The sequence below is a fragment of the Nelumbo nucifera genome, chromosome 7 (genome assembly GCF_055504915.1).
Source record: "Nelumbo nucifera cultivar China Antique chromosome 7, China Antique-T2T, whole genome shotgun sequence".
NCBI lineage: Eukaryota > Viridiplantae > Streptophyta > Magnoliopsida > Proteales > Nelumbonaceae > Nelumbo > Nelumbo nucifera.
Genome location: NC_142655.1, coordinates 13,243,801 through 13,384,798, shown reverse-complemented (window position 1 = coordinate 13,384,798; position 140,998 = coordinate 13,243,801). Strand labels below are relative to the sequence as shown.

The window sequence follows — 140,998 nt, the reverse complement described above, 5'->3', positions numbered from 1 at the left end:
GATCCAGCTACATCCAAGTTCAATCTGATTATTAGAAAACCAAATTCAAATCCAATCCAAAATTCAATGTCTATGATCATATTGGGATCCTATGGGGTAGTTCTTTTCACTATCTTTCAAATTATAAGGTGTATATCTTTATTTATTTATTTATCCATTTAGGTAAATGAACCACCGAATATGAAATATCAGATCAGGCCTTGGAATTTTAAGAATCTATTGACAGCTTAAGTTAAGCTGGGTTTACATTTCTTGATCGGCCCAACCCATGTTGCGTCCTAATAATTGGCATTTCCTGCTAAGTGCTAACTTATGTAGGCCTATAATTGGATCAGGTTTGGGCCAGGTCCGAGTTTCCTAATACAGTAATACCCAACAAAGAAGAAACTACAGTACCCGGCCCAGATATTTTAGTAGCAGTCTAGCAGATACAGAGAGAGCTGATTCTCTTATTAATCGGCCCAGACTTATTCTCTTTTTAAGGCCCAATTAAAACTAGTCAAAAGTCAAAAATCTGTAACATTATGAACTCATTTAGAACCAGATCAGTAATAACATGCAAATGTCAATTTTGCATAATTAAAACTAGCAAAAACATCATGCTTGCAATTTTGGTTAGTCATGGATTGACAAATTTGGGATTCGACATCAATTTGGATCCATCAGGTCCATATCATGTCCCTTAACCCGTACCAATCCATAGAGGAAGGAAATGAGGGATTTAATGGAAAAGAGAGACTTTACAAATATTAACTATTGGAGAGAGAGAAACCAATGCAAGGATTGTAAAGGTTTTCCTACCTTTTCTTTCCTTTTCCTATATTTTCCTTCAAACCAAACATAGCCTTATATCTTCTGTCAAAGTGTAAGTATATAGATCTTCAACATACTACCTCAACCCATATGATTCCGATCCTTCCCTAACTCTTTTGGAACTTTCAATTTATAATCAGATCATTCCTCACTAATAGCTTATTTTCTAGCCACTTCGGTGCATTGTATTCTCTAATCTCTAGAAAAAATTCTAAGAACACTTGTAATTCACTAATTTGTAAACTTTCAACTATCAGATTCAGCGTTTCTGCATTTCGTCACACGTATCCTCTTCATATAATATATGATATTTTTATATTATATTTATATGATTTTTTTTATAAAATACATTATAGAATTACGTTTTATATTGTAGTATTATTACATTTCTACCCATTGATAATAGATAGAGCGAAATTTTTAGTTTTACTTAATACTCTACCCATTTCATGGTGTTATCATGGAACACTACAAAACTGTAGGGTGGCGTTTGATAAATCTGAAATCCAAAAAGTTAAAAAGATATTAAAAGTGTCTGAAATATGAAAAGAGATATAGTTGCTTTACGACTTTTTAGAGGCTCTGAATAAAGAAAGTTGTTTGTGTTGGATCAAACTTTCGGTATCTGAAATTTACTGATTTTACTATTTTACCACTAAATTAGACTTTTTGGTAATTTTGAGTTCAATTTGTACTATTTCATAAAAATAATTTATTAAATTCAAAATAATATTGAAAATTATAAATAAATTATGAAAATATAAAATATTAAAATAAGAAAAATTGAAAATACATATAAATTTATAAATTAAAAATAATTTAGTAAAAGTTGAAATAATAATGAAAATAGTAATAAAATCCACAAAGCAATGGAAAAATATTTAATAATTAGAAAAATAATATCTTAAAACTTATATATTTAATAATTAATAAATGTTAAAATAATTAATACAAATAAAATCTATTCAATGGAGAAGAAAGATGAATACAATAAAAAATGTAACTGCAACAACAATTAAGAGGGATTCTCAGTAGTCGTCAGTACTCCCTCAAACTACTATCGTTAGACTTGAATGCAACGATTCCGGTTTTGCCTGTCCATGATCCCACATCATCTTCGCTATTGAGAGTTGTAGCAGCTGTCGAGAGTTGCAACGGTTGTCGAGAGACTGCTGCTGTATAGAGTTGCAGTGGCTGTCAAGAGTTGCAGTGGTGAGAGATTGCCGTTATTGAGAGTTGCAATGGTTGTCAAGAGTTACAGTGGTGAGAGATTGCCATTGTTGAGAGTTACAGTAGCTGTCAAGAGTTGTAGCGGCAAGAGATTGACGCTGTTGAGAGTTACAACGGCTGTCGAGACTTGCAATAGCAAGAGATTGTCGTTGTTAAGAGTCACAGTAGTGATCGAAAATGAAAAACAGAGGATGGAAGCCACGGGTCCTCAAAAGAAGAAGAAGAAAGAAAGAAGAGAGAGAGAGAGAGAGAGAGAGAGAGAGAGAGAGAAGGTTGGAGGAATCACTCACCACTGTTAGTTTGTCGAAGGAGTCACTTGCCGCCACTAGTTTATTGGAGAAACGCAAGCATTTCTTTAATTAAAGGGTATTTTGGACTTTTGGCCATGTCTGGAACGCATATGAATGCATTCAATGCCTGGCCTGGGTCTTATTATTTCAAATCTAGAAATAATTTTTAAACATAAATTTAGATATACTACCAAACACCTCTAGCGTCTGAAAAGAAACATTTTTAGGCTTCAAAGGTTTGAAAAGTGTTATCAAATGCCACCTAAATGTTATAATTTTAGCATTGTAATGCTGCATGGTGTAGTAAACGGAACATCTCAACCCAATCCAATTAATGAAAACTGAAGTCCAATTAAATTTCAAGATCTTGGATCAAATTCGGATTTAAATTCAATCGGAGTCTAATTAATGTAGCATCCTCACACTTTCCTAGCAGTTCAAACCACTTCCATAGCCTGTATGCCCCACATCCAGTGAAATGTGGGGTGCGAAATGAATGCAACCATTACAGTTTCAGTGCTCATAAATTTCCCAAAACTATAATATAATGATTGTTAGTATTAATCTATACTATATATAAAAGTGTGAATGCAATGTGAAACTTTTTTGGACTAAAATTACCCTCTACTTCTTTGTTTGATAAAGGGTATAAAAGCCATTTCATTACAACTTTAATGGCTACTAAAATCCCATAATTGTGTATTTAGTCCATCTCTAATGGTAAGGTTGAAAATATAACTTCAATTAATTATTACTTCCCACCTTATTAAATCTCATTTTCTATTATTAAATGAGATATGTGTCAATATTTTTAACAATATAAGCCCATATATTTTAAAACTAACTCAAAAATAAACCATTTTTAATCCAAGTGGTGGCTAAACAATTCAACCATACGGATCAAATTGATCAACCTATGAAGTCATAATTAGGTAATAAAATTTTTAAAATAGAAATAAATATAGAAGCTTATAAAAATTGTAGAAAAATTAGACACGGCTATAATATTTTTATTAATCAAATTAAAAAAATAAGTGTAATAAACAAGAATTTTTTATTGGCAATGAAAATGAAATACATAATTTAGAAGTGGCCAAAAATGAATTTTACTGTTTGGAAAAGATCAATAGTTCAAATTTTTGGTCAAACATGTTAACCTTTAATGTTATAAATAAATAATAAAATTTAATAAAATATAAATATACAAAAATAAAAAGCACATAAATTTTGCAAAAAAAAATATTTAGGCACATGCATAATACTATATATTTATCATATTAAACAAAAAGTAATTAATATGACATACTAGAATTATTTTTCCACACAAAAATACAAAAAAGTTATAGAAAAATTAAACACATCTATAATTATATATTTACACTACTATTGTGGAACTTTCTTTTGACTAAAGTACTCATTTTTGAATTTAGTCTCTACTTAATTATGAGGTTTAAATTGCAAATTGAACTACTATTGTTCACTCCATTCAAATTTCTCTATTTAAATCTTACATTTTTTTTTTTATAAATGAACAAAGAAAAAGATATACCAAAATGATTAAATATTATAAAAAAAAAGAATCTTGCCAAGCAAGTAGACTTATCAATGATACTTAAAATTTCACAACTCAATCCAATTATCACATATTTGTATGAAGTGTTTATGTAAGCAGATTTGGATTTTCAATCTGCATCCAATTAATAATAAAAAGCATAAATATATATAAAAAATAAAAAATAAAAATACATAAATTTTACAGAAAAAATAATATAATACCATTATCATTATCACCGTCTAGAATTACCATTATCATTATCATTTGCACGTACACACCTACTAGTATCAATAAAAGTATAAAAAATGATGAAAACAATCAGATTTTCAATGTACCTCACCATATTTATTAGGTACTCCTAATTCATTTAATTCTTTGAATTCCTGTATGGCCCCATAATAATAAATTAAAACCCAGTTCCTCAAGGTTAGGCATCTATAATTTCATATTTGTGGTCCGGTTTACTTAATTCATGTATATACTTTTATCATTTTTAATCAAGGATGAAAGTTAATTAGCTCAATTGGTATTAATGTCTGGTAGGTTAGAATCCACACTGGGAAATCAAAATCCACTGATTCATGGAAAATGTCTAAATTGTATTAGTTTTATATAAGTGTTGTTTTCGGTAAAAGTCAAAATTTAGAGGTGGACTGGTTCTATTGAGTTGCTTGATATGTTTTAATTAATTAGTTCTTTTGAAGAAACCCATGTGATACCAACTACCGAGTCTAGGTTAGGTTCTACAGGGAACCCAAGTTTTGACCGTACCCAGTTTTTTGTTTATCAATTAATGGAGTCACTCACTAGCTTGCCATGAAGATGGGCATCATGTTCTTGGATCCTTCATCAATCTCTCTCTCTCTCTCTGTTATTATCTGGTCACCCAACTTCAAGCGGTTTATGGTCTTCATTGAATTAGGCCTGGTCCTTGTTCTTCAGATTTCTTAATTTGTCCTGATCTAAACCGTGTTGGGTATCTTCATTCTTCACCATGTCGGCCAGAAACCAGAAGCTACTCTTTTTTCAGCAATTAATGAATGAGACAAAGAGGGCATCCATTTGTTCTTCTATCCAGCTTGAAAAGATGGCGATGAATAGGAAGTGCCAACACGTTAGGAAGACCAATTGGATAGGGGAAATTTTCTTAGCCAAGTGTTAAGCAAGAACAGTCGTCGATAGATGATTGCTACACTTGGGCATTCCACACGTCTTATGATATTCAACATAATAATAAATAAGTCAGGTGGAAAGCAAGATCCACGAAAGAACTAGTCCCATACAAAGAAATTTGATGTGGGCGCTTCTGAAGTCTGAGGACAGAGTACCCATGCATGGTAGGGTCCAGTGATCATATATAACTTGCCACCTGGCTACCCATAATCGATTTAGTTCCAAACGAAGACACTGGCCTTGCCAAAATCCAGTACAACCAGACGGGTAGCTACCAGCTGGTAGGACCCATCCAATAGTTGGTCGCATACCTCAAACATGTGACATGTGGCAAGTTAGGGCCCCCCAGCTTTAGCCTTCCCATAATAAACTAATTCTGGGAGGCGTAAAAGGAAGATAAATCACTAATAATCACCCAATTAACACTCAAACTGATCCAATGATTTTCAAAATCATTGATCGAACACCTGAAAAATCTTAGGCCACGTACACACCTCTGCTGGGTAGAGCTCGTCGGCCGGCCGGTAGCATGCATGTACCATGAGATGTGCTGATGCAAACGATAAGCACGAGTTGTAGCAACCAGCAAGCAAAACTGCTAGACCAATATTGGATGAACGATCGAATCCTCAGGCTATTTCACTTTCACGTTTGCGCATTTGCTTCCTTTCTGGGCGACTGGGCGTGCTAGCGCACACCAACTTGAAACTCTCGAAGCAAAGATTATTGTAGCACAACTTGAGGGAAGCAGAGTGGCAGACCTGAACAGTAAACTGAGGCAGAAGTGGTAAAGCGAGACAGATCAACTCGACCCAACTCAGCAATTTTTCTGGATCCATCAAATTTGATGCCAGAAGGAAGCTGCACAGATCCCAAAAAAATGGTTGATTTTGGAATCCTTTGGAGCACCAAAACTGATTGTTTCACTTCCACTACTTCTGTGTGTTCTGACCCCCCAAAATCCGCTGTATCCAAACACAGCCAAGAGAACATGGAAACAGGGAAATATGGTTCTGAATTTTAATAGTTTATCAACATTATGTCTATGCAAGTATTTCACAAACTGAATTTGAAATTAAAAGAACAAATGTATATAAGATTTCATGAACAAGCAACTAAAGTACTAATAACCAGTTTCGTAGGCGAGACACAGAGATTATATTAAAGCAAGCTATTCATCAATAACCAACATGATAATATATAATCCCTTGTTCCCATCAATGGATTTATAATTTGTACAAGTTTTTACACTTCAGAAGGTTAAAACAAGAAGAAAAAAAAAAGATAATTAATTAGATTCAGCAAAAGAAAGAACTCATTTTCTATGTCCTTAATCATCATCCAATAAAATTTTGTATCAAAAGAAAGAGAAAGAAACAATTCATTAGCACCCCTCCTCTTTTAATTTCCTCTCCAACCCTAAAAGCCTGCATGGCGAAAACCTCGCCTTACGCTCTGAAATGGTTTCAAGCTTAGGCGACCATGTCTGTTCTTTAGATCCAACCAACTGATCATAGTGTTTCTGCAACTCGAGCGTGCTGCACAGAAAACTGTTACCTGGGCTAGCACACCCTTGTTCTTTACCTTTTAAGATGAGCTTCGTTATGAACTCCGGCACCACCTTGATCAACACCCGCCCATTGGCAGCCTTCACATATTCGAACGGCTGCTGGCCGAAGTTTATGGGTGCAGGTTTAGGACTCGAGCCCAAGGCAGCGAGCGACGCAGCTGATAAGATCTTGCAGGCAAACCGGTCAATTGGGAGAACAAAATACGTCTCGCCTGTCATTAGCTCATCCTCAATTGTCAGTGTAGGTATCGGCTGGCCGATATAGAAGGAGTTCGCATGGCAGACTATTCTGTCGGGGAACTCGAACATAATTTCTCCGGCTAACCGCTTTCCGGTGAGGATTCGGGTGGTTCCTTCCCAGAATACTAGCTTCACCGTTGACTTGGGATTCGAATTGGTGGGATGACAGCAAGGAGAGATTGCATTGCCCATGTTGGATACTGTGTCGACAGATATAGAGATTCAGATTGAGAAGAGTAGTAGAAGTAGTAAGTTCTGTGGGTTGCAAGGGAGGAGACTCGGTTATATACAAAGGAGGATCGATTCTGTTCTAGGTTTTGACTTGGAAAGTCGATCCAGGGTTCATTTCTTGTACTTGTTTTACGGTCGGTGGTCAGCCAAGCCGGCGTTGAACAACTTATTAAGTGGGGTGGCCACAGCTCTCGTTTGGTTTGATTATTAACAAACCAAACGCCACCCTTACATTATTCATTAATTAGAAAAATCTTTTTCAGAAATGGAGCTTTTTTTTAATTTTTTTTTTCATTTTCGTTTTTTTTAATTGTTTTTGTTGGGTTTGTAGGGACTAAATCCAGTGTTTCCTAATATTGACATGCATGAATGAGCTTGAGATGTAATGTTGCATTGACTTTGACCATGCATCAATCCCATGTATCTTGCCTGATCTGAGAGGATGCATGGTTGGACCGTTCAAGATATAGACTTGTGTTTTCATTTTTTTTTATGGTTGACCTTTCTCCTTACGTTATGGGGGACGTATTGTTTGGATGATCATTTATGCTTTTCTTTGTTTTAATGTCAATTTGTTCATGGGTTTACTACATATTTTGAAGAAAAAAAGCTATTCTTATATATTAATTTTGATCATTATAATTAAAAGCGATATACAATTTATAAAAATTAATAACATGAGGAGACAATGGTCGAAAATCCCATGGTTTTTAAAACCGATTCAGAGACCGAACTGGTCAGGGGTCCGGTTATCGGGTCGAACGGTCCGACAGTTCGAATCGAATGATTGGCTCATTCTGACAAAAAAAAGATAAAAAAATAAAAAATGATCAAAACTGTTCAAACGGTTAATTGTCTGATTCAACAGTTTGCTGACTAAAATCAACGATTTTTTTTTTAAATCCAATTTTGAGGAAAAACGATTCCCGATTTTCCCGGTCCAATTTTGAAAACCATGGAAAATCCAAATCATGCAGCCACATTCTCTCTCTCTCTATTAACTTATCAAAATTAATTTGTGAGCTAAATGCTTGGATCTTGTCCCTTGAGCCTCTTGATTCAAAGTTGGGTCAGCTTCGAACCCATCCAAATTAATTAAACAATTGGGAATTCTTGCTCTGATTGTCAAGAAGCTAGCCTTGGACCACACATTTGGGATTGCGTAAATTAAGCTCTAATATACGCCTTATTGCTTCAAAGAAGCACTTGCCTGGACCCTTTAGGCATTTTTTGACAAAGGAGGAAACCGTTATTGGTATACAATGGAAGGTCTAATAGTTTTTAGCTGTTGTTGATAGTAACCTCCATCAGTTTACAGGAAATAGCTACTAGGAAGTACCAATATTTCCATTGCTTATAATTTGTGGAGGAAAGAATTCTGTATAGTCTTCAACAATCATCTAATAAAATAGCCATATATAACTAGCTATGATGAACTTCAATGAAATTTGTAGACAAATTAAAGACCTAATATCCATATTTAAAATACAAATTTATTATCAAAAGTAATTACTTTTCCCTTAAGTATGTATGTATATATACTCGATTAGTAACAAAAAAATATATCTATGATAAATAATTTATAATTTTTTTTCTATGAAATTCTCTTTGCTTTAATTGTGCTTATATAATGGTTTACTCTTAAAATAAACACTTGTGTTGCCTTGAGTACGCATTTTTTCTATGAAATTCTCTATGCTTTAATTGTGCTTATATAATGGTTTACTCTTAAAAATATATCTTGTATTACATTCTTTTCCAATTAAGATAAAAAAGAAGTTTCTTTATATTCTTTGCTTATGTTATTAATAGATTATATAAATGGTTAATTAAATAAGTATAAAAATAAAATGAAAACCAGAACTTTTTTTGGAAAATTGGCTTTGCATGGTAATACAAAAAAAAAAAAAAAAATCATAATTCATCTTTTATAAAACTCTCATTAATAACAAAAGCCATTTTAGAAGTAGTTGGGCAGAAGTTGAACACAGAGAGAACTTCGTAGGCACAAGTCCCCATTGGAGGAATTTTTTTGGCAAAGACTTTGATCCACATTCCCTAATTGTAAGTGAAAAATTAGAAGTGCCCCATATCAGTATTTTCCCTTTAAAAGAAATACAAAGGATCGATGCTCCTATCTCTTTTGTAAAGGAAACAGTAAGCTGCTAATTAGGAGAGAGTGCCTAGTTTATAGCAAATGAATGTAGCCAAATCACCAACCTAAAGCAGAACGATTGGAATTTGAGATCTAAGAAATGATCTCTTGAGTCCACTTGTAGCAAAGGCCAATATACCCTAATTAATTAATTACAGAACTGCTGACTACTTTTGGGTCGATCAATGTTTAATTCCTCAAATCTAAACAGATCATTTCCCTAAGACACACTCTTTAGAATCTTTAGTTCCTAGTATTTTATACATGTAAATTGAATATAAACAACTGAAAGAATAATTCCCTGTTTAGATTTGTTCATGCCTCTCAACTATAAACAAAACAATTTTGTACATGGGAGACACAACTTAGAAGCAGGTTGAAGACCCTCAAATGCCATGTCTGCAAGGGCACAGTGCCCTAACTGTCCAGGTTCAATGAATTTCTTTATTTAAAGGGTTCAAAGAAACCATTATTTCCATGTAAACAACCTATAAAAGGTATACCGAAAGTAGTTTTAACTTGAAATACAAGACCAAAACAGTAGAATTGGCTTTGTTAATTAATGATCAAGATCTTCTGATTTTCTTTAATAAATTAAGAATCCAGTCTCTTTTTCAACATTGAACCTTTGTATCCTACATCAGTGGTATCCTTGTGCTCATATATAGATTCACTAAACCCATACCCTTAAAAATACATTGATACTATTCAAATCAAATCATCAAAATAAATTTATAGTGTATCAGATTGAGGGCAAGCTGTATTAGATGGATCCTAGAGGTTTGGTGCTGGTCTTGCAAAGACCCCATTTTGTATACCGACTCTACCAGTTCCTTATCTCATGTCAATAATGAAAGAAGCCTTCTCTTTATATTCAGATTCGTTTGACCAATAACGGGAAACTTAGCGGGACTTGTTTGGTTCACGGGAGTAGGGGTTTAGAATCGGAATCGGAATGAGTCACTCAATTCCAAATGTTTGATTGAACAGAATTGGAATTTCATTCCCATTCCTTCCCCTTACTTTGGGAATGCAATGAGAATAGACCATTCTAATTTGATTTCAAAGGATTTTAATTCCAATTCTGATTCCGATTCCGATTCCAACCGCAAACCAAACAGACCCTTTGTGTGAGCTTCAACATTTGTGATTGTAAATCCCAAAAGCAACAGCCTCATTTTTTTAGGTTTTGCATTTTGGGAATTAAAGTGTTTTGGCTTTTGATTTTTTATGTTTCTCAAAAACCCTTCTACCAAAATTTCTTAATACTTTTTGCTTTGATTCATTAAGTCATTTTTGTTAGTGTTTTCAAAACCATATTGGACCGGAAAAAACCGAGAACCGGTCCGTTTCACTCCAAAGCCATTCTTTGACCAAAAATCATTCGGTCAAACTGTTGAACCGTCGACTCGGACAACGGTTTGTGGCTGTTTATTTATTTATTTTTTTGTCAGAATGGGCCATTGATTTGGACCAGACGGTCTGACTGTTCCACCTGAGAACTGAACCCCAGAACATTTCCTGTCCGGTTTAGTTTTAAAAACCTTGATTTTTGTATTTCAAAGCTCAAAAGCGAAAGCTTGTAAAAAATAAAAAAGACCTTTATTTTTCCTTCTCAATGATAATGACATGATATATTGAAAAAAAAATTTGTCTTTAAGGCTGCATGTTGTTGCAATACAAATTTCATTTGCATTGATGTATATACATGGGAGTACAAAAGTGCTGAGTATACATTATGATTTACTTTTACTTCATATATATTAATCTTTTTCTTATTTATTGTTCTTTTTCTTTTTTTTTTCTTTTGGTAAGAGTTTCTTTTCTTTTTGGCTCCATAGAACTACACAATGAGTTCGGATCTGCTGATCACAATACATTGTTGGTCACATTTATCAACAATAGGAATATTGTGGCCACTGATTTAATGTTTTTTTTTTCCAGAGACCAAATTTGGGGTAAAATAGAACCGGTTGCATGAACGGTTCCCGGGCCAAACACTCCGATCATCCGAGTCAATGGCGGTTAAAAAACCATGTTAATTATAAACAAAAAGTGTAACCCATCTTCCAATAATTAAACCCATAACCCTAACCTTGATGTAGGAAAGATTCAATCCTAAAGTCTCCACTACAACCAGCAAGTGACTCTACCAACCACCCAATTGGTATCTTGCGTCTTTCTTGTTTCTTTTTTTTTTTTCCTTTTTTGATATTGGACGTTAGAGAGGAAATGGGAGTAGGGCAGAGCAGGTGCACTACCAATAAGTGCAAAACAAACAAAAGTACAAATTTTGTATGAGATAAAAATACATGCAAATCTTAATTATAAACAAAAACAAAACAAAATTAAACCAGGTACAAATTTTGCATCCGGTTAAGATATTCTGCACTGCAACCAAATGCTTTTTGATAAAGTTGAAGCTTGCCTGTTGCCTCATGGTTCAGTTCAAAACCCTTGCCAAGGCATCATGTTTGATGCTTTCTGGACCCTCTAAAAAGCAATTTTTAATTTAACTATGTCTGTTTTGATAATTTTTCAATAAAAAATCAACCATCCTGTACTAACAAAAATAAAAGAAGCAAGAATGAGGGTTCAGTTCAGGGTCAGAATTTTTAGGTCAAAAATACAGTTAGGGTAGGTACAAGTTTAGAATTGATGCCAATTTGCAGGTAGACATTGGTACATAAAATGAAGTATATGACATTTTGAATGTTTATAGTTTTACAATGAAATATATTCAGAAATCTGCAATGAGCCTATCCATACTTTACCAAAAATAAAAAGAGAAATAAGATATCTATTAGGCTGTGGAACCAATAATAATACTCTATACCAGACGGAGCTCACAATCATTCAAACTTTAATGTGACTCCTATGTATGTATTTTATCGAACACTAGCATCGGTAGTATTCAACACTTCAATTAATTCAAATTAGAAAAGAAACTCCTCATATTAATTTGATGATGGTGATGATGATAATAATGATGAGATCAACATATGATGGACTTCCACCATGGATAACCTCCTGATTCAATTATCAGAGAAGATATCAACCGTTGGATGCATTATCAGATGGGTGCCTGAGAAAGGCAAAATGTTTAGTTATCTATTAACAACCCCCAACCACATTTATTGTCATCATTCAAAAGGAACTATGAAAGGCGAAAAGCCGAAAAGGGTTGTATGGATCATGACGCATGGGGCTAGCTTGAGACTTGAGAGGATAACTTTTTGACAACTCTTCATTTGACGTCTAAGAATTGATAGGTGATGACTTTTCTGTTCATTTATTTAATGTGCATACCACACAAGATGCATGTGATATTAATCCAATGACACTAACATCCCCCCGCCCCCCTTTTTTAATTAAATTAATAAATGTAATATAATTATATAGGTGCGTTTGGTTGTGATGCAAGCACAAATATGTATTGTAAAATCTCTGTATTATCATCAGGCCGGTCTGGCCCAGATAATAAATGATTCAAGTGGCTAAGCTGTAAATGGATTGGATTGAATCAGATATATCTATATCCAATTTGATTCATTAATATTGGAATTTATATTAGATTTTGATCAAACTTATTGGATTGTAATAAAATGTTGAATATCATTAATAAATTAAATAATTAAGTAGCACAGATGACCCAATCGTCCAAATGGCCACTTGTCATCCCTTCAATTTGGAGAAGATCAAACCCATGGAGGCGTGGAATCACAGGCTCTTTGTGGTTTGGCTCATAGGTCTTAGATGCAAAAATAATATAATTTTGTTGATGTGGCAATTGTTTTTGTTTTCAAAAACAAAATCAATTATGTTATTGAGCACCCTTTTAATTTGAAACTCTACAAAGTGGAGACTTTCCAGATTATCGATAATTTGGTTTGAACCAGCCTGGTTGGTCCAAGTTTTACACATTTCATATCATTCTCCGGTTTTTATTTCTTCACAATTTAATGCATGTAGTGCAAATGCAAAACAGTGGTGAATTTGTACTTTGGTTTCAGTTTTGCAGAAAATGTATTTATACTTTTATTCTTGTTGAATTTTTAGTAAAGTTCAAAATATCGATACATCTGATACATCGGTATGGGCGTATCAAGCAAATCGATACTATTTTTTTTTAGTTTTTTTTTCTGAAACCGGTTCAGGGGGGCCGGTTTAGGTCTCCTCCATCCCTTGAACCGGTCAGACCCCTGATACACCCATTATAGGGGCATATCAGTGGAGTCCTGGAACGACACGTATCAGCCGATACGTGTCGATACTTTGAACCTTGATTTTTAGATTGCTCCACCTCATACATTTTTATTTCATTTATTTATACTATTCAGTTGAGAATGATAGAAAGAAGAATTTATCACAATACAAGAGGTACTATATCATAATCCAGATCTTGAAAAATAAATAAAAAGAGGCAAAATAACGATTATTGCTTTTTCAAAAGGGATAGATGATCGGAGTTTCCTATCTCCGTCCCCTTAAACCCCAACCTTAAAGGCAGCGGGATTTGAATCAGCGTTATTACCAAGTTCCAACTAACCCACCATAAGTTGTAACTAAAATGAAAAAAAAAAAAAAGATTTTTTTAACATTTTTCATTTAAAATGGGAATAAAGATTTCTTTTTTTTGTTTTGACCAAATATACATTTAAATGGATGTATATATTTTGCACTTTTACTAATTGCAAGTGGCAACTGAATTCATATCTGCACCCTACACAGGACACCCCACAAACGCCCCACAGCACATCACAAGCATGCATTTCTGGTACTTATCATTGAAGATGTTCCCAATTATTTAGATGTACTGTGAGGCGTTTGTGGGGCGCAGATGTAAATTCATCGCAACCTTCAATAAAGTTGTAAGTAAGAATAATTTGGATAATTTGATCAACAAGAATAAGATGATAAAGTGACGAGTGACGAGTTGAAAAAAGAATAGTAATATGCGGCTGCATGACTCCAGAAATTCTAATCTTAGTCGCCTCATCAAAGCATATTTGTCTCTACAAAGTACAATCAACCACATTTGGCAGGTCTCTCACATCGTCACTCATCAGCATGTGGGTCTTATAGCTGAGGATATAAATCGGAATATATAATATAATATTTTATGATATTTCTGAATTTTTATTTAGGAAATAGAAGGTACCACGTTTAGCCACATTATTTCATAAAAAACAAATTGTTTCATTGTATTTGACTGACATTTGTATATAAGGGTTCGTTTGCTTAGCAGTCGGAACTAAAATTGAAATGGTTTATTCTCATATATATAACATGTTTGGTTCAAGTAAAAATTAGAATCAGCATTGGAATTAATTGGAATGGGATCTCATATATATAACACGTTTAGCCACACTTTGGGCCATTTGATAACAACTAAAAGTGCAGAAGTAAAAGATTTATTGTTTTGTCTTTTTAATAGATAAAATAATTAAATAATAAAATATTTAAGGGTATAATCGTAAGAATATTATGGTCAAACAATTGGTTTTAAACTGCTTTTCAAAAATTGGGTTGAAGGTATATATTTCTGTGTTGATCAATCATAGATCAAATGGTTGAGATTATCTGTGAGCTTCCAATGTTTTGAACTCTGCCATTGATAAATTTGGTATGTGAATAGAGGATGGTGCATGTTTATAACTGGTCTAAATGTGTAAGGTTGGGTTTACGTTGTATGTAATGGATGAACAATTTGAAACATTGATTCTTTTGGGTTGTACTAGGGTCACCTCTTGGCACTTATATAACAACTGCGTGTAAGGTTTTCCATCACTTTGCATATAGAGAGCCAAGAAAGGATTTAAGTGCAATTCTTATTCATAGGATCAAAAACACGGATACAAGTGCAAAATATCTACAAATCTACTGCAATTAGGGGTGTTCATCAAAAAATTGAAAAATCGAATAATCAATTAAAAAAATCCAGTTAATTACACTGATCAGTTTGATTTTGGTTTAGTGTTTTGAAAAAATCAAAGGTACCAGTTCAGTTTTGGTTAACCAGTATGAAAAAAACGATGGTTAAAAACCGACCAATATATATATATATATATATATATATATATATGTTGTGTATAAGGTTTGATAAAAAGAATAATACATAAAAAACAATAGTAAAAAGAAGAATTCGTAAAACAACTATAGCATCACTCACTGAGGTTGCTATTTTTAATTCACGGATTATCTTATGACGCATTGAATTAAGTCATTTCATTTAGTTTTCAGTAGCAATTGATTTTAGGAAATTATGGTGGCTTCATTTGAATCCACAATATCTTAATCTATAATGAAGTCATTTGTAAAATGAAAATGGAGATGATTCCATATTACTTTTTTGTTTTCAAATCATGAAATTACTTCATTTCTATGTATATTTTTAAAATTAATCTGGAGAAGGATGATGTATCCCCGCTTAAATCCATGCTTTCTCTGTCTTTAAAATAAAAAGTGAATGATTTCATCCCTCATACCACATCTTCAACATGGTTGGTTGAAATTTTGATTTAACATGTCACAAATATTTGAAGCAAAAGAAACTTCATTAATAAAATTAAGGATGATACATCGAATGATAGTCCTGAATGGAAAGTGCGAAAAGTCAGGGCAGATAATCTGAGCCTCCCTAGATTACAAAATTTGTGTGCCATGCCTTCGCCGCAAGTTTATGGGCAACACTACTAGCCCTCCCTTGGTTGGAAAACAAGGAAGAAACAGAGAAGTTTTTGATAAATTTTGTGAAATTTCTTCACAACTTTCCTTTCTCTCTTATTAATTTCTTTCAACTCATAAACACGCAATTAGTAGAATAATTATCCATTCTCCTTTTCATTTGAATCTCAAATTCTCAAAACCTGATTATATTGGGAGCTACTATTACTACTCTGCCACTGCCTTTGCAAATATTCTTGAAAGCAAAACTTCCAAATCTTGGCTGAGAAATCAAGATGATCAACCATTTGATTAAGGAAAATTTCTAGGCTTTTTGAAAAACATTTATTTTTCCAGTTATGTCATGTGGAATCAAAAACCACTTGTATTGTTAAGCAACTCTTCCAAAGGGGACACGTGCTGAAAAGGAGCTGAATAATACTTTTTATTTCTCTTATCCCAAAGGTTATGAATCCAGAGTCTTCAACCCACTTCTGACCAATAAGTCTTTTGTGACACTGCATATAAAATAATTTTAAAAATTCTAATAAACAGGCTGAAACCTTTGTTAAATAAAATAATTAGTGAGTATCAAAGTGCCCTTATCCCAAGAAGACTTAGGCTGCACTTTACATTTCTTATTTTAAGGATTTATCTCCTTTTTACAGTTAAATTGCTCCTATAAACACCAAATTTCAAATGCTGCCTTATCCAATATAATATCTTGGTTGCCCATGAAGTCATTGATCACATGAAAAAGACAAAAAGGAAAAAAAAAAATGGATGGCATTAAAGCTTGATATGAGCAAAGCTTATGATAGAGTCAGATAGAATCGAATACCCCTTTTTAAAGTAAATGCTTCAAAGTTTCAGATTTGGAAGAAAATGGATTAATTGGGTTATGGAATGTGTTACTATTATTTTATACAAAATTCTAGTGAATAGAACCCCAAGTGCAGCCTTCAAACCTAAAAAAGGGGTTTAAGACAGAATGACCCTCTATCCCCATATCTATTTCTCTTCATCTCTGAAGCTCTATCAAGAAAGATAAAAAATCTAGTAGCCTAGAAACAACCCACAGTTGTTAAAATGATTAGGGAGTGCCTCACTATCTCACATCCTTTTTATGCAAATGAAATTTATCTATTCACCAAAGTTGACCCTGTTGAAGGGCAAGTCATTCTGGACACAATTCAAGCTTCTAAGAGAGCTTCAGTTCAAAAGGTAAATCTTGCGAAGTCCGATGTATTTTTCAGTAGAAAATAATGGTCAAGATGCTTCAAATGAGAAGAGTTGAACACCCTTCCATTTTTCTTGGCCTTTTAATTGAGATTGGGAGGTAAAAAAAGAGCTTTTCAATTACTTGGTGGAAAGAACTGAAAGGAAAACCAATAATTGGTATGGCATTCTCCTCTCCCCTACAAGAAAAGAGGTCCTCAAAGCAACAATGGTATCATTTACAATCATAATTGGTTGGAGTGGGATCAGGTTACAACAAAATTGTACCAACATAATCTATATCCACACATCTCACCATTAGGTTGCAACCCACTGTGGAGACAGGATCTGCTCCTCATACCTGGTGCCTCACATGCCCATTCTACCATGCATTGGAAACATCTCCCATATTTATTAATAAATATTCACGAGAGATGCTTCCAATGCACGGTGGATATGCCTGTGAGGCAACCATCTGTGAGGAGCAGATCCCGTTCTGTGATGTGTGAAGATAGATAGTGTTGGAACAATTCTTTCTTGTGAGCAGATTCAGCCCCTAATTGGTTTGGTCTGGTCCACCCAACTCGTTGACAGCTTTGAGTGGATCCTTCCTAGTGGATAATACCATAATGGCGAAGTTCAGATTACCTACCTACAATAACCCTACATTTCAGCTGTACAATAAGAACACCTCCGGTGATTACATTATATATAATCATTAAGGGGTATTGTCATGTGGAAAGGTGTGGATAGGATTCTTGTGGGCAGGAGATTGAATTGATAATAGTGTAGTAATGAGTTGTAATTAGGCCACATTCGGATCAGGTCAACAGGGCAATGAGAGGTGGGCACAACAATACGAGTTGAGAATTCCTACTAAGAAAACACGTTTTAACTCCCTATCAACTTGATCCAACACCGCAGATGTCACCATGAAACTAGAAATTCGAAATCACTACAAGATGTGAGGTGTCAGATTATGTTGATAGGTTATTGGAATGTATTTTGTTGGCAGGTGATCTGAATTCAAGCAATACTAAGATCTAACAATACATCTAAGGCCGTGATTTCATGGTTTTAGCCCAACAGTTGGCAGGTGATCTGAATTCAAGCAATACTAAGATCTAACAATACATCTAAGGCCGTGATTTCATGGTTTTAGCCCAACACTATTCCAACAGAAATAGCTGATTTCTTCTCCTCTGTAAGCCTTCACCTCGACAGAGCAGACACCAGAGTCTCTCTTCAGTTATAAGCCAAGCGCAGTTTCCCGCCAGAAAACTCATAACAATGGCGATAATTTTTCGAACGGCAACTCATAGCACCATCACTAAGATGACAATTCCTCGCTTGAGGTACTCCCGCCACTCCTCTTTCGCTTTTATGTCAAAGCCTAACCCTAGAGCTGCCAATACCCTAGAACACCCTGTGAAGGCTAACGAAAAGGATTTACCGACATCTACCTCTGATATCTTCATTGTAGAAAAAGTTTTTCTGAATCTGAAACAAGAAAACTTCAATTCTTTGCACCACTTGTCTTCTCGTTTGAATCCATTAATCATCGTCGACGTCCTCTACAAATGTAGCTCAAATTTGCTGTTAGGTCAGAAATTTATAGATTTTTTAGCGACAATTTCGAGTTTTAGACATTCCTCGTACTCGTTAAGTGCGATGATTCACATTTTGGTCAGGAGTAGGAGAATTTCAGAAGCACAGTCTTTGGTTCTTCGAATGGTTCGGAAGAGTGGTGTTTCAAGAGCTGAAATTGTTGATTCGTTGATATCAACTTATCCAAATTGCGGTTCTAATCCCGTGGTTTTTGATGTTCTTGTTAGGACTTATGTCCAGGCGAGGAAACTCAGGGAAGCGTCTGAAGCATTTCGAATTTTGAGAGGTAGAGGGTTTTCTCTTTCTATAAATGCCTCCAATTGCCTTCTTGGGGGGCTGGTTAAAGTTGGTTGGGTTGACATGGCATGGGGGATCTATGAGGATATAGTTCAGAGTGGGATTCAGGTGAATGTTTATACACTAAATATCATGATTAATGCATTGTGTAAAGAACAGAAAATTGAAGATGCAAACGTGTTCTTATCTGAAATGGAGGAGAAGGGAGTTTTTCCTGACATTGTCACTTACAATACCCTAATAAATGCTTATTGCCGCGAGGGGCTCTTAGAAGAAGCTTTTGATGTAATGAACTCAATGCCAGCTAAGGGCTTAAGGCCTGGTACTGTGACCTACAATGCTATCATAAATAGTGTTTGTAAGAATGGAAAATATGGGAGAGCAAGGGAGATTTTGGGTGAAATGTTGCAAAGTGGGTTGAGTCCTGATACATCTACTTATAATATATTGCTTGGTGAATGCTGTAGAAAAGGTCATACAACTGATGCTGAAGAAACTTTTTATGAAATGTGCCATCATGGTCTTGTTCCTGATTTAGTTAGCTTTAGCTTTCTTGTTGGTTTGTTTTCTAGGAAAGGAGATCTAGAACGGGCTTTGAAATATTTCAAACAGATGAAGGGTGCTGGCTTGGTTCCAGACAGTGTTATCTATACAATGCTTATTGGAGGGTTTTGTAGAAATGGGGATATATCAGATGCTCTTAAGATGCGGGATGAAATGGTGGAGCAAGGTTGCCTCCCAGATGTTGTTACATACAATACAATTTTAAATGGGCTGTGCAAGGAGAAGAGGTTATCTGATGCTGATGAGCTTTTCAATGAAATGGTGGAAAGGGGGATATTTCCTGATTATTACAGTTTCACCACACTCATTCATGGGTACTGTAAGGATGGGTTTGCAGACAAAGCACTAGCTTTGTTTGAGAAGATGATTGAGAGGAATGTCAAGCCAGATATCGTTACATATAATACTTTGATTGATGGATTTTGCAGAGAAGGGGATGTGGAAAAGGCTAACAAGTTGTGGGATGATATGATCTCTAGAGAAATCCTTCCTAATCACATTTCATACAGCATTTTAATCAATGAACTCTGCAGTAGAGGGAAAGTGAGTGAGGCATTTAGATTATGGGATGAGATGGTGAACAAAGGAATTGAACCCAATATTGTGACATGTAACTCTCTTATTAAAGGTTACTGTCGTTCAGGTGATGCAACTAAGGCTGAAGAGTTCACGAATAAGATGATCACAAAAGGAATCTCACCTGATAAGATAACATATAATACTATCATTCATGGGTTTGTAAAGGACGAAAATATGGAGAGGGCTTTTGCTTTGCTTAACAATATGGAAAATAGAGGGATTATACCTGATGTTGTCACATATAATGTACTCCTGAACGGTTTCTGTGGAGAAGGTAGAATGCAAGAAGCAAATAAAATATTCAGGAAAATGATTGAGAGAGGCATAGAGCCTGATAGATACACATATACATCATTGATAAATGGACATGTTGCACAGGACAACTTGAAAGAGGCTTTTCGACTACATGATGAAATGCTGCAGAGGGGTTTTGTTCCGGATGATAAGTTTTAAAGACCATTCTTTTTTCAATCATTAAGACATATCATGTTCCCCAAGCAACAGCAAGGGTGGGCCTTGGCGCAACAGTTGGGTTGCTCCATTGCGACCTGGGTGACCAGGGTTCAAATCTTGGAAACAGCCTCTCTGTATGTGCAGGGTTCAGGATGCATACAATTACATCTGTCCCTCCGCAGGCCATGCATTGATGGAAGCCTTGTGCACTGGGCTTCCCTTATGTTCCTCAAGCAACATGCCTTGGACTTAATGGAGGTACTTTCTTCCCTTGTAATTTTGCCTCTTTTTGAAGATTTTATTGTGTTAATTTGCAACACAGCCTGTAGTTTCTGTTTCATATTCTATTTAGGCCACTTTTGCTTTTCCCTTTGTCCTCTCAAATAGGTTGAAAGCACAAGGAATATGTGACTAAGAGGTACCTTGTTGAGACTTGTCCTCTAGTTTCAATGAATCTGGTAAATTTTGCAATTTCTATCTCTTAAAAATGTTCCCTCTGTTAAGAAACTACTGTTATCTATGCATCAACACTTGTCCTCTAGTGTAATAAAAGAAATTCAAAAGCCTTGGGGCAAATTTTCATTTAATCATTTAAAAGTCTGATACCCTTATCTTTTCATAGGCCAGACCACCAGATTTCATCCTGTGGAACATAAAACTCCAAAACATTAGAATACCTTTAATGGATAGGAGATCTAAAATGCTTAAAAAATTTGCAACTACAAGGCAGAAAATACCTTCTCATTAGCCATAGCTCAATATTCACTCTCTAATATTTTAATTGCATAATAGAAATATTCATATTAGATAATAAATGTAATTCGCATACATATATGAGAGATGCCCTAGGGTCTGAACTGTAAGCTTACTAGTTCTTTTTTAATAAGCTAAATTTGTTAGCAACTCCAATAACTTTTAGAGTTCTGTAATGATGAAGATAATAGAATGACAACTTTTTTTGATAGTAATTTGAAATTTAAGAATACTAGCAAAGACCTCCATATGCTTTTGCACATGGAGAGTCTTATAGCCCATTTTATATTCTAAATCAGAATTAGTTATCCACTAATAGAAGATTAGAAGGTAAGGCAAAAGGAAGTAGATTGATCCAAAAAAGCAAAAGGAAGCAGTACAAAATTCTGGGAGAAGAATTAATTATAATTAACACAATTAAATGGTATATGGTAGTGGAATCTATTGATTTTTCTACTATTTACTAGAGGGACAAATTGAAATGTCAATTTTAGGAGGGAAATCAAATATAAAACTAACAAACAGGCTAGGATCTAGGGAAAACAGTCCTCAAGAAACCAGGACATTACTTCATATTACTTTTTGATTAAAATATTTAGAAAAACCCAATCTTTGAAGTTTCTGCATTAGTTTACTTTTCTACTTTTTCATTTGATGTGGATTTTTCCATGGCAGGTAGACCATTCCAGCTGCCCATGCAAGCTTCCTTGCTAATAATTTGGCATCTAAGATCCTGGAAAATTGGTAGGTTTTTGTTATATTATCAATTGTTTCATGGGATGACTTTTTTTATCAGTAAAAAGAAGCTTTTATTGATAGAGAAAACAGAATTTACAACATTGAGTAGCCTCAGCTACCCATTCAACAATCAAAGAAATAAACAGTAATAGCCCCAGGATTTTGCTTTTAAATTTACATCTGTGCCCAGAAAGCATGTTCTCTTTTTCCTTTTTTTTTTTTTTATACAAAAAGCATGTTCTCTTCTAACCCCTTGTTTTGCTAGTTGATCTGCTAGACTGTTAGTCGACCTTGGAACCTATTGTATTAATATTTGCATATCTTTTGACAGTCTTCTGAACCTTTTAATCTCATTTCTGAACCGCCAAGGACACTTTTCCTCTGGACTGTTTCATGGGATGACTTTGTAGCAGAGGCAGCATTTGTTGAGGCAACTTATGTTGGTGGTGTACAGGCTTATCCCTGAGATGGGTGTTTCCGGAATCTAAATTAGTAAAGAAAGACTGTATGTAGCAGAAACCAACACTTAGACTGAGGTCAAAGGTCCAGGTGATGCAAAGATGAAGTTATATTACTACTAGCCTGTTTGGGTGTCAATGAAAAGTCATTATTGTGCCTTTACATTTTAGAACACAATTTCAGTACTAAAATTTAGTTACATCCTGTTGATAAAATACTGCAAGGTCATTTAATGATTCCATCAAAATGAGTTTATTCAATTAAGAAATAAATATATATATATATATTCATTCCCATTTTGCCTTTATAAAACTGTACCATTTCAGAAGATGACTGCCAAGCTCAAATGCTCTTTTTCCTTTTAACAAGTTGTGAATTCTTTTCCATCTCTTTTTTTCCTTTCTATTTTTTTTTTTACCTCTTGTCATTTCATTTCATTTCTTTTCCTTCTCTTTTTTTCCCTTTATATTAATTTTTACCTATTGTCATTTCATATGACCACTGCTTAACCCCCATTTCTTGGGCTTGCAGTAAACTATTGAATTCCTAACAACCCCCGCCCCCCCCCCCACCAAAAAAAAAAAAAAACTACTTGGAGCAGTTTGAAGTTTTGGCTTGTTTGAACTTGTCAGATCCCTGCTGGAGATGAAGCAGTGGGGGTGCAATGACGTTTGAAATGTACTCAAAATCAAGGTTTATTGTACACATTGGCAATGTGTAGGATGCAAAAATTCCAGATATTTCTTGTGGGTGCAGCCTTTGGAGAGGGTATATACAAGGCTTATCCTTGTTTCTTGAGAAGAATAAAACACAAGGCTGGGAATGGCAGAAGAGTTAGATTCTGGGGAGACATTTGGTGTGATGGCAATCGTGTTAGCATGCAACCAGGATGAATGGTCGCAGAGACTCCTGCAGTATTGTTAGAGGCAATGGTGTTTTTTTAGGAGAAATTTCAATGACGGGGAATCGAGACAAGTTTCTGACCTGCTTTATTTTTATCCAGAATCAGGATTACAATGTTCTGAGAGCTACTCCTGAGATTGGAAATGGCACGGTTCCAGTAAATTCTCAGATCTTTCTACAAGAATCTTTCTGAAGGGTTGACAGATTTTCCTTATACTTGGTGGTGCTGGACAAATGCCAGTCAAAAGAGTACTTATTGAGAAAGGGGAGCTCAAGTCTTCTAGCCACATATTCATCCATTGTAAATTCACTAGCAGAATATGGATTCATTTTCAGAATGCAATTCATTGGCAAGGATGTCGTCCTAATTCTGTTGGTGAGCTTTCTGCGTCGGTGGCATATTCAAAATATGAGTAGGCAAGGCAGGTCAGCTTGGGCGGTGATCTCTTTGGCTATTTTTCGGCTACATGGATGGAAAGAAATACTCAAGAGTTTTTTAGAGCAAACATAGTTTGGTGGAATCTATGATTAATTCTGTTTTTGGTCTGATCAAGGATAGCTCTCTACTAGCAATATTATTAGTGGATAGTTCAGCTAATCTTTTTGTTGTAAGGATTTAGAGTGATACTTGATCAATGATTTAAAAGGCGCAGACAGCATTTTCAAAAGGTGCACAGGTGAGGAACATTTTAAGGTTTGTTTGTTTTGCTTGCTAACTAAAGCTTTGAAAACCCCATATTTGCTAATGTTGCTTATCCATTCATCCTAATAAAAGATATTTCTAAAAGATACTGAAAGTAATAAAACCTTTTTAGGGATTAAGAATTTAAGACCGTGATAGGCTGATATTGACTTGTTTGGGGTTTGATACAAAGGCAGTTCGTAAAATCAGGGTTGCAAATAAGCACTTATTTGCATTTGGCACCCACCTTTTTTGTGGTTGGTGGTTTGGTGGTTTTTTCTCCAATAAACACTTATTTTTTTTCAAAAAGACAACTTTAACCCTCGTTTTAAGAGTGCCATGTGTACAATTTTAACAGTGTTTTAAACAGTAAAACATTTTGTGCTTGGAATTTCAAGAAGTGAAAAATGTAAACAATAATTTGAATAAGAGGTTTGGAAGAGCAAATCGCTCAGAGAATGTGGTAATAAGACAGACCCTCTCTGAAGTCTGAACCAAACATGTGAAGCTTTGCCCAGTTTATAATAGACATCCAAACATTTGGTAAACCCCGAGCTGAGATTTATCATTTATTGGTATAATTTGTAATATTCTCTCTCAAGTAACGGCCCTTCGGAACACAAAATATAGCTCTATTATCACCCCCATTACGGCATTACCCAGTCTGCATATCTTTCAGCTACAAAAACAGCATAAAAAAAGTTAAAAGTGCATAGCAGATGAGAGTTCACGACTGCTTCAATTCAGTTGAATGAGACGTGAGCGCGGTATCAGAGAAGGCATTGGCTCCTTTGAGACCAATGCTTCGAATGGATTGAGTTGCACCCGAAGCCACCCAAGGAGCATAGAGTACAGGGAACTCATATCATAATCGAAATCTTACCAGCATTGAAAATGATCGGGGAACTGAAACAGATAAATGCAGAACAATTCCTTAAGCTGCGTTTGGAAACGGCATTATCGATGTAAAAGTCCATGCCGATTCGGTTTTGTCGGCATTTTGATGGGGTGTTAGGATTGAATTAGGAGTCTCCGGGATTAGGAGACTCCGCTGAGTTAGGATCGAATTCGGAGTAGGAGTCAACGTTCTCTTCTAATCCTTATCTTATATAGTTGAGATAGGAAAGATAGGTTTGAGTTTGTATATATATATTTGAATCCTCAATGAATGATAAGATAAAGGAGAAACCAGAAAAACTCTGGTTTTAAATGGTATCAGAGCCAAATAAGAGAAGCACAGTGTCGAAGCAAACGATTTGACGAGTGAGCCAACTGTGAAATGGAATCGTTAACCCCAACTTGGTGGCCGCCAGTTCCAACTTGGCTATGAGCCTCAACTCGATCGTGGCCTCTGTCTTCCTCTGCTTCGGCCCCAGTAGAGGGCATCGACAATGCTATGGACACGGATGCTGTCGCAATGGGCGATCGACAGAGCGGGCAATTCGCGTGAGAAGTGAACCACTGATCAATGCAACGTAGGTGGAAGGCATGTCAATAGTTTGGCAACCAACGTACGATATCTCCTTCCTCCAACTGAACCAGGCAGAGGGCACATTCAGTCTGGTCAACACGAAACGATCCGCTTTGTTTGCTTGAGTAAGTGAGATGGCCATCGACGACGAAAGCGGAAAGGGATACCCAGCGAGTTGGAGCTTGTTGGCAAAGCCCTGTGATTCGTGCAAATCGGCGTTGGCCCTATTGTTCTGTCGGGCAGACTCGACGTTCCTCTGCTTCGACTGCGACACCAAGGTTCATGGCACGAACAAGCTCGCCTCCCGGCACGAGCGAGTCTGGATGTGTGAGGTCTGTGAGCAAGCCCCGGCCAGTGTCACCTATGAGACTGACGCTGCTGCCCTCTGCGTCACTTGCGACCGAGACACCACTCGGCAAACTCATTCGCTCGGTGGCACGGGTGAATTCCTGTCGTTTCAATCTATGAATCGGCTGCCTCCGCCATGAAATCTAACGTAGCCAGCCTCCTTGTTCCTGATGGTCTCCTTAAGTTCTCGGACGTCGATGACGATCGTAACGACAAAGAGGAAGACAATGACACCTACCGCGAGGAGGCCGAAGCTGCTTCTTGGTTACTTCCTAACCCTGCCAAACTCATGGAAACACCCAATCTGAAGTCAGGCGACTATTTCTTCTCCGACGTGGATCCTTATCTCGATCTTGACTACAAGTCGTCCATGGAGACGAGGTATCACCACCAGAACAACGCCAATGCTGATAGTGTAGTTCCTGTGCATACGAAACGCCCTCCGTCACCACTGATGAATACCTCTGATCGCTGCTTTGATATGGGTTTCTGTCGATCCTTCTTACGACTACACCACTCCAACAATTAGCCAGAGCGTCTCTTCGTCGTCGCTGGACGTTGGAGTAGTGCTTGACGGGAACAACAACGCGGTCTTGGATATAACGAATCCGTTTGGACGGAAAGGCGGAGTGGATGCGAGCGGGGGGAATCATGGAGCAGGGGCAGGAGGAAAAGGTCATGGCGGCCAAGTCAGGGCCAATACAACCAAAGTCTTTGCGCAAGGCAATGCGTCTCAAGGAGAATCAATCGATGCAGTCAAGACTGAGTTAAATAGACTAAGTTGTGAGCAGTGGAACATGTTACTCAACTTTTTGAACACACAGAAAAGGGGAATCAACAACTAAGTGGTAAGCGAAAATTGTCAGAGTGGATAATAGACACAGGGGCTTCTCATCATATGACAGGAAGAATTGAGTCGATGAGTGACATAAAGAATATCATTCCATGCTCTGTCGGGCTGCCAGATGGGAAAGCGACAATAGCAGAGAAAGAAGGCACAGTTGCGCTGGACGATCATCGAAAATTGACTAATGTTTTACATGTGCCTATTTTGCATTGCAATCTAATTTGTGTCGCAATTGATTGAGGAGTCGAATTGTGTTGTTCGGTTCTCTAATAAATTCTGTGTGATACAGGACTGAACTATGAGGATGCTGATTGGAGCGGGTGAGCAGCGAGAGGGACTCTATTATTTCCGGAGCATTGCATTAGCAAGAGCAATGAAGACTACAGATAGCAAGACCTGTGATATTTGGCATCAAAGGTTAGGACATCCTTCTCATAAAATTGTTAAGTTGCTGCCTTTTGTTAGTACTAAAAATAATAAGGATGACAGTATTAAGGGTTGTGATATATGCTTCCGAGCTAAACAATGTTGAGAAGGGTTTGTTTCTAGTAATAATAAAGCATCCGATATTTTTGAGTTAATTCACTGTGATCTATGGGGTCCTTATAGAACTGCAGCTTCTTGTAGTGCTCATTATTTCTTGACAATAGTAGGTGATTTTTCTAGAGGTGTTTGGGTTTATATTCTGATTGATAAAACAAAAGTGGGACAAGTTTTTCAAAACTTTTTTGCTATGGTTCAAAGGCAATTTAACAAACCTGTCAAAGTAGTTCGTACTGAAAATGGGATTGAGTTTGTCTGCTTGGCTAGTTATTTTGCTCAGTATGGTATTATTCATCAAACCACTTGTGTCGAGACCTTTCAACAAAACGGGAGGGTTGAACGCAAATACCGCCACATACTCAATGTTGCCCGAGCATTACATTTTCAAGCTAGCATGCCTATTGATTTTTTGGGAGAATGTGTATTGACCGCATGTTATTTAATCAATCGGACACCGTCCATTTTGTTGAAGGGAAAGACTCCCTATGAAGTTTTATTTGGGCAACCTCCTTATGATAATGTGCGAGTTTTTGGTTGCTTGGCATATGCACACAATCATGGACATGGAGGGGATAAATTTGTCGGTCGAAGCAAACAGTGTGTTTTTGTTGGGTATCCTTTTGGAAAAAAAGGATGGAGGTTGTATGATTTAGAGTCCGACATGTTCTTTGCATCAAGAATGTTACCTTTTTAGAGGATGAATTCCCTTATGCACGCAAGGAGAATGAACAACCAAACAAAGCACAAGGCCAATTTCATTGTGGAATAGGTGGGATAGATGAGGTGTTGGTGTCATCCACTTATTTACTAGGACAAGCAAATGGCGAGATGGAGACTAACCGGCGAGGTGAACTCGCAGAAGGAGTCAGTGTAGAAGAAGGAACCCACGTAGACCAAAATGCCAATACTAGTGAACCCATGCATTCTTCTGACGTCACCACAGAAAATGCAAGCGAAGACAGTCCTGACGTCGGGGGGGGGGGTGGCAATGTTGAGCAACAACAACACTCTGATTCTCGTTTGGGGCATGGGCATCGACAGAAACAGCAATCCACAAGGTTAAGAGACTATGTGCTTCACACCACACAGCGCTTGAGTCCCTCTCCGCGTCCTGCAGGTAGTCCTTATCCCATAGATAACTATGTGAATTATAACAATTTTTCTTGTCGACATCATGCTTTCTTGGCAGCTATTACTGCCGGAGTTGAACCTACTTCTTTTGTTGAGGCTATAAAGGATGAAAAATGGAGGGATGCAATGTAGAAAGAAATACAGGCACTTGAGAATAATCAGACATGGACCGTAGAGCCTTTGCCATCCGAAAAACGAGCCATAGGATGCAAATGGGTATATTGAATCAAGTACAACGCTGATGGGACAATAGAAAGATACAAAGCCCGTCTCATGATCTTTGGGAACAAGCAGGTTGAGGGAATTGATTATAATGAAACTTTTGCCCCAGTTGTAGAAATGATTACTGTCCGTACCTTTCTTGCAGTTACAGCAGCTAGAAATTGGGAGCTTCATCAAATGAACATACATAATGCATTCTTGCACGGTGACCTTCATGAGGAAGTCTACATGCGAATGCCTCCTGGGTTTCAGTCAGATAAACCAGGTATGGTGTGTTGGTTGCGAAAATCTCGGTATGGCTTGAAACAAGCGCCGAGATGTTGGTTTGCTAAATTAACCGCAGCCTTAAAGAAATTCAGCAATCAGGTTCAAATTACTCCCTATTCACCTTTCGTCGAAACAGACTACACGTGTTTGTCCTCGTGTATGTGGACGACATTATCGTGTTAGGTAATGATCATATGGCAATTCAAGTCTTCAAGAAATATTTGAGTGACTGCTTCCATATGAAAGACTTGGGACCATTGAAATATTTTTGGGCATTGAAGTTGCCCGAAACTCAACAGGAATATTTTTGTCTCAATGAAAGTATGCTTTGGATATTATCGCTAAAGTTGGATTACTTAGTGCAAAACCTACTCCTTTTCCTATGGAGCAAAATCACAATCTGGCCTTGACAGATGAGCCTCATTTATCTGATCCTAAGCGATACAGGCGCTTGGTGGGCAAGCTTATTTATATCTCAGCAACTCGTCCTAAGTTGTCTTATTGTGTGCACGTTCTGTCCCAATTCATGCAGCAACCGCAAGAAAAACATTGGGAGGCTACATTGCGAGTGGTGCGCTATTTGAAAGGAAATCCTGGTTAAGGAATTCTCTTGAGTTCAGATTGTAACTTGCAGTTATATGCATGGTGTGATTCAGACTGGGCGAGTTGTCCTTTGTCCCGACGTTCCCTGTCTGGGTGGTTTATTCTACTTGGGAAATTGTCGATTTCCTGAAAAACTAAGAAACAACACTTTGGCACATTCTTCAGCGGAAGTAGAGTACCGGTCTATGGCCACGACCACGTGTGAATTAAAATGGCTGAAGGGATTGTTTGGCTCTTGGAGTGACGCATTCAAACCCAATGCGATTATATTGTGATAGTCAGGCAGCCTTGCATATTGTAGCAAACCCAGTGTTTCATGAGCGTACGAAACATATTGAAAATGATTGTCATTTTGCTCGTGATGAGATTCAAAACGGTTGCATTCGTCCTGCTTATATGTCGACTACCGTCCAGCTGGCTGACATCTTTACAAAGGCATTGGGTCAAAGAGAATTTGAGTATTTTCTTCGCAAGTTGGGCATTCACAACCTGCATGCTCCAACTTGAGGGGGGGGGGGGTGTTAGGATTGAATTAGGAGTCTCCGGGATTAGGAGACTCCACTGAGTTAGGATCGAATTTGAAGTAGGAGTCTTCGTTCTCTTCTAATCCTTATCTTGTATAGTTGAGATAGGAAAGATAGGTTTGAATTTGTATATATATATTTGAATCCTCAATGAATGATAAGATAAGAAAGGAGAAACCAGAAAAGCTCTAGTTTTACAGTGCGAGTCAAGATCAATGTAAAACTCCATTCTTGGTTTAGATTTATTGGCGTTTGGATGGAGTGGAGTTTTACATCATAAATCGATGTAAAACCTTATCTAAAGTAAAGTTTTAGATTGATTATTGATGTAAATATTACACCGATAAAATCAATATAAAAACTTCACATTTTACAAAGCTCAACGGTCAGAACCTTTTACAGTTTAGTATGAAACTCCATCGATGAACTTTTACATTGATGAGGTTTTACACCACTTCCAAACACAGCCTTAATGAAAGAAAGTATGTGTGAGTTCTTGCCTTTGGTCACAAATAATACGACTCCAAAGCTTACATGTTTGAATATGTTTTATATGTTATGTTTGATTTTATTTTTAAATTTCAATTTTAAATATGTTTTACATGTTATGTTAATACATTTTAATTTGAGATAATAGGTTTTTTAAAGCATTTATTTGAAAAATTAAGCTTATACTTTTAATTAATGTGTTTAATATTTTGCATTTTTTGAATTTTTGGCATTTTTATAGAATTGTATTTGCATTTTTTGAATTTGGAAAATTGTAGATCATCTCAAAGTTATTGCCAAACGAGTTCATTATGGGGTTATTTATCAAAAAAAAAAAATTGTCGAGGTTATAGGCATTTTCTTCTCTTAGTCCATAAACTTTGAATAAGCATTTTAGTAATCTTTTCTTTACCATCAAGCCCATTAACAGGGCAGGGCAAAGTGCTGGGATATGTAAGTATCATTTGCAACTATCAAATTGGATTTTTCTTGTTGGTTAGCACCATTTCTCGTTCATTTTAACAGCACAACAATCTGAAAATCTAACCCATAGAAGTCCGGTCAAGACCATTATCTTTTGAAAGCAAACTATCTTTAACTTCTTTGCATTCAAGCTTGTAATCCATTGCTCTATAATGCTATATATTTCCATTTCCTCATACTGATCAAGATTAAATCCTATACATGCATGCAACCAGACCAGACTTCTCACAAAGGGTCATTTTATAAGCAGATGATTATACTTTCTGTTGCTTAGGCTTAGTTTGGGAAGAGTACAAATATTTATAAGTAGGGTGCAAAACCTTGTTTTATGGCCAAAGCAACGGAAGTATAAAGTAATTTACCCTGTAACTATTAATCAAATAATAACTGAATATATTAAATCTAAATCTAACTCGATGCACATTCACTTACTCTTTGAATTTAACTAAATATGCAATTAGCATAACCATGGATTTTTTTTTTTCTTTTGAATTTTGATTTAGAGCCCCTTATGTCGAATTGGTATCTACCTAACACTAGTCTGACAATTAATACGTCCTGATCGTTAAAAGCAACTTTCATTTGAGGCTCCTAGTTTTTTGAGTCCTAGCCTGTAATGTGAATGAATATTCTTTCATACGATTTGTGAAAGATCTCAGCATCACTTAGAGTAGAAAACATGCCAATACAAGTAGCAGAGGGGTTTTGTCGTCACAGTTCATTCCCATAGTGTACAGTCATTATACTAGTTTTTCTTAGTTTTCTTTTTTCTTTTTTTTCTTTTTTTCCTTTTTTCTGGGTAAAACCATGATAAGTTCCATCATCAAAATGCTAGGTCTCAAGTGGTAAGCATTGTTAGAAAAGTAGGCATTAAGTGTCTGATTCACGGTCAGGATTTGAATCAAATAAGAATGGGAATCACATTTATAAGGGGGCTGAATGACCATTCCCGCATAGTCCCATTCCACCTAGAATAGAAATGGGAATCCCATTCCACCTAGAATAGAAATGGGAATCCCATTCCGATCAACCAAACTATTGGAATCAAAATGTACAATTCTAATTCCAATTCCAGAAGTTTATTTCGGATAACCAAATGGACCCCAAGTTCTCAATCTGTTGACATTCATTTATGTTTTCACCTCAGAAAAAGCAAAGATTTCGAACTATGGGTCCATGAGTCATTTCTTACTTCTACCAAGCCCTTTTTGTCTACCTCTATCTCTTCTAACCTCAAAAACCTGTAACAGATCATTTCTTCAAACAAGTGCATAGAAGGTCTTCTTTTTTCGTGACCAAACCACCCACTTATTCTTATTTTATCACTATTGAAGTTACTTAAGGTTCCTTCGTATGATTTCATTTCCAAACCGATCCTTTCTAATTTCACCGGAGGTTCAAAATATTGCAATATATCAGTTTTTAGGGTCAATGATATGCATAATAAAAGGGGTTAGAGGATTTCCATGTTTTCAAACTTAATATGTAATGTAACAAGACTTCTGTTAATTTTTCAAACAAAAAAATAAAATACAATAATAGTTTTCCATCAACAGAAATTCTTGATATGCAAAACAATTCTCCCATCAAATTTGCACATTTAGAGTATTGAAATCCAAGCCTATGCATTTTTGCTATACTAATTTTTTGGGCGTGCTATTTTTCAACTTCCAAACACTTTCGTTACAACATAGTCTTACACAACTGCTTTACAATATTTTCCTTTTCAGAAGAAAATAGATAAAATACAAAAAAATGCATGTCTACTATCATATATTTTTCATATTAAACAAATAATAATAATAATAATAATAATAATTATTATAATAAAATGTGAAATATTGTTTAAAAATACGTTTAAAAAATAAAAAATGGGAATTATTGTTCTCAATGATATAAATGGTTAAAAATATTGAAAAAAATAGAAAATGAGATTTAATATATAACCCATGGCCGGCTGAACACAGGTCAAATGGTTTGATGGTTTAACCAGTTGGGCCAACATTTTTGTCTAATCAAACACTCCATGCCAATTTGACCCATCACTCGGTCAAAATTTTTTGAAAGGATCCATGTTATGAAGCAAGAGACTCATGGGTTATAACCAAGGTTCAAAGTATCGAAAACGCAAGGTGTATCAAAAAGGTCATTTTAAGAGACATATCAAGATATGCTTTGAAAACGTATAGATACGGACAAAAAATCAAGATACGCATGGATACACTAGAAAATTCAAAAAAACTTTAAAAAATACAAACAATAATAAAAATGAGTTTTATGTGATTATAACTAATTTATTTAAACATAAAAAATCATTCTTTAATGATTTATATGAAGTACTCGAATATAATTAGTAACCATTGAAAAATAATAGAAGAACTAAAATGTATGTGTATACATACTAATATTTATTAGTTAATATTTTCTGAAGTCATTTATTAGTTAATATTTATTATGTATACAAGTTAATATATTCCTTAATTTTTAATAAATAAATTTAACTTGTATCCATCTTATTATTATATAAATATTAATAATCAAATTTATAGCATTTATTGGGAAACATCCACCAAGGCAAGAAAGATTACTTTAAGTATAAAAAAATATGTTGTTTTAATAAGTAATTGAGATTGGCAAAATGGTTAATTAATTAGTGTTGCAAGCAAATGACTTGGGTTCAAAACTTTTTACCTTTGGTTTGTGATTTTTAACAAGTTATTTGACTTAAAATAACATTTAATGACATTAAATTTAAACGTTTCGGATTGTTTCGGATTGTATCGACCAATGCGGACGAAAAAATACAAAACCATTTAATTAGACATGTTCCGTGTATTGGAACTCTTCCGATACGACCGATACGTTACGAAATTTAAAACCTTGGTTATAACTTATAAGGGCTTCCAAAGCCTATAAATAGAATCCTCTTTCGATCTTTATTTTATTTATTAATTTATTTATTTTTTACATAGAAAAGTTATGACTTATGAGGTCATTAATTCTATTCTATTCTTCTTATAACAAATAGAATTACAACATACCAAAGAAGGAATGCAAACTAGACTATTTGATATGGCCTTCGTGACAACTCCATTTGGCACACACTGATTGGAAAGAAAACTTGAAAGGATTCCATTGGCTTCTTTTATTTTATACATTTAATCTATTTTATATACTATTAGAAAATCATGTTACATCACAAATAGTTAAAGTAATGGCACGAATATAACAAAATACAAAATTTGATATACAAAAAAAAAACAAACAAATTAATCTTTAAAAGAAATTTGTTGTTGATTAGGAGACTAATCGTTAATTAACTAAGGCTCAGTTTGGAAGGAGTACAAATGCAAATATGTAGAGTGTAAAACCTTATATTTTGTATTATTTTGTATGCATTTGCACTGTACATATTTGTATTTGTACTCCTTCCAAACTGAGCCTAATTGACTTAGTTAATGCTTAGTCATCCTAGTTAGTGATGCAGCCGTTTGACCCTAAGCTGATTAATCAATTGACTAGGAGTGAATACAATGTCAACACTCTTGGTCGAATAGAGAAAAGAACAAGAATAATCTTACAAGTATCAAGAAATGAATTGACCCCCACCTCAAAGAGTCTTTTATATATTAAAAGATATATACAATTACAATAATGCCCATATAGGGCTGAAAGAGAAAAGAAGAATAAGATGTATAAATAATATACAACAAGGACTATACTAATAAGATACATCAAGTTACAGAATCTCCACACTCCCCCTCAAATTGATGCCTAGACATAAGCATCAGATTGTCTAAGAAAGAGATATCAAACTCTAGTCATAGCTTTGGTGAAGATATCAGCAATCTACATGTCTGAGGCTACATGAGGAAGTGATATAAACCCAGTTGTGAAAAGATCTCGAATAAAGTGGCAGTTCACCTCGATGTGCTTGGTCCTCTCATGGAAAACAGGGTTAGATGCAATCTTGATAGCACTCGTATTGCCTACATAGAGAGGAATAGGAGTAGGAAGATGAATGCCAAGATCCATAAAGAGAGATCATAACGAAACAATCTCACTACAAATCGAAGACATTGCACTATACTTTGCTTCAATGGAAGACTTGGAGACTATTTGTTGTTTCTTACACTTCCAAAAGATGAGTGAATCACCCATAAAAACACACCACCCAGAACTGGACCTATGATTGTCTGGACAATCAGCCCAATTCGCATCAGCATATGCTCTTAACTGAATTGGAGAAGAGGAGAAGAGTGGTCCCTAAGAAGTTGTGCTTCTAACATATTGAATGATGCAATGAACAACAGTCATATGAGGCAAATGAAGAGCATAAACAAATTGACTAACAACTTAAACAACATGAGAAATATCAATCCGAGTCATAGTGAAATAAATAAGGGATCCCACAAGTTAGTGATACAAGGCAACATCAGAAAGTAATAGACCTTCAGATTTAGATAGCTTAAGATTTAGCTCCATATGTGCATCAACATGCTTTTCATCATTAAGACCAACAAGTTTAACAAGGTCAGAAACATACTTCTGCTAACAAACAAAATACCCTCGATCACTACAATGTACTTCTAGTCCCAGAAAATAGGTGAGAGGGCCCAAGTCCTTCATGTGAAAGGAATTATGAAGTAATAATTTCAATTCACGAATGCCCTCAGCATCATTCCCAATCAACATGTCATCAACATATAGTTGGAGAATGGTAATACCCTGAGGCTGTTGCCTAACAAAGAGAGTGATCAGAAGAACTTTGGCTATATCCAGCAACAACTACAACATCGCGAAAGCATTCAAGCTATGCCCGAGGAACTTGTTTTAAACCATATAGAGATTTTTTGAGGTGACATACTAAAGAATGACCACTACAGTATCCAGGAGGAGGCTTCATGTAGACCGTCTCCTTCAACTGACAATGAAGAGAGGCATTCTTCACATAAAACTGGCATATGGTCCAAGACTGAGCGACAAACATTACTTAAAGAACACAGATTGTGGTGATCTTTGCAACAGAAGCAAATGTTTCTTCATAGTCGATACCATACTCCTAACTATATCCCTGGGCAACTAAACATGCCTTGTATCAATAAAGAGATCCATCAGATTTCATCTTTGTGTTATAAACCCAACGACTCCCAGCAATGGATGCATCTAGAGGAGCAGGCACAAGGTCCTAAGTGTCATTCTCATGTAAAGCATGAATCTCTACATCCATGGCTTCCTTCCAATGAGGGCTACTATTAGCTTCCTGGTAAGAGCGAAGAACACCTATGGAGGATAGGATAATAGACAAAGAGCTTTGGTTTAAAGAAAACCATAGCGGTCAAAAGGTCTAGATATACGAGTAGAACGACGAAGAAGAACAGAAATATGAAGAGTGTCTGAAGTAGATGTATCACTTACAGGAGCGATGGTAAGATGATCTGAACTGGGAGGAAGGAGAGTCGTATGCGCAGGGGCTGGATCACATAACTGCTTGTGAGACAAGACGAGAAGGTCCTTCTCAGTAGAAGGAGGTGGAGCATCCTGTGAATCAAAGTTTGGCAAATAGAAACAGACGGTGCAAATAGTCTAGCAATTCCAGCAAGAAAGGAAATGTGCTCAAGGAAAACAACATTACATAATATACGAATGCGACGAATAGAGGGATCATAATAAAGAAATTCTTTGTGATCAGGACTATAACCCACAAAGGCACATGCGGAAGACTGTGTAGATAATTTAGAACGTTCACGAGAGGGAATATGAACAAAGCACATACATCTAAAAACATAAAGCATAGATAAATCTGGAGAACGACCAAACAATTTCTGAAAGGGAGACACCTCTTAAAGATCAATTTCCTTCTCTTTTCTCCCTTTCTAGATACAAAAACTTAACTGCCTCTTCTTTAGTGTCTTCCGTTGGGTGAGGACTTCAGATTAATTGGGATTTGGGCTTCAAACGAGGCTTAGAGATTCTGAGATGGACTTGGTGTGGTCCTTGATTCAGGTTCTCCAAAAGGTTTCTTTAGATCCAATTAAAGGGGATTCCCAAATTTGGACCCTCTTTTCTTCTGGTTCTTTCAGTTGTGCCTCCTTTTTTAGTGCCCTTGCCTAGTCTTCTGTTGCCCCTGCCTCTCCCTTCCCCTCTAAAGAAGTGTGGGGAAGACTACTCCCACCTAGGGTTGGAGCACTCTGTTGGGAAATAACTTTGGAAAGAATTAATACCTGTGATATTCTTCAAAGAAAGAAGCCTTTTTGGTGCTTATCCCTGCATTGGTGTACCCTTGGTAAAGCTAATGGTGAATCTTGTTCTCATTTACTTATATCTTGCCCTTTTATTTCTTCTATTTGGGTGTGGTTTCTCTCTTTATTTGGTTGCAGGTGGACTCCTCCATTGTGCATTCGTAGCCTCTTCACTTATGCAGTTGATTGCCGAATAAAAAAGAGGGGAAAAATCTTGTGGAGGTGCAATAAGGCAGTAGTATGTTGGATGATTTGGGAGGAAAGGAACCAAAGGATATTCATTGAAAGAGAAAGAAGTAGGGACACAATTATAGAAGTAATTTCATTAAGGGTAACACAATAGGTAAAAACAATGAATATCTTTGAGGATGTTTCAATAGAGACCATCATGAATAATTGGCAAGAGATAGTTGTCTCAGCTCCCAGTAAACTGAATATACGTCTGATGTGGATCCCTCTGATGGAAGGCTTTATCAAACTCAACTTTGATGAGAGCAGTAAAGGAAACCCAAGGCCATCAAGGATTGGTGGTGTGTACAGAACAGAGATAGGTTCAATGATAGCTCTTTTTTCTGGACCAATTGGATTTGGAGACTCTTTGAGAGCAGAGATTCAAGCTCTCCTGGAGGGGGTGAAAAGGGCTAAGGAGTTGAATATAAATAAGTTGATTATTGAAGGTGATTCACAAGTGGTAATTGGTTGGGTAGAGAAGGCAAGCGACAGGTTATGGGCTTACACTAATGAAAAAAGGCAGTTCAAGTGGCTAACCCAAGGAATGGATGTGTGGGTTCAGTGGGTTAAAAGATGTGCTAATTCATTTGTAGGTACTTTGGCCAAACAGGGGGTGGGAAGAAATCATTTGTTTTGGGCTACTATGTAATTATTGTTGGGGGTGGTAAGAGGGTTTACCTCCCCCACCGTTGTATCTTAATTGTCTTATAAATTAATGAAAGTTTTCTATTATTGATCAAAAAAAAAAAATAGCTGTACCTCTACCCAAAAAGGTGGAGTATGAGACTCCTGCAATAATGTCCTCACAACACTAAGGATATGTCAATTCTTATGCTCGACCACACCATGCTGTTGAGGAGTATCTAGACAACTTCGTTGCACTTGAACTCAATGATTCTTCAAATATGATAAAATATCTCCATCAGTGTATTCTCCCCTTGAATCCAAACGGAGAATGTGCACTTGTGATTGAAATCGAACTCATACCATAGCATGAAACAACTTAAATGTTAAGAACACCTCAGACTTGTGGCAAAGAAAGTATATCCATGTGTACCAGGTACAATCATCAATGAACGACACCAAATATTTGTATCCAAGCCGAGAAGTGATAGATGCAATCCAGACATCACAATGTATAAGCTCGAAGGGGGAGGTAGCATGCTCAGATATGTGAGGAAATGGTAAGGTACGACTTTTACTTAAGCAACAAGAAACACAAGATGTATCAAATGTATCAAACAAAAAATTTAATTTTTAGCATATAAATGGCCCAAACATTATTTCTATGACTCATAAAAGAACTAGAAGTGGAGGAACCAAAATAAGTTAATGATGCTGCTGTTTGAGACTTCTCGAACTCCAATGCAAACAGACAGCCCAACCTGCGCCCCTTCCCTTTCACCTTCCAGTGTTTTGGTCCTAAATCAAACATCCATCCTGAGAGATGAGACTGTTACCTTCATCAACTAATTAACCAATAGAAATCAAATTTGTAGTGAGATTAGAAACAAGAAGGATCTTGGTAAGAGGGAAAGATGCAGTGGGTGAAAGCTCAAGAGACAGATCACTACTACCAATGTTTAACTTTTCACCATTAACAGTAACAATATGTTTATGATGGGTTTCAGTAAGGTTACTTGGTTGGTTAGGATAGGCTCTTGTCATGTGGTTAGTAGCTCAAGAGTCAATGATCCAAATATGAGAAGGAGAAGCACAATAACCGAAAAACTCACCAGGTAAGCCAATAGCAGAAAGAGCAAAAGTAACAAATGTTACCAATTGTTGAATGTTTTCCTCAACCATAGATGCTAGAGAATCACCTTTAACAAAAGAATCACCACCAGTAGTAGATTTCTTACTCCCATGTGCTACAATAGTAGTGTCAATTCCATAGGTAGATCCTTCCAATTTTGTAGGAATAATATCGTCTCTATCGGAGGTCATTTCAACAAAAAACAACAATCCAGGCACAAAGATATCAGAGACAACCAAATTCAGCAATCAAGAACTCAAGAAGACAGTCCAAAAAAGGCAAGTTTTTAAGACTGACGAGTCTAAAACCTTTCAAATATGAATTTGAAGTCTAAATCAAATAAATGGGAAGCAAGAAAACCCTAGGACGACACCATATGTAGGGTTATAGGTTGATCGAGTTCATCAAATTGAGAGAAAACTGTGATTTACCAACACATCAAGTGTCTTCTTCAAGAACAAGGAGGTATCTTGTGTTGATCGAAATAGTCCTTAAAAATCTCCAAACTATAAACTAAGTGTAGAGATAAGAAGAGTTTGAGAGAACCCTTCAATCTAGAGAGAAAAACTCAAATCGCAAGCTGATGTAGAAGGCCTGAAGTCCAAAAAAGGAACTGTACGGTGTTGCCGCCCCAAGAAGAAGATCAAAACTCCTTCGAAAACTTCACCAAATCAGATGTTGTTTGTAGGTAGAATAGATCAGTTCTAGGCGACACCAGATCTGAAGTCCAAAGTTGTTGTAGTCCAAAAAAGGAAACTGTATAGTGTTGCCACCCCAAGAAGATCAAAACTACTTCGAAAACTTCACCAAATCAGATGTTTGTAGGGAGAATAGATAAGGTCTAGGCGACACCAGATCTAAAGTTTGACCTTGAACCAATGTCTCCCAAGAGAGATCTAATGAAATCTCTCCTACTGGTTGCGCAAAGAAGACTAAACAAAAAAGGGTTGATCAAAACAGCCCTAAAACGACATGATTACTACTAGTGAGGTTCAAGAGAGAGAAAATAGATTTGAGAGCAACTTGCTCTGATACCATGTCAACACTCTTCGATGAATAGAGAAAAAAACAAGAATAATCTTAGAGGTGTCAAGAAATGAACTGACCCCCACCTCAAAGAGTCTTTTATATATTAAAAGATATATACAAATTATAAGAATGCCCATATAGGGCTGAAAGAGAAAAGAAGAATAAGATGTATAAGTAATATACAATAGGGACTGTACTAATAAGATACATCAAGTTACAAAGTCTCTACATACAAATCATGCTTTTCATGAGTTATTCAAACTCGGCTCATTAAAAACTCGATTCAGCTTGGTTTAAACAAAGCTTAAAACCAAACTCAGATTCAATATGTAGGCTCATTTACTAATTGAACCAAGCTTGAGCCTATTGAAACTCGGCTTGTAATGGTCACAAGCCTAATCGAGCTTATATTATATATACTATTTTTAATTTTTATATATAATAACATAATTTTTTATATGTATAAATTTTTTTTTTTTTTGTGCAGCTTGGCTCATTATCAAACTAAAGCCGAGCCACTCAAAAATACAAGCTTTTGAGTTGAGACAAACTCAAGCTCAAGCCGAGATCAAGCCTCATGTTTGAATAACCAGATATTCAACTCAACTCAGCTAAATTTAGATCCATCCCTATCCACTTGTATAACTAATCATCCCTTTAATAATATTGCACCAAATCAAAGAAAATGTAACATAAGGCTTCTACCATTCAACCAAGGATCAAAACTTCATAATGTATCAGGTCCTATCAATTTGATACCTACCGGTTTTGAAGCCTATGCATTATAATATTCCATTTGTTAGCTGATATAAACCAATACTATGATTAAATCATGTTGAAATGCTCTTTTTAATTGACTTTTTCCGTTCAAATTCAAAATTCAAAGCTCCCACCAACTCTCTTCCTATATTAACTCCTATAATCTCATTAATTCTCATATTTAACTCCTAAATCTGTTATACGATGATGTGGCATCGGTTCTTTATTGATGATTTGAGAACAACATTGACAAATTAAGTAAAAAATTAAAAAAAAAAACGGTTCTGATTTACCAAAATCTCAATTGGTTCATAATTTTGATATTGATGAACATTTCACCATGTAGAGTTGGAGAATTTTGAGATATTTCACTAATTTTGCTTAGATATTTGGAAAAATCTAAAGAAATAGGAAAGTTTTCTAGAAACATAGAGTTAGTTAATTAAATGTCAAGAGATCATTAGAAAAAATGCAATTCCAGTTTGTTTTTTCAGTTGTTTTTTGGATATCATATCTTTTCCATATCAAAATCGAACCTTTGGAAAAATAGATTTCTAGGAGATTTTGTACCGTCACCGAACAAATGGGGATATTTTGAGGATATATTGTCAAATATTGTCTATATTGTGAACCATGCTCTCAATACACATTTCCATATCAAGATTCTTGATACTTTGAACCTTGGTTTTATATACTTTACTTATACTTTTCTAAACCTAGATTTAGCATTATTCATGTATTTTTTAGGGATCTATTTGAGTTTTACTAGTGTATCCATATATATCCTAATCTTTCTATCATGTGTATCCAAAGCATATCATGATACATCTTAAAATTACCTTTCAGATACTGTTTGCATTTCTGATACTTTGGTCTTTCCATCAACCAATCAAGTCGAAAATTTTGAGGCCTTCTGAACAATCAATATCACTATTAACCTTTCCCACAGGTCCTCAATCCAATGACCTATGATGCAATACTAATAATGAATGAAAAAAGTTGCAGCTCCAAACATGGAAATAAAATCTGACTTGTCTTTCAGACTTCGAAAGACATATTTAAACGTAACAAGTTTCTAACAATATAATGTCCCATACAAATCATCTGAAACTAGCCCTGAGGTTTGAGACTTTGAGGCGAGTGGTCTACCTAGTTTCTTTGAGGCCTATATTGCAATACTAATAATAAATGAAAGGTTACAGCTCCAATCATCATTATCCATGCCTTATCCCAACTATATGGGGTCAACTACATGAATCATATTTCACCAATCTGTTCTATTTAAAGCCATATCCACTGTAAAATTATTAGTTTAAATCAGTTCTTAGTACTTCCACCCATGTCCTTTTTGGTCTATCCTGTCCCTTCAATGTGTAACAAATCACTTCTAAGTGGCATAGTTGGTGTTCTATGCACATGCCCAAACTATCTTAGTCTACTCTCATTTTATCACCCATTGGTGCTACTCCTAGGTTCCTACAGATAACTTCAATCCTAATCCTATCTAGTTTTTCCATTCATCCATCTTCGCATTTGCATTTCTGTCACATTCATTTTGTGGACATGTTTGTTGACTGCCTAACACTGTTGCATACAACATAACTGGCCTTACAACTGTCTTAAAGATTTTTCCTTTTAATCTAAGTGGTATTCGCCCATCACAAAAAGTCCAGGTGCACCCCTCCATTTTGCCTATTCTGCTCTAACTCTTTGGGTGGCATCCTCCTCAATCTTGCCTTTATTATGAATTATTGAACCAAGGTACCAGAAATGGTCACATTGAGTTATCTCTTGGTCTTCAATCCCAAGTGTATCTTGATATACTCTTCTTAAGGCATTTGACCAATTGTGGTAATAAAATACTTGACTAGCCTTTGAGAGGCTTATATCTAAATGTAACTAGTTTCTAACAACCAAATTCCCCAAGTCTATTACTGCAAATGCACAAATCATTTGAAACTAGCCTTTGGGTTTGAGGTGATTGATCCACCTTGTTTCTTTTGAATAAGCACCTACATGAATAAGGCAAGTCCGAAAAGCCAAGACCTATCTATGCAGTACAAAGATCAGAGACCTAATGGCATCTTTATGTTCCATTGTATATACTGATGCTCAGTCTACTGCCAATTCTTTTATGGTTGAACAAGAAACAACTTTTAAATGCACATAACAGATATAAACATGTGGATATGACAAAAATAGTACACATGAAAGGATTGGAGAAATAAGATTTTATTATATAAGTAGGACATAGGAATGAAAACAGAAAGAGAAAAAAAAAAGCCTCTAAGCCCACAAGAAATTCAATACAGTGTTGAGGATCCCCTTTGAGTACCTTATCAACATTGATGCTTTACTGCAGAAAGTTGCTTCTTGAGCTCCAAGACCTCACGACCATACGATCCCAACTGTTCTTTCAGTTTCTCAGATGCCTCATGGAATTTCTTGTCCATGAAAATCATCTCATCTACTGACTCCTTGTATCTTCCACGAAATGCATCTAGCTTTGCTTGTGTGTTGCGGAGCCTCATTCTAAGTTTTGCATTCATAATGTTGTTTGCATTCTCCTAAGGTCCAACATGTTATGGAAGAAATGTTACATAAACACAGTGAAATCCAAATAAGTTATTCCAATATACATATGAATGGAATAGATATTCAAACCCCTAATTGATCCACCCTCACCTTATAATAGCAACTCATGTTAGTAGCAGGTGGTCTGAAACCAGACTAACCATTCTATCAGGCACAAAGTCCAGCAATATAAAACCCTTCTTATACTTATTTTCATACACACAAATTTTCCTACAGGTAAAATCCATTCATGCCATGGATGTGAAGACCCTGGCAATGCTGTTGTTTGATTTTTCTCTATTCAGATGACTTCACCAAATTTAATGGAAATAACTATGCTTGATGGACTAAGTCAGTTGAAGTATTCTTGATAAAGAAAGAGAAATCTAGATATCCTATTAAAGATGAGCCCCATCCTAGTATGTGCAACTATTTTGGATAGAAAGAGGATGCACAAATTAAAAATGGTTGTGGAATAGTATGGAACCAAAATAAGCAGTAGTTTGATTTGATCTTTTTAGAAAAATGAGTAATAAAACCATATGAAAAAGATATATTTAAGGTCAGGCAATAATACTCAAATATATCAAATATTTCAAAAGTTCTTTGGTACATAACAGGGAGATATGAGATGAGTAATGAAAAGTGACTCCGGATCTCCTGCCCACGAGAACTCTGCCCATGTCTACCCACAACACACTACCCCCGTGAATTGGGAACATCTCCCCCTGCATAATAAATACCATGTAGGAGGATGAGATGTTCTCCATGTGTGGCTGCGATGTTATGTGGGTAGACGTGAGTAGAGTTTGTGGGCAGGAGATCCAGACTCTTGAAAAGTACTATTCAAAGTTGAAGGGACTGTGTGAGGAATTGAATATTTACCATCCAATCCCCTTCGATTTGAGGATAATGACAAAACAAAGGGTGAATTTATGTGGCAAAAATATTTTGAGCTCAAATCTGAACAATAACCTGTTTGGGAAGTTTATAATTGCCTTCCCTTTCAGATGCCTTTAATAGACTAGAGCTTTTGTCTAGATCTAGTAATACTAGTATATCAGATCACTCAACACTTGTGATAGTGAGAGAAGTACAAGGTTGGAGCCTATTAAACCTACTTCTAGTTTATCCTTTTACCTGTGTAAAATGTCCCACAATTTCCTTTTAACTTTGACTCTTAGAAAATTAACCAAATCTCTAAACTATTCTACTACACTTTTTCTCTCTTTTCTATGTCTTTTAGTATCTAAGGATGAAACCAATTGATTGGCATTATGAGCACAATAATGATGGTAGTTTGGGCATTGCAACATTTTAGTTTTCAACCTAGTGTCATTCTCCACATGAACACTACAATAGTCTCGGACATCTGTCATTAAAAAATTTGGAGATCAAAGTCCCTTCTCCCCATCTCTTAAGTTTCTTGAGAGTAAAGCTTGTTAATTTAGTAAATAGTATCATGTGCCTTTCCTATGTGTGGGACACCCTAGCATCATTCTGATTTTTGTGGCCCTGTATGTGTTACCTCTAGGTTGGGATTTTGATATTTGTTACTATTTGTAGATGATAAGTCTTGAATAACATGAATATATTTAATTAAAGATTACTTTGAATCGTTTTCCATATTTAAATCTTACTTTAAGTGCAAAGACAACCCAATTATACTATGTATTACAATGTCATGATGTTGCTGAATATAGATCCCAGTTATTTGATGAGTTCCTCGATGCATACAGGATGAAACATCAACCATAATGTGTTAAAACACCTAACTAGAATGGTGTGGCTGAAATGAAAAATCACCACCTATCAGAGTTTGCTCATGCTCAGATGGTTCAAATGCAAGTGCCTAAGATCTACTAAAGTGACCCCAGATAGCAGGGACCAGCATTGGGTAATGACCTTTCTAGAGACTCACGGCAAGATCTTTTGACTTCTAGCACATCTTCCAATAGAGTTGCAATTTCACAATTTGTTAATGAATTGTCCCTAAAAATTTAAAAAGAAAAAAAGCTTACATTCTGAAACCTAGTTTCCAAGGTAGAATATCTCTTAGAGAGTTCCTCCATGTCAACTCTGGCCTGAAATAACTGTATAAAATGACAGAAAAAAGTTGTAATCATTTTAAAAGATTTTAGAAGGACCACAAAAGTTGCAGGTTAATTCCAATCATCTTACCATGTCATCATAATTTTTCTTCAAGGTTTCCATCTCAATTTTAAGGGCCTGCTGCTGCTCATCTTGAGCCAACAATTTATCTCTTTCTTTCATCATACTGAAAATCTGGTTTTTAAGATCCTGTAAAGCGATAATTTGCAATTCAAAAAAAGAAAAAAACAAAAAAGATTAAAGCAGCTCAAAAGAAAGGGCTTGGAACCTTATAATAAGCATAGTAACAACATTTAAATATTAAAAAAAGAAAAGTGCATTTTTTTCTTGTAGTGCTGATTTGGACACAACCATTTTTTATGAATATAGCATTCCCCAATTAATAGCTAGATATTTATAAGACAGTACTTGCATATACTAATTCCTTAGATAATCCAAAAACAAATACGCACAATCTTCCATCCTTTAACAACATGCCATGCATTAATTTGTCTCTCCAATTTGATCACTGTAAGGATCTCACCAAGGGCATTGAGAAAATGGACACTTGTACTAGGAAACCTCCAAACGTTTCCTACAACTTCATGAGACACACCACCTTCTCCTTAATGAGCTTATCATACAGGTCTTCATTATCTCCTTATAATCCTCTTCCCAAACAAGATAGTCCTTTTTCAATACAGGTTTGTCAAGGAGTCTTGTAAGTTTTCCATAAGACGTCTTTCAACTCTTCCAATAATCCACCAACACAAGGTGGGTGGGATATTAGGGCTGATGTGGGCTAGAGAACTAAACATGTTGATGACATGAAGATTGTTGAGTTTTGGGCTGATATCACTTGTTTTTATTTACATAGCATAGTTAGGGAGTTATTGGGCCCAAGGCCCATTAGTTTATGCTTAAGTTAAGAGTATTTATTTAGATTTTACAAGTAGCTGACTTACTAAGGGCATACTTGTCTTTGTATTCAGTTTTTATTTGTGTATATAAGCTAGTGAAAGACGCAGCCAGACCTATTTTTGGCTTCTCCAATTCTTTTCAATTTCTCTCCTCTTTTCTTCTCTGCATAAACCTTCTCTTCTCTTTCTTTTTCTCTTTCTTACACAGGTTTTATATCAAAGCAGATCTTCTAAACTTTTCTACTAAGATAATTCTAGAATCAACTTAGAGTATTCTGGATTTTTTTTTTATTGTTTTGAATTTGTAGTATTTTTTCTGTTTTAGGGTAATTTGTTAATGTTACTTAATGCCACTAGAGTTTAATCAGATGATCATGTTCTTTGGGTCATGCTCAAGGTTTCATGAGTATGAGTTATAATGTTTTCACTGAGCTGAAGCTTGTTAGTGGTGTGTCAGTAATATGGATGAATATTAGCCTTAGCCCTTTTATTTATTACAAATACAAGTAAGCCACATCTAGGACAAAGAATCAGTGGAAAACATTTTCTGAGTTAGTGCTTCTCAACTTGAACAAGAAACCTAACTTCTCACACTTAACAGTGGTCAGAACAAAAAACCATAATTTAGGTACAACCATTGCTGATTTTTGTGTCAAGACAATGAATGCTATACATGATAAGTATTACGTGATTCCATAATGTAATTCCTTGTGAAACTGTGTCCACACTATAACTGATGCGTGCATGTCCTTAATTGAGGAACTATACCAGATATGGATGTGATACTTGGATAGTTCTTTTAAGAAACCGGATCACTACACAAGCAGCTTTAGAAGGAAAGACTGTGTTTTGGCTAGTCAGAGTAAAGTAAAAAAAGATCTCCTAAGGATCTTTCTCATGTCCAATGCATTGAGTGAAAGGAGTATGGACATCAGGCATCTAAAGGTAAAAGGTGAAACTTTTGTGTCTACTGCAAGAAGAAGGAAAACATCTTACTGGAATACAGACCAAGCAGCCACATAATTCAAGACAGTGCAAGGTGCAATTAAGGTATATCAGGAATCTCCTTCTAAAGAAACAGGGGAACATAATTTTCAAGGCATCTAGGTGATTCTGGGCGACATTGGGGTGCCTAGTTGCCAAGTCACCAAGGCAATAAAAATTTTATAATATAACAAACTAACTTTTGGCTAGTTCCCTAGTTTTATATACCATTCAACATGAATATTAATTGAAATAATAGCAATTCTCTTTATTAAGAACATTAAATTTCCACTAAAAATGTGGAAAATCATCACATCTAAAAGATAAAAATCTTTTACATATATTAATTTCATTATTTTCAAAAATAATACTACTATAATGAGTATTTAATAGAGCAATTTCATATCAATTAGCAGCTAAATAAGGTTATAAACTTTATATGACAAATATTCAAGATGGAAAGTAAAATAGAAAAAAACAAGCATGGGGTTTCTGTCTTATTTAATTAGAGAGATAGAGAATAGAAAAAAAAAAGAGCCTCTTTATAATTCTATTATTTCTTTCCTGTTTTTCTTTCTTTCTTTTTCTCTCCTCAAAACAAAGATGCAGATATTCAAAGTTTAATATTATTAGGCAGTATAAATTTTTGAAATAGGTTGATACAAGTAAGTAGAAGAATCAGGGAGTATTTTTTTTCTTTTGGGTAGAAAGAATCAGGGAGTATTGATACTTGATAATATTGAAATACCTTCTACTTACTAGCAAGCTTGTAGTAGTTCAAATTGGAATTAAGCCAGGAATGCAATCTTTAAGTGTTTCTGAACAACGATTATGGAATCTAGTGCCACACCTTCTCAGTACATCCATTATCTAGCAAGTGCATCTTTTTGGTAAAGTTGAAGTTAGATGGAACTACTGGTCTATATAAAGTCAAAGAATATGGGCTCTAGTTATTAGTATGTTGCTGTTGCATGAGCAAGGCTCTTAATGGGCTTAGTTATTCTTTGTTTTATTAGTAGTCTATTGTCTTTATTTGCTGCCACCCACACTTATGGACAGACTTTTCATTTCATTAATTATTGTAATCTGCTCTCATATTATGAAAAGAATGGACCACACAACCTCTAAGTATATGCCCCCTAATCTTCTTCTTTCAGCACTGTTCACCCTTCTTACCAAATAACTAAACTTGGAATCACTAAAATAATTATTTACTTAAACAAAGAGAATAACTAATGAGACAAAAAAATTAAAAAAAAATGAAATGGAATAAATAAACCAACTGGTTTAACACCTTAAAACAACTCAAACTTTAGATATGAGAAAAAGAGAGGCATAAGTTTCTAATGTTAACACCCATTTATGCTAGACCTTCTTTGATAGCATCCCATCTCAACTGAGGAAATTACCTTTTGAAGAAGCCAAGGTTCAACAAGCCCTCAACGAGATAGATAGGGATTAGTTGCTGGGACCTGATGATTTTTCATTAGCATTCTATAAAAGCTTTTGAGCTTTTTTGAAAGACGATAAAGTGATGAGATACTTGCATGAACACTCAACTCTAATTTCTGGAGGCTAATGCTACCTTCATCTGTTTAACCCCACAAATTCAAGGGGCAATGGACATCAAGGAGTTCAGGCCAATCAATCTGATTTGCAGCATTTACAAGGTGATATCCAAAATGTTGTCAAGCAGGTTGAGAAAGGTCCTGGGCTAAATAATTTTGCCATCCCGAGGTGCCTTCATGTAGGGGTGCAAGTCGGACAGGTCGGACTAGGTTTATGGTTAACCCAGGCCCAACCCTAAATTTTGGGCTTAAGGACCGAGTCCGGACTGAGCCCGAGGTCAAGCCCAATCTTCCCAACCCAAGCCCAGACCAGACTGTAATGATGCACTTGGGTAGGGCTCAAGCCCGGGCCAGGCTCAGGTTGGTCAATGAACCAGCTCTAAAATTATACATGTATGTATGCATTTGTGCAAAAATGTAAATGTATTTATATATCTAAATATGTATGCAAATATATATGTATATAGATAAATATGTATACAAATGTCTTTACATATATATATGTATGAATGTGTATAGCATAGTTTTCAAGGCACCAAGGCGAGGCTAGGCGACAGGGGGTCGCCTAGTTGCCTAGGCAATGGATTTTTTTATGTAAAAAGCATAGGTCCTAGGGTAGTTACCTAGGTACCAACTACGATAACCATATTTCCTTAATAATTATTCATAATTTTCATAAGAAAAATATAAAGTTCATGTTAAAGTATAGAAAAGAAAAAGAAAGAAGAAAATTGAAAAGGTATAGGGGCTGAACCCTTATTTTTGTTATGGGAAAAGAAAAGGAAAAGTAGAAGGTATGAAAGATATGGAAGAAAAAGTAGAAGAGAAAAGGTATGATAATGTTTTGATTAGACAAAATTTTAACTTCTACCTTACTGATTGGTTCAGGTTTTGAAGTCTTTGAGGGTTCAATACAGCATTTAGCAATGTTTGTGTTGATTAAACCTAAGAAATAAGAAAAATAAAGAATAAAAAAAGTATTTTATAATAGAAAGTACAAAACTGCTTGGCGATTAGGCAAGGTGAGCCTCCAAGGATGCCTCGTCACCTAGGCGCCCACATAGGCATCGCCTTGACAACTATGGTGTATATTTGGACCAGGTTTGGGCTGGGTTCAGGCTATGTAAGGGCTGCGTCCAGGCCCATCCCAAAAAATAAAAAAGCTCGAATTCTTGAGCCTGAGCCTAGCCTGAGGATCGAAAATCCAAGTCCACCCCATGTAAAATTTCGGGCTGACTCGGCTCAGGCTGGGCCCACCCAAGTTGCACCCCTACCTTCATGAATGGTTGATAAATTCTAGATGGATGCCTCGTTTCCAACAAATATATAGATTCAAGAACAAGACAAAAGGTTCCAGATGTGATATGTGAAACTGCTTATCTAATATCTACGTTCATGCTTCCCATCATGATCAATGGAGTTCCCAAGGGCTATTTTCAGGCGAAAGAGGATTGCACCAGGGGGACCCTTTATCCCCATTTTTATTCATAATTGTTGCTTAAACTCTCAGTCTGCAAGTGTTATAAGGGCAGGAGGCTACATTACAGGTTTCAAGGTTTCAAAGGGCAGCCAGCCAGTCACTCTAGTGTAATTTGTGGACAATTCACTCATCTTTACTGAGCCCAGCCATCAAGACCTAATGTTCTTATGGTTACTAATGTGCTTTGAAGCAGCATCAGAATTGAAGACCAACTTGCAGAGAAGTGAACTGTTATCACTAGGAGAGATGCTGGACATTGAAGAGCTTGCTGCCACATTGGGATGTCATACAGGTATGCTTCCTTCTAAGTTCTCAGGATTACCTTTGGGTGCAAACTACCAATCCAAAGAAATATGGCTTCCTATTTTTTAAAGGATGAAACATAAATTGGCTGGTTGGAAGAAGGGTTACCTATCCAAAAGCGCAAAGATTACCCTCATTCAAAGTGCATTATCAAATCTGCCAACGCATTTTCTTTCATTATTTCACCCATGAACTCAGTCTTGCAATCTCTAGAGAAGCTTAAATGAAATTTTGTGGGAAGGCAAGACATAAGAGAAGAAATTTCAACTAACAGCATGGAAAGAGGTGTGCTTGGATAATCAAGGTGGTGTTCGCATTAAGCAATAAAAATGATGAGGCAGGCCTTTGCTAGGACACTAATCAGGTTCAAGATCCCTATGGCTGCAGTTTATGGAAAGTTATTTTGAAAGATAGGGATTGTCTCTTCCATCTCATTTCACTTAACCTGGGCAATGGAGAAAATATCAGTTTCTGGAGGAATCATTGGTGTGGCAGCAGGCCATTATGCCTTGCTTATCCAAGCATCTTTGATTTGTCTCTAGACAAGGATGCTAAGGTGAGAAATTATTATGAAGCCACTGGTAAACAAATAGTATGGATTCCCAGGCTGAGAAGAAACGTGAATGACTGGCATATTTTCTCACCTCTCTTTTCGGGAAAAGTAAGTGGTTCCTTGGAGATGGATTTGGAAATTGAAAATCCCATCCAAGGTCTCCTTTTTATAGATGGCAGCTATCAAGGGCAGGATTTTCACTATTGACAATCTAAGGCCAGGAAGAATGTAAATAATCAATTGGTGCTATCTCTGTGGAGTGTCTGAGGAATCAATAAAGCATCTTCTCGTTCATTGCGAGTTCACATACAAAGCTTGGGTTCAGAGCTTGAGGCTGTTCCACACAACCTAGGTTCCTCTACCTGGCATTAAATGCTTGACCACTTCAAGGTGTGTGAAGAATCTCAGTAAAAGGTGTACCAGCTTATGGAACATGGCACCAGGAGCCATCTGTTGGTGTTTGTGGAGTAAAAGAAATGGCAGAGCCTTTGAAAACATGAGCCATCTGGTGGAAATGGTGTGTGAAAAGGTAGAGAGATGCCTTATTAGATGGGCATCCATCATTAAAGAATCTGATGGGTTTAAATATATGCATTTTTTGTAATCATTGGTAAATGCTGACAGGGGATGATAATTTTGTGGTGTAATCTGTAATATTATGGTAGTCCTGGCCCCTGCCCTCTTTTATGTTTTGCTTTGAGGGATCTCTTTAATGAAACAATAAACTAAAATAAATATAAGGTAAAGAAGGGACTTACATCTTGGCATCTTTTACTCTCAATTTCAAATATTTTCAGATCATTTCTTAGCTGATCAATCTCTGAAGACTTCTCCATGCTACAAAAGTGAAATATAATACAACATATAAGAAAAATCATATCTAGGAAATTAACCATTATAAGCAATGAGAAAAAATTGTGCGGTCTCCATAAGAGCACTATCAAAATATACATAAATTGACAACTGTAATGATAATTAATAGCTGTATGAAGCAGGTAGAAAAAAGAGTGGAAAGAAGAGAAAATATGAAAGAAACAAATGATGAGTGATGCAACTCTCAGCAGTCAGATGATTTTTATAGACTTCTATTAACTAGGTACAACGACTGTTACTGCCCCTAGCTAGTGTGGGGACAGAAATTACAACATTACTTAAACATAACAGTAGAGGAAGTGACATGAATGCCCCTATAGGATATCAACACACTTAACAACAACCAACACCCAACCGAGATAAAATAAGATTTTATAAATTATTTGTGCTCAATAGAAGCACCAATGTCCATTAATGCCGTTGGATGCAGATAAGATTTATCAGTGCCAAACAGTAAATTTCAGTTCACCCATATTCATTTTTCAGGTTGCCAACAAAAACAAGGTCAGTGACCTTCTATGAATATCAGTTGCCATAAATTTCTGTTGGTTTTCATACTTTAGAATGTTTCAACCAATTTTCTTTGAATTTCACAGTGTGCCAAAAGATACCCAACGACAGAACCAAGGGATATCTATTGGGTTACATAAACTTCAGTGGAAGGTAAAGATAAACAGTAAAAGAGTATACAATGCATTTAGCCGTTATACACCAAAACTTAATACAGAAAACCAGACTAGTAGTGTATGCTATGGATTGGAACCTCAAAATTAATTGGGAATCATGGATCATATTTTCTGGGTTTCCTACATAACTTTGAAATGATTCACACGTCAGAGTATATGTAATTTAATTAAATCTACCATATTCTAAAAGGGATTGATTGTTAAGATGCAATACAGGACATGCACAATATGATCCCAATCTAGATTGTTAGTGTTCCTGTTTTCTTCTAGAAAAGAGAGAAGAGAGGAGAAGAGAAGGAGAAGAGAAGAAGGCTGTTTGGGAGCCAAAAATCTAGGCAGGTGGTGCCCAGTCTTCTATTTATAATAATATTATCAAACATAAGGGTAAAAGTACTGTTAGTGAAGGGGTATTTCGGTCTTTGTACCTGTTGAGATTGCTGAGTTGTTCTATTATGTTAGTTCGAGTGCCTCTTACTTGAATAAGGGCACTGATGTCTTTTCCTATCACATTAATAATATAATAACAGGTCTGGCCGAAAGTAGGGTTGATTTTTTTTCCCAATTTTCGAACCAGACCTTTTCTCTCTTTCTTCCTCTTTCTTCCTTCTTCTTGCTTGCTTGCTTTACTTGACTGCTAACAGACAAACAGACTTCTAGGGCAGGCCGAACTTCAACATGGTATCAGAGCCAAATTAAACAAATCAGACTTGCCTAGAATTCTGTCTTCTGCGCATTCGACCTAGGTTTTTTTTTTCTTTGATTTCTCAGCCGTCGATTGGAGATTGGGAAAAGGGCTGAAAAGGAGTGATCGCCCTCTTCCCTTGGAGGTGTCTATGCCTCCGGTTGTGTCGTGTGTGGTCGATTGCTGTGTTTTCTAAGCCCTCCCCTAATTAATGTAGGGCTGGTACGTGTGGTGCAGTGGGTGTTTTCTTTCTTCGTGTGGTTGTCCTTTAGGCAATGAGGTAAGGAGTTTCTTTTATGCATAATTTCTGTTATGAAGCACATAAGAGGGATGCTACAGATCGTATGGAGGGGTTTCAGATTGTAGTGTGCTAGGGTTTATGCTGGTTTGAGTGTGATTCGAAGAGCAGTGGTGTTCACATAGTGGTGAAACTTCAGGTAGCTGTAGAGTAGGATCTGTGGTGTTACAGTGCAACTTTCAGCACTTATTATTGCTGAAATCAGTGTGCAGAATTCGGTGAAGTATCAGTGTGCAGTGTGTAGTGTGCAGAATTCGGTGATAAAAGAATTCAGCAATGGGAGATAACAGTGATAGTAAACCTAATGTGATGATATCTACAGACTACCTGAATGTCCAAATGACCTCCATTAAACTGAATGGGGAGAATTATGTCCCTTGGGCTAAGTCTATAAAGGTTTTTCTGAAGGCAAAGAAGAAGGTGAAGCACATAAGAGAGGAGAAACCCTCCACTGCTTCTCATGAGTACGAAGACTGGGAAAAAGAAGATGCACAGATCATCACGTGGTTATGGAACAGTATGGAACCCAGAATTAGTATGAACTTCATGTTTCTTGACACGACCAAAGAGGTGTGGGATCATGCTAAGAAATTGTATTCTGGTCAGGACAATACAACCAGGGTATATCAACTGTATCAGGAATACTTCAATCTGCAACAGGGCAATCAGAGTCTTAAGGAGTACTATGCCAGTATGAGAAACATCCGTAATGAGTTGAATGTCTATCACCCTCTCACTCCTGATGTCAAGATTCAACAACAATAGAGGGAGCAGCTTGATGTGACTCGGTTTCTGGTGGGACTGAAATCCGAGTATGAACCAGTACGAGCCCAGATACTAGGAGGATCAGCCCTTCCATCCTTAGAGGAGGTGTTTGCTCGACTTTGGAGGACTTCCATTGGATCTATGGAAAACCCTAATGTCTCAGATAGAATAGCATTTGCAGTGTCGAGAGGTCGAGGTGTTAGAGGTGGGGCTCGAGGAGCCCAGTCTAGCCGTGGTGGCAGTAGTGGCTCAGTATATGGCCGGAGTGGTAGTGGTGGATCTACACATACCCGTGGTGGTGGTCATACTGGAGGCAGAGATTCAGGGGGAGCTCGTGGTAGAGGACGTGGCTCGGGTCCACGGAGGTGTACTCATTGTAGTTTGGATGGACATACTATTAATTACTGTTATGACTTGCATGGTCCACCCTCGACATGGGCCAATCATGCCATGACTAGTGACACCAGTTCCAATTTTAGACAGGAGAACCGTTCAGCTGAGCAGATGCCTCCTACCTCTTCAGATGGTCCAGGCAAGGAGATGGTGAGTGTTCCTCGTGATGAGTATGAAAGGTTTGTTCAATCCATGTCGCAGCAGAACACAACTACTTTTGCACACTCAGGTATGGCTTGTTTGGCATCCACACCCAACCCCTGGATTATTGACTCTAAAGCCTCCGATCACATGACTGGAACTCCAAGTGTGTTTTCTTCTCTCACTCATTGCTCAACATCACAATCTGTTACACTTGCTAATGGCTCCACATCATCTATTTGTGATGTTGGTAATGTTGACCTAGACCCGGTATCCCTATCCTCAGTTTTGTATGTACCTAAGCTTCCATTTAATCTTATGTTTGTTAGTAAGCTGACCAAGTCACTTAAATGCTCCATTACATTTTACCCCTCTATGTGTGTTTTTCAGGATCTCAAGACGGGGATGAAGATTGGTGGAGGGCATGAAGCCGGTGGACTGTATTATCTTGATGGTGGTGGAAAAATGTCAACAACCCTTCAGTCATCTATCTCTCCTCTCCAGTGGCATTGTAGATTTGGTCATCCTTCGCTGCAAGTGTTAAAGTCTTTGGTCCCTTCATTGAGTCAACTTTCTGTTCTAGATTGTGAGTCGTGTCAATTTGGGAAACACCATCGTGTTCCCTTTAGTTCTAGGGTTGATAATCGTGCATTGAGTCCTTTTTCTTTAATTCACTCAGATGTTTGGGGTCCTTGTAAAGTGATGTCATATAATGGATATAGATATTTTGTTATTTTGGTTGATGATTTTTCAAGGATGACGTGCCTCTAATTAATGAAGGAAAGAAGTGAATTATTTACCATCTTCCAGAAATTTTATGCTGAGATTCGCAATCAATTTGGCGTTCACATTAAAATTTTCCATTCTGATAATGGCCGTGAATATTTGTCTTCATCTTTTCAAGAATACTTGGACCAACATGGCATTATACACCAAACTTCATGTACTTACACCCCACAACAAAATGGGGTGGCTGAGAGAAAGAACCGACATCTTTTAGAAACGACACGCTCCCTCATGCACCACATGAATGTTCCCAAACCCTTTTGGAGTGATGCAATGCTCACCTCTTGTTTCTTAATTAATCGGATGCCCACGTCTATCCTTGATGGTCATTCTCCATTTAATGTCTTGTTTCCCACCATGTCTCCGTTTCCGCTTTCTCCTCGGGTATTTGGGTGTGTTTGCTTCATCCATAATCTGGGTCTCAGGAACGACAAGTTAGATGCACGATCTCTTAAGTGCATATTCCTTGGCTATTCCCGGACTCAGAAAGGGTACAAGTGTTACCATCCCAGTTCTTGTCGTTCCTTGGTATGTGCTGATGTTACCTTCTTTGAGTCTACTGCATTCTTCGTGGGGTCCGATGATGCTTCTTCCTCCACATCACCTCCTCCTCTTCCCCTTCCTGTGGTTGATCCTCTTCCTCTTGTTCCAGTCGTGCCTACATCCTTGCCTCCGGTGCCACCGTCCGTTGACCGTCCACCTATCCGTCACGTGTATACACATCGCCCACGTGTATCGGCTGCGACTCCTCCGACTTCATCACCGTCGACAGATCCAGCTCCAAACCTACCACCAGCCTCCGACTTTGATCTTCCTATTGCCTTACGGAAAGGTAAACGCACTTGTACCCTTCATCCTATTTCCAATCATGTTTCCCTTACCTTTCTGTCTCCTATCGCCAGTTCATCTCTTTGTTATCCTCGGTGGTTGTCCCTAAGGATGTCCAGGAAGCCCTTACTTCTCCAGAGTGGTGCCGTGCTATGGAAGACGAGCTCTCTGCTCTCCATCATAATCACACTTGGGACCTCACCGCTCTTCCTCTTGGGAAACAAGTTGTCGGTTGCAAGTGGGTTTATACAGTTAAGTACTTGCCTGATGGTCGTGTTGAGCGCCTGAAGGCGCGATTGGTAGCATAAGGGTACTCCCAAACCTATGGTATTGACTACACAGAGACTTTCTCCCCGGTTGCTAAGATAGGGTCAGTTCGCGTTATCATCTCTCTTGCAGCTATGTATGATTGGCCCCTATATCAGTTGGATATCAAAAATGCATTTTTGCATTGTGATTTTCTCAAGGAGGTCTACATGGAGCAACCACCAGGGTTTGTTGCTCAGGGGGAAGATGGTAAGGTATGCAAACTTAAGAAGGCTATATATGGACTTAAACAGTCCCCTCAAGCATGGTTTGGTAGGTTCAGTGAGGTGGTCAAGAAGTTTGGTATGAAACAATGCCAAGTTGATCATTCTGTCTTCAGTCATGACTCTCCTGCAGGAAAAATACTACTGGTGGTGTATGTAGATGATATCGTTGTTACTGGGAATGATAAAATGGGCATTGACAGGTTGAAGGCCTTTCTTCAGGAACACTTTCAGACAAAGGACCTTGGCAAATTGAAGTACTTCTTGGGCATAGAGGTAGCAAGATCTAAGCACGGTATTAATCTGTGCCAGAGGAAATATGTACTTGATTTCCTGGAAGAAACAGGTTTGTTAGGTACGAAACCAACTGAGACACCTATGGAAACAAATACGAGGTTGAGCAGTGATATGGGTGAAGTATTTGAAGAGCCTGGCAGATACCGACGACTTGTAGGCAAACTAAACTATCTTAACCATTACTCGGCTAGATATTTCATTTGCGGTTAGTGTGGTGAGTCAGTTCATGCAGAAACCTTTGGTCCCTCATTGGAATGCAGTGCTAAGGAATGTGAGGTATTTGAAAGGAGCTCCTGGTCGTGGTTTTCTATACAAAAGTGGCGGAAAACTGGAAATAGAAGTATACACCGGTGCTGACTGGGCCGGTTCTATGTCTGATAGGCAGTCTACCACAGGCTATTGCACTTTTCTAGGGGTAACCTGGTGACGGAAAAGTAAGAAGCAAACAGTTGTGGCAAGAAGCAGTGTAGAAGCAGAATATAGGGCTATGGCACATACTGCTTGTGAATTAGTGTGGCTAAGGAACCTTCTACAGGAGATAGGGTATGACATTAGTACTCCAATGAAGCTCTACTGTGACAATCAGGCTGCAATTCATATCTCTTCTAATCCGGTGTTTCATGAAAGAACCAAGCACATTGAAGTTGACTGTCATTTTGTGAGAGAGAAGGTGCTGAATGGAGTAATAGAGACTGCATATGTTAATACGTGAAACCAATGGGCAGACTTGTTTACAAAAGGTTTGAGTTGGGGGAGAGTGGACTACATATGTAACAAGCTGGGATTATATGATATATACTCACCAGCTTGAGGGGGAGTGTTAGTGAAGGGCTATTTCGGTCTTTGTACCTGTTGAGATTGCTGAGTTGTTCTATAATGTTAGTTCGAGTGCCTCTTACTTAAATAAGGGCACTGATGTCTTTTCCTATCACATTAATAATATAATAACAGGTCTGGCCGAAAGTTGGGTTGATTCTTTTCCCAATTTTCGAACCAGACCTTTTCTCTCTTTCTTCCTCTTTCTTCCTTCTTCTTGCTTGCTTGCTTTACTTGACTGCTAACAGACAAACAGACTTCTAGGGCAGGCCGAACTTCAACAAGTACATATATACCCCTGGCAGCAGACTCTAATAAAAAACGATAAAGAAATGCTAGAAACATGCTGATAACACCCTAGAACTAACAGTAGAAATAACTCTAACAACACTCCCCCTCAAGTTGGGCTGAATATGTCTATCATGCCCAACTTGTCACATAGCTCATTGTGCTGCAAGTACGGAAGTCCTTTTGTGCAAACATGCCAACTGCTCCTTGGAGTTGACATAAGGAATACATATTTCACCTTTTTCCAGTTTCTCTCTTATGAAGTGCTTGTTCACTTCAATGTACTTTGTCCTGTCATGAAAGACAAGGTTAGTAGCAATGTTTATGTCTGCCTATTATAACAATAAAGGGACATAGTGCTGTTAACAGTGAATCCAAGCTCCCATAGTAGATTCTTCAACCAAAGTACTAGAGCTTGGCACTAGAGCTTACAACAACAAATGTACAGTACCCACTCAAAGATTTTCTGTCATCCACAGCACCTGCCCAATTGGCATCTATGATAGATTTCCACTTTCAGATGGCTATGCTTACTAAATAGCAAACCAATCCCTGGATATTTCTTTAAATACCTGAAAATTCTTTCTACAGCCTCCATATGTGGTATCTTAAGGGAATGTATGAACTGCCTTAGAACTCCAACTAGATAAGCAATGTTTAGGCATGTCATAGACAAGTAAAGTAATCTTCCCACTAGTCTCTGAAACGGTTTCACATCCTCTAGAGGTTCACCATCACAATCACCCAGTTTATGATAAACAACCATAAGGGTGTCCACTGGCTTTGCACCTAGCTTGCTTGTGTCTTGTAACAGATCAAGGTTGCACTTCCTTTGAGAGATGAAGATACCCCTTCCTGGGCGGGCAACCTCAATCCTAAGGAAGCACTTTAGAGGACCTAGATCTTTCGCCTCAAATTGGGAAGCTAAGAATTCCTTCAACTTTTCTCTCTCAAAGCTTCAATTCCCTATAATGATGATGTCATCCACATATAGTATCAGCATTGCAACCTGTTCCTGACACTTCTTAACAAAGAAAGTGTGATCAAATTGACATTGTTTAAACCCTACTTGCTGAACTGTCATGAAACTTACTGAACCATGTTTTGGGAGATTGTTTTAAGCCATAGAGAGACTTTCTTAACTTACACACATTATCTTCACTTCCTTTGGCACAGAGAAATGATGGCCGAACCATATACACCTCCTCTTCTAGATCACTATTTAAGATGGCATTTTTTACATCAAGTTGGTGCAGTTCCCAATCAAGATTTGCAACCAATGGTAAAAGGACCCAAATTGAATTTATCTTTGCTACTGGGGCAAACATCTAATCATAATCAACACCATAGAGTTGAGTGTACCCCTTTGCTACCAGCCTTGCTTTGTACCTCTCTATTGTCCCATCCACCTTATCTTTCACTGTAAACACCGATTTACACCCCACTAGGCCTTTACCTATTAGAAGATACACCAACTCCCAAGTGTGATTCTTACGGAGGGCATTAATCTCCTCCTTCAAAGCATCTGTCCGTTCAGGGTGAGTCAAAGAATCTGCCACATTTTTGGGTATGGGAATACTATCATCGACAGATATGAAAGCATGGTAAGAGGGAGAAATATGATCATAGGATACATAGTGGGTAATGAGGCGTTTTGTAGTGCATGGCCTAACTCCCTTTCTTTAAGCAATCAAGATGTCAAGGTCATCCACAACCAAAATGGGAACAAGCGAATCAATAGGAACAAGGGTACCTGACTCATTTAGACATACCTCCTGGGAGTCTGACGGTGTCAGTAGCTCAGTATCAGATAGCTCCACATCTTTAGAACACTGTTTATATCCACAATGCTTACACAGAAAGACACGAAAAGGAGAAAGATCCAGAATAGAAGGAAGAGAGACATGAAAAACCTACTTCTCCTCCATACTACTCTCCCTTTGAGAAGAAGCAAAGTAGAATGGTTCAAACTCGAAAAAGGAAACATCCATAGAGACAAAATACTTGACCAATGAGATCAAAACACCGATAACCCTTTTGAGAGGAGGCATACCCAAGGAAGATACATGGAATAAACCGAGGGTCCAACTTACCATGAGAAGGAGACAAATCGTGGACAAAGGCACGGCAACCAAACACTCATAGGGATGGAAAATAAAGGAGACTAAGGGAACAATAACTGATAAGGGGCCTTGTTCAACATTATGCAGGGCATGTGATTGATGACATATGCAGCAGCAAGTACAACATCTATCCAAAAATGTTTCTGCACATTCATATGTAACATCCACCCTCATGCTACTTCAAGAAAGTGTCTATTATTTCTTTCTGCAACACTATTTTGTTGTGGTGCTCTCGCACATCATCTCCTATGAAGTGATCCATGGAAAGTAAGAACTCCAATGAGCTTGCCATGGAAATATTCTTTTGCATTGTCTGATTGAAAAATATGGATCTCAACATGAAATTGTGTGAATCCTCTGGAAGTCCCTTACAATATTTGGAACTTTGTCTCTAGTACATACAGGAAATACCCATGTATAATAGGAAAAGTCATCAATTAGTGTGATAAAATACTTATACCCACCCCCTGAAGTAATAGTAGTAGGCCCCTAGACATCAGAATACACAATGTGAAAAGGGAAACTTGATCTTTTATTACTTGAATGAAAATTTTTTCTACATTGTTTGCTCAATTAACATGTTTCACACTAGAAATCTGACACTAAACATGACTTAAATAAAAAAGGAAACAAGTACTTTAATATTTCAAAGGACACATGACCTAGACAATTATGATACAAAAAAAAAACTTGTCTCCTATTGGATTGTGCAGCGGATTTTTTTGTAGATTTATGAGTTAATTTTGTTGATTATATGTTTAGAAAGGAAGTGGGGACCACAACATACTTGTTGGGACCCTTTGGAGTGTTTTGGAGTGCCTTTTTTAAGTTCTTTATTGAGTTTTTGTGTTCAACCACTATATAAGGGCATATTTGTCTTTGTATACATTTTTTACTTTGAGTATAAATAATAATGAGGGGGCAGCCAGATTTGATTGCTCTCTCATTCTTTTCTCTACTCTTTCTCTTCTTCTTCTCTCTATAGATTTCTACTTGGTATCAGAGTAGGATTTGAGCTTTTTCTGTGCTCCCATCATGCAACCATAGATCAGCCGACTGCATGGTGAGTGTGTTTAAGGAGGTTTCTAAGTACTAGAAGGGTGTTTAAGGTCTCTGAAGGAGATAAATCCATTCTTTCTCACCTATAGTTGTTTTCCTAAACTATCCTGAGAATTATGGAGGGCTGGAGCACTGAGCAAAGTTCAACCAGTGACATGGGACTGGGTGGAGGACTAAGTAAACTGTGGAGCAAGGTCCAAAGAATCTTTTGGACTTGGGATTATTATCACAGTTAAGTTAGATGGTACAAACTATTTAGAATGGGCACAATCAGCCAAGATGGCTATTGGAGCTCATGGGAAACTAAATTATCTTACTGGGGATGAAAAAAAACCTGATAGGCAGATAAAGATTCCCCTCGATGGGTACAGGAGAATTACATGGTGATGTCTTGGTTGTATAATTCAATGTTAGCACATATTGGTAAGAATTTTTTGTGGGCAAATATAACAAAGGAAATTTGGGATGGAGTGACTAAAACCAATTCCTAGAAATAGAATATAGCTAGAGCCTATCAATTAAGGAATTAGGTGATTAATACAAAACAGGAAGATAAGCCTCTTGCTATGTATTTCTCCATTGGCAGGAGATAGATCACTTAGAAGTTGTGGTTTGGGATAGTATAAAGGATGTAGAAACCTATCGGAAGTTGGTAGAGAAGAATAGGGTCTTTGAGCACTTGGCTAGACTAAACCCAGAATTTGATATTGCTAGACAACACATCCTTTCCAAAGAGAGTGTGAGTCTTTCTCAAGCTTATGCATTTGTGTCTAGAGAGGAGAGTAAGAGCAAAGGAAGTAGTATGATTAGCGTCTAGACTCTACTAGCCACTTGAAAAACTAGAACCAATTGAATCCTTCTTACTCATAAGCAATCCAAACTTTTCCAATTCAGCTTTGGTTGTTGCCATTGCAATGGACTCCAAATTGGCTTGAGTAAGAGGTCCTAGAGAGTCTCCAGTAACTACCACATTTGCATTTCCCTTCTTGTTCTTGACCCAAGCTAGTATGAGATGTGGATGGAGCTTCCAACAAGTGTCTCTAGTATGCTTAGGCTTCTTGCAATAGTCACACACCAAGTCCTTATCCTCCCTCCTGACCTCACTACTGCCCCTGTCTCCATTTGGCTTAGGTTTGACTATACTAACCATAGCCAACTAGTCAACTCCAGACTATCTCAACATGACAGGTCAAAGCACATTGAAGTTGACAGGCACTTCATAAAAGAAAGGGTGACAGCCGGAGAAGTTTGCCTGCCATATGTATGTCTCCTCAAAGTTACAGTTGGTTGATATCTTCACCAAAGGGGTTGCAAAGAACAAGCTTGAACATGACCTATGCAAGTTGGGAATGTGTGACATTTACTCCCAGCTTAAGGGAGAGTGTTGAGGTTTTTTGTGTAGATTTATGAGTTAACTTTGTTGCTTATTTGTTTAGAAAGGTAGTGGGAACCACAGCATACTTGTTGGGACCGTTTGGAGTGTTTTGGAGTGCCTCTTTCAAGTTCTTTATTTTTTTGTGGTCAGCTGCCATATAAGGGCATACTTGTATTTGTACACATTTTATACTTCAAGTATAAATAATAATGAGAGGGGGCGACCAGATTTGATTGCTCTCTCATTCTTTTCTCTACTCTTTCTTCTCACAGAACTTCCACTTTTCTTCATCTTTTTGTACAATTTTTTTTATTTCTGCATATTTATATTGATCGACGCAACTGACCATGCAACTCTGAAGATGACACCAAGAAACCAACCTCATTGTTGAGGGTATAGAGACCATCTACTAAGCTACCTCTACCAACCGTCTTCCTAGAAGTTAGATCCTGAAAAACACATGAACCAGGAAAAGAGGTTATACTATAATTTAAAGAGTTTGTGATACTACTAATGGAAAGCAAATTGATAGGAAGTTTAGGTACATGCAACACATTATTAAGGTTTAAGGCCATGGGGAAGGGATATTGACCCCTGGCCTACAATGGAAAAGAATGATCCATCTATAAACCTCACTTTATCTCTCCCTGACAAAAGGTTGTAAGACTAGGAAAGATTTGGCTTACCATTCATGTGGTTAAAGGCCCTTGAGTCAATGATCCAAGTGGAATCAGTGGTAGTGGAGACATGGAACACAAAGGCCGCATTACCTAATGTAGATGCAAATGAAGTAGAATGGGTCATAGTAACTGAACTGTCCATCTGGCACAAGGCCCTACCATATGATTCCAGATGATTATGGAAGGAGTTAATGATATCCTCCTTGGGGTTAGAACCAATGGAATGTTCCCAAGTAGTACCGGTAGACACCCTTGCAGACTGAGTATCTTGAGCTGCCATATTTGCTGCATTATGCTTCTTTTGACCTTGCACCTTACCCTACTCTTGGTTTTTTGTAGCCCACTTCGGCTTCCCAATGAGATCCCAGCATACGCCGGCAGTGAGCACACAACTTGTCGTTATCATCAACATTCTTGGCATCACACTTCTTTCCCATATTATTACCACCTGCTATAGCCCCCTGACTTGTAACCATCACACTCCATCTACTTTCCTTAGACTGGACTAGAGCATACACCTCTTGAACTAAAGGCAACTCACTACTTCCCAAAATCTGAACTCTGAGAAGCTCATACATAGGGTTTAATCCCAACAAGAAAGCAAAAACCCACTGCTAAGAGACCAACTTCTTATAAGCTTAGGCATCATGATCAAGTTTCCACCCTACAGTCTGATAGTAACCAAACTCCTTCCAAACTATAGTAAGGGCTCAATAATATGCTGACAAACAACAGTCACCCCGTTTACAAGTTGAGGACTCAGCCTATAACTGATAAATCTTGGCATAGTGTCTTTGATCACAATAGGTTGCTTTGTCTTGTTCTGATATCTCACTAGCAATCTCTGCCCACATAAAGTTCGTCTTCAGGTAGTTTAGACCATACTGTTCTCCTAGTCCCACCTATCATGTTCAGTTGTCCCACTCTTAGGTTCTTTCACTCTCCCATTTATGTATCCAACCTTTCCCCTAGCTGTAACATAAAGTTTTACACCTTTACCCCACTCCAAGTAGTTTAGGCCATTTAAAGAGGTAATTGGCATGAGGAAGATCATAATCTCAACTCCCATACTAGTTGTAACCCAGATGAAGCAGAATCATTAGTTGCCATAGTAATTAGTAAACAGGTTCTACAAACCAAAAAGAACCACTGATGCACAAAAATAAATGTCCCCACCCAATTACTACCACCCACAACCACAAGTAGGGTGCAAAACACAAATTAATCTGCTCTCCAGAATGAAACACCACTAACAGCAACTAACCAGTCCAAACACTTGTGTTCTAATCAGCATTAACCCACAAATCACAAACTCCAAGAGAAAACAGCACATGCCTGTTACAAGGGGATCACACAACCCCTGTACAGCACCTACATGAAGGTAGGCACACCAAAAAACAGCCTTGACAGCATCGGCTGTCACCAAAAAGGGGTTTCCTTGGTGTTAACGACCAAGGAAGAACCCAGAAAAAGCACAAACTGATTGCTCTGACCAGTCCAATTAGGTATTTTTTCTCTTTACAGTCCAAGAAAACAAAAATCTGGGTGAGAAGAGAGTGATTCAGAGAGAAAAAAGTCATATCACCCATGTTTTCTTCTAGAAAGGAGAGAAGATGTGGGAGCCAAAAATCTAGGCTGGTGGCACCCAGTCGTCTATTTATAATAATATGATCAAATATAAGGGTAAAAGTACATAGATACCCTTGGTAGCACACTCAAAAAAAACAATAAAGAAATGCTAGAAACATGCTGACAGCACCCTAGAACTAACAGCAGAAATTACTCTAACAACGGTTCCTATATCATGAAGGGTTCTGGTGACATAGTAAGGAAATATAAAAATCTATCAGCTTGTGGCTCTTTTATCTTTCAAAAAGCCAACAGCTATGCCAGGAACAATATTTTATATTTTCTCTGTCAATAAAACAATTTGATCATTCCTCCTCTCTAAAATTGCTCACGTGGATTTCACTGAGCAATTCTAACTTTAAGTGTTTAACCGCTGATCATGTGTATGGACTAATGATGCATATTTTCCTGGTTGTACCATCTTTATTTTATGGCCAAGGAATTTTCTTTAAATATTAAAAAGAAAAAGAAGCATAAGTGAATTCCCCAAGAATCTAGCAATCTAGGTGAAGCCAAACTAAATTGGCTCAAGACACAACACAAGGAGGAAAAAAAAAAACTCTAATAACATCAGTTCTTTTTAACATTTATCAAAGAAAAACATCAGTTCTTTTTTACGTATTCAAATTTTGAAAAAAAAAACTAATTTTCTGGTTTATCCCCAAGAATATGTTAAATCTGTATGCATGTTCAAGGCAAAATTTGTGATTTTGTGGTTTGTCAGAAGTGACAGACATGCAATGTATATCAAACTAATATGCTCACCAGAAATAAGGAAAGAAAATGTATAACAATCCCGTAGTCTTATATTACCTAATCAAGTAAAAGAAAAGATAATACATTTGATCAAAACAGAGATGATGTTTGCTAAATGAAAGAGACATATGACAAACCTGCATTTGGTCTCCTGTTCTAGATTTTCCTCCAAAAGAATCAATTTTTTCCTTAAGCACTTGCACTCCTCTCGAGAAGCCTCTAATTCTTTACTTACCTAAAATTTTGAGATACTTGTTATTAGTCTATGTAGCCCTGTAAAGAAGAATGCTGAGATGCTTTTGGTAATTGCAATAAGAATCAAACATAACTTTAATAACACATCTAAAAACAAAAGGACCAATATATTATCTGTTAGTTGGCCTTTAACCTATCTGGGCCTTCCTTTATCTGTGAATCCCAAGGAGAGTAGATTTTGGAGTCCAATCCTAGAAAGGTGTGCAAAGAGACTAGCAATGTGGAAGATGAGTTACATCTAATGGGAAGCGGAATCACTTTGATCAAGTCTACCTTCGCAAATTTGTCAATATATTATCTATGTTTAGGATTCCACAGAAGGAGGCTAGAAAGATTAAGAAAATAACGAGGGATTTATTATGAGAACCAGGGCAGGTGAAAAAAGATCACTTAGATGGGAGATAGTGACTAAGGCCCCATTCCTTTACCAGTAAATAAGCTTGAGAAAGTTAGTCGATGGGTATTTTTTTCCCATTGACCAACTTTACAATGTTCTTGTTGCATTTACTAATGGGCCCCACAGTAAAATAAGCTCCACGTCCCTGGGTAAAACTTACCCATCTCCCAGGTGGGAAAGGGTAAGTAACTTTCCCACCTGGGGAGAAATTTTTTAAAGCATAATGGGACAACTTTACCAATTTGATATTAGCTTTTTATGGGTAAAAATGTTATTCTGTTACTTGTCTAGGAATCCTAGAAATCAAAAAAAACATGGGTAAGTTACAAACATGAAAACGAATGAGGCCTAAAAGTATACAAGAGGGAAGAGTGAGTGTGTGTTATGTAGACAAAAAGAACTTAGCATTGTTAGGTAAGTAGATTTGGACGTGGCCTTTAGTGGGGGGGGGGGGGGGGGGGAAGAGAGAGACTATGGCATAAGGTTATAGCTAGCAGTCATGGTATGTTCGACTCCGGTTGCGATGTAGGTGTGACTCAACGGGCCATTTGCCTTTTTTAGCTTTGAGTCATTTGTTTCCAAAAATGTTTAAGGGCATATCCCTATCGAGTCTTCATTATGAGTCATGTGAACTTGCTAAACATTGTAGACAATCTTTTTCAGTGAGTAATAAAAGATATGTTTCTCCTTTCCATATTGTGCACTCTGATGTGTGGGGCCATATCATTTACCTGCTATGGGGGGCTACAAATATTTCATTCTTTTCATTGATGATTTCTCTCGTTACACATGGATTTACCTTCTGAAATCCCGGGATGAAGTACCAAATATTGTACAAAAGTTTCATCAACTTATACTTACCCGGTTTAACACTCGAATCAAAATATTCTGATCAGATAATGCAAAGGAATATTTTGAGAAGAATCCCTCCTCCTACTTTGATACCTTTGGAGTTATTCATCAGAGTTCCTATTCCTACACTCAACAAAATGGAATGGAGGAAAGGAAAAACAAACATGTGGTTGAGGTTGCGAGGAGACTTCTTTTTGCTTCCATATTCCTGTTAAATTTTGGAGTAATGTTGTTCTTACAGCTACATACTTGATAAACCGAATGCCTTCTTGGGTTCTGGGGTTTAAAACTCCCTTTAGCTTGCTTTTTCCAAATGAGCATCTGTTTTCTCTTCCTCTCAAAGTGTTTGGATGCACTTGCTATGTCCATGTGCACAGTCATCAAAGACATAAATTTGAGCCTAATGCCCACAAGTGTGCCTTTTTGGGATATGCCTCCACACAAAAAGGGTACTGCTGTTTTGATCCAGTTTGTGGCACTCGCTTTGTTTCTAGAGATGTCACATTTGCAGAGTCAGTCCCTTTCTTTGGTACTTCTCTTGAGGGGGAGCATTCAGACAAGTTGTTTGCATTGTCACCATCTGTACCTCTTCTAATTCCCATTGAATTTTCTATAGAGTCTTCTCCAGTTGAGTCACCTATCCCTGCTCCCCCTCCACCTACTCACCCCCTTCTTTTCCTTCCCATCCTATTATCCAGAGGTGGTACCAGAGACAAAGACTCAGAGACATGCAAGTTGTTTCCACGCCTTCATATGTGCCTCTTGCTCTTTCCATCACTACTGAAATAACAGGTCAGCCCTCTTCTACCACTTCGGAAACTTTCCTTGACCTTGATCTCCCTATTGCCCTTCGCAAAGGCAAACGGAAATGCACAGCTCATTGTAATTCCAAACACCTATCCTACAACCTCCTTTCCCCTTCCTACTATTCTTCAGATACTTTCCCTGACCTTGATCTCCCTATTGCCCTTTGCAAAGGCAAACGGAAATGCACAACTCATTGTAATTCCAAACACATGTCCTACAACCTCCTTCCCCCTTCCTACTATTCCTTCCTTGCCTCTGTTTCCACACATGTAACTCCCCGTTTGTCCTAGACGTCCTGTCCAAACCAGAATGGAGAGATGCTATGATGACTAAACTAGATGCTTTGCATATGAACAATACCTAGGAAATTGTGGATTTGCCTAAAGGAAAGGAACCGGATGGCTGTAAGTGGGTGTTCACTATTAAGTATCATTCTAATGGTACTGTTGAGAGATATAAGGCCCGCTTGGTTGCTAAAGGATATACTCAGATGTATGGTATTGACTACTTAGAAACTTTTGCCCCAATAGCCAAGATGACTTCAGTTCGAGTTTTACTATCTTTAGCTACTGCTTTTGACTAGCCACTTCATCGATTTGATGTAAAGAATGCATTTTTGAATGGGGACCTAAATGAAGAGGTCTATATGTATTTACCTCCAGGGGTGTACGGGAAGGAGATGCAAGGAAAGGTCTATAAACTGAAGAAGTCTCTTTATGGCCTTAAGTAGTCTCCTAGAGCTTGGTTTGACAGATTTCGGGCTGCTCTTGTTGCTTTTGGGTACACACAGACTTAATCGGGCCATACTTTGTTTGTTAAGAGGAGAGATTCCTTAGTGACCCTCCTGATTGTCTATGTTAATGATATTGTGGTTACAGGAAATGATACTCAGGAAGTTGTTCATCTCAAGAGTTTTCTTAACAGTGAGCTTGAAATTAAAGACTTGGGAGAACTCAGATATTTCTTGGGAAATTACTTTACCTTTGCATGACTCGGCAAATATTTCCTATGCAGTTAGTGTAATCAACCAGTTTTTGCATTCTCCAAGAGAAACACATTTAGCAGCTGCTGAGAAAGTTTTGTGCTATCTAAAAGGGACTCCAGGGAAAGGTATCTTGTTTGCTAAGCATCAACACATGAAGCTGGAAGCATAAACTAATGCTGACTAGGCCGGATGTATTGATGATAGGAGGTCTACTTCAGGTTACTGTGCTATGGTAGCAGGGAACATTGTATCATGGAGGAGTAAGAAACAGTCTATAGTGGCAAGATCTTCAACTGAAGCAGAATACAAGGCAATGGCACATGGAATTTCTGAACCTTTGTGGTTGATATCACTTTTAGATGAATAGGGTATAGACTGTGAGAAGCCAATGATGTTATATTGTGACAACCAGGCTGCTATCAACATTGCACACATTCTTGTTCAACATGACAGAACTAAACACATTGACGTTGACAGGCATTTTATACAAGAGAGTTACCTCAAGAGAAGTCTATCTACCATTTGCTGCTTCTGAAGAACAGTTGGCTGATGTTTTGATAAAAGGTGTTCCTTAAGGAAAGCTGGTTCATTATATAAGCAAGTTGGGCATGATGGATATCTATGCTCAGCTTGAGGGGGAGTGTAGAGAGATTGGGCCGAATGGGTCCTAGCCCATTAGTATCTTTCTTATTAGTTCTTTGATGTTATGTTTTCTTATTGGGCCTTTTCTATATGGGCCTTTAGCTCTTATTTGTGCTTTCTAAGTTTAGTGCTGATGTGGACACTTACTTAAGGGCCTCCTTGTAATTTATGTAACTTAGGTAAGTCTAATAAAAGATTAGAGTAGGGGAAAGACGAGACATTCAAACTCCTTTCTCCATTCTTCTCCAATCTTCCTCCTACTTGTTGTCTCCTTCTCTAATTTCTTTTGCTTCTACTGATTTTATTGGTTTGAATCACATCTCTAGTTTTGGGAGGATGTTTGGGTTGGTTCTCATTCCCTTAAGGATCTATTCCCTTCTTTGTACTCTGTCCTTGTATAAAGCGTTTAAAATAATATTCCTTGTACTCTACTTCACCCAAGGATCTACCCACTACAGATTGCTTCTTACTCCTCCATGACACAATATCCCATGCCACCATAGCACAATAACCTGAAGTGGATCTCCTATCATCAATACATCCAGCCTAGTCATCATCAGTGTACACTTCCAACTTCATATGTCCATGCTTAGCAAACAAGATACCCTTCCCTAGGGTCCCTTCATAGTTGCGAAATGTGTATCTCTAAGAGAATGCATGAACTGACTAATGACACTCACGGCATAGGAAATATCTAACCGAGTCATGCAAAGATATAACAACTTCCCAAGCAATCTCCGGAACACTCCCCTATCAGTCAACAGTTCACCATTAGTAGCTGAGAGCTTGTGATTTAAGTCTATAGGAGTGGAAGCTAATTTAGCACCCAGATTGCCAATTTCTGCAAGTAGATCAAGGACATATTGACGCTGAGAAATTAAGATACCACCTTAGAACGAGCAACTTCAATTCCCAAGAAATATCTTTGATCTCAAACTCAATGTTAAGAAACCTTTTGAGATTAACCACTTCCTGAGTGTTATCACCAATAACCATAATGTCATTAACATAAACAATCAAAAGGGTCACAAAGGAATCTCTCCTCTTAACAAATAGGGTATGATCAGACTGAGTCTATGTATAACCAAGGGTAACAAGGGCAGCCTAGAACCTCTCAAACTGGGCTCTAGGACATTGTTTGAGGCCATGAAGAGACTTCTTAAATTTACACACTTTCCCTTGCATTTCATTCCCATACACCCCTGGAGGTAAAGACAGATAAAGCTCTTCATGTAAGTCTCCAATCAAGAAAGCATTTTTAACATCAAATTGATGAAGTGGCCAATCAAAAGTAACAGATACAGATAGCAAAACCCCAAACTAAAGTCATTTTAGCCACAAGGGCAAAAGTCTCCAAGATTCAATACCATACATCTAAGTAAATCCTTTAGCAACCAAATGAGCCTTAAACCTCTCAATAATACCATCAGAATGATACTTGATAATGACTACCCATTTACAACCAATTGGTTCCTTCCCTTCTATCAAGTCTACAATTTCCCAAGTATTGTTCTTATGCAAAACAACTAGCTTAGTCATCATAGCATCCCTTCATTCTAGTTTGGATAAAGCTTCTAGGATAGGCCTGGTAATTACATGCGTGGAAACAGAGGCAAGCAAGGAATAATAGGTTGGGAAAAGAAGGTTGTAGGGCAAGTGTTTGGAGATGCAATTGGTTGTACATTTCCGTTTGCCCATGCGAAGGACAATAGAAAGATCAAAGTCTGAGAATGCATCAAAAGGGGTAAAGGAGGGCTGACTTGTTACCTTAGCAGTGGTTAGAGGTGCAAGAGTCTTGATTGAAGGAAGGGAAACAACTTGCCCATACCTAAGTCTTTGCCTTTGGTACCACCAGTGATTTAAAAGGCACACCTAGGGGCACAGGCGAGGCGCATTTTGGGGAATGCGCCTCGCCCAGGTCCTAGGCACACCCCTTTCAAATGGCGCACCCCTAACATTGACTTGTTCCAGCTTGCCTCGAGGGGTGTGGTACAAAGGCAACTCATAGAATCAAGAATGCAATATGTTTTACATCACATTAGCTACTTGAAGCAATGCAATTAAGGAAAAAAAGAGATTGTGGGTTTTACATGCTTGAAAATGCTTTATATGTTTGCTTTTATTTTTAAATTTTCATTTAAATACACTTTACATGTTATGTTCATGTATTTTAATTTTAAATAATAGGTTTTTTAAAACATTTATTTTAAATTTTAAGTTTTTATTTTTTATTAACATTATGTTTAATATTTTTTGAATTTTTTGCATTTTTTTATTTTTGGACACTTTTTTGAATTTTATGACTTTTTTGTAATTTTGCGCCTTGCTTAAAAAAGCACGTGCCTCGCCTTGCGCCTTGCACCTAAGGCGCAAATTGGCCCTTGCGCTTTTTTTGCGCCTTGCGCTTTTAAAACACTAGGTACCACCTTTGGGCAATAGGATGAGAAGTAAACGTGGGACGATGAGCTACAAGGGGGGAGCTGGAACATGTGAAGGAGAATCAATGAGAAGAAACCCAATGGGAGGAGACTCAACAAAAGACTCAAGAGGAACTGGAAGAATAGTAGGGGACATAACAAACAACTCCTCTAAATGCTCCCCCTCAGGAGAAGTCCCAAAGAAAGGGATAGACTCAACAAATGTGGCATCCCTAGAAACAAAACAGGTACCACGAACTGGATCAAAACACCAATATCCCTTCTATGTGGGAGGCATATCCTAGAAAGACACACTTGTGTGCTTTAGGCTCAAATTTATGTCTCTGCTAACTGTGAACATGAACATAACAAGTGCACCCAAAAACTCGGAGATGAAGAAATAAGAGATCACCATCCGAAAAGAGGAGGCTAAAGGGGGTTTTGAAACCCAGAACCCAAGAAGGCATACAGTTTTAGCATCCCCCCAAACACAAACATGAGAAGCTAAGATGAGGATCCTAGAAACATCAACCACATGACGGATGGCATACAGTTTTAGCATCCCCCTAAAACTTAACAGGAACATGAGAAGCAAAGATGAGGATCCTAAAAACCTCAACTACATGATGGTTCCTCCTTTCCACCAATCCATTCTGTTGTGGAGTGTAGGAGTATGAACTCTATTGAATAACCCCAAAGGTATCAAAGTAGGATGAAAGGTTATTCTCTAAATATTCCTTAGCATTATCAAATCGAAATATTTTGATACGAGTGTTAAACTAGGTAAGAATAAGTTCATGAAATTTCTACACAATAGTTGACACTTCATTCCAGGATCTCATAAGGTAAATCCAAGTATAGCAAGAGAAATCATCTATAAAAAGGATAAAAAACTTGTAACCCCCATAACAAATAAATGATATGGCCCCCACACATCAAAGTGCACAATATGGAAAGGAGAAACTAATCTTTTATTAATCACCGAATAAGAATGTCTACAATATTTTGCAAGTTCACATGACTCACAATGAAGACTCGACAAAGATACCCCTTAAACATTTCTGGAAACAAACGACTCAAATCAAAAAAAGACAAATGACCAAATCTCAAATGATATAACTTGACTCTATCATCCGACTCTAATGAAATAAACTCCAAAGCTGCTCCACTAGGTGGTCCAAGACTTCTATCAAGTGTATACAGCAAGTATATTTCGTTCGCCTCATGGTCACTCCTAATCGTCCTCTAAGATTTCAAGTCCTAGAAAACACAATGAGTAGGGAAGAAGGTTAAACTATAATTCATTGACTTAGCCAAACTACTAATAGATAAAAGGTTTGTGCCAAGTTTGGAAACATGAACAACAGAGGATAAAACAAGAGAGTCAAAGGTTTTGATATTCCCTTTGCCGAAGATGGAAGCAAGAGACCCATCAACAAGGGATATCTTCTCTCTACTAGAGAGGAGTTGATATGAACAAAAAATGTTACATATGTTGGTCATATGGTATGATGCACTAGAATAATAATCCATGGTATTTTACAACTACCTGAAGCACTAACATGATTTGCAGAAACACGATTACCTAAGTGAGCAAATGCAGATGAAAAGGTCTTGCCTAAGGAGTTGTAAGTTGCAACAATAATTTCCAAACGATTAATTAACCTCCCGTACCTTTCAAATTCTGCCTTTACTGCTACCAGCTGCTCCATAGTAGATTTCTCTTCACTTTCTCTATTTCCGCCTTCAGGTTTTGTAGCAACATTTGCATTCTTAGGCTTTCTAGGCTGACCATTCTTCTTAAAATTGTTGTTGTTTTGTAACCTTTCGGGGAGAAGATCAAGATGAAGTTTCCAACAAGTGTCCTTAGTATGTTTCAATTTCTAGCAGTATTCACATATCACATCTGTCTTCTCAATCAGCCCCTTTGGCTTTATTCCAGCATGTGCAAAATGCTCTGAAGGTGATCCTTGTAACTGTACTTGCCGCCTACTCTCTTCACTGCTCATCGTAGAATGTGCTTGAGCAAGGGTTATTTCATCTTTGGCCAAAATATTGTCTTGTAATGTCAAACTCAGGGTTGAGTCTAGAAAGAAACATAAACACCCTATTTCTTTCTACCAATTTCCTAAATGTTTCTGCATCCTTGGTGCTCCCCCATACGATTGTCTCTATAACATCACTCTCCTTTCACAATGACTTCAACATAGAAGAGTAAACAGCTACACTCTTCTCCCCTGTCTCAGATTGTTCATATCATTCTTCAACTTATAAGCTCTTGCAACATTCAATTTCTAAGAATATGTTTCTGTGGCTGTGACACTATCCCAAATCTCCTTGGCCAAAGTCATCCAAAGGTAATGTTGACTTATGTTAGGCTACACGGAGTTGACTAACCACCCAATCACTTTGTAGTTCTCTTGCATCCATTTTTCATAAGTAGGATTAGTCCTAACAGTTTCTCCTTACTGCCTACGAGATACCCCAATTTACCTCTACTATAAACATAAATCCTTATAGATTGTGCCCAAGCCAAGTAACATGTTCCATCTAGTTTAATTGTAGTCATTCTAGTCAAAATAGAATTTGCATCATCTCACTTCCAGATTGCTCCATTGACTAAACAAAAATCCAAAAACAAAGTTTTCAATCTTTATGGACTTAATTGAGGTCAATCCAATACCTAAAGGTCCCAAATCTAGGGTTCACTAAGGGTGCTCAAATTCGGTTATCAAATCAAAAACTGAACCAAATAAACCAATTCGGTTTGGTTATTTTGGTATTCAGTTTGGTTCAATTTTAAGACTTTAGAAATTTTGGCTTTCGGTTCGGCTTGAGAAAAAAATTCAACCAAACCAAAAACCGATATATATATATATAAATGTTAATATATATATAATCATATTAATATTAACATTAATATATATTAATAGTAGTATTTATATTAACAATAATATATAATATGTATTTTAACCCTAAATGTTGATATATTTTAACAATAATTATTAATAAAAACATAAAATACATTTATATTTTAACTAACCAAATTAACTGAATTAAAACTGAACCAAACCAATTTAAATTCGGTTCGGTTTCAAGTCTAATTCTGTCCGTTCGGTTTATGAAAATGACCTAACTGAAATGTCAGTTAGGTTCTATTTCCGAACTGACCAAATGAACACCCCTAGGTTTCACTACACCCAGCTTCCCAAACTTCTTCCAACTGCAACCACCCACTTCCAAAGATCAAAAAGAACCCCCAAAGCCTTGAGCACCACACCCAAACTGTATCTTTAACCTGTAACTGGAAACTCTCTAGTTGGCTAGGGTTTTGAGCAAAAAATCAGCAGCCTCACTTTCTTGGCAATCTATAGTCAGAATCTAACTCTCCAAACCCTTCACCAACTAGGCATAAAAGTTCTCTATACAATCAGCAACTTATCTCTCTAATACCAAGATGTGATTCGGTCCAATAAAATACTGTAAAATAAATCTCAAACTATAGCAAAGAAAGAAAAGGTAGAAAAAGACATCAAGAAAGAAGAAGGAAAGGAGAAGAGAGTTCGACGATCTCCCCTTCTACCTCTCTTAACTTTTATTAATCTCACTAAAACTGAACAAATTACAAGTGCCTTAAGTGGGTGGCCAGCTCATCAACATACTTAAAAAATAAAAAAAGATTAACATCACCATAAAGAAAGTGTCCATTACCAAACAAAACAACCAAGAAGCACTAATAACAAGCCAATAATGGGCTAGGGCCCATTTAGCCTAGTCTCACTACATTATATACATAATATTATCGGGTTGGGCATATTTGGAAAAGCCTAAGCCCGACTCAAAAAATAGTCAGGCCCAATGTTTAGAGCCTGAGTCCAAGCCCAATTTAGAATGGACTGGATCGGGCCAGCCTGTTGGGTGACCCAGCCCATGAACAGGTCTACCTGCTAAGGAAGTGGTGTCAACTTGCTCCACCCAAAATAGGATCCTTATTGTTGGGAAGTGTCTCATGGGAATATTAACACTTTGGACATGTTACAAAAAAAATACCCTTTTTTATGCTTATCCCCAAATTGGTGCACTCTATAAATCCAGTGAAGAGAATAGTGTTAGACAGTTTTGTATGCCCTTAGCTTCAATCCGATTTGATGTACTTTTGGCATTTAGAGTAAATAAATAAAGTGCATGTTTGATTCATGTTGTTTGGTTTAATTCTGTGTAAGACCTTAAAACTGGACACTTATAGAGACTCGTGTTAGTTTTAAATGTTCACAGCCATTGGATAAGTCTGGGGAGATTTAACCTGCCAAGGCTGATACTGGTGTGCCACCAAGTGTTGGGATGGCCTGTCTCAGCCACCAAGGTAAGACCCAAGGCACATGTAGTATGGGATTACTCGAATCCTTGAACCGAACCAGATTTCCAGTATTGCCCTGGACCTTGGAGACAGATGGGCAAAATTGGAAAGTTACACCTGACCCCTAGACTCGATTATGACACTTCACTAGGTGTCGGATCGGGCTATCTTTGATATGCCAATCAGTGAGATCCTTAGCGGGGATCAAAACCTGGGTATGTTGGGACAGTCTGAGAATTCATCTGAGTGGGTGATCATAGTGACAGGATCAGCCCCTTTGTCGGACAAAGGTAATGATCGGGAATGCACTCTCTCTAATGGAAACCAAACTGCCGGCAGTTGATTTCAATCGTCGGAATTTTGTTTTGCAAAATTAATAAATATATATATGTTTATGTACGGTTTCAAAATGTTTGCAAATGGTTTTAATTCCCGGGATCCATGTGAGTGGAGAGTGCGGCACTGTTCCTTGCAACCGAGGGAGAGGTCCTCTCTCGTCGGTTAGAGTACAAAGCCCCACATCAACTTCTCTTTCCTAAGGCTCCCCTTCTTTCTATTCCTCCTCGTGTCTTTGGTTGCCAGTGTTTTGTCCAAAATCTGTCTCCCACTCGTGGGAAATTGGATTCTCGTGCTATCCCTTGCATATTTCTTGGTTACTCCTTCACTCAAAAGGGATATCGTTGTTTTGATCCTATTTCTCATAAATTCCATGTCTCCATGGATGTTTCTTTCTTCGAAGATGAGCCTTTCTATCCTGTTTCTCCTCAAGGGGAGTGTAGGCATGAGGAGAAACTGGTTCAGCTTCCTTCTCTCCCTGACCCTCCACCTTTTCGTGTTTTTTCTCGTCGTCGCAAAGGCCAACCAAATTCAAGAGCTGTAGAGAATCCGGAAGCTGTACCTCCAGTGCCACCAGACTCCTCGGGGTAGGATCATACTCACTCAGGTATTTTGGCTCCCAATGATGTTTCTTCCTATTGCTCATAGGAAGGGTGTTAGATTGTGCACCACTAAACATCCCATTTCCAACTTTGTCTCTTATGAGAACATTTCACCCTCATTCCGTGCTTTCCTTACCTCTATTGACAGTGTCCCTATCCCTAAGAATGTGGCAGAAGCTCTTTCAGTTCCTGAATGGACAAATGCCATGAGGGAAGAAATTAATGCCCTTCACAAAAATGGCACATGGGAACTTGTTGATCTTCCTAAGGGAAAGGTTCCAGTTGGATGTAAATGGGTGTTCACAGTCAAGCATAAGGCTGATGGAATAGTGGAAAGGTATAAAACTCGCTTAGTGGCAAAGGGATTTACTCAAGTGTATGGAGTTGATTATGCAGAAACTTTTGCCCCTGTTGCCAAGATGAATTCCATTAGAGTCCTTTTCTCTCTTGCGGCTATTCTGGATTGGGTTTTACACCAGCTGGACATCAAGAATGCATTCTTGAATGGGGACCTTGAAGAGGAAGTGTACATGATTCAACCTCCTGGTTTTCTAGCCCAAGGCAAGGAACAGAAAGTGTGCAAGTTGAAGAAGTCCTTAGACGGGCTAAAACAATCACCAAGAGCTTGGTTCAGCAGATTCCATGTGGCAACTCAGCAGAAAGGATACAGGCAATGTCAATCAGATCACACACTGTTTGTGAAAAAAGGAGAAGGTAAAATTTCTGCTCTAATTGTATATGTGGATGACATAAATGTTACTGGTGATTGGGAGGATGAAATTCAGAAATTGAAACTTTTTCTTGCCACTCAGTTTGAAGTGAAGGATCTAGGACCTGCCAGATACTTCCTTGGAATTGAAGTCGCCTGATCAAAGAAGGGTATCTTCATTTCTCAAAGGAAATATGTCCTAGATTTACTTCAGGACACTGGGAAGATGGGGGCGAAGCCAGTTGACTCTCCCATTGACCCAAACCATAAATTAGGTGACAACTATGGTGAATCTCTCAAGGATGTGAAACAGTTTCAGAGGCTTGTAGGGAGATTGTTATACCTTTCTATGACTCGCCCAGACATTGCATATGTTGTTGGTGTCCTCAGTCAGTTCATGCATGCTCCTAGGTCTTCTCATCTTGAAGCAGTAGAGAGAATCCTCCGATATCTAAAGAAGTATCCGGGTACTGGTTTGTTATTTCAAAAGCATGGACATTTGAAGTTGAAGTTTATACAGATGCAGATTGAGCTGGATCCCAAAGTGACAGAAAGTCTACCAGTGGCTACTGCACCTTTATAGGAGGGAAACTTGTTACATGGAGGAGTAAAAAGCAAAATGTGGTGGCTAGATCCAGTGCTGAAGCTAAATATCGTGCTATGGCCCACGGGGTCGCTGAAGGCATGTGGATAAAGAATTTGTTGGGGGAGTTGGGTTTCCAAGTGACCAAACCTATAACTCTATTTTGTGATAACAAAGCAACTATAAGCATTGCTGCCAATCCGGTGCTACATGATAGAACAAAGCACATCGAAGTTGACAAGCATTTTATCAGAGAGAAAGTTATCACAGGCGAAGTATGTACCCCCTATGTCACTTCTGAGAACCAGCTTCCAGACATCTTTACAAAGGGTTTAAACCTTTCCAGACATCGTGATCTTTGTGACAAGTTGGGCATGATTGATATCTATGCTCCAATTTGAGGGGGAGTGCTGACAGTTGTTTATGTATTCAGGTTTAGTACCATAAGGGTACTGTTGGAATTTCTCCTCTGTTTATATGTTCGATTGTACTAGTATAAATAATAAAATCATTCTTTCGCCCCCTAAGTTCTAGAGGGCTTTCAGTCACACGACTCACCTCTCTTCTCTCTTCTCCTCTCCTCTCTTCACTTGCTCTTGCTCAACATCAGTCTCACCAATCAATATTTTAAAACCATAAAGTCTGACATAGAGCATGGGGCATAAGCTGCAAGGAAATATAGAGTAAGTTTGGCAAGCATGCCTTTCCCTATTGACTAGTTTGTCTTGAGAACTACATGAAAATAAACGAGTTTTGTAATTTATCAGGCCAAGGGTTAACTTAGCACCACTACTAGTTGGTCTTGAGAATAAAATCAAAATAAATGTGTTTAATAGTTCTTCCTTTTGCAAATAAACTAATTTGGTGGAAAGAAAGTAGTAATGGTGTATTCTCAAAAGAAATAGTAAGATGATTAGATAATTAACAAAATTAATAAAAGTATGAATAAACTAGATGACCAACTAATAACTAAATAACGAATTCAACCATGTGGTATACATGATGCAGCAAAGTGAAAAATTAACACGTAACCATATGACTTTATTGAACTCCATATTGCACTTATGAATGCTTTGCATGTCTATATTCTGATATCAAAGCATGAAAGTATATTACCATACCCAAACGCATGTTCTTTTCTATTATAAAAATCATGTTGTGAAAACACATTTTGCCAAAAACCCATTTCAAAGCACAAACAAATAGAAAAAAGGAAACAAAGGAAAAAGAAAAAAGTGGAAAATCCAGTTTCAAGGCCAAACAAATAGAATATTAAAACTAGAAAAAAGATTTGGGATTTCAAGTAGCAAAATAAAGCTACAAAACACATAATTTAGGACATTGTATTTAGATCCAGAGTTAAGAATTGGATTATAATAAAATCCCAGAAAGGAGAGAACTAAAGAGCACTTTACCACTCTTCTTGAGCTAGAACTAGAGTCTCAGCAACACTAGAACAAGCAATTAATGAAATCTTGTAGCAAAGACTGATAATAGAATTCCATCATACAGAAGAAAAGTAAGATAAAGAGAACATCTCAATCCAGTACTGGGCTCTATCATAAATATTCCCATCTCTTTAAAAATAAGACTTATAGGGAGGTTAGAAGACTGTTAAAATGAAGGTCAAGAACAAATAGTTGAACCCAAACATGAATCAAGAAAAATAAAGAAGAAACAAAGAAAAAGTAAGAAAGAAATGAAAAGAAGAAAGAAAAAGAAAGAAAGTAGAAACAAGACCAGCGAAACCTGTTTCTACAAATTGCCCCAAATAAAAGAAATACCACTCAAACAACAAACCTTCAAGTTTTTGTTTGGAAACAAGTATAGCAAGTTGTCTCATGATCAGTATTCTCAGTAAAATCTTGCTGCAGTTGAATAGGGGCAAGTGGTGACGGATTTGGAATTAAGAAATAGCAAACTGCTGCACTCAATAGGTGAAGACTTTACTCACCAGTGGCATTAAGCAAGATCCTAACCTTGGTCAAATTAAGGATGCAGGATTTCAAGCTGGTGAGAAAGCATGTTATGTCCAGGAACGGAAAAGAGGATGGTGAGAAGCTTGTTCAAGAATGTCAAAAGGTGAAGAAAAAAGGTAGAGACTGTAGAGATGTAGAGCAATAACTAGTGCTGTTTTTTTTTCTATTTATTGTGGTTCCCACTACTGCGTTAGTTAGTTCTTTTCTATTTGTTGTTACGCTGCTGTTAGCAATGTTAGTTTATTAGTTATTTGCTTATGTAAGCAGTAGGGGCTTTAATGTAATTGCCATCTTATTTTTTATGTTATTATAAATAGATGAGTGGGGCGGCAGCTAAGGCCAATCACTCATTTTCTCTCATCATTCTCTTCTCTTCTTTCTTTTCTTCTTCTTTTCTCCAATATTTTTTTCTTCTTAATCCGCATCATGAATTGGACTGATTACAGTCTGGATTTGTCTACTTGGCATCAAAGCAAGATCTAGGGCTTCTCATGTGTGTCCAATCCAGCCGACCACATGAGAATTGCCTAGGGCTGGAAGTTTAGAAAGAATTGTTAATCGGCTGATTCTTGGAGGTTACCAGAAGTTTTTAGCAGCTGTCCAAAGGTTTGGAGAGTGTTTTTGGTAATCAGGAAGAATCAGAGAAGGTTAAAAGGATCAACATTAGGGTTCAGACCAAGATTGGAGGTGGCAATCAGAGTTTTCTGGGTAAGTTTTTATTTTCTCTTGAGACCGGCATCAGTCAGAGATAGGTTGGACCTATCTAGAAGGAACGGCTGGGCTTCCTTCGTTTTCTCAGAGTTTTTCTAGGGTTTGTTCTTAACCCTACAACCAGACTTGACTGTGAATCTAATTGGAAGGTGCGGTTGAGAATTGTTCTTAACCCTACGACCAGACTTGACAGTGAACCTAATTGGAAGGTGCGGCTGAGAATTGTTTTTGTTCTAACAAAGATTTCTCCAAGTTTTTCTTTAACCCTACAATCAGACCTGATTGTTTTGGGTGATTTCTAAATCTGTTTCAGCATTCCAGATTGTTTTCTAAGTGAATTGTAGACTTGTTTCAGCTTCCAAACCTGGTTTTTGGGGAATCCCTTTGCTGAGAACTGGTTTCTCTTGATAAACCTATTACAGAAATGGTAGGAGCTGAGTTTAAGACTAAAGGGGAAGGCATTTGGGAGCTGAAAATGTGAGAGAAAACAATTTTCAGATCACTACTGTTAAATTTGATGGTTCTAACTACTTGGAATGGGCTCAGTCAGCCATGATGGCGATTGGGAGAGAGGGAAGTTAGGTTATGTGAATGGAGATGTAAAAACACCAGCCAAAGAAGATCATTCATATGCCAAATGGGTTCAAGAGAACTATTTGGTCATGACTTGGCTGTGTAACTCTATGCAGCCTCATATTAGCCACAATTATTTGTGGGCAAAAACAGCACTAGTTATTGCTCTACATCTCTACAAGATCCTTTCCCTTCATTTTCATGATGGATTGGAGGCTTCTATAACCACCACTTTTATTGACTCAAGAGTAGCCAATTTTTTATCAACTGACAAATGAGAAGTTGTTGAACATAGCTTCTGAGGATAAACGTTGAATACGGAAGATCAATCTCTCTGCATATTTTGGAGAATAAAACAAAAGAATTCTAGAAAGAACTTTATGAGTGGACTTGTAAAAAAGAATAGGATGAGATCATTGAGCAGTGATATTGTATTCTGTAAGTTTTTCTTCTTAGCATAATGACAAGGATGCAATATTCCAAATACTTGTAGACACATTTCATTTATGTATACCAACTTCTTTGTCAACAAAAAAAATAATAATAACAAAGGGAACAAGAAAGACTTTGATATGGAGTGGGAGGAAAAAATACATATAGATGAATGTCCATTATCGATTAGGGAAAGAGAAAAAAAAAAAAAAAAACAAACTATTAGACTGCAAATCGGATATAAGTTTCCAACTGTCTCGGGTTTCTCATTGAAAAGATAAACTAAGAACCTTCTGAGAATGGTAAGTTTTCCAGCATAATGTCAAGTTCAAATTTGAACAGTACCTCTGACAATTCTTTTGAAAACAACAGTTTCTCGGTATTGGATAACTTGGCTTTCTCTGCAATACTTTCAATAGAAGTTTTCTCCTTAGCTGACCATATTACTTTTTCCTCCTCCAGTTCCAAAAGGGCATCAGTAAGTTGCTGAGTATCAAAAATGTTACACTTAAATTTCATATATCATCAGGAAAATGCATGAAAAAAAAGATACATGTCAAGCAAATAATAATTGGAGAACTCTTATCATTACCATTGCCAACTCTTCTTTTTCTTCTGATAACAACTTGATAGAACTTTCCATTCTCTGAGAAAGGGACTCACATTCATCCAATCTCAGTCTCTGCAAAGAAGAGAAGAGAAAAAGAAAGCATGCTAGTCATTAAACTAAGAATTTGACAAGATGGATTTATTCTGAATCTTCAAATTATGGGAACAGGGAATATATATATATAGTGCAAAAGGAAATGAACAAAAAATTACCATGCTTGAAATCTCCTCCTCCAACATTTTTAATTCTGTGTCTGATGTGTTCAATTTGTTGGAAGTAGCTTCCAATTCTGAAGCTAAAATTTCATTTCTAACAAGGGCTTCCTCCTTTTCTCCATTTGCAACTGCCAAATCCTCTTCCAAAGAAGCAATTGTTGTCTCCATCTCAAATGCCAGAACTTCTAGTTTCTTGTATTCATCCTATCAGCAAAATGCAGGAAATAATAAAAAATTTAGAAATTTTAGCTTTCTTCAAGCTCCAAGAAATTTAAGCTTCCATAGCCAAAGGGATATTAATAACTGACACCACTAAACAGTTTTTTTTTTATCAATAACAGAATTTCATTAGATTTATAAAAAAAGTAATTACAAGAATAGGAAAGGTAAACTTTCTTAACTCTTCCCAAGGAAATTGGCTAATACAATTGAGCCCAAAACAAAATGATTTCTTCCCATCCCCTTATTTTAGTAGTATATCAGCAAACCCATTTGCAGTTCTTTTAACCTAACTTTATTTTTTGATCAGCAAAAAATTTTAATTAATGGCTTAAAAAAGGTTATTAATACATCAAAACCCCATTATGAACCAGCCCAGAACAACTGATGTCTTGTTCCACCCTATTATACCAAAGAGTCAGCAAACCCACTCGCACTCCTGACATACTTAAACTCAGCCCCTATGTCTTCCGCAATCTCAACCACTTCCCTCATCACATGTCACAAAGTCCAAGGGGTATGTTTGCTGGTGTTTGCCCATGAAATGACTACTTTTGAATCCCCTTCTACCTGATGTCTTGTTCCACCCTATTATACCAAAGAGTCAGCAAACCCACTCGCACTCCTGACATACTTAAACTCAGCCCCTATGTCTTCCGCAATCTCAACCACTTCCCTCATCACATGTCTCAAAGTCCAAGGGGTATGTTTGCTGGTGTTTGCCCATGAAATGACTACTTTTGAATCCCCTTCTACCTCAATCAACATGTAACCCAAGTTGTTTGGCTAATCTGAGGCCTTGCAAAAGAGCCAACAATTCAGCCTTCACTGAGTTCCCCAATTGGTCCTGAAAATAATGCCAGAATCCTTCCCTCAGAATTTCTTATTACCCCTCCTATTCCTGCCATTCCCAGATTTCTACTGGAGCTCCCATCAAAGTTCAGCTTGACTTTGTTGCCTTCTAGAGATTTCCAATCCACTTTTACTCTATCTAACTTCTTGAAGAATGAGCTACTTCAGCCAAAGCTCTTAAGATGTCAGTGATAGAAAAAGTTTGAAAGCAATCCAAGGTCTTTACCCATAAAGCTACCTTATTTATGCTATCTATCACTTCCTCCAAAGTCCTGCCTTTTTCAGAGAAAATCCTGTTATTACTTTCATCCCAAACCACCCAACAGATTGCTGCTTCCCAAAGTATCAGAAACGCAAGATGTATCAGTAAGGCAATTCCAAGAGACGTATCAGGATACTCTTTGGATACGCATGGATATGGACAAAAAATCAAGATATGCATAGATACACTAGGAAATTCAAATAAACCATAAAAAATATATTAATAACAATAAATATAAGTTTTATATGACCATAAATCAGTTATTTATAAACATTGTGATACATTGGAACACAATTGATAACGGTTGAAAAATGATGGGAGAATTAGAATTTCTATGTATATACCTTAATTTTCATAAAATCAATATAATTTGTACTACTTTTTATTAGTATATGTTAAAACTGTTAATTATCTATGTATTATGGGCCGCAGGGGTACTGTGGTCCTTTTACCTTTTATTATGTTCTAAATGTGTTGCCCTACCATATAACTAAAAGCTGGTGCCGCCAGCAAGGATTTTTGCCTCTCCATTTTCTGTTTCTCTCTTCTTCTCTTCTCCTCTCTTATCTCTTCCTCTCTCTGCTTCTCCTTTCTTCTCTTATTTCTGCCCAGAAAACATGGTATCAGAGCAAGTTCTGTGGGCCTGAAGACAGATCAAACCTTACTTTTCCTTCCTCCTTGCTGTTTTTTCTAGACCGATCAAAGGAAAAATCATACTAAACTGATCTGAGAGGAGTTTCTATCTTTTTTTTTTTCATCTTGGCGGTCTGCCAAGACAGAGCTGCCTGCTCGTGGTGGCAGAATGCTGTGAAGTTTTTCTGTGGTGTTTAACACCTGTATGGATCGTGTGATCCTTCCTGTACCCAGATGGGTGATGTTTATTGGTCGAGAATGATTGGTGACAACTGCAACAGCAGAGGTAAGTCCGGTTTGGTGACTGTGGCCATTGTGTGACCTTTTTTGAATAAATGATTGTGATTGAAGGGCAGTTCTGCCTTTCCTTTAGACTGTGTCAATTTGGCGGATAACCTAGCACTGTGACTGTGTTTCTAGTTTCCTTTCCTGGCTCCCTAGTGGTGTTGGGTGGCTGTCAGACGTGTGAATTCTCCTTCTGGTAAAGTTTTTTTCAGTGCTGTCCTATACCAGAACCTATATTTGTGTGTTTGAGACATCTGGATTGTAGTTGGAATTTTTTTTAGTTGATATTCCATGTCCTCTGAGGATACAGCTACCTCGGGTATATCTTCCAGCCATAGTGAACTAGGTGGGAGTGTCGACATGACCTTCCCCATGGCTGTTGTTCCTTTAGATGGCCTCAATTATTTGGAGTGGTCGAGAGGGATTAAGCTTTACATTACAGCAAGAGGAAAGATAGGGTATATCAATGGGAGAAATAAGGAACCAAGAACTTGGAGTGCTGAACACGACAAATGGAATCAATAAAATAGTATAGTGATGTTGTGGCTACTTGTATCTATGCTCCCACAAGTAAGGAGAAATTTTATGTGGGCTGAGACTGCTGTTGAAATTTGGGAACAAGAAAAAACAACCTATTCAGAACAGAGACACTATGCGAAAATTTATCAACAGCAAGCTGCATCTACCACACGTAAGCAAGGGGAAAGAAAGTCCATCCATATATTACTTGGACTTGACTTCAATTTGGAAGGAGCTGGATCACTACCAGAATATGAATTGGATATGTGAAAGTGAGGCCAAACCGCCAAAGCCTACTAGACTCTTGTCTCACAACAGAGGGTGTTTGCATTTCTATTGGGGCCAAACCCTATGTATAGATCTATTAGGGTTCAAATCCTTGGAAGCAAAGACCTCCCTTCAGTCCAAGAAGTTTATGCTTTAGTGCAGTCAGAAGAAAGTAGAAGAAATGTGATGAATGCTTCTGAGGGGGAGCCAGTTGCTTTGATAGCTAGGGGTGGTACTAATGTGAATGGCGATAATTTTTTCAAGAAAGGTGGTTCCCAGAAAAGAGTGGAGGACAAGGATAAACGGTGGTGTACTCACTATTAGCAGCCTAGACACACTAGAGAGACCTTTTGGAGTCTTCATGGGATGCCGAAGTGGAATTAAGAGTTGAGCAAAAAATCAACTGATCAAAACAAGAAGACAAACCAGCAAAGCCAAAAGAAGTACAATTCAGCAAATGTGGCAACTCAAGAGACTTCTTCCCACACTGTATCTCAGGATTGCCCTACCATTTCTAATCCGGACCGTGATAACATGGAACTGTGTGGTAGGACACTTCGTCAGATGGGCTTTGGTCCTACACCATCTACTTCATTTGCATCTACATCAAGTAACTGGGCTATTGCCTTCCATGGGTCATCTCACACATCTGGGTCTCCTTTGATCATTAACTCTGGAGCCTCAAACCACATGACGGCTAAGTCTAACTTGTTCCAGGCATATAACCTCCTCTCTGGGAGAGACAAGGTGAGACTAGCCGATGGGTCTTTCTCTACCATTGCTGGTCAAGGAATCATCTCCCTTCCATTTGGCCTCACTCTCTCTACTGTGTTGCATGTTCCTAAATTTCCTATCAATTTACTTTCCATTAGCAGCATTACTCATTCCTTAAATTGCTCAGTAACCTTTTTCCCTTATTGTGTTTTTTACGATTTGACCTCCGGGGGGACGATTGGCAGAGGTAATATGGTGGATGGTCTCAGTAGGCGATCAAGACTACAATCAGCCTTGAATCCTAATGGATTTCAGATTAGAAAAGGTAGAAGAAAAGTAAGGAAAAGAAGAAAAGAGAGGAGAAGAACAGGAGAACACAAAGATTTGAAAGGAGGGACAGATTCTGAAATTGATCTGCCACTACCACTCTCTTAGTATTTATAGGTTATGTTCAGTACAAAGAGGAAAGGACAGATCTGCCCTTAATACTTACATGACAAATAAAGCAAATAACAAACTGAAATAACAAGCTGACCACCAACTAACACTAACATGACTGAAATAAATAATTGCACATACTGTCCTACGAACACAGTAGGGACCACAGCTGTGGGGCCCACATCAATGTTCTCTACACTCCCCCTCAAGTTGGGAATAGATATTTATCATTCCCAACTTGGATAGGTCTGCCTCTAACTTCTTCCTTGGTACAACCTTGGTTAGGATATCTGCAAGCTGCATGTTGGATGCGATATACGAGAGACACACTTCCTGTGATGAGACCCTCTCTCGGACAAAATGTCGATCAACTTCGATATGCTTAGTTCTATCATGCTGCACCGGATTGTGAGCTATATTAATAGCCGCCTGATTATCACAATACAGCATCAAGGGCTTCTCATAATCAATACCCAATTCTTCAAGTAGTGATCTCAGCCATAGGATTTCAGCCACTCCATTAGCCATTGACCTGTATTCAGCTTCGGCACTAGAGCGGGAAACAACACTTTGTTTCTTACTCCTCCAAGAGACAAGGTTACCTCCCACAAGGGCACAATATCCAGAGGTAGGCCTCTTGTCATCAGCACTCCCAACCCAATCAGCATCTGTATAAACCTCCACCTTCATGTGATTATCGTTCTTGAACAATATACCCCTACCCAGGCATCTCTTCAAGTATGCTAATATTCTCTCTACCGCAAAAAGATGAGTAGTTCTAGGGGAATGCATGTACTGGCTGACAACACTAATTGCATAACTGATATCTGGCCGAGTGAGGCAGAGATATAGGAGCTTTCCAACCAACCAATGGAACATAACTTTGTCTTCAAGAAGCTCCCCACCCTCTGCACTGATCCTGTGATTCTGTTCAATGGGTGTATCAGCAAGCTTGACACCTAACTTTCCAGCTTCCACCAACAGATCTAGAACATATTTTCTCTAAGAGATAAAGATCCCTTGTTTAGACCTACCAACCTCAATACCCAAAAAGTACCGTAGTGCACCAAGATCTTTCACCTCAAACTCTTGATGAAGGAGCTGTTTGAGGGACTAAATCTCACTACTATTATTTCCTGTCACTACAATATCATCCACATATACAGCAAGCAGGGTCAAAGAGGAGTCCACCCTTTTAATGAACAGTGTATGATCTGACTGGGCCTGTACATAACCGAATTTTCCAAGGGCTAGTCTAAATCAATCAAGCCAAGCTCCAGGTAACTACTTTAATCCATACAATGCCTTATTCAGTCGGCAAACCTTCTTACCTGTCACTGTATCATAGAATCCAGGAGGCAACTACATGTAGACCTCTTCCTGTAAGTCTCCATTCAGAAAAGCATTTTTAACATCCATCTGAAACAAGAGCCAAGAATAACTTGCTGCAAGGGATAATAGAACTCGGATGGTGGTCATCTTGGCTACCGGGGCAAAGGTCTCCAAGTAGTTTATACCATAAGCCTGGGTGAACCCCTTTGCAACCAGCCGGTCTTTGTACCTTTCAATGGAGCCATCAGCATTATGCTTCATAGTAAATACCCATCTACATCCAACTGGCTTCTTTCCTTTGGGTAGGTCAATTAGCTCCCAAGTGTTATTTTTCAACAGGGCATCCATTTCAACTTGCATTGCATCTTTCCACTCTGGAACTGATAAGGTTTCTTGCACTGCTCTGAAAATAGGGACATTGGCAATGGAAGTGAGATAGGACCTATAAGAAAGAGATAGGTGATCATAGGATAGAAACTGAGAAATGCAGTGAGTTGTAGATGTGGTGCAATGACGTTTCCCTTTACGGACGGCAATAGGGAGGTCAAGGTCATCCGCAAGAGGGGAAGTGGCAATAGTGGAAGGTGTCTCAGTGGACCCTGCGACTATAATACCTAGATCTGGAGCCGTAGAAGGAACTGGAGCTGGCCTGGACTGCCAATGACCGGGATCAACCTACCTGCATCGCCTGTGATAGACTTTCAACTCCTGATCCCTCTGACCACCCTCATCATTACAACCTTCATCACCCAATGGAATAGGTAAAGGAACGACCTCAGATGTGTTAACCCCACTCTCACTGCGCTCCCCCTAAGGGAAAAGACCCAAATCCCCACTCTCACTACTCTCCCCCTGAGGAGAAACCCAAGGATAATAGGGTGTCTCCTCAAAGAAGGTGACATCCATGGAGATAAACTTCCTCCTGGAAACAGGATCATAGCAGCAATAACCCTTTTGAGTTTGTGCATAACCGAGGAAAATGCATTTAGAGGACTTAGAGTCAAACTTGGAATGATGGGGCCCGAGAAGCTGAACAAAACAAGTACAACCAAAGGTTTTAAGAGGAACAGTAAACAACTCCTCGTCTAGGTATAGAAGTGTAAAAGGGAGTTTCATATCAAGGACCCGGGAAGGAACCCGATTAACGAGATATACTATCGTGAGGATAGCATCACCCCATAAGCGAATAAGTACATTGGAGGTAAACATAATGCTTCTAGCCACCTCCAAGGTGTGCCTATTCTTCCTTTCGGCAACCCCATTCTGTTGTGGTGTATGAAGACAAGTGCTCTGGTGAATAACCCCATGATTAAGGAGGTAAGAAGTTAATGGCTTAGCAAAGTATTCCTTTGCATTATCGGATCTGAGAACTTTGATTTTGGCCCCAAACTGGGTTAGAATCATCTGATGAAAGTTTTGGGTCAGAGCGGGAACCTCATCTCAAGAACGCATTAGATAGACCCAAGAAAAATGGGTATAGTCATCAACAAACAACAGAAAATATTTGTACCCACCCATACAAGGGATGTGATATGGCCCCCAAACATCAGTATGCACAATATCAAAAGAATTATTACTCCTTTTATTACTCAAAGAATAAGATGTTCTACAATGATTGGCAAACTCACAACTCTCACATCTCAACAGACTCAAATAAAGCAGGAAACAGACTCTTCAAAGACCGGAATGATAAATGACCTAATCGATTATGCCAAAGCATAACCGGACTCACAAATAGAGAAACAAAGGACTTTTTATCCACTGGCTCTTCCCAACGAGAACTCTCTACAAGCAGATAGATCCCATTCGTCTCACAGCCAATCCCAATCACCTTCCTCGTCTCCAAGTCCTGAAAAACACATCGGTCAAGGAAAAAGGTTACTGAACAGTTCATATGTTTGGTAATACTACTGACTGAAAGCAGGTTAGTATCAAGCTTAGGAACATGCAAGACAGAAGATAAAGATATGGTATCAGATAACTTGATGTCACCCTTACCAGAAATGGGAACAAGAGAGCCATCAGCAATGGATACTTTATCGCTACCAGAAGATAAGTGATATGTAGTGAACAAGGATGGCAAGCTAGTCATGTGGTCGGATGCACCTGAATCTATTACCCAACAGTGTTCAGTATTACCTGGAGCTGAAACATGGTAGGCTGAGGCTCGAGTACCTGAATGTGCAAATGCAGATGTGGCAGGGGTTGATGGTGACTGAGATGGCTGAGCTAAACTCCCAACTTCCTTTTCCAACTGTATTAGGGCAGCCCGAACCGCGGCTAAGGCCTCTAGGGGTGTGCCTTTTGTGCTTGACAAGGATGTTGAATCAGTATTCACAGCCACATGAGCATTACCCTTCTTATTTCTCAGTTTTGCTAGGACCAAATGAGGGTGCAGCTTCCAACAAGTATATTTTGTATGCTTGGGTTTCTTGCAATGTTCACATACCAGATCCCGTTTGTCGTACTTCTTCTTGTCCCTTTCTATATCACCCCCTGACTTAGGTTTAACAACTACCAGGGCTGGGGAAAAGGGATGAGGTTGCATCATAACTTTCCTCCTAGTCTCTTCACTATGCACCGGAGAGTATGCTTGAGAGAGGGTCACACTATCTCTAGTCAATATTTGTTGCCTCCCAATGTCATAATCTGAATTCAGGCCAGCCAAAAATTCAAATACCCTATTCATCTCGACTTGCTTTCTATAAGTCTGTGCATCTTTGGGACTTTCCCACTCAAGAGTCTCTAGATGATCAATTTCATGCCACAGGGATTTCAAGGTAGAGAAGTAGACCGAAACTAGTTTCTCTCCTTGTTTAAGACTATTCACTTCACACTTCAGTTCATAGGCTCTGGCAACGTTAAGGGATTGGGAATAGGTTTCTTTCATAACATCCCATATCTCCTTGGTTGTCTTTGCCCACAAGTAATTTCGGCTGATATATGGCTGCATAAAGTTACACAGCCATGTCATAACCAAGTAATTCTCTTGAACCCACGTGGTGTACATTGGATCCTCCTTGGAAGGTTCTTTCACATCTCCCAAGAGGTAACCTAGTTTTCCCCTTCCCCCAATAGCCATCATGGCTGATTGAGCACATTCTAAGTAGTTTGACCCGTCAAATCTCATAGTTGTAATCCGAAACCCAGTTTCAAATACACTACCATAATTGTTGTTCCCAAAACTACCTTCTCCCTGATTTTTAAACTCCATTCTTGGTCAAGAATTAGTAGTTACGAACTATTAGGGTAACTACAACAGAAAACAGCACTTGAACAGTCGATCACAATCAGAAATCAGTATGGAATCAATGCAGATCTGATCTGAAACCAATCTGTAATCACGGTATATGCATGAAACCAGTGTAAATCTGATCTGAAACCAATCGGCAATCACAGTACCAAGCAGTCCGTACGAGTTTTCACCCCCTAAAAGAGATCGGAACCAAGAGACAGGTCTGAAACCAGCTTAGAGAGCAATCTGAGATGCTGGAACAAAATTAGGGTTTTAATCGTAGGTCTGAAATAAGTGCTCAGCCGCACTTTCCAAGGGGTTCACAGTTAGGTCTTGCCGTAGGGTTAATGTCAAACCCTAGAATAGATCACATCTGAGAGAAAACCCTAAAAACAATTTGGTTGCTCCTTCTAGATAGGTCCAACCTATCTTGACTGATAGCAATCTCTAGAAAATAAATAAGACTTACCCAGAGAATTCTGTTCGCTACCTTCCAACGTTGCCTGAACCCTAGCCTTCTTTGCTTCTTCCTGATTACCAACACTCTACAAGCCGTGCCAAGTCTTCAAACAATTGCTAAACTCTTCTGGTAACCTCCAAGAATCAGCCAATGAACACTTCTTTATAAACTTCCAGCCCTAGATAGTTCTCATGTGGTCGGCTAGACTAGACTCACATGAGAAACCCTAGATAGGCTCTGATACCAAGTAGGCGATCAAGACTACAATCAGCCTTGAATCCTAATGGATTTCAAATTAGAAAAGGTAGAAGAAAAGTAAAGAAAAGAAGAAAAGAGAGGAGAAGAACAGGAGAACACAAAAGTTTGAAAGGAGGAACAGATTCTGAAATTGATCTGCCGCCGCCACTCTCTTAGTATTTATAGGTTATGTTCAGTACATAGAGGAAAGGACAGATCTGCCCTTAATACTTACATGACAAATAAAGCAAATAACAAACTGAAATAACAAGCTGACCACCAACTAACACTAACATGACTGAAATAAATAATTGCACATACTGTCCTACGAACACAGTGCGGACCACAGCTGTGGGGCCCACACCAGTGTTCTCTACAGTCTGTACGTGTTGGAGAATGCAGCTGGCCTTGTTGCTTCAGAGTCTATGAGTCCTAGTAAGTGTTTGGCCTATTTATGGCATACTCGTCTTGGTCATTTGTCGTTTGTCTTTAAAAATTGTGTTCCCAGATTTATTTAAGTCTTTGTTAGTAAATGAGTTGCAGTGTCAAACGTGTCAGTTGAGTAAATATTGTAGAAACTCTTTTCCATTGAGAAATAAAAGATATCATTTTCCCTTTCATATTATCTACTCTGATGTCGAGGGCCCTGTGACCTTCTGAGATGGGATATAAATATTTTGTCACATTGATTGATGACTATTCTCGATACACTTTGGTTTATCCAATGCGATCCAGAGATGAGGTACCAAAAATTCAACAAAATTTTTAAAGCATGGTATTTACCCAATTTCATACTGAGATCCACATTTTCCAATCTGATAATGCGAAGGAATATTTCCATAATGATCTTGCAGAATTCGCATCTTGCGGTTCTCTTCATCACAACTCTTGTGCTAAAACACCTCAACAAAACGATGTTGCTAAAAGAAAGAATCGGCATCTTCAAGTTGCTTGTGGGCTATTATTGCATATGAATGTTCATAAACGTTTTTGGATGGAAGTTGCTATGTTTACTACATATATTATCAACCGTATGCCATCACGGATGTTAGGGTACAAGGCCCCACATCAGTTGTTGTTTCCCAAGGCTCCTTGGTTCCCCATTCCTATGTGTGTGTTTGGTTGTCGGTGCTTTGTCCATAACTTGCTTCCTACTCGTGGTAAACTTGATCCCCGTGCTATCCGATGTCTCTTCTTGGGCTATTCTACCTCTCAAAAGGGGTATCGCTACTTTGATCCGGTTTCTCGTAAATTTTACATTTTCATGGATGTCCTTTTTCAAGAACATTCCTTTTTTTCCCGTTTCTCCTCAAGGGGAGAATAAGGTGGAGGAGAAACATGCTCAAGCACAAGTTCAGCTCCCTTCTCTTCCTGATCTTCCCCCCATTTCATGTCTTCTCCCGCCGTAATAAGTGCCAAAAATGTTCAACAATCGTGGAACAACCTGAAGCTATGCCACCAATACCATCAGACTTTCTAGAGGTAGATCCCCCTCACCCAGGTATTTTTGTTCCCATTGATATGTCTAGCCCTATTGATATTCATACTTCTGCTATAGATAATCTGGATGTTCCTATTGTTAAGAGAAAGGATGTTAGATATTGTATTATTAAGCATCCTATCTCTCATTTTGTCTCCTATGATCATGTTTCACCTTCCTTCCGTGCTTTTCTTACCTCCATTGACAATGTTTCTATCCCTAAGAATGTGGTAGAAGCCTTATCTATACCTGAATGGACAGATGCGATGAAGGAAGAAATTGATGCCTTACATAAAAATGGCACTTAGGAGTTGATAGATCTTCCTAAAGAAAAGAACTAGTGGGGTGTAAGTGGGTGTTCGCAATTAAACACAGAGTTGATGGTACAATGGAAAGGTACAAAGCTAAATTGGTAGCAAAAAGGTTTACACAAGTGTACGGTGTGGACTATGCAGAGACTTTTGTGCCTACTGCCAAGGTGAATTCCATTAGAGTCCTTCTATCTTTGGCAGCTACTTTTGAAAGGGACCTTCATCAACTTGACATAAAAAATGCTTTCTTGAATGGTGATTTAGAAGAAGTGTAGACGACATAGCCCCTAGGCTTTTGTGCAAAAGGTATGCAAGTTGAAGAAATCTTTGTACGGGTTAAAGCAGTCACAACGGGCACGGTTTAGCAGGTTTCATTTAGTTGTTCAACAAATGAGGTTTACATAGTGTCAATCAAACCACACACTATTTGTGAAGAAAGGTGAAGGAAAAATTATAGCCCTACTTGTGTATGTCGATGACATAGTAGTTACTGGTGACTGGAAAACAAAAATACAGAAATTGAAAGAGTTCTTAGACACAATTTGAGGTGAAAGACTTAGGTCCCTTGTGCTATTTCCAAATAATTGAAGTTGCCCGCTCCAAAAGTGGGATATAAATTTCTCAAAGGAAATATGTTCTTGATCTATTGGAGGACACTGGGAAGTTAGGAACGAAGCCGATTGGTTCACCTATTAATCAAAATCAAAGGTTAGGTGATAGTCAGGGAGAACCTATAAAAGATGTAAAGCAATTCCAAAGACCTGTTGGCAAGCTCTTATAATTGTCCATGACTAGACCCGACATTTCTTATGTTGTGAGTGTTTTCAATCAATTTATGCATAATCCCAAGACTACACATCTTAAGGCTGTTGAGAGGATTCTTAGATACCTAAAAAAGGTTCTAGGTGCTGGTTTATTGTTCCAGAAACATGGGCATTTAAAAGTTGAAGTGTACACAGATGCTAAATGGGCAAGGGCAGTAGATGACAGAAAGTCTACCAGTGGATATTGTACTTTTGTAGGAGGAAACTTGGTCACATGGATAAGCAAAATACAAAATGTGGTGGCTAGGTCCAATGCAGAAGTGGAGTATAGAGCTATGTCCCGTGGAGTTGCTGAGGTTATGTGGATAATGAACTTGTTAGGTGAACTGGGATTTACTGTTGATAGTCCCATGACACTTTATTGTGACAATAAGGCTGCTATCAACATTGCAGTCAACCCAGTTCTCCATGATAGAACTAAGCATATTGAGGTTGACAAGCATTTCATCAGAGAGAAAATCATAAATGGAGAAGTGTGTACTCCCTATGTTATCTCTGAAGAACTTGCAGATATCTTCACAAAGGGCCTTCATCATCTGCGGCATAGGGGTATTGTGGTCCTTTTACCTTTTATTATATTTTAACTGTGTTGCCCTACTATATAAGTAAAAGTTGGCGCCACCAACAATGGTTTTTGCCTCTCCATTTTCTGTTTCTCTTCTTCTCGTCTTCTCTTCTCTTCTCTCTCCTTTCTTCCTCTCTTTGCTTCTTCTCCTTTCTTTCTCTTATTTCTACCCAGAAAACAGTATATAAATTTTAATAATCAATTTTAGCATTTATTACCGTACATTCCTTAAGAAGAGAAAAGTTACTTAAGAATTAAACTACATATGTTTATGACAAGCAACTATAATATAGAAAAACGGTAGACTTATGACCATTACAAACTAATGACAAGGATTCAAATCCTCTCACTTATAGTTCTTATAGCTACTTTAAGGTGTGCTCAATGCGCATGATAAATTCAAATTTGAATTTGAATAATGCTTAAATGTAGCATTAAATAAATGAGTTATTAAGAGATAGGAAGTAATTGAGTTATTAGAGAGAGGTGGAAGTAATTATAGGGGTTATAGGGAGTAATTATAGAAGTTATTAGAGAGAGAAAGGTAATAGTCTTGCCATAATAAAAAATCGGAATGTATCAGCCGATACATACATAGTATCAACCTATATAGGGTGTGTACCAGCCAATACATAACCGAAACGACCCAAAACGAGATTGTATCGGACCAATACAGATGAAAGGAAACAAAATCCTAGATTTTTTTGCATTCCACATATTGGATTTCCACAAAACGATACGTATTGGCCAATATGGACCAATACGTTATGAAATTTTAAACCTTGCTACCAATACCCGAGGGTCTTGGATTTCATCTACTACTACCATCGAAGTTAAGTTTGATGACCCCTCTTCCTGGTGGAGACCAACAGCAATTAATGGTAGTCTTACTTGAACAACAACCTACCACTTCCCTCCAATTTTTTATGATGTAATCCATTGAAACATTTGAAAATGTTTCTAAGGATTTCAGACAATGTGCGACCCTAATCATTATTGTTTCAATAATGCCTTCCTTATTTCTCTCCTTCTTTGAGAATAATCTTGAATTCCTTTCTTCCCAAATTGTCCATATTGTTGTCGCTCTTGTACATCTCCACACGAGTCCCCCCCCTCTTCTTTGGCCACACAAAGGTAGTTGGAGCAAAGAGGCTTTGAACATCCACCAAAGGATTCCACCTACACCTAAACAAGGAGAAAAACCATTCCCAAATAAAAGTAGTAAAAGGACAAGAGATTAGTAAGCGGAAGCAACTCTCATCATTAGCCTCACACAAGATACACCAATGAGGGGATAAACATCACTTTAGCCGCTTTCTTTGAAGTAATCACAAGTATTAATCTTTCCATGAACAACTTCCTAACTAAAAGCTCCAATCCTTAGAGGAATAGTCTTACCCATACCTCCTTAAGTGGAAAAGATGGCAAAGAGCATGTAGAGAATTGATACAAGGCTTCAAAAAAGGAAGCACAAGAAAAATAACCCAAGGGAGTACAAGTCCATATTCGACTATCAGACTTGGATGGGTCAAGGTAAACTTCTTCCAAGGTTTGAAGGAAAGTGAGTACATTTTGTAGTTAAGAATCTCTTATACCCCTTCGGAATACCAAATCCCATTTAAAGCCATTCTTTGAGGTGGGAAAAAAAAAGGGGGAATTTGGAAATGGGCTCATTTGTAAAAGAGGTGAGTGCAAAGAGTGAGGGAAAAAGTTCCTTCAAAGGAGAAGACCCCACCCATATGTGTACCCAAAACTTAATATGGTTACCACCGCAAAGATTGTATCACATTGATGGGCTTCTAAGGAGAAGATCAATTAGCCCTGGCCAAGGTTCTAGCATCCCATCCATTGTGCAAAAGCCCATGAATACTATCACTTTTGTCCAAACTTTGTCCCTGCCTTGAGGAATTCTCCACAACCACTTTCTTAATAGTGCTACATTCCTTCTCTATATGTTCCCTATCCCCAGCCCCCCAACATTTTTGCTTCTATTTACCACTTCCCAACTAATCCTATGTTCCTTCTTTCCTTCCCCTAGTTCTGACAAGAAATTTCTCATCATCTTCTCAAGCTTCCTACTCACCCCTATTGGGATCTTGAAGACAAGCAATAAATATGTAGATTGGATAAGGTCAACCTAATCAAAGTAATTCTACCACCCAAGGATAAGTACCCTTCCTTCCATCCAGCAAGGCTCTTGAAGAACCATTCCAATACTAGCTTCCAAATCCTATCTTCTTTTGGGTTAGCTCCAAGAGGTAGGCCTAATACAACAGAGGCCACTGAGCAACATTACATCCTAAAATGGTGGCACAATCATCAATCTCCTTATCTTCCATATTGATCCCAGCTATGCATCTCTTTTCAAAATTTGGCTAGCATTAGGCTTTGCTTCTTGAATATATTTCAATTTACCTTTACTAGTGAGGAAAACTTCAACCAACTTGGCTCAGGTTAAATAATTCTCTCCGTTCAACTTTATTGAAGTCATCTACACTGTCATAAAGTCATTCTGCAGTACTACTATGGGCTTACAACTGTTCGTTGATGCCATTGTCCTCAATGCAGTAAGGATTAATATCACAAAAATACCCCAAAAATCAAACAACAACGATCAGCCACCACATTGCACCTAAAAGCACAAATCAACAAATCCAATGACATTTGTAAACATGCTAATCATCACCAAATAAATCTTCATTCATATCTGAACAGAACCACCCACAATCATCCTCCTCTTCAAACTGCTGATTAGAGGAGTTTTAAAAACCAACCAAACCGACTTTGTTCAATTGAATCTGAGGCATTTAAGTGTAAGTCCACCTAAGTTCCTTTTTCAAGACCAATTACAGAAAGAGAGATAGAATGAGAGAATTCTGTTCATGGCGTCCAGCAACAAGGTTCTCTAACCAATCATGTGAATCAGCTCTGATACCATCTTAAAAATCAAATAAAAATAAAAAAATAAGGAGGGAAATATAGCAGAAATCAGACCAAGAAATCTTAGCCTGAAAGAGAAAGAGTTGAGAGAGAAATATGAGAAGTAGGGCTGAAAGCAATAGAGATCGAGAGCTCAAATTGTCCCTAACTGCCACCCACTTTTATTAATATATTAATAACAAGAAAATTACATCTTTGCCCGTAACAAAGAGAGAAGAAGAAAATAATATAATGCGAATTGCCAGCTATGCCCCTGCCGACTTTAAATAGAAAATAGAATAAAAGAAACTTCAACAGCATTAATGGCAATGCCATTAACAAAAAGAGAAGAGTTTTTGCTATACACATAATAAAGCAGACCAGAGAAAAAAGAAATCACCTGTCTGTCACTGTCAAATGGAGGTCACAAAGGCATAGACATATAGGAAGTAGAAAAGAGGCCTCATGAGAAATACCATTATGAAGGTTACTAGTTGAAATCCTACTACCATAAACACATTACTCAACCATCATCTTCTTGGTAGTGTTTTTGCTGCACCTTTATGGCAATAATAGATATGTCATACCTGGCTTGATGAAGATTCTGACAGGAGGAACCATGAGAAACCCTTTAGTGCCCCAAACCTACTTTGTGGCTCTCAAAATCTAAATCTAAAATTACTCTTTTATGATAAGTTCAACCTTTTGCACTTGTTTACAGAAATATGTAAGATGTAGTGCATCTACATATAAAATTTGTATATCTTCTATACGAAAAAACCCTAAGGCAAGGAGTAAAGCAATGCATGGACAACTATAGCCCATGTATTTCACCATAAAAGGCTTCAACCCACAGTTTTTAAGGTGCCAAGACGAAGCTAGGCAATAGTGGAGAGTGCCTTGTCGCCTAGGCTACACCTAGCCTAGGCAGTGAGTTTTCTTTTTAAATAAAAAATATAAATCCTAGGTAGATCCCTGGGTTTCATAGTAATAAGTAGTGATCTTTAACTAATAATTACCATAATTCTTATGAAACAAGTATAAACCCCATATCAAAATATAGAAAATCAACATATTTGTGAAAAGAAAAATAAGAAAGGAAATAAAATATACAAAACATAAGAGTTGAGCCCTTGTTTCAGTCCTAGGAAGAAGAAGAAGTCCTATTGATTGTTCTTGTGTGTCAATTGGATCAAATCTTCAAGTTATTTCTTACTTATCAACTCAGGTTTTAAAGTCCTAAAGGATTTAAGATTATGTCACTGACTTGTGTGCCTATTGAACCCAAACAAAAAAGAAAATAACAAAAAGAAACTAGTATAAGAACAATAATATTAATACTATAAACCGACAATATGAAGACTAAAGTGTAACACATCTAAATCAACAGAAATTTAACCTAGATAACAAATTAACAATAGACAACTTTTTCTTTGATAAATACCCCAATTACAACAACAATGCAATACAAGACTTGACCAGATCTGCTCACCTTTACACCAATATATTTGTGAAAAAAACGATGGTAATAAAACTTATTTACAACCTTTACAGGATAAAGTGCCCAAAGCCAGCCAAAAAATTAATGCACGTTGCATGAATCATCTTATAAATCCAACCACTTGTAAAGAAGCATTGGAAGCATATGTGCATACTCCCTCGGTCTCACTAAAAAAATCATGTCAACAGAAACATATAACATGAAAATCAAAACCAATGACCTCTTAATTGCAAATCATGTCACCTGTAGTGTCTGCTCATAGGAAATATTATGAGCCCTTCCCTTATTTGAGTCAAATGCCTTTGATTCACGCCTCCTTCCAGCAAGTGAGTCACGTTTGCTGATATCACGCTCAAGAAGAATCTTTTGACCATGCAAGTGCTTTATCTCTCGTTCAGCATATGCTTTTTCACCCTGGTTTTGTATATTTTAGCAAGAGACAACAATGTAAAGAAATTTTCAAGATGCCAAAGAAGCAAACCAGTGCAGAAAGAGTGGTAAGAGTTAGGGCACCTCAAGTTTGGTTTTGTCTTGGATAGCATTCTTAAGCTTGAACTCGGTCTCTTTCAACTTTGTTTTTGTTTTCTCCAACTCTTTTCTCAAATTTTCTTTCTCCCTTGCCAATGAACAAGATGACAAGCCTGATATTTCTTTCTCAAGAATTTGAATTTGAGAAAGCAATTCACCTTTCTCCAAATCTTGTTGCTTGCAGTGCTCCTACAACAATATTAGAAATGTCAAAACAGAATAAATATCCTTAAAAAGGATTAAGGACTGGTGACAACACAGAAGCTTACACTCAAAGCCTTTTCAGAATTTTGAAGATCCAATCTAAGTTCCTCTATTTGCTTATGGAGATCAAGCGCTTGATTGGACAAAATATACTGCATTTTGAACATGCAATGCAAATGGGAAAGTTCTTAAAATAGTTGACAGTGAAAATGAGCACTAATAAGAAAATTGAATGATGTTCCACGAACACACCTTTTCGTTCTCAAGTTCAACAATTTTCTTCCTCATGCAACTGTATATCTTCTCATGGTCACAGCTGATGGATTTTAGATACATGGAATTTTGGCACATCAATGACCTCAAATCCTGCATAGATCATATGACAGCATATAAACCAAAAAGAATATTGAGAGCAATTTTAAGAGAATAACAATAACTTTTTATAGCATAAGACTATCAATTTGCGAATAGCAACACAGTGATAATTAAGAGTAACTGACCTGCAACTCTTTTGATGCAGCAGAAAAGCTTTTGAATAGATCATCTATCAGTAAAGAAATACTATCAAAAGTACTTTTCGACTTATGAACTTCAAGTAGTATTTCTTGGACTTCCATTGACATCCCATTTGAGGAGTTACCATAATCCTCCTAAAAGACATTAGCCAAACATAAACCCCTTGCCTTAGTACAAAAATGTTGTACCTAATTGAACAGAGTTCATCCTAAATAGTTATTACTTCTAAAAAGACTGCGTTTTAAATTTCAGAGGCCACTGCTATTAATTAATAAACAGGAACTACAGAAAATATGACATCACAAAAATGGAAAGCAAAGATAAGAAAGTTAAGGATACAAGCCTCAACTTTTCCTCCACACACTTCCTCACAAACCAAACTTGTCTGTCCACGTGTATTGACAAGCTCTTGATACAGCTATGGAAATGAAATAATATATATCAGTTTAACAACCAGAAATACGCAAAGAAACTAGGTGATTGTTATGATGTGATGAGAAACTAGGTGGTACAGAAACCAGGGATGGCAAAGTTGCACATTCCTTTTAAGAAACACATAAACAATGTTCACCTTATCATATTTCTCTACTGCTGATATGTTCTGCTCTGTTGCCAACTCAACAACATTGTCCAGATTTTTCTGAATTGCCGCTTTGTCCATCTCCAAATTTTTAATCTGCAACAAAAGAAGATAATCATACATTATAAAGCAAATTTTGGGAAAGAGTTTGAACAAAAACAGAAAAATGCTTAATGTAAAGGACCTGTTCCTGGAGTTTCTTTATCACAAGAATAGCTTCTGACTCTCTCAAACTTAATTTTCTATCACCACGAGATATGTGACAAAAGGAAGAATCAGTGCATATTCCATTTGAGTAACATTCTGCTGCAGCCAACCTTTTTGTTAAGCACTCAATTTCTATGTCCTTCACTGTCCTCTGCTAAATTGTAGCTGAACATTAGTATGCAGGAAGCCTTAGGAAACAATAGTAATAAGAAAAAACAACAACCTGAGTTTCAAATTCCAATAGCAAATCCTCATATTCCACCTGCATTTCTACTAATTCACTGCTTTCCTGTCAGGCAAAGAGAGCTAAGGTGATTGCATTTACATTACCAACAAATGCAAAGTACATACAAAGCATACTACAAACCACAAGTGAGCTCTTCTTCTTGTGTGGTGCTTTTCTTCTGTTAGTTACATTCAACAAGGTACGCGCATCAGGAAGTATACAATCATTGAATGAATCATTACTGAAATTTTTGTCTGCTTTGCATGCTTCTTGGAAAGTATCATCCATGTTGCCTTCCTTTTGTTTCACTAATTCTTCAAATGGAAGAGGCATCTCCATATTTCGCTCAGGTCTAATGGGGTCTTCAATAGAAACTTTTGATCCATCCAAGGATGACACCTAGAGAGCCCATACAGCATTTTAGTAAAGCACCTTAACAATTTTCTTTCACAGAAGTATAGTATCTATTTAACAAGAAGTACCTGAAAGAGTTACATGTACAAATTACTCAAACTAAGATCAGTCAAGACATTTTCAAATACTAAGCACCTTCAACTAAGAATTTTTTTTTCATTTATTCTAAAACAATTCATTTGTACTTAACATGCCCAAAGAGAAATGGAAAATTTCTGAACTCTTGGAAGCAGGGGTGATCATTTTCAGTGCCAATATCCATCACTAAATTATGGGAACTTAAATCATTTCTTACTACTTCCACTCAAGTCCTTTTCAAAATATACTTTCAGTTAATAATCAAAAAATATCCCTACCCATCTAGTCATCATGAAACTTTAGGTGCATACCAAACTACTACATTTAATCTTGGTTAACCTTGCCAATGGTGAATCCTTATCTCATTGCTTTCTTGCTCTTTTGTGCTTTGTGTTTGGGACCTCTGTTATTCTCTTTTTGGTTGTAGGTAGACTCCTCGGCAAGACGTAGTCAACCTCTTCAGCCTAAGTTTCTTAAGACAACCAAAAAAGAGGGGAAGAATTATGTGGAAAGCAATTTGGGCTGCAATAGTGTGGACTATTTGGGAGGAAAGGAATGGGAGGATCTTCAATGAGAAAAGTAGATCGAAAGAGGAAATTTTTTAAGCTATAAAAATCAAAGCTGCAAGCCGGATAAAGACACTTGATCTATTCAAAGACTTTTCAGTGAAATCATATCTTAAGGGCATGGACTGAAGTGGCATCTTCTTCTAAAGAAAAGGAAAAGGTGTTTATGGAGTGGTTACCCCCAGCAGCTAACTAAGTAAAACTAAATTTTGATGGGAGACCCATGGGAAGCACAGGAAAGACAGATATTGGAGGAGTCTTTAGAGATTGTGCAGGTAGATTGCTAGCTATATTTTTGGGACCTTTGGGATAGGAAGATTCACTTAAGGCTGAACTGATGGCACTGCTGCAAGGCTTAAGACTTGCTAAGCAATCAAGCTTCCAGTACTTGGAAGTAGAGGGAGACTCAAAACTGATGAGTTCTTGGGCCAGGAATAAACTGCTTGTGCCATGGATCTTTAGGCATGAATTTTTGAAAATAGAAACATCACACAAGAGTTGAACATTACTTTCAATTGGGTAAGGACTGCAAATGGGATGACCAATACTCTAGCACAACAAGGGGTATACAGGCAACAGTTGCTTTGGGCACTATTGTAATTTTTGTAACTTTGTTGGGGGTCGGATTTTGTCCTTGGCTAGACCCTTTCTTTGTCTTAACCAGTTTCATCAATTAATATAATCCTTAAATTTCCTGCTGGTCAAAAGAAATCTTGTTTTGATATGTTGGTAACGATACTACTATAGTTTAAGATAGAGATACTCAAAGGATTTGTCAAGTGTATCATATTGGCCACAGGATATATCCTGGACACAGACCTCCTCCATATTAGCATAAGCTTTTATTTTACTACACCAAGTAATCATAATGCCGATATACCTTAGAAAATGATACATAGAACTCCAAACATCAGAATGCAGTTCCTGGGCTATATAATTAATAGAGAAATTAAAATTATTGAAACCATAAAAGCTTCCTAATGTGATGACACAGAAACCAAGGCAGATGATGACAAATGAACAAATTATGTCTACAATATTACAAATATGCAGCATCTTAATATGGTAGTTGATAATATATCAGAAGGAAATCCATAACTTTTAGGGAAGATGCATGTGGAACATACAGTTCTTAAATATTAAACCACTTACCTCTCTAAGAGCCTCCCTTGAAAGAACACCGGGGCACCATGTATCCCGCCTCTTATCCTACATCAAATAAAAGAAGAATCCTAAGAAAATATGAAATGGAGAAAAAAAAGGTGAAACATGAAACTACTTAGACAAATAAAATTTATTTCTTTTCTATCAAAAGAATAAAAGAACATCACTCAATGTGGATCTCTATATGGGGTCTTGGGAGGGGTAAGACTGAATATGGACCCAAACTTTGGTCTTTTTTTCTGCGCTCAGACTCAAACCACATTCTCGCACTTGTCAGCCCAAGATTTTACCATTACACGTAGTAATGGCCCCTTGTTTTCTTTCAAAGAATATGAAACTAAATAATGGACACAACTTATTAGAGAAGCTAGATTGTTGGCACAATCAGGGGTAACCATGTTCAATTGGATCAGAAGATCCACCAACTTTAACTTGCCAGATGATAGGTTGGAAAAAAAGAAAAGCACATTGGCATAGCCTTTCCCAGTTATCATATTGGGTGTACAAAGAGAGCTTCACAGCCCATGTGGTTTTTGTTTTCCTTTTTTGCTTCACAATGTTATGTATTTCTTCGCTTATTCTCATTACTTGTATACTTAATAAATTCTTTTGATCTTGTTACCAATAAAAAAAGCACATGTTTCTGCCCTGCTGGCATGTCTAACACTCAAAAAAACTCAAGTTATTCACCAATAGCCACGACATTACAGTGACTAATCAACAAAAAAAAGAACAACATAATAAGGATATACTACAAACTTGTCTACATAGAATAAATGTTAACCAAAGTAAATTCAAACAAAATACTCTGGAGAGCATCAAGGAAGCTATCTTGTGGACAATCAAGGAAGCATTGAATGCAGGAATTTTCCCTAGTAAGAACCAACCAGAACACAAACTTTTTTTATCAATAACAGAAACTATTTCATTAAATAAGAAAAGTTCAAGGATGAGAAAGGGAGAGAAAAACTCTCTTACTCTCCCAAAAACGAAATTATTACAACAAAGCCCAGAACAATTAATCCCTTCCCACCCCGCCTTTTTTTTATCAATAACAACATTTTCATTAATTAGACTGCGAATATAGTACAAGCAGGGAGGTAAAAATTCTTAACTCCCCCTAGTGAGGCCAAAGCCCCAAACAAAGTCTAAAATTACACCTGAGCCCAGAATAAAACTTCCCTACCCACCCCAATCTTTGCTAACTCATCAGCAAATGGGTTACCAGATCTCTTCACCCAACTGAACTTCACTTCCATGTCCTTGACCAGCCACTTAAACTTATTCTTTTCATTTCTATACCCCCATAGACCAGCCTTATCTTCTTTCAGCCACCATCCCCTTCAAATACAAATTTCTGATATTCATCTCCATCGCTTTTTGGGCACCTTCCTCAACTGTGTAGATCTCATCTCTGAGAGAGTCCCCCATCCCTATTGGGCCTGAGAACAGAGCTGAGACTGACCCATTCTCATCCCTAAACACACCCCCAATACCTGAAGGTCCTGGATTCCCTCTGCTACTCCCATCAAAGTTCAGTTTTATGAAGCTGGATGGTGGGGGACTCCATGAGATTCCCAGGTCTGTTTTGATTTGGTTACACTTAGTAATTTCACCCCACTTTCAAAGCAAGTCATCCACAGTGAAATCTCTAAACAACTCCGAGGATTTTAGCCACTGTACTAGGGGTGAGCACTATTTGGTTAAAACCGAAAATTTCGGTTTCGGTTTTTCAGTTCGGACATTTTGGTTTTTTGTTAAATCGGTTTGGTTAATTCACTTCTTGACTAATTTGGTTTTCGGTTTCGGTTTTCAAAATTAGAAATTCAGTTAACTGAATTAACCGAACTTTCTATTATTATATGTAATATATAAGATATAATATGTAACATATAATATATAATATATTATATATTTATATATTAATATATAATATAATAAATTTGATTTCAGAATAAATTTTGTAATATATAATATATATTATATGTTATAATATATATATAATAAAGCGTATATTCTTAAAATTCGATTTTAACCGAAACAACTGAAAACCAAGGCGAAAATTTCAGTTTCGCTTATTTCGGTTTCGATTCGATTTTAATTTTTTTTAGTTCAGTTTTTAAAGTTTCGGTTTATTCGGTTCGATTTTTAACAGAATACACACCCCTAAATTGTACCACCTTGAAATGTATCAGGTCTATCAATTCTTCAACCCTCCTCTCTTTTCTAGAAAAAATCCTTGAATTCCTTTCCTCCCACAAAGACCAGCAAAATGTAGCCCTTAGGCATCTCCGCATAGTCCTGCCTTTTTTCCACTGCCACCTGAAGAAGGAAGAAGAAAATAACATTTGCAAGCTCATAAGAGGGAGCCAAATGCACCCAAAAAGGGAAAGTGTCCATTCCCAAATCATTCTTGCAAACTTGCAAGAGACCAACATATGGAAACTAGTTTCCCCATCGGCTCTACAGAGAACACACCAGTGTGGGGGATAAGCATGTCTTGGGTCTCGTTTTTTGAGTCATATCACTAGTGTTGATTCTTTCCATAAACATTTTCCAACAAAAACTCCCAACCCTAGGAGGAATTGGCTTACCCAGATCTCTTTGACAGGGAAAGGGGGGGGTCCAAGGAACTGATCAGCTCAATTAAGGTTTTGAAGAAAGAAGCAGAAGAGAACAAGCCTGAGGGGTTAGGTGTCCAAATTCTGGTGTCCTCCTTTGTTGGATCCATGAAAATACAATCAAGAAGACAAAGGAGAGACGAAATGTTGTTCAGGTCAGTATCTCTAACAGCCCTTCTTAACCCCAGATTCCAACCAAACCTAGAGTTGGAAGAAGAAGGGACAAGGAAAGAAGAGATAGGCTCATTTTTCAAATCAGATAGGGCATATAAAGATGGAAATTGGTCCTTCAAAGGGACATTCCCTAACCAAATTTGTTCACAAAACTTTATGGAATTTCCAGAATTTACATCATACCTGATAAATGGGTAGAAAGCTGATAGCAGATTGTGAATGGATTTTCGAGGTGAAGCATTTGTAGTCCTTGCTAGAATTTAGGGATCCCATCCATTGTCCTCTAGTTTGTGAATGCTAGCCACTATTTTAGCCCATAACTTCTCCTTCTCTAACGAAAACCTCCACAACCACTTCCCCAACAAAGCCTCATCCCTTTTCCTAATGTTCCCTAGCCCTAACCCCCCTTGCCCGTTACTTCTGCACACCATCTCCCGACCCACCCTATGGCCCCTCTTCTCATCTCCTGGCTCCCACAAAAAATCCCTCATTAATTTCTCTAACAAATTAGCAACCTTTCCCAGAATCTTGAAGACCGACAAAAAGTAAATGGGCAAATTGGCTAAGGTAGCTCTAACGAGTGTAACCTACCACCAAGAGAAAGGTAGTTCTTTTTCCAAGAGGTGAGACTCTTCTCAAATCTTTCCACTACCGGGTTCCAAAAGCCTTCTCTTCTAGGATTGTCTCCTAAAGGTAACTCTAGGTAGTTGTAGAGAAGATGGGCTGAATGGCCCATAGACTGTTTGTCTTATTTATCTCTTTATGTACTTTGCTGTAATGGGCCTCAAATTGGGCCTTTTTTTCTCTTATGTTATGTTTTAATTATCTGCCCAACTAAAGGCCTCTCTGTAAATTACTAAAATTTAAGTTAATGAAATAGGATTAGGGGTGTAAGAAGAGATTATGTTCGAAATCTCTCTCTGAGCCCTTATGGCCGCCACCTTCTTGTTCCTCTTCTCTCTTCTTGAAACCTGATTTTTGCTATTCTCGATCAATTCTTTGCAATATTTTGAACAGTCCTTTCATTTCAAAAGGCTGTTTTTCTTCTTGGTATCAGAGCGGGCTCTTCTTCTCTTTTTCTCCTCTTTTATACCATGCACAGTGTGTATGGAGAACTGAATCGGATGAATAGTTAAAGAAACCTGTTTCAGCCCAGTTGTTAGTGGTTTCTAGAGAGGAGAATGTCTCTATCGTCCTCCTGACAGTTTCAAGTGTGTTGCCCGAAACCCTAATTTTTTGGAGAAATCTGATTGCGGGCCCCACAAGGAGTTTGACATGGGCGTTCAGTGACTGAAAGACTTCTTGTTCTTCATCTTGAAGATCGATTCAAGTTGCTTGGTGTTTTGTGAAGTCTACAAAGTGCGGCTAAGTTTTCTCTATTTCTCCCGAGCTCCGGGTGTGACGTAGTTAGCAGGTACGGCTACATAGAGGTTGATTCACAACACAGTTTTTCTTTTGCCTTCATTGATTGTTATTTGAAGTTATTAGAAGTCATTTTTTAAGTATTTTAAGAAGATGGGCCCTTTAGAAGTTGAAAACAAGCATGTTGCTAAATCCGAACAGGTTCCGAGAGCCTCTGTTGACTCTTTACTGGTTGTGACCACAGTCAAGCTAGATGGAGCTAATTATTTGGCTTGATCACAATCAGTAAAAATTAATATCTATAGTAGAGGCAAATGGGATTATATCTCTGGGAGCAAAAAGGCTCCCTTGGAAGATGATCCATCCTATGAAAAATGGATGCAAGAAAATTATACTGTAATCGGATGGTTAGTGAACTCAATGCAACCTCAAATTAGTCAACACTATTTATGGATGAATTCAGCAAAGGAAATATGGGATAGCCTTGCTGAAACCTATTCCCAGAAATTAAATGTAGCTAGAGCATACGAGCTGAGGAGTGATGTGAAAATTTTAAGGCAGGGGGAGAAACCTTTGGTTGTTTATTTCTCAATATTGAAATCTCTATGGGAAGAAATTGATTTGATGGAAACTGTAGCCTGGGAAAGCACTAATGATGTTGAGACCTACAGGAAACTTGTTGAGAGAAACAGGGTGTTTGAGTTTTTGACAGGGCTGAATCCAAAATATGACATCGCAAAGCAGAATATCTTATCCAATGATAGTGTTTCATTGTCTCAAGCCTATGGCTTGGTAAGCAGTGAAGAAAGCAAGAGACTAGTCCAAGCTCAAGGGGCTGGTCTAAATGATCACTTTGCTAATATGGGAGTGAAACCTAAGGGAATTATAGGAAATCCAGTTGGCTCAGGGAAGAAAGAAATTATTTGTGAATACTGTAAGAAACCAAAACACACAAAAGACAAGTGTTGGAAATTGCATCTAGAGCTTCTTCCCCTTCGTTTTCAAAAGAAGTCTGATAATATGAAGGCAAGGAGTATCAATATTGATGTTGGTCCAGATAGTGACAGATGTCTAACTGAAGAGAAGACTGCTAGGAAGCAGTTAGCAGCTAGGAAGGCAGAGTATGAGAAGTTTGGAAGGATGATCAATCACCTAGAAGGTGTGGCCTCTTCTTCCAACCCTCCAGCAAATTCAACCTCTTCTGCATTTGCTCATTCAGGTATACAGGCTTCTGCCAATCACGCAACTATCTCAGGTAATCGTAGGATCCCTTGAATTATTGATTTTGGTGCTTCTAATCATATGACCAACCTTTTCACCTTGTTTGTTTCTTATGATTTACTCCCTGGCCGTGACAAAATCACCCTATCCAATGGCACTCTTGCTCCTATCTCTGGCAAGGGAACCATCAAGGCTACAAACTCTTTGGTACTTCCTTCTACTCTTCATGTACCCAAACTAAATACAAATTTGTTATCTGTAAACAGCCTAACTAAGTCTTTGAATTGTTGTGTAACCTTTTTTCCTTCCTACTATATTTGCTTGACACTCCTTGGCAGTGTCAGAAAGTGATTGGGAGTGGCCATGAGGCGAATGGAATATATTTGCTTGACACTCCTTGGCAAGGACATTGACAGCCTGGAAAAGCTGCCTTTGGATCTACATCTTCAGAGTCTGTCAGTCATGTCATGTTATGTCATTTTCGTTTGGGTCATCTTTCTTTTTCTGCATTAAATCATTTATTTCCAGAACTATTTAAGGGAATTAATTTGTCCAGTCTTTATTGTGAATTGTCAAAATATTGTAGAAGCAGTTATCCTTTGAGTAATAAAAGATCTTCTTTTCCATTCCATATTGTACACTCTAATGTGTGGGGGCCTTACCACTTACCTTCTATGGGTGGTTACAAATATTTTATCTTGTCCATTGAGGATTTTTCATGATATACTTGGATATCTTTTATGAAGCCTCGTGATGAAGTTCCCAGACTTGTGAGGCAATTCCATGAATTTGTTCTAACCCAGTTTGATACCAGAATTAAAATTTTCAGATCCGACAATGCAAAAAAATGTTTTGAGAAAAACCTAACCTGTTATCTCACTGATTTGGAGGTTATTCACCAAAGCTCCAATGTTAGAACCCCAGAACAGAATGGAGTTGCTGAAAGAAAAAATCGGCATATTGTTGAAGTTGCAAGGAGTATCCTGTTTGCCGCACATGTCCCAACAAGATTTTAGGGTGATGTTTTTCTCACTGCAACCTACCTAATCAACCGTATGTCATCCAGGATGTTGGGGTTTAAGCCTCCTTTCAGTCTTCTTCATCCAGGCAAGGACCTTTTTCCTATTGCATTCCATGTCTTTGGGTGCACTTGTTATGTACACATTCCAAGTGTCCAAAGACAAAAATTTGAACCAAAAGCCCACAAGTGCATTTTCCTTGGTTATTCCCCCACACAAAAGGATTATTGTTGTTTTGATCCAAGGACTGGAACTCAGTATGTCTCAATGGATGTCACCTTTGATGAGCTTTCTTCATTTTATGATTCTTATCAGGAGAGTCATTGTCCAAAGAGGGAGAATTTGTCACAGTTGTTTGCTCTCCCCCTTCCTGTCCCAGTTAAGTCTTCTTTTGAGCCTCTTCCTCCTTCAAATGAGTCAAGGGATGATCAATCATCTCATTCTCATTCAAGTGTTCCAATCCCTCCTTCATTACCTCCTCGTCCTCTTTTTAAGCCCAGGCTGTACCAACAACAGAGAACTATAAGTGAGCAGATTGTTTCCCCTACACCACATGAACCACCTGCACTTCCAGTCACAAAAGAGACAATAGGTACTAATACAGCCCCTTTGGAGTCATCCTTCCCAGACCTTGATATCCCTATTGCTATCAGGAAAGGTAAAAGGAAGTGTACTACACATTGCATTTCCAAACACCTTTCTTATAGTTTGCTTTCTTCTTCATACTTTGGCTATCTTTCTTCTGTTGCTTCTAACCCAATACCCAGGTTTGTGTCAAAAGGTCTTACTATTCCAGAATGGAGGGATGCTATGAGAATAGAAATTGATGCCCTGCATAAGAATGACCCTTGAGAAGTGGTTGATTTACCTGAAGGGAAGGAACCAATAGGCTGTAAGTGGGTTTTTACCAACAAATATCATACTGATGGCACCATTGAAAGGTACAAGGCTAGGCTGGTTGCAAAAGGTTATACACAGACATATGGGATTGACTATTTGGAGACCTTTGCTCTTGTTGCAAAGATGACTTCTGTGAGAGTTCTGCTATTCTGGTCACACACTCAAACTGGCCACTTTACCAGTTGGGTGTAAAGAATGCATTTCTGAATGGAGAGTTACATGAGGTTTATATGTCTCTTCCTCCAAGAATGTATGAAACAGATATGGAAGGGAAAGTCTGCAAGCTGAAGAAATCTCTTTATGGACTTAAACAATCCCCTCGGGCATGGTTTGAAAGGTTTAGGGCTGCCCTTGTTAACTTTGGCTATGTACAGACTCAATCCGATCATACCCTCTTTGTGAAGAGGAGAGGATCTTTGGCAGTATATCTGATTGTGTATGTTGATGATATTGTTGTGACTGGTAGTGCTGTATCAGGGATTAATTATCTTAAATCTTTCCTTCATACAGAGTTTGAGATCAAAGATCTGGGGGAATTGAGATACTTTCTTGGCATAGAAGTTGCTCGATCTAAGGATGGGATCCTTATCTCTCAACGAAAGTATGTACTTGACTTGCTCTCTTAAACAGTGAAGATGGGTGCTAGACCAGTTGCTACTCCTATTGATATGAGTCATAAACTCTCTGCCTCAAATGAAGTATTGTTGAAAGATAAGGGAGTCTTCTAGAGGCAACTTGGGAAACTACTCTATCTATGCATGACTCGGCTAGACATTGCATATGCTGTCAGTTGCATTAGTCAATTCATGCATGCTCCCAGGGACACTCACATGGCAGCAGCAAAACAAATTCTATGTTATTTGAAGGGTTCTCCTGGAAAGGGAATTCTATTTTCTAAGCATAGTCATATGAAACTTGAAGCCTACACAGATGCTGATTGGGTCGGAAATATCGATGACAGATCTACCACTAGGTACTGTAGCTTGGTGGCAGGTAATATTGTTTCTTGGAGAAGCAAGAAACAATCAGTTGTAGCCAGATCTTCAGTCGAAGCTGAATACAGAGCCATGGCTCATGGAGTTTCTAAACTGTTGTGGCTTCAATCCTTGATGAAGGAACTGGGTATTGAGCATGATAAGCCATTGATGTTATACTATGATAATCAAGCTGGCATCAACATTGCTCGCAATCCAGTGCAACGTGACAGAACCAAACATATTGAAGTTGACAGACACTTCATTCGAGAAAGAGTGGCTTCTGGAGAAGTTTGTCTACCTTTCATCACTTCTGAAGGATAGTTAGCTGATTTCCTCACCAAGGGCATCCCCAATGCTAAACTTCAGCATGATACTGGCAAGCTTGGCATGATTAACATCTATGCTCAGCTTGAGGGGGAGTGTAGAGAAGATGGGCCGTATGGCCCATAGACTGTTTGTCTTATTTTATCTCTTTATGTTCTTTGTTGAAATGGGCCTCAACTTGGGCCTTTTTTCTCTTATGTTTTAATTATCTACCCAACTAAGGGCCTCTCTGTAAATTACTAAAATTTAAGTTAATGAAATAGAACTAGGGGTGTAGGAGATTATGTTCGAAATCTCTCTCTCAACCCTTATGGCCACCACCTTCTTCTTCCTCTTCTCTCTTCTTGAAACCTGATTTCTGCTATTCTCAATCAATTCTTTGCAATATTTGTAACAGTCCTTTCATTTCAAAAGGTTGTTTTTCTTCTGTAGTTCAAAGGCCAACTTGGCACTACACACCCCTAAATCTTTGTGCATTCCCTAACCTCCCCTTCTTCCAAATTCACACCCACTATGCAACTTTTCTCAAAGTTCACTTTCAAATTTGACATCTATTCAAACACTTGTACCACCAATTTCAAGTTTCTAATCCAACACAAGTTTCCACCCTCACAAAATAGTATAGTATCATTTATGAACTGTAAATAGGTAAGGGGTATCTCCTCCCTTCCTACTCTTTATCCTCTTATTAGATTCCTTGTACCTGCTCTATGAATCAATCTCCCCAAAACATCTGTGATCAACGTAAACAGGAACTAAGAGAGTGGATCTTCTTGTCTTATTCCCCTTCAAGCTGGGAAAAAGTCCACCACTAACCCATTTACCAGCACAGAGTAATGACAATTCCGGGCACACCCCATAATCCATTTGCACCATTTGTACCCAAACCCGAAGTTTACCAAAAGTCCACCCCATAATCCATTTGCACCATTAAAGATTCTAGCAATTTCATTTTGATTGGTAATCACCTACCCTTCTAACTCTAATTTAGCCACTAGGTTCTTCCTCCTTCCATTCACCAGATAATGGAAGAATCTAGTATTCCCATCACCTTCCTTAATCCACTTATGCCTTGACTTCTGCCTCCAACAAATTTCCTCTTTGAGTAAGACATCTTCTAAGTCCTTTTTCAGTTGCCTTCTTAATTCTCTATCATGTTCACTAGATAGCCCTTGGGATTCCTTCTCATCCAACTTTTCAATTTGTGTGATCTTTATTCAACTCCTACCAAAGTGATCTTTATTCAACTCCTTCAGCTTGACTCTCAGTCTCTTCAACTTCTAATGAAATCTAATTCCTATCCATTTTATCCTCCTTAACTCCCCATTCGACCATTCCTTCACTTTACCCCCAAAGTTTGGATGAATTAGCCACATATTTTCAAATATAAACGGTTTAGGTCCACTAGTCCAAGATTCCACACCAATCTTAAAGTGGCAAGGGTCAGAAGTGACCCTAGGTAGAGCTCTAGAAACCAGATTTCCCCAATGATTCTCCCAATCTAGGTTGAATAGAAACCTATCCAACTTTGAACATAGAGGATTATCTTGGAGATTTCCCCATGCTCGTTGTAATTGACTGTACAAAGTTGCTAGATTCCTCTTAGTATCTTGTGACATTAAAATCCCCTCCCAACCACCAAGGACCATCCCATAATCCTTGAATTGCATACAATTCCTCCCACATTTCATTCCTTTTTTTTCTGTAGGTATTAGGGCCATGCACATTAGTAACCATCCTCCACATTCTTATTTCAGACTTAGTACCTAACCAGTGCTAACTGAACCATCACTAAGTACCATCCAATCTTACTATAGTAATAAAACCAACATTCTAAAGGTCACTAGTACCATCAAGACCCATCCCGGGATCAACCGTTAACTTAAGATCAATCCCACTAGCATCCATATTAATTCAAGCAATCTAAAACACCCAAAATGAAGTTTAGGAAGTCTCCTAGACCAGATCAATTTAGCACTAAGCACCAAAGACTTCAACTCGGAAACCCCACCAAGAGCCCAAGAACCCTACCAAAGAGAAAACCAGCAAAAAAGAAAAAACTCTCCAGAAATCCTCCACTGCCCAATCAATCTCTTCTAGGCAATGAAATAAATTATCTAAACAAAAAAAAAAATCACCTGGAGTCTATAAAATAAAGGACTGGTCCAACCTAGGTTCCTCTAGGATGGAAAAAATTTTGAAAGGGGGTTGTCGATCTCACTAGAAACTTCTTCTGAATCAATCACCCACTCTAGCTAACTCACAGAAACCAAAAATAAGAGACCAATCCACTTATGGGATGCAAATGAGAATCCCTAATCCAATAGGACTCTTCCTTCTTTCTCCAATCCCTCCTATTTTTGGTCTTCTCTCCAAAAAACCTTCTTGGACACAAACTACCAAAAAAAACCCCAATGGTTGGGCTGAAAACAACTGGCCAATCAGCCTCATTAGGTCTCCATAATCAGCTTATCTCAAAATTGCATGGAGAACACTTGTCAAGGTCCTAACCTAGTTCTAATACCAAGTAGAAAATCAAGAAAAAACCAAGTAAATTGGTGTAAAAATCAGAAAAAAAAACGATGAACTTTGGAGAGGAAGAAGATAAAAAGAGAAGAGAAGTTAAAGAGAAATGAGGAGAGGCAAAAAGTCCTTTAACCGCCTCCTCTCTTTGCATTTATACTTAACTGAAAAGTACAATGACTAATCATCCCTTAATAGGGTGGCTATAACTAAATGGACTACAACTTAAAAGGAATAAAAGAAGAACTAGGCCCACTAAAGGTCTCAGCCCATTAGCTGAACTGTCAACACTGCTCAAGAAAACAACTTTATCCCTACATTTTTCCTAGCTTTCAAAGATTCTTTTCTTTCTTTCTTTTCATATTTTTCAACAAGTAACAAAAGGAATGCATCTCCACACAATCTTTGCTCTTCTATTTCCCCTTAAAGCAGGCTAACCAAAGGTTTCTTTTGGCAACCTTGGATTCCACATGTCAAGACTGAAGAGACAAAAGTAGTACCCCCAGATATATTTTGAAAAACAGCAGCCAAAAAACAAGTCCATCAGAGATTTCTTTAGGCAATCTTGGATTCCACATGTCAAGACGGAAGAGACAAAAGTAGTACCCCCAGACATATTTTGAAAAGCGGCAGCCAAAAAAACAAATGCATCACATTCCCTCTTCAGCTAGACAAAGATAAAACCTCCCCTGCCAACAGCATTCCCCTGCTCTCCATGTGGTCTTGAGTGACGCTGTCTAATGACACCAACCATGCAAAGGCTTCCACTCTATGAGGCACAGGATTCCCCCAAAAACCTTTAACATCTGACTTCCCCTGCCCTCCAACTGAATTCTCACCAAAGCACTGTAAGAGGGGCATGGGAAGCGATTTTTTCTATGGTGACAGCTCTTTTCTTTCCTAGTTATTTTTGTTGAGAACTGCCATAGTCACACTGTTTGTAAAGCTATAGACATCCTCCCATCTACATATTTCCCTCTTTACAGTGAAATGGTTACCTTTAAGGAAAAAATATCACTAGAGACAAAATGGCAAGGCTCAGAAAAGAGCACAATAAAATAGAGGAATGACATCTTAAACTTAGAGCAGAATGAATGGTAGTTTTAACAACATCATCAAATATAGAGATGACATGATATAAAAAATAAGGGTGTTATTTCCTATAATATGGTAGAACCTTTTTGTAGTGACTCAATTTCTCATCCCTATTTGAATACAACACCATTGAGCTTAAATTCGCTATTTTCTTGGCTTGCTCTTGCAATGTCCTCTCACGTTGGGCTTGAGCTTTCTTTTCCTCTTGCAACTCCAAGGTAATCCTCTCCCTCTCTAATTCACTCTACAAAAGGAAGGAGTTGTAATGTTTAATAGCTACTCTTGTAGCATTCTTTCACAAAAGCATGGAAAAAAATTGGACCTTTAGTGTTGCAACAAAAAAAAAATTCTGACCTTCAATAAGGTGTTTCGCAGATTAAGTATCTCCTCCTCAAAATGTTCTGAATTAGAGCCCTAAAATAAAATCATAAAGATTTACTATCAAATACTTCAAACAGTATTTTATTGAGACAAGTATTTAGAAAAGCTCTGAGAGTAACCTGCAATTTTGCCCGAAGCTCCTCAATCTCCTTTTTTTGACGTTTTAACAGAGCAGCATCAGTGAGAATCTGGCAAAAAAAGGTCATGAAGACAAGTAAATGCATGCATCCAGACAAGGACTTCAATGGTGAAAAAAGAGCAGGAATATCCAAATGAAAAGAGCAAGGATATAAGTTGAATAAGAACCAAACCTCATTAACGCGTGCACAGTTTGTTACGCGTAATGCTCTACTGGCAAATTGGAGACTGCATTTTGTCTCATCCACATGAATCTGCAATCATATGAAAAGTGGAAATAAGCATAAGCAATCTACTGAGTAGAAACTAGAAAGTACAGAGAAGGCAGCAGAAAACACAACCTGTAAAGGATAATCTCTATGGAGTAAATATTGCAGCAAAAGAAAGCAAAGCTTCTTCAACAAAATGAACAAGGTTCTTAGTGTCGATATCATAAAATCCAGTTGCATCCCCTTCCAAAGATGCATCTCCTGTAGCATCTCCCTCCAAAGAGTTGCAGTTTTGCACTAGATGTTCTAAGAAAGGAAGTGGAGGCCATGGCAAAACCACCACACCAATCAATTGCTGGAAATGGATTCAATTAACCCCACTACTCGCGTTGATTCTTCAGATTCTAATGGTGCTCCTGTTACTGATTTACCAATCAAAATTGCTGGAAAAAGATCCAATTAACCTCAACTCAGTGGACAATTAGAAGGACCAGTTCCCATAGGTCATTCTATTTTCCATTGACTCAACTGGAAATGTGCCTAAAAGTGCACCTTTCTCTATAATTCCACTGCCTCATTTTTCAGAGCCAAATGGCAGAGTGGATCTCACAAATCTTTTTCCACCACTCACTTTAGCTTCTTGCCCCGATCTAAATGCATCCTTAGAGAGCATTAGTTATAACTGTGGAACCAAGTTGGTCCTTAAACTATAATTAGATTATAGGAATGACTCATTTATAAAATACTAATTAGAAGGACGGCTACTGCAGTCCTATCTGTTACTCGCACTTGAACACAATAAGATTCTTCAAATTCATTTTTCTACCATCAAACCAAAATAAAGTCTCTGAATTTTGGAAACCATGAAAATATTTTCATCAATGCCCACAAAACAGGTTAGATTGAAGGGAGTAAACAAGGCATAACAAAAGAGAACCAAAGCTGTTCCCATGCTTATTTGGCATCATTACGATGACGTGGGGCCTGGGTAAGTAGTGGATCAACTTGGGAAGATCCTAGAATCTTCAATCTACTTTAAGATTCTCTTTGTGTAGTTGAGTTTGCTACTAAACAGGACTTATTTGGCTTTCTTACATTTCTAGACGGCATGAGTATTTCTGTAATTTTGCATTTGTAGGGGTTATGTTTGGGGACAGCTCTTGTCAACTAACATAAAATAAAGTAACAAATCAAGAAGAAAATAAGAAGAAGAGCTCTTGGCCAAACTTTCAGTCCCCCCCAACCTGCTCTAAACTGGACAGATTCCTCATAACTCCTAAGTGGGAAGAAATGTGGGGATCCTTAATAGCAAGAGGGTACCTAGAGTTACTTCAGACCATTGCCCTATTTGTATTGAGAAAGAAATCCCAGGGGAAGGCCCTTCTCCTTTCAGATTTGAGAATATGGGGTTTGAAGACCCTACATTTAAGATTAGGCTAAAGAAGTGGTGGGAGGAGGCACTCAGACCTTTGGGGAGGTTGAAAATGATAGGTTTCTCCAGGAAACTAAAGAGGCTAAAAGAAAAAATAAAATATTGGAATAAAGCCCATTTTGGAAGGTTAGAAGAAATAAAAGATAACTTGGTGGGGAGGATTGAGGAGCTAGATAGGAAAGAGGCTCTCAGAATTATTCCAAAAGAAGAAAGAGGGGAAAGATGGAATCAAAAGCAAAAACTGGAAGAGATATTACGGAAGGAGGAAATTTGTTGGAGACAGAAATCAAGGTGTCAGTGGCTTGTAGAGGGGGATGGAAACACTAAGTTTTTTCATTCGCTTGCAATTGGAAGGAGAAAGAAGAACTTAATCCTTAGTGTGGAGGAGGGACAAGTGGTAAGAGAAATGCAGGGGATTACAAGGATTTCTTTCGTAAATCATTTTAAGGAAATTTTCTCAAGCCCACAAGGAGTGTTGCCAGAATTGCCAGAGTTGGAAGGGGATGTTCTGTCAGAAGAGCAATCTCTTGCTTTAGAAAGGAGATTTTCTTTGCAAGAAGTCAAGGAAGCTATCTTTTCAATGGACTGATCAAAAGCCCCTGCGCCAGATGGTTTCTCCATGGCCTTCTATCAAATGGCTTAACAAATTCTTCTCCAAAGGGGAGGTTTCACCAGGAGCAAATGCCACATTTATCACTTTGATTCCAAAGAAGAGGGAGGCCAAAACTCCTAAAGACTTTAGACCAATAAGCCTCATTGGGAGTGTTTATAAAATTCTGTCAAAGGTCTTATCAGAAGGACTGAAAAAGGTGTTACCCTTGATCATCTCTCCTTTCCAAGGTGCTGTTGTAGAAGGAAGGCAGATTGTGGATCAAATCTTGGTGGCTAATGGAATGCGTTGTGGAAAGAAGAAAGGGTAGAGAAAAGGGGCAGGTTTGTAAAGTAGATCTAGAAAAAGCCTATGATGCGGTTAATTGGGAAGTCCTTCTAAAAATATTAGAAAGACTGGGATTTGGAGCTAGATGGAGGTCTTGAATTAAAGGATGTTTAAGTTCAGCTCATTACTCAATCCTAATCAATGGTACACCAAAGGACTTCTTCCCGGACAGGAGAGGAATTAGGCAAGGTGCCCCTATCCCCATTCTTGTTTACCCTAGTGGCAAAAGTGTTAAGTAGAATGGTGGCAAAAGTTGATGCTCAAGGCCTTATTAGAGGTTGGAGGGTAGGTATAAATCGGGAATTTGTTACCCATCTCCAATTTGCATATGACACTATCTTTCTTTGTGAAGGAAACAATGAGGAAGTGGTGGAAAATTTGAGGGTGCTGCTGAATAATTTTGTGGGAGTGACAGGGCTGAGGATAAATTTTGTGGGAGTGACAGGGCAGAGCAAATGCCACATTTCATGGAGATTTTGGGGTGCGAGATCAGAAGCTGGTCTATCAGTTACTTAGGTCTATCCTTAGGAGGAAATCCCAGGTCAATTGGGTTCTGGAAACCAGTTTTAGAAAGGTTTGATAGGAAGTTAGCCCTTTGGAAGAGGAATTATATTTCTTTGGGTGGAAAAATAACCTTGATTAGAGCCACTTTGGCAAACCTCCCCACCTATTTCCTTTCAACCTTTAGAATCCCTTCTAGGGTAGCAAGGTGCTTAGAGAAGTATACAAGAGATTTCCTTTGGAACCCAGGAGAGGAAAGGAAGGACCATTTGATTAAGTGAGAACAAGTTAGCAAACCTAAGGAACAAGGGGGTTTAGGAATTAGGAACATCCTTTTAAAGAACACAGCTCTACTAGGTAAGTGGCTTTGGAGGTTTCCCTTTGAGGGCAATAGACTATGGCACAAAGTGATTGAGAGAACTCAAGGGGTGGATGGAAATGGCTGGGATGCAAAAGTTTCCCCTCACAGTTCTTCAACTTCTCCTTGGAAAGCAATTCATGAAATCTACCCTACTTTCCTCAATTCCATCCGGTTCAATGTGGGACAAGGTAATAAAATTCTGTTTTGGGAAGCTCTATGGGTAGGGGAAACCCCACTTAAAGACCAATTTCCTGATCACTTTGCACTATCTAACCTCAAGGGGGAAGCTATATCCATGTTGGGAACATCATGTCCAAACGATGTGAACTAGAATTTGGGCTTTAGAAGGAGACCAAGGGAAAGTGAGTGTGAGTCTTTAATCCGATTGCTGGACCTCCTAGGGCAAATCCACTTGGACCCTTCGCTAGAAGACTCTAGAATTTGGGTAGGCTCTCCAAACGGCATCCTTTCTTGCTCCTTTTTCTTCAAAGTACTTGCTTCCCCTAACCTCCTAGGTGAGGATTTCCTTGTGAAAGAAATTTGGTGCAAACCTATTCCCCCAAAGATCCAAGCCTTCTACTAGGAAATATTCCTTGGTAAGGTAAAAACACTTGTGATATGCTGCAGAAAAGAAGGCCATGCATTTGCCTTTCTCCTCATGTGTGCTCATTGTGTAAGGAAAGTGGTGAGACCCTTTCTCATTTAATGATATCCTGTTCTTTTGTGACTTGAATTTGGAAATTCTTTTGTACTCTCTTTGGCTACAGGTGGGTTCCCCCTCAAAATGTGGCAAGACTCTTCAACCATGAATTCTTGAGACAGCAAAAGAAAAGAGGGATAGTAATGTTGAAAGCAACAAAGGCAGCAATTTGCTGGGTAATATGGGAAGAGAGGAACAACAAAATTTTCTTGGAAAAAAGTAGAACAATAGAGTAAGTGATTGATAGTATCAAGGTGAAAGTAGCCCATTGGGTAAAACCCTTGGATAGCTTTCAAGTCTTCTCATTCACAGACATTCTAAGAACATGGCCCAAAGTAGCACACTCTTCAAGAGTAAGAGATAAAGTAAGGCTGGAGAGGAAGCCACCAGAAGGCAATAAAGTAAAACTGAATTTTGACAGGAGCTCCCTTGGAAATCCGGGCATCTCAGGAATAGGAGTATTAAGAAATTCTGAAAGGAGGATATTGGTTATGTTCTCAGGACCGATTGGCACCGGAAACTCACTAAAGGCTGAACTATTGGCATTACTACAAGGGGTAAAGCTAGCCAAACAGCTAGGATACAGACATGTTGAAGTGGAAGGGGATTCAAAAGTAGTAATTTCATGGGCAGCAAACAACAGCCATACCCCATGGGCGTTTAAACATGTGATTAGGGAAGTGGAGAAGATTGCAAAGAAGGTTGAGGTTGAATTTAAATGGGTCCAAAGAAGTGCAAATGGGCTAGTTGACGATTTAGCAAAACATGGGGCATTGAGACAGCAATTATTCTGGGCTGCACTGTAATGAAGGATAGAATAAAGTGATTAAGGGGAATCAATAGTCCCATCACCAAGTTGTATAAACTATTTACAATCTGAATTTTAATAAAATACATGTTTACTAATCAAAAAAAAATATGAACAAATAAAGAAAACACCAAGATTTAATGTGGTTCAGCTCAGTGGCCTAATCCACGGGAAGAGAGGGAAAATATCCACTATGAGAATAAGAGATACATGGTTGACCTCTCTACAAACTCACAACAAAATATCCACTCTCACTCAACCCTAATCCCACATAACTAATGCCTTAAATAAGCAAAAGACCTAATTTTTATATTAGAATTTCACACAAGTCCCTCTTCCTCCCATAAAAACATACAAGTCCCCAAAATTTATCAACATTACAAATATACCCCTATAACCTCCAACACCCTCCCTGAAAGAAAACCCGAATACGACCAAATACAATATATCTCTCTACACCCTTCCTCAAACTTAAGGTGGGGAAACCAGCATGAATTTGCAAGTAAGGATGTTGAAGCACCCTCCATGAAAATAGGTGTATAGTTGAAGTAGCAACCATAAAACTTGAGATGTTGAAGGGGCCTCTTAGAAACCAAAGTTGGATGTTAAAAAGCTAAATGAACTCATGTTGGAAAACTAGAGTAAAGCCAAGTCATGATCTTAATAACCAAACTGAAGTTGGCCAACACTAAGCCAACACATATCATGCCAAACAATCAAATTTAGCCATCAAAAGGCCAATCACAATCACCGAAATAAAAAACCAACCACGTCAAACAACTAGATCATCAGAAATGCCAACAAAAATACCAAAACAAAGTTGACTAACAGAAAGCCAACTATGCTGAACTCCATAAACATAGCAAAGATTCAGAGTTGAGCAACGGAAATCCAACTATGAACTCCATAAGCCAGTTGAGGAATCGGAGTTGGTAATTGGAAAGCCAACTAGATAAAGTGAATCAAAATCCCATGTCACTGAAGGAGATCAAAACTCCAAGGGTTTCTTCAACGATAACTAAGAACTTATGAGCATAATAAAGGATCATTGCTGAAACTTTTCTTTGAAGAGTAAAATGAAAAATTTTATAGATAGAAAATAGAAAACAAGATACAAATCGGCCTGGGTGTGAAGATTATACCCAAACCAAATACCGCAACAAGAGATTACAAGACACAAAAACTAACAAAAGAAAACAGGGGACCCCCCTTTACACATATTTGTCTAGTCTTCAAGTTCAAACACCTCGTCACATCCGTCACCATCCTCATCCCAAATTAAATCTTGTTTCTGTCTGAGCTTCTTCTGCTCTTTCTCTTCCTTTTTCCCCATTTCAAATACTTCAAAAGCTCTTCTAGCAAACTCTTCACCTCCCCAAAAGAAAAGCCCTAAACTCTTGCCAATTCTAACTTCCCTGTCCACCAAACTCCTAACCTCCACTTTATCCCCCCTCCTTTTTTTTATCAGCTTGTTGAGACAAAACTAAACTACTCCCATCCACTTGGCTTCCTTCCTCCTTCTCATCCCCTAGCCCTGTATGAGGTAAGCAAACCAAATATCGATCATGATAATAGATCCATCATTCACCAAAATAGTCTAAATATCAAACCAAGCCACAAACAAGATCAGATCAGAACCAATCATAACAATGGAGAACCATTGTAGAAATTTTGCACCATAGAGACATTTTCTCGAACACCAAATAGTCACCTTGAGCTCCAGTATCACATGTTGATATTGATAATCACAAATAGACCAAAGAAGCTGTAGAGCTTCTATAATACTTCTTCAAAAAATTAGAACTCCCAAAGAAACACCAAACTTAGCTAAATGACCAACAACCAACCTTTTAGCAATAAATCAAACACTCGATAATGCAACATAGAAACCAGAATTTGCTTAAAGATATGAACTAGTTCAGATGCTAGGGGGCGTAACCCACAAGACAAGGAGGGAAAATATAAATCCTTCCAAAGAGGGAATCCTTCTAAAGAACCAACAAAAGAGAAAAATCCAAAAAAGCTTTAATAGCATTAAAAATAAGGACTAGAAGATGCCCTAATATACCAACCAGATCAGATTTCCTTGCCCAAATGACCCTTTGATCTTCTTTTTCATATAAAAACGACCTGAACTCTGAAAGCTCAAGTCTAGATTCCACCAGGTATGAGACAACCAAAAGAGAATCCAAATCTCACGTTACTTTTTCCTGGTTTCTGAAAGAAGCAACGAGAAGCAATAGCACCCCTTTTGGGGTCTAGTAAAATTCTAGAAAATTGATGAAAATACTCACAAATATTCTTCATTGAATGGTAAAAGTCCCTAACAAATTGCTTCATAGATTCAAGCACCACAGACCTCGCGTGAACAGTAACGTGAATAGATTGTTTTTTGATAGTTGAAATTGATTTCATTAATCAAGCAGAATAACACTTTACAAGCATCCCTATGGGAGGCACGAGGTGCAGTCTCGCCTAAACATTACAAGTAGTTAAAGAAAAGATTACACAGCTGCCCAAAATAACCGACCCCTAGCAGACCCTTGTTTTGCAAGATAATCAGCCAAAGCATTTGCCTCCCAACCCACCCACTGGTATCTACACGAAATGTGCCTTATTAAACATTTAACTTTTTTTATGTGATCCCTATAACTCCAAACAATGAGTCTGGATTTGACAACCAGCCCACAATCACCTTAGAATCCCCTTTAATTAATAGGTTCTCCACTCCTAGTTGATTAGCATTGTGAATTCTTTATACTGCAGCCAACAACTCAGCTCTTGTGGAATCCCCTATTCCCACCATGCCTGAGAATAAGGATATAATATTGCCATTCTCATTCCTCAGAACTCCTCCTATGCTTAGATGGTCCTAGGTTACCCTGACTGCTTCCATCAAAATTTAGTTTAATAACCCCTTCCAGAGTTAACCAAACTGTTGCAGCCCTGGTCTTCCTAACCGAAGTGTGCAATTGCAGCCCAGATCCTCCAAATGTCATCAAACGAGAAAGAACAGTAACATGAATGGTAACCGTGAACAATAACTCGATTTCTAGTCTTCCTTAGTTCACCGAACTAATTCCCACACTAAACCTGCTCTGATACCATGTCAACTAACATAAAATAGAGTAACAACTCAAGAAGAAAATAAGAAGAAGAAATAGAGAAAACACCAAGATTTAATGTGGTTCGGCTCGGTAGCCTACACCCATGAGAAGAGAGGGAAAAATATCCACTATGAGAACAAGAGATACATGGCCAACCTCTGTACAAACTCACAACAAAATATCTGCTCTCACTCAACCCTGATCCCACACGGCACAATCAATGGCTTAAATAAGCAAAAGACCTAATTCTATTAGCATTTCATATAGCCCCTCTTCCTCCCATAAAAACATACAAGTCCCCAAATTTTATCAACATTACAAATATACCCCTATAACTCCCAATAGGTCTCAGCCTAATAATTTCCCTTTGGTTTTATGTTTACAGTTGTTTGGGGGCAGGTTTAGTCTAATTTAGCTTCTTTATGTAAGCGGTTTGTGGGACAAGCTAACTTGGGGAGCAAGTTTCTTCCTTCGGAAGCTTCTTTCTTATTAAGCTTGTAAGGCTCTTTTGGAGAATGGTTTGGGTTAATGAACAAAGAAAGCTTCTCCAGAGAATTTGGTGTGATTGCCCTCACCCTTAGGTGTGATTTCTTAGGGTTTTCATCTCTTCTCTTCTCTTCTTTCTTTTATTAGCTATTTGTTTCTCTACTGCACATCTAAGCCTAAGTTTAATTGCAAGAATAGTGCTGAATCACAAAGATCCTGCATCATAGATGAAAACAAATCCTTTTAAAGTTGGTGAACTACATTACCAACTTCCAGAATAAGCTAGTATTAAATTGACATAACTTTTCTTTATATAATGTGGTAAGAATATCAAGAAATTAGCAGAAAAGTGCATCTTGAAATTAGAGAATTATTTCTTGGAGAAAAGTGTTAAAAAATAATTATTTGAGAAAATATTCATTTAAAAAGTCGAACTATAGGTACCAATTTTGAAAGAGCCTGTTAAAACAAAATAGCAACATGATTTCTGGGGCAAATGATTATTTGCTTCCAGAGACAGGTGTATCAGGGCTGTCAATTTTCTGAATGACAATTAGTTTCTAGGTACTATTGATTTGGTAATTGTCATCAAATTCATTTCTTAATAACAAAAGAAACTCCAATGGTTCTGGATCAAAATTATACAAAGAAAGTAATCTAGTGAATTACTACATTACTGGACCAGTAGAAATTTCAGTTATTATTTGCATGTTTATTCAGTACAACATTCAAATAATTCAAGTTACATAATACTACCTGTGCAAAAGTAATATTGCATATTATAGCAGTATTTGCATTCCCACCCAATGCTGGTTGCAAAATGCGTGTGAGTTTGCTATCCCGATAGGGAACATGACCCCTGATTCAAATGGTAAATGGTGTAAGGAATACTAAGAAGCCAACTAAAAATATGTACTTGACAAATGATAGAACTCACCCTTGGCTCTCAGCACCTTCACTCAGTTTCTTTATTACAGTTCCAAGTGTCATCAAGCTTTTATTGATGTGTGAACCCTCTTTCAGACGCACACCTTCTGCACCAGTCTTTGCAGCACGTTCTGAACCAGCCAGGTCCACCAAATTCTAAAGGGGAATTCAAGCAGTGTAAAAAATAAATAATATAGTAATAATGAGAGTGGTCATTAACAAGTGCAATGGAAGGGGAAATGAATAAAGCAAACTGTACAATTATCACACACCAGAACAGATACACGGACAGCATCACAGGAACTTCCAATATCTCCATCTTCAGATTTATCACGACTTTCAATTATCTGCAAATACAGGTGGGTTGTAGGGCTACATGTTTCCCATAATAATTCGTGTGGCCAAAGAGATAAGGATTAAGGAATAATTTCTTACCATTCGGAAAATTGTATGTGACCTACTGCTATAAACATTCATATTTGTCTCCCCAATGTGACGATGAGCTTCACAATTGAAAATAATTCATTAAGAACATGATATTGTAAATTACCTGAAACAAACTAACAACAAAGGGAGTGCATGAATGTGTCTGTGTGTAAATGAATGAGAAATAGAATAAATGATAGAAGGGGGGAGATTTACATTCTCCAAATTCCATGAAATCAAGGACTTGCTCTGGGGATGCAACAATCTCTTCTCTCAAACCAGCAACAAATATCCCTCTCTACCAACAGAAGGGAAAATTGAGCAAATAATCATTCAGTAGTCATCCAAGCTTACTATGATAAATTAATTGGGCTTTGGAGGGGAGATGCTACCTCAAGACTCTCATGAACCTGCAATTTCCGATGCTCAGGAGCTAATAAGTCATTTATTTCTTCATTATAGATCTCCATGTAGGACATGCGTAGAAGAAATTCTCGATCCATATCCTACAGATCAAGAAGCAAGATAATTATCTTCTTTTCCACAAAAAACCCCACAATAACAATTTTACAACAGAAGATACCTCCCATGAGAACAGACAAGGAGATATGCAGAATATTTTAATAATCTTTTCCTTCCACCAAAGCTCTTCTCAAAATATTGCTCTGCTACATATCATGTGCAAACCTAATGGTAGGCCCAATATCATTGTTGTTAGAATTAATTATTTTATTTCTGCTGTTAGGGTGCCGTCAGTCTAGGATGCTGTCAGCATGTTCTTTTCTTTGTTTAAGTTCTTATTATTAGGGTGGGCCACCAGGGGCATGCTTGTAATTTCATTTTTTATTTTACATCATGTTAATACAAAGAGGAAGCAGGGAGCCGCCAGCTTCAGTTTTTGACTCTCAAACACTTTTTCCTCTTCTCTTCTCTTCATATCTCTCTTCTCTCCTCTCCTCTCTCTCCTCTCTCTCCTCTCTCTCTTCTAGAAAGAAAATAATCATAATTTATACATTTCTTTCTATCATAATTTGGACACAAAAACAAGGAAACTAATGCAACTTTATTGGTCAGCATTTTTTCTTTTTAACTATTTTCATGGGCTATCAGCCCTTATTGTTGATAGTAAGCAGCTACCTCTTGTATAATTCGAAACAAATCATGCACTGCAAGAGGTATAACCCCTGGTTCAGCAGCTGTCCCTCGCATAGTATGTGTTTTTCCACTATTTGTTTGTCCATATGCAAAAACAGTGCCTGTACCAATTTAAAAATTACACACAAATGAATGAATTAACAATAGAAATGTGGTAAACAAAGATAATTTCTTTTTCAAACAAAATGTGTACTATTAAACCATGTTTTATCATTAACAGCAACTTTTTATTAATTAAAGGAAAAGAAATTACAGTGGAGGAAGTAAGGGAAAGAGCTAAAATCTCCTAACCCTCCCCAAGAAAAACAGAAAACAATTACAACACTGCCCAAAAGAATTGTTCCCTTCCCACCCCTTGTTTGGCCAGAGCATCTGCAAAGGAATTAGCAGTTCTCTTCACCCATTGAATCTGAATCTCTATTCCCCGAGTTGCCCATTCAAACTCCCTTTTTTCATTAGCAAATTTCCAAAGGTTATTACTTCTCCTTTAGCAGCTATCCTATAACCAGTTTCGAGTCTCCTTCAACAATTAGTTTTTGAATATTCAACTCCTATGTACTACTAAGCCATTACACGCAAAAAAAAAAAGATAAAAATACTAATTAGAGTATATCAAACAATAATAGAAGAAAAAATTGTTACAAAAGTGCTTTAGTTTCAAAATCACCAACCTCCATAATTACAAAAAGACAAATAATGAAATATATTTGTAGTGAGACTGGGTCGAATGGGCCCTAGTGTTCTTTATTTCTTTTAAGTAGTGTTTAAAAGTTATGTTTCTTAGTTATGAGCCTTATGGGCCTTCTTTTATATCTCTTTAGTGATGGTCACCCCATTAAGGGCATCCGAGTAATTGTACTCAGAGTCTCAGACTTAGAATTATTAATAAAAGTGATGAAAGGGGGCTAGAGAGAGAGATTCTAATTCTTCTTTTCTTTCTTCCCTTCTTTTCTTCTTCCATAACCAATTGCTCAAACTTCCTTTCTTCTTCTCTCTTTCTCTCTTTTCTTCTTTTCTTGCATTATCTGAATTAGGTGTAATTTTCAACTATATTGTATGCATCCTAGAATCCATTTCTTCTTAGCTTGCTGAGTCAAACCCTTGGACACCCATCAAAGTCTATCTACACATCTGTATCCAAGCAATACTGCTTAATGCAAACTAGGGCTGGATGGACCATATTAGTATCTCTCTCCTATACTCTCTCTGCCAACAGAGGTGGAAGCATTTCTTCAAGATTCAGAACAAAGTAATGAATAGGATCTCAACCTAAAAGGTCTTAATGTTGAGTATTGACCAAAAGTTTCTTTACCTATATTCTCAATTTTTTATCAATAAGGAAAAATTTTATTAACTTCAAATTTAAGGTATTACATCAAGGTAGAAATTTTTCCACCAAGAAACAAACATTAGAGTTTTGCCCAAAATATTTGTTGTCTAGCAGTCCTTTGTTTAGCCAATGCATCCACCATCTCATTTGCTGTTCTTCTCACCCATCTAAAAGAAACATTCATCTCACTTGTTAAAATTTTATTTCCTGGATTTTGTGCCTGTAAATCCATGGGATTTGGGCACTACTTCTTGTCCACAAGATAACCACTTGTGAATCCCCTTCCACCTCCAAGTTGTGAAACCCAAATTTCTTAGCAAATTTTAATCCCTGGAGTAGACCAAACAACTTTGTTGTCAATGCATCACCATTAGCCACATGTCCTGAATATAAGGCCAACCCCTCCCATCCCAACTGTTGCCTGATTGCCTATGTAACTGCCATCAAAGTTAAGTTTTACAAAGTTAGTTGCAGGTTGTCTCCACTCAATTATTGTTCATTCCTTATTTTGAACTGACAGTGCCACTTCCTTCCACTTTCTTAGTATATCATTAAGTGAGAAGTTTTTGGAAAACCTCCATGGACTTTACCCAATGTGCTACTTTTATTTTCACTGTTTCCAGGATTTCCAATTCTGTCCTACTCTTTTCATTGAATATCTTTCCATTTCTTTCTTCCCAAACAGTCTACATGAAGGCAGCCCTTGCTGCTTTCCACATCAACCTTCCTCTTTTCTTTGGTTGTCTCAAGAAATCTATGAGGTATACCTATATTCTCAATTTTAACCTTTTAAAGTTTGTAATATGCAGAAGTTGTCTTCAATTTATAGATTATATAACCTGAACATTGTCTTCATACAGAATCTTTTTTTCTATTAAATAGGGTCATGCCCCTTGGGGGTGCAAGTCAGGCCAGGTTAGGTCGGGTCAAGGTCAACCCTAGCCCAACCCAAGGTTTTAAACCCCCAACCCAAGCTTCAAACCAATCTAGTAAACCCTAACCCAACCAAACCAGACCTTCCATCCTCTTAAAATCTCTCAGATTCTCTTAATATTTGATTAAGAGACCCAAGCTTAATTTGTTTGACCATATACTAGCTGTACTTTTATTGGTATTTGCTTGTTTAGTGTTTTTATTGGTTCTTTTAGTACAAACGTGAAAAAAAAAAACTAATGTTTCAAATGATTAGAGTCTACTATGAAAGTATGCAATGGAACTATAATACATATGTACAATAGTAATGGTAAAGCTGGGTTCAAGCTAAACCCAGCCCAACTTGCAGCCTTAATGCCCCTTAATTGAAATGTAGGGTGTGTATGTCTGTTTATCACAAATATCTTTACTTATAAAGTAAAAAACTTGTGTTTACTATATAAACCAAAAACTTGGGTTATAAAAAGGCCTCAACATGGACCCACTTTATTAGAATGGTCTTTCTAAATGGATATTTTTAACTATTTAAGGCTGAAACACAAAACCACCAAACTAAGACATTAATTTAAAAAAATAAATAAACAAGTATTAAATGCTTCATGATAGTACATAAAACATTCCCCTCTGATCCCCTTTTGCATTGCAATGAAATGTTATTTTTTCTCAACCAAAAAAAAACATGGCTGGTTGCTTTATGTCTACAGAAGAGACGTTAAATGAAGCAAGAATACTAATTTGTATGACCAAAAGGACCCATATGGTCTTCTATCAAAAAAATACTCAATGTTAACAGAAGAAATACTCAATGTAAATGCTAAAAAAGTAGAAGGGAATAATTTCATTTCAAATGGCATCATAGACTGTGTTCGGCATCCATCCAGAGGAGAAATGATTCTAAGAATGATTCCTTTTACAATCAATTATACATGATTCTGATCCTCATAATTATATTTATGTGTTTGGCAGACTGATCCTGAAAATCATATTTACCATTAAAAGAACGAGAATGGCATTTAGATTGATCATATAAACTTCAATTCTTTGGACCATTTTTTTGTGTGCTTATGTATTTGTATTCAATATTGAAACCATCCATACAACACCTAATTATGGATGTAGTGATGCATAGAGGACATCTCATAATATTGTCAAACATGTAACGTCATAGTCTTAAACTAAGTATATACAACTTCATTGATCAAAAAAAAAGTATATACAACTTCACCCGCTTACCACCTAATATAAAATGCTACAAACAGCCAATAAAAGGAGAAACTAACGACGCAAAATTATTTCTCATGAACATTCTTCCCTCTCTCCACAAATTATCCTTATCCACCTTTTTCAGCAGCTTACACTTAATAAACAGCACTTCACCTTCACTTCACAATATAAAACTCAAGCATCATAGTTTTGCCTATACTATGAAGATGGCATCGATGAATCTGATCAATTAACACACTAATCATCATCTCCCATCAGTTTCATTACCAAATTATGTCATATGATTAGAGAGAGAGAGAGAGAGAATTATGCAACATATAAAACAAGAAGGCTAATAATTTGGTCTTCACCCTACCGTTGAACCCACGAAGAGCCGCAGCAACGATCTCTTTGGTACGAGCTTCGTAGACTTCAACAGTTTTACTGTCTTCTCCGAAAATACGATCTGTTGAGACATTACAAAGACAAATGGTACTTAAAGTGGGGAAAAATGGACATTTGAGATTTCGAAGGGAAAAAAAAAACAAAAAACGAAGAAATAAGATAGAATGGGCACCGAATTCGAATTTTGTAGGCTGGTTTGCGATTGAGATTGAATTTCCGGAGATCCTCCAGGGACTCGTTTTTGCATCATCGGGAGAAAGAGGCCTCGCCCTCACTGAAACGAATATTCTTTCCATATTGATCAATGTGTTATAAAGATAGATGAATCAAACCAGAGGTTGCAACGAAAAATGAAATCCTACTTCCCCCTCTCTCTCTCTCTCTCGCTCGCTCTCTCCTCTCCTCTTTCTAGACTATGTTTCTAGTTCCCGCCATCGAGACTTCATATGTCAGTGTACTTAATTTACCAAAATAACCTTCCATAAAGTCATAATGACACACCACTTGCTTTGGGCTTTTCTTGTTTAATAAGCTAAACAAGCCGAATTTAGAATTCCTTTGTTATCCGTTGGACAGTGTAACAGTGACCACTGAACATATATTTAAAATGACTAAATTGGCCCTCTAATGGTTTGCTGAAATATCCCAAAACACATTAAAAAAGGGATAAGCAATGTAAAAACTGGAGATCACCTGGTTAAAGTGAAAGAGTTTAAATGGGTGTTTGGCGAGATCGGCTTCGGTCAGGACAAGCCCGTGCTAACACTGCCCCAACAGCCTCTTGCAACCTCATCGGGCATCAAATAAATTACATGAGTACGGAGATGTTGTCGTTACGGAAGCCGACAAAATGGAATTAAGAAATGGAAAATCAATGGAATTAAGAAATGCATTTTTTGTGGAACTACAATCCAAGCGAGAAATCATAATTTTTGAGAACAAAAACATATTTTTTATAAAAGAGAACAAACATTTGTTCTTCATGAACGGCCAGTTAAGATATCTCTGGTCCTCTTCTTCATGCTCTGTTTGTTGGAGATTCAACCATAGAATTGACTAAAAAAGTGAGAACATGAGACCAAACCTTTGTGCCGGAAAAGATTGAAGATTGCTCTGTTTATTTGGAAACCCATCGATCATACCAACTTCTTCTTCTTCATCATCATCAAGCTCTACGGTTCTCGTGTTCTACATTGGAATTTGGAAATCCATCTACTGCTCAGTCCATGATAAATTGAATCATTACTTTTTAGATTATGATTTTACACGTGCTTTCATGAAATCTTTTTGGGTAAAACACAAAAACCTCCCATATAGTTTTATTGTAACAAATACCTCTCTTAAACTTTTGAGAAACTCAACAAAAAACTCCCTTAACATTAGTTTTTTATTTTTTTATTTTTTTTAAGGATAAACATAATATATTACTCAGAATAACAGAATACATAGTTTTGTGCAGGGGGAATAGAAGAAGGGTAATGAGATAACAAAATGTGTTTTCTCCATTTTTCTAGTTCATGAGCAGGAACATTATATGCTAAAAATTTGAGAGAGTTAAAAAAAGAAAAAAGGTTGGTAGTGAATATTAGAAGTCCCAGGGTTGGCCAATGTAAGGAAAACCGATGCTGAAGTGCATTAACAACCATTTGAGAATCTGAGCAAATTAACATATTGGATTTCTCCAGTTGGCGAGCGAGCATGAGATATTCCTTGAAAGATTGCAAAAAGTTCAGCTTCTTCTATCGATCTCAAAAATTTTCTTCCTCCTACAATTTGTAAACATTCCAATTGAGTGTTTAAAATAATAACTCCAAAAGAAAAAATAAGATGGAGTAATTTTTCCTACATATGTAAAGATGATACAATTAGTATTAGGATTAACGTGTAGGCTTAACTGTGGATGAAAGCTTGGATTTGGAGAATAATCTGTTGAAGTATCCAATATTCGATTAAAAATAGTATTAACTTTTCGAATAATCCACATATTTGAGATATTAGAATCCTTGAAAACTTTTTTCCATTCCTGGCAAACCATATATAGTATAAAGCAATGGCATACCAATTAAGAAATTTTCGAAAATCAGACTTGTTTGGAATTTATTGTTCAAGATCAATTATGCATTCAATCCAGTTAGGATAAGAAGAAGTGTCTAAAATAATGTTATAGGGATAAGCAAAAAGCATAGATTAAGAAAAGGAACATTCAAGGAATAAGTGATTGATGGATTCTGGATTGGTTTGACAAAAAACACAAGTTTGATTTTGATTTCGACTAAGTATTTTATCCTTTATAAGGAGATAATTATTTATGATACGCCATAACAAAAGTTGATAATGAGGGGGGCATGAAAGGCGCCGGATCCATTTAATACAGGATTTCACATGATCATTCAAATGAGGCAAATAATCCTAGAGTAAATCATTGTAAGCAACTGAAGTTAAAAATTTCCCTGAGAAATGATTAGTCCAAATCCGGGAAATGGGAGTGCTTGCAGGAAGGATAGGAGTTTGAAGTATGTCTGAGGTTTGGATAGCACCAAACAAAGTTTGGATTAAGGGTGCATTCCGGTCACCATTCTGTATAAGATCAGTAAAAGTATAATTTAGTATATTTGCATTAATAGGACGATGGATCCTTTGAAAGGAGTTATTGTTTTGGATTAAGGTACATGGCAAATTGAATTTGGGGAGTTTATTGAGACAAGGAAACCCACCTCATGGAACAGGGTTTGGATTTTGGGAGCAGTGGATTTCCAAAAATAAGAACTGGTTTGGGGGATAAACCAAGGAAAGTTTTCATTCAAAGGTAGATATTTCGATTTCCAAATCTAAGCCCACCATTTACGTTGTTGATTAAGATAGCACCAGACAAGCTTTTTAAGGAAAATAAGATTAACCAGTTTTGTTTCTCTGACTCCTAATCCTCCATGAGCTTTAGGTAAGATTAGTTAATTGCAGGTTTAATTTCTGCATATAACCTTTGGTTTTAACTTCAATGATTTTGATAACTCAACATTAATTGAAATTTCTGCACTAAACTCACACTAACTAAAGTGCCTTCGGGTAGCCCTATTACGAAGTTTGTGGACTGCACAAAATAACTAGAGTTTAGACTTTAGAGCTTGAAATCAAGCTTTTACTAAGAATGCTTGGCATTTATGAGGGAAAGGGGGAATACAACTAGACAACACAACGACGTCAAAAAACATGTAATGCTAGCAACTTGGAGTTGGCCACTGTCAAATATTCTCAACTTCTCAGGCAACCACATCGTTGAGTGCCAATCTTGGGTCTTGATAAATGGCTCAGGCGTGCCCCAAAACAGAGAGGATTTGTATCTATTTTATTTTTCATCTTTTTTTTTTTCCTGTCAAATCACACAGATATTTATAAAAGGAATTAAAAACAAAAACACTTCTTGTAACAAAAGAAAAATGAAACAAAAGCAATTAATTCATCCTGCCATGGGATGATTGGAGTTGCAAAGCATACAAAAGAAGAAAAAACCCATCATTCAAGCACTTTACAGGCTCTATTTCAGTCATGGTGGTAGGCTATTGAATGGAACTTATCAATGTCCATTTGCGTCAGTGGTAGAAGGGTAAAATTGGTATTTAAAAAAATGGATGCATCAACTAACATTTTCCCTTTACCCAATTTTTTTTAGGTTAAACTATTATGTTAAGCTTTAAAACCTACTTTTAAGTTTTGAAATTTTCAGACCAATTGTACATTTATGAAATTTGTTTTAGGCGTAGATGAAAAATTGGTTGCTAAGTATTTCTATATTTTGATGTTTTTTAGGTGGGTGACAGATGGTTGATGTGGTTTATACTTTGTAGTAAGCAAGTATGAATTAGTTAATACAAATAATACCAACACTTCAAAATCCAATGGTCTAATGTGTTATCCAGAGGGTATTTTTGTTAAGAGATTGGCTTCCCTTAGGGCAAGCCTGTGCCCACATAGTTCCAACCGTCATTTGCAACCTTAGATTGAGAACATATTTCCATAAAATAAAACACATAAGTATGGAGATATTCTCAATACAAGGCTGAAAAGGCTGTTCTAATGAGCTTTTCCCTGATGGAAGCTGAACTCTTTGTTAACCATCATCATATTCTTTAAATTTTTTGGTAAATAAAGAACCTATTCTTTAAATTTTAAAATTTAAACAAAAAAATTACATTTTTTGAGTATTCTAATGAAATTTTGTCCACAACATGTATTCTAATGGACCTTAATTCTTTTTCTTTTTAATTTTTACAATGGTTTTTCATGAACTATAAATTGGTTAGTAGTTTAGGATCAATTTGGTTTACATGAATAGAGGTCTATAATTGGAATCAGTCCATTCCAATTACAACTACTTTGTTGGGTAGAATTGGAATCCCATCTAAACCAATCATAACAGTCCATTCTAATTCCCAATGTGTGGTTGGATGATCATGCTTGTAGTGTGTATAAGGCTTTTGCTTTTAGGAGATCCCGTTATGGTCATTGAACCATTAATAGATTAGAAGAACCAAACAAAATTACACAAAACTCTAATTTCATGTTTTTTAACGCCTTTATTGTTTATTCACTATATCTCTAAAGCTGCTATATTGTCACAGGTGACTCCTTCGTCGCGCCATCAAGCACCTACCGTGAGCCATCAGAATGCCAACCGCGTGCCTTCATGGTGTCAACATGTGTGTCATGGGTGGGCCTTGCATGTATTTTGTAAGGGGAGACTGCCAATGGCGTTATTGTAATTACATAGTATGATTTTTCATCCTTTTGATTTTTCCTATTGTCACTCCCCCAAAAGCTTAACGTACTATTTGAGGGAAGATAGGTAGTCAAGTGAGTCATGAGCATGTAAAGGTTAAACATGAGATCCCCTCGACACTGAACTGTGTGCTTATGCTTGACATCCATTAATGCAATACAATTTGCCTTTTATCTAATTCGTGTGCTATCTTTATTGCCTTTTCTTGTGTTGTTGCTTGTTGCTTAAGCTTATTTATCGCATTCGAGTGCCGCACGGGATTCCAACGACTAACCCCGTGACAATATGGCAGCTGGAAAAGCAAGATATTGAGGCGGCCTAGCAGAACGAGGATGTGCCCCCTTTGTTTTCAACAGTTTCATATGTCAAGAAGGCAACAATGGTCATCTAAAACCTCGGACCACAAAAGGTACACCACAAATACTAAAAGCACCATGGTAGAACAGCTCACCTTTCTTTTTCGGATTGTCCTTCAATCTATTATATCCGGTTTGCACTCAGATTTTCAGAATTTAGAGTACTCTTTTTGATAGACCCCTCATGACCTAAGAACCTGGAGAGCTAGATCCAGGCCCAAATCAAAGGCATGGGCCTTCAGTCCTCACCCATAAAAGAAACCATCCAACTGAGGATTGCCAAAGCATGAAACGGTGCAAAATTTTTTATGAGCATGGAAAAATAGCGACCCCACTCCAAATTGACGAGGTTGTTCAATGTTCATGATGAACAAAACCTGAATAATTTAGAAGAACCTACTAAGTCTCTCAAAGGAAAGAGGAAAATTATTTACAGAAAAAGCACCAAACAGAAGTGCCTGTCACCTTATTACAATAACAGTGGTTTGATGGCAAATGCAGGAAAACAAAGCCAACACCTCATTGTTGACCTTGCCTTTGAGGCAAACACTCTCCCCTCAATTACATCGACAACCTTGATAAAGGATCAAGGCTTCCGTCCAAATGAAAATCTTATGTTGGAATTGCCAAGGCTTGGGTCGGGCCTCGGCAGTTCGAGCTCTAAGGGAGCACCTTTGGACCCATCGACCTGCTGTGGTTTTTCTCTCTGAGACAAATTAAAGATTCACTCTAATCGTTTTGGTCATATAATCCTTGCTAACTACGGCTTTTCCAAAATCTAGTAGCAGTTGAACCTGCTCTCATTGTGGGGGGCTTGTTGTTTGTTGGTTGAATGACATAGATGTGCAGATAATTTCTTTCAGTGAACACATAATTGATACGATGTTAACCAGTTTTGTTTTTCTTTCTAATTGGAGATGTACCTTTTGTTAATGGTAATCCTGACCGTAGATATAGAGAGGAAGTTTGGGAAGACATCAGAATCATAGCTCAGTTAGTCACACACCCTTGGCTCCTCATGGGGGACTTTAGTGTCATTAGTATTAGTTTAAATGAGAAATCGGGAGGTTCGCAAAACATCAACCACAGTCTCCATGATTTTAATAAATTAATAGATGATTGTCACTTGGTTGACTTAGGAAGCTCAGGTCAATGTTTCACTTGGTACAAATGTCAAGATAGTCATGACTTGATATGGGAATGATTGGATCATTTTTTTTTTTGGCTTCAACTGATTGGCGTATGCAATATCCTAAGGCTTGGGTCCTGAACGAATCTATATATCCTTGGCTCTGATCATGGACCAATTATTCTCCATTGTCAGATAAGCATGGCTATCGCCCTTCACTTTGAAGGAATGTGCGTCTCGCTCGCACACAGAATGCAAGACAATTGTTGATGAAGTTTGGCAGTCTCCCCATGGTACCCACCTAGGACCAAAGGCAAAGTAACCGCATCCACTCCTTGCAAAACAAAGAAGGTATTCTGGTTTCCTCTGAGACAAATTGAGGAGGTAATTCTTTCCCACTTTGAAGAGCTTTTTAAATCATCCAACCCAAACACTACCTTTGATTTCTTAGACTGTATTCACCCAGTTCTCTCAGAGGAGATGAGCACCTCTCTTTGTAATCCTCTATCTGCAGGAATGGTTTGAAAGGGAGGGGTACAGTCCCAAATAGTTACAATTTCACAAGCATTACTCTTATCCCCACGTGCAAAAGCCCTCAGGACTCAGGAGATGAATCATTTCAGACCCATAAGTTTGACTAACGTGGCATATCGCATCTTTGCTAAATTTTTGGTTCACAGACTTCACCTTTTGCATTCCCAATCAAGCGATAACCCGGAAACTTCGCTATTTCTAATGATTTGATAGTTAATCTTCTTCTGTTCCAAAAATAGGTTGCGGCTACTCTTCATTGTTTGAGATGTGGAGTTAAGGAAAACATCATGCACATGTTGTTTACCTGTGACTTTGCTAGAGCTGTTTGGCTTGCAAGTGGCTTAGCCATTCGGACTGATACCATCTCTCACTCATCCTTCACAGGTTGGCTAGTGGAGGTCTTTCAATCATAACATGGGATCCTCTTCCCACTCCCCTCAATGGTTACAAGCGTTTACGGTAGTGTATGTTGGGAAATTTGGAAGGCTCAAAACATAGCTATTTTTAGAGGTAAACAAATTTCGCCACTACATTTTGCAGAGAAAGCTTAAACCTCCTTAGCAGAGATCAACTTGACCATAGAAAGTTCTTTTGGGCACCCCATGGATAACCCTTTTCCCACCGTTTCTATGTGATGGTCCCCTCCTACCTGAAGGCAGATCAAAGTCAATGTTGACGCAAGCTTTCAGGCTAAATCCAATTTGGTAGCCATTGCTTGCATAATTAGAGATCATGAAGGCCATATCCTACCTGGCCGAGTTTTGGGTACCGACTGCAGAAGGCGCTTAGGATGTATGGAGGCTGCTGCTTTTGATCGAGTATCAATCAATTTTGAATCGGACTCAAAGGGAGCCGTTTCCGTGGTTCAACAATTTATGTCAGATGTGATTCAGTCCAATAAAAAAACTATAAAATATTTCAAATTATAACAAAAGAGAAAGAAGAAAAGAAG

At 37.6% G+C, this 140,998-nt stretch overlaps 2 protein-coding genes and 1 pseudogene across 21 annotated transcripts; 2 read left to right on the top strand and 1 right to left on the bottom strand.

Moving 5' to 3' along the window:
* The first annotated feature begins 18,114 nt into the window (after positions 1–18,114).
* On the top strand, positions 18,115–24,163 carry LOC104611320 (Tetratricopeptide repeat (TPR)-like superfamily protein). 7 transcript variants are annotated; one of them, XM_010278331.3, is made up of 4 exons: positions 18,115–20,900; positions 21,030–21,060; positions 22,071–22,139; positions 22,465–24,163. In XM_010278331.3, exon 1 carries the CDS (start codon positions 18,432–18,434, stop codon positions 20,640–20,642), a length of 2,211 nt encoding a protein of 736 aa, XP_010276633.1. In that variant the 5' UTR covers positions 18,115–18,431; the 3' UTR covers positions 20,643–20,900; positions 21,030–21,060; positions 22,071–22,139; positions 22,465–24,163. The 7 variants fall into 7 exon arrangements, with proteins under 7 accessions (XP_010276633.1, XP_010276632.1, XP_010276630.1 ...); XM_010278330.3 differs by having other exon boundaries at positions 21,030–21,100; XM_010278328.3 differs by lacking the exon at positions 21,030–21,060.
* Positions 24,164–25,782: 1,619 nt separating this feature from the next.
* On the top strand, positions 25,783–26,841 carry LOC104611365 (zinc finger protein CONSTANS-LIKE 5-like; annotated as a pseudogene).
* A 7,853-nt stretch (positions 26,842–34,694) lies between these two features.
* LOC104611318 (P-loop containing nucleoside triphosphate hydrolases superfamily protein) lies at positions 34,695–133,675 on the bottom strand. Of its 14 annotated transcripts, none has more exons than XR_016078871.1 (34): positions 133,426–133,675; positions 133,225–133,314; positions 129,365–129,483; positions 128,620–128,733; positions 128,444–128,525; positions 128,237–128,304; positions 128,074–128,148; positions 127,812–127,957; positions 127,631–127,733; positions 118,507–118,587; positions 118,315–118,383; positions 118,169–118,228; positions 117,897–118,058; positions 105,587–105,643; positions 103,518–103,775; positions 103,374–103,439; positions 103,128–103,301; positions 102,935–103,039; positions 102,707–102,781; positions 102,348–102,497; positions 102,100–102,213; positions 101,913–101,999; positions 101,629–101,832; positions 101,359–101,529; positions 84,060–84,266; positions 83,830–83,919; positions 83,583–83,723; positions 66,738–66,835; positions 52,354–52,432; positions 45,878–45,997; positions 45,718–45,789; positions 43,458–43,689; positions 35,196–35,387; positions 34,695–35,094 (listed from the first exon to the last, which is right to left on the bottom strand). XR_016078871.1 is itself a non-coding variant. In XM_010278321.3 (33 exons), the coding sequence occupies exons 1-32, from the start codon at positions 133,547–133,549 to the stop codon at positions 43,462–43,464; spliced, it is 3,789 nt and encodes a 1,262-aa protein (XP_010276623.1). In that variant the 5' UTR covers positions 133,550–133,675; the 3' UTR covers positions 34,695–35,094; positions 43,458–43,461. The 14 variants fall into 14 exon arrangements, 8 of the variants coding, with proteins under 8 accessions (XP_010276623.1, XP_010276627.1, XP_010276628.1 ...); XR_016078874.1 differs by having other exon boundaries at positions 35,239–35,387; XR_016078872.1 differs by having other exon boundaries at positions 35,196–35,371.
* Positions 133,676–140,998: the final 7,323 nt, after the last annotated feature.

Bases quoted from the DNA above. Each gene is read 5' to 3' on its own strand.
- LOC104611320 (XM_010278328.3), top strand. From the start codon at position 18,432: ATGGCGATAATTTTTCGAACGGCAACTCATAGCACCATCACTAAGATG.
- LOC104611318 (XM_010278321.3), bottom strand. From the start codon at position 133,549: ATGGAAAGAATATTCGTTTCAGTGAGGGCGAGGCCTCTTTCTCCCGAT. The intron at 103,040-103,127 runs GTCCTTTACATT...CTTTTGTTGCAG, and splicing joins TAAAGAAACTCCAGGAACAG to ATTAAAAATTTGGAGATGGA. The intron at 101,833-101,912 runs GTAAGCTTCTGT...ATATTGTTGTAG, and splicing joins ATTCTGAAAAGGCTTTGAGT to GAGCACTGCAAGCAACAAGA.